Source organism: Cupressus sempervirens, chromosome 9 (assembly GCF_028749045.1).
Source record: "Cupressus sempervirens isolate cs-2001-9-10 chromosome 9, ASM2874904v1, whole genome shotgun sequence".
In the NCBI taxonomy this organism is placed as follows: domain Eukaryota; kingdom Viridiplantae; phylum Streptophyta; class Pinopsida; order Cupressales; family Cupressaceae; genus Cupressus; species Cupressus sempervirens.
Window position 1 is genome coordinate 141,006,056 of NC_143126.1, and position 133,255 is coordinate 141,139,310.

At 35.1% G+C, this 133,255-nt stretch overlaps 1 protein-coding gene across 3 annotated transcripts; it reads right to left on the bottom strand.

Moving 5' to 3' along the window:
- Positions 1-51,823: 51,823 nt before the first annotated feature.
- On the bottom strand, positions 51,824-118,939 carry LOC149537909 (ubiquitin fusion degradation protein 1 B-like). Of its 3 annotated transcripts, none has more exons than XM_089799327.1 (10): positions 118,606-118,937; positions 117,540-117,598; positions 117,290-117,367; positions 116,848-116,872; positions 116,677-116,709; positions 116,105-116,226; positions 115,876-116,006; positions 115,498-115,727; positions 52,398-52,612; positions 51,824-52,305 (listed from the first exon to the last, which is right to left on the bottom strand). In XM_089799327.1, the coding sequence occupies exons 2-10, from the start codon at positions 117,540-117,542 to the stop codon at positions 52,213-52,215; spliced, it is 930 nt and encodes a 309-aa protein (XP_089655453.1). In that variant the 5' UTR covers positions 117,543-117,598; positions 118,606-118,937; the 3' UTR covers positions 51,824-52,212. The 3 variants fall into 3 exon arrangements, with proteins under 3 accessions (XP_089655453.1, XP_089655452.1, XP_089655450.1); XM_089799326.1 differs by having other exon boundaries at positions 117,290-117,375; positions 117,539-117,598; positions 118,606-118,660; XM_089799324.1 differs by lacking the exons at positions 117,290-117,367; positions 117,540-117,598 and having other exon boundaries at positions 118,606-118,939.
- Positions 118,940-133,255: the final 14,316 nt, after the last annotated feature.

Here is a 133,255-nt window from a genome sequence, read left to right on the forward strand (position 1 = left end):
AAGCACAAACCTATGTCACCCTTTTGTAAAGGAAAAGGTTAACAAAAGTATAACTGTTCACCTTCAATGATATAAAACTAGTATTATTATTTAGAATTTGAAAATGAAGTAAACTAATGAAATGTGTAGAAATTGATCAAGTTTAGGATTATAGTTTTTAACAATTATTTTGAATAGGAATTAATATTTTTTATACATGATTTTTTAGATACTAAAAAATGTTGAAAATTAGGAGTCTAGTTCCTACCACAAAACTATATGGAAATAAATGTATTTCCCTTTGATCTTAGACTATGTTATACATAACATATATATCTAGAACATTGCAAAAATAAAATTTGGCTTTAGACCTATAGTTTCCCTTTTATAATGATTCAAATTTCAACACATCTAATATTCATAGTTTTCATCTCCCACCACATTTTTCAAAACAAACCTATTCTAACCTGAATAAAAACTATACATTCTAGAAGAGGATTGTCCCCTCTAGAACAACATATAATTTTTATAATTTTTTATATGATTAAATATTTTTTCCTGTCAAAATTGATATTTTTCGAGTGTTAAAATATGTGCTTGAAGAATTTTGTAATTACAATATACTATATCTAATTAAAACACTATAAAATCTATATGAGAATATTCTTGACTTTGAGCTCTATAAAATGGTGTTTATAAGTTATTAAAAAATATCATAAAAAAATAGTAAGAGTTATTGAAACGTCAATTTTCTAAAATAATTATATTTCTTTAGTAATTGGATACAAACTAGTATAGAACATGCATTTAATAGACATTACCAATTGAAAAAGTGTGAGACCATATATAACTTAGCTATAATGAATTTATCTAGATGTTATGTTTGAACAAAATTGATTTTTAGATAAAAAAATACTCAAATTCAGTTGTTCTGATAAGTCAACCTGAAAGGTGACACAACTTTGTAGTTTTACCCATGCATGATCATTCAATAACTTCAACTCTTCATACATGTAGCTGCACATGAAACAAACTTATTAACATAAAACCTGCTTTGTTTCCAGATATCTCTCTTTCCTTTGCACTTTTTAATGCATTTATATGAATGAACATATTGCACAAATACTTAGTATTGCGAAGATATTTGAAATGGTTTACATTGCTCAACCTATATAAATTGGCCCCCTCTTTATATTTTTCTATTCTATTCAAAGATGGAGATGAAGGCCCAAGTTTTCTTTAGAATTCATATCAATGACTGTCCATTTAGGCAATGAAGGCTTTTCCCCTTATCTCTCTAGTAATTTTTTGTTATGCAATGTGTTTATTCAGATAGTGTTTAAGGAGTTATCATGGCTTGTGTGGTATCTAAATGCATTAGATCAAGTACTGTCTAAAATATGAATATTGTGTACCTTATAAAATAGCTCCAAAACATATTTCAATAAAATTATATTGTTTTTTACTTATGTGCAAATTTGAATGAAAATGATAAAAAAAAAAAAATTATAATAGTTTGTACTTTAAAACTTATGTGTCCAAACCATTTTGTAATATATATGCACAAGAACTTAAAACACATAGCTCAAGCAAGTTCAAGATAGCAATTTAAGAGGTAGGCTAAATTGGTAAGAGTATCTTCACTTCATCTCAACCTCAAAAAAATCATGTCTTCTCTTCTTACCTGGTCTCTCTTTATATCTTTGATTACAATTGTCTAGATTACTTTTCACATTCTTATGTAAACTCTTTATGAAATCCACAAATCCCTCTACTTCAACATTGTTATTCACTTCAGTATTCAACTTTTTTCAACTCAATTGTACCTCTAGGATGCATATTATTCACTCTCAAAAAAAAATTCTTAGTACTTATGTTTACTAAAGTATTATATGAAAAATATACTCATGTCAAAATCAAGTCCTAATTAGTAGATTTATCTTCAGTCAAACATTTTAATAAGTTACCTTAACTTATGTTCACAACTTCATTTTGTCCATCAGTTTGAGGATGAAATGTAGAGCTAAACTTAACCTTAGTGTTCAAATTCTTCCAAAGTGTTCTCCAAAAGTAACTTGTAAACTTAGTATCTTTGTCTGAAAAAATAGTCTTTGGAAGTCCATGCGTAATCTCGTAATTTCTCTGAAAAATAGACCTATTATGTGTATTGCATCTTATATCTTCTTACAAGGTATGAAATGTGTCATTATTTAAAAATGATCAAATACCAATAAAATAGAATCTTACATCTCTTAGTTCTAGGTAATCCAAGAACAAAATCCATACTAATATCTCCCCAAGGTTTACTAGGAACATGTAAAGGTGTATACAAGCCCACATTCTGACTAGTTCCTTTATCTATTTGACTAATTATGCAACTATTTACCAACTTAAGAATATCCTTAAACATCTATGGCCAAAAGCATATTTCAAAACTCAACTTCATTGTTTTGTCTCCTTAATGTTGTTATCTCTCACTAATCTTCTTGGTATACACAATTAAATTCTTTTGAACAACATATCTTCCTAAATGAAATAATCAACTCATTTTTTCTTCTCATCTGGTGTGAGATTCTTACAATCCTTCCAAGGTTTTTCAAAATCAAGACTAGTTTCATACAAGTTCTTCAAATCATCAAATCCAATCACTTCAACCCTCATCTCTATCAACAACTTTCTTCTTCTACTCAAAGCATATACTAACTTATTTGATTTTCCACTCCTATGTTTCAATACAAAATAATTATGCATGTACTCTACCCACTCCATGTTTCTATAATTCAACTTATACTAACTACCCAAGTACTATAAGGCTTTATGATCAGTGTATAATAAAAATTCTTTTGGCATGAAGTAATGTCTCAACTTCTTCAAAGCTTGAACAATTGCATAACACTCTCAATAATAGACTAGATATTATTTCTTAGCATCATTCAAATTTTCACTAAAGAAAGTTATAGGCTTACTTTCTTGACTCAAAAAAACTCCAATTGCATTCCCACTAGCATCACAATCAACTTGAAAAATCTTAGTAAATTTTGGTAAAGAAAGCACATACCAGTTTGCTAGATTTGATTCAGTGTTTCAAATCTTTTTTTTCTCCATGTGTCCATTTAGATTCTTTTTATCTCTTGTTATTGTCTTTGTCATGGAATTACATACTGAACTAAAAATTCTAATAACCTTTCTATAGAAACTTGTCAATCCATGAAATTATATAACTTCTTCAACATCCTTAGGTGTAGGTCACTCAAGTATAGATTTCATCTTTCTAGGATTCATCTTAAGTCTATCGGCATAGATCATAAACCTAGGTACATAATCTCCTCCTTCATGAAGGAACATTTATTCATATTTATTGAAAAAAATTCTTCTTTCAACCTCTATAACACTTGTTTGATATGCATTTGGTGTTCTTCTTTTGGTCTCTAAATATTGGTATGTCATCAAGATATACAATCATAATTTTCCCAAGTATTTCTTCAATACTTCATTCATCAATCTCGTGAAAGTTTTAGGTTCATTAGTTTAACCAAAAGGCATAACCAACCACTCATACAAACCTTCATTAGCCTTCAAATTAGTCTTTCATTCATCCCCTTCTCTTATCATGATATGGTGATATCCATTTTTCAAATGAATTTTGGTAAAGTATTTTGCCCCACTCAAAAAATCCATAATTTCATCCATCTTAGGCAAAGGAAAACTATACTTTGTTGTTATTCTATTTATACCTATGGAACCAGTGAATATTCTCCACTCTCCATTTTTTAGGTGCCAATACTGTAGGTGTTGCTCACGGACTCAAGATTTCTTTGATCGAACCTTTCCCAATAAATTCTTGTACTTGTCTATTCAATTCTTCATTCTTTACATGTGTTAACCTATAATAATGTGGTGCTTTATTAGGAAAACTATCTCTAAGTATTAGGTCCATGTGATGACTAATGCTTCTCATAGGAGGCAAACCATTAGGTACATTATCTGAAATGATGTCTTGGAATTCTATCAACAAATATCTAACCTCAGGTGCATTTTCAAGTTCATCTTGTTTCTCTATCTTCCTAGGAATCAAATAAAAACAAGCATTATGTTTCTTCATGTTCTTGACAAACTATCTTCCTTCAACCAAGTAGACTTTAACTATGGTACAATGATTTTCTTTAAATTTATCTATCAAAAATAACAAGACTTGCTTCTTTCTATTAGCCCAAATAGTGTATTGATTCAATCTACCATCATGCAAAGATTGTCTCTCATACTATCAAGGTCTTCCTAAAAGAATATGAGAACAATCCATAGGGATAATATCACACAAAACTTCATCATTGTAATTTCCAATCTTTAATTTCACAAGGTATTGTTCACTCATGGGTAATTTTTGCTCATCATTGATCCAAAAAATAAGATAAGGATTTGAATGCTCAACCTGTACAACTACAACTTAGAAACTAATTCTTCTGATGCCAAATTATGTGAACTTCCACTATCAATGTTTACCTTGCCACATTTTCTTCCAATGTTTCATTTGGTCTTGAAAAGACTTTTCCTCATAGGTTCTTCATTCATTTCTTCATTCCATAAATTTCTTCTAATCATTAAGTGCCTTCCATTTTTAGCTTCATTAGGTGGATCAATACCTTCTTCTTGAATTAAGGCATTTGTGTTATTGCTTCTTATCTTTTTGCCAGAAAAGTGCATTCAAAATCTCTATATCCTTCTTCTCCACATTAAAAACAAGTTCCTTAAACCAAGATCTATATTCCCTTTTTTCATTACTATTATTCCTAGAGTAACCAGAAGGTTTATCTCTAGTGTAGTTTCCTTTTCCTTTGCTACCATTATCTTCTTATTTGCCTTTTTCATCAGAAATACTATCAAATTTGCTACTTTATCCAAAAGATCTACCTGTACTTCTCTTAAATCTTCCTCCTCTGGTCCTTTGTATGTGTTCTTCTTTCTTTGCCAATATTTATTCATCTCTCAAGGCACTAAAGTATGTTTCTTCCACACTTTCCATTTTCAAAAAAGTGATTTAATCTTGGTTCATTAAGATATCTAGCAACATTTTCAACCCGATTATCCACATGTCTAGATCTAATATCCAGCTTGTAGAATTATGCACTGTAATCCCTTTTAGTCATGTCTTTCTACCTAAAATTTTGAGTTCTCCTCAGTAAATTAACTTGATAATCAACAAGAAGAATTGTGTTTCATCTTACGAACCATTTTCACCCAAGTCTTGACTTTTACCTTTCCTCTTCTTTTCCTAGAAGCATGCCTTCTCAATTTAGTGGCTTCTATCCTCACCTTCCTACCGTCAAGGATACTTTCATAATCAAAATACTTTTCCATCTCAGAAATCCAATCCAACAAAGAATAGGTATCAATATTTCTGCAATAACTTGAAGGATCAAAAGAATGTTTGGAATTTTCTCTAGTCAAAGATTTCAAGAGTCTCTCTTCATCTTGTTCTATTTTAGGTTCAGGATTAGGCACAATTATTTATTCTTCATCACTAACATCATCAAGATGTACTCATCTTCGTTTGGGATGTCTTAATAGCTTCAAGCCTTGTAGCAATTTGCTTCAACATGTTCATAATTGCATTATCTACATTTCCTCTACCTCGAACCATTTTGACACTATTTCCTACGAGAATCATAACTCTCCACAACTTATAGGTCAGAAACTAAGGCTATCACCCTATAAAAAATCCAATCAAGGTTCTTTGCAATCCCAAGGCTCTACAAGGAAGTAAACCTCTTGTCTAATACCACTTGATGCAAGAAATGATGAGTAAATTTATCTAAAGGAATAAGGAAGCACTCACCAACCATCATGTTATAGCTACAGATGGAAGCACAACCAAAATGATTGAAGAACAACCAATATCTTTATTCTAATTCATAAATGTTGAGACAATTTCATTACAATGTGTCAAGCATAAGGTCTACCTAGTTATAATCACATACAAAAAAATCACAATCAACAAGATTAAAAGATTAGGCTTTAAGAGAAAAAAAAATCCATCTTTTTTCTTACTACCCTTTTCATGCTTACTCTAATCCTAGATCTCAAATACATAGCCTTCAAGAACACAAGTCAATCTAACAAATACAATTATAAAAAATTATAGGTCCTACCCTAAAGGAAAAATTATCAACCACACAACTAATAAAACTAACATTAGTAGGAACAAAGATAGGTCCACATGTGATCCAAAAAGATATCCCCAAGACCGTGAAAATCCTTGAAATCATAAAAATCTCACAGAAGCCAATTACCACATGTAACTCAAAATGTCAAAAAATGAACATGTCTCAAGAAAGGAGTAGAATAACTCTTTAGCAAGATGGAATTAAGTTCTACAAACATTGGACAAGGATCCATGATAGGTCTAATTTAAGTATAAAATTGCACAAAAATTAAGGGCATGAACAACAAGGGTTGTCTCACAAATAACAGACTGGTGCAGGAAAACTAGAAATATTTTTGGTTGATGCAAGATTGCTAAAGAACCCAAGGTGATCCTGCATCAAAAAGGGAGTATTATTAAGGTACTTAACCTTCATAATAACATCCCATATATTTTGGTTCATAGTCAGACATCATCCAGTTTTAGTTATTAGGGCTTTATTTAGGTCAAAGATCTTTCTAACTCCCAACCCACCCTCTGATGTAGGAGCATCCAGAGGTATAAGGGCAATCCTATGTCACCCAAAAAAATGTACTTAGACTTAGTTTCTGTTTCATGTGTTTTCATTTTTGAACACCCATTTGGGTTAAATAAAGGTTCCAACTCTCATAGTTCCACTATCAGTGTCCTAAAAAATCTTGAAAAAATAGGAGCATGTAATTGGGCCATCATTTTGGTAAACTAGAAGGTGTGAATTGGCCAAATGAATGTAATTTTAATTTAGAGCATTCCAAAAAAAGAATCAGGTCAAAAGGCCCCACGGTTTGAAAGTTATTGCAATTTTTTGGGTTTTGGAAACCTCCTAAGAATGCTTCAAAGTCAAGTTAGGGGCATTAAATGACCCCAAAAAGGGCCAAAAAATGGGGGATGAGTGAAGCTCATCCATATGGCTATAGAGTACTTTGAGAGCTTTCTAAAAATGTAAACGGTTCATCAATCGGAGCTACAGTTCAAAAGTTATGCCTCTCAGAAGTTCGGTTACCGTTTCTGGATTCTTCTAGATTTGCGCCAACTTCTAACGCAGCTTTTGGAGCCTTCTATTTGGTCAGTGGATGCCTACTAGCACCTTCTAGAATGTATTCCTAGTCCTTAACCCTCTGGGGTCTATTTAAGGAGATTCCTAGCATTGTAAAAGGCAGTTCGGAGTGGAGTTTGAGAGGAGGTACTGAGAGGAGAAATTATCTCCACATTTATGCTATTGTAAGCCCTTAGGGCATGTTTTGAAGTTTATTTTCTCTATACTGAATGTACTAACTTATTTTTTAGCTAATACAATTTCCCTTTCTGTTGTGTCCATTTTGTTCTTGGGTTGTGTCCCCATCAAGTGGTATCAAAGCTAGTTTTCCTAAGTGTGTAGACAGAGCGCCGACTGTGAGGCAATTTGCACCAGGACTGTGTGGTTGTAGGTTCAAGTTAGAAGATGCCTCCATGAAGAGAGTGTGGCAGAAGGGCTAGAGCTATTAATCTTGAGGAGGTTAGAGTCCTCCAAAGGTAGGTATAGGCATTGCAAGAGGAGCTTCATAGAGGAGCAAATGTTGCTGCAGGTGACGACAGTGAGGATGACAATGAAGAAGAAAAAATGGGACCAGAAGGAGAATTTAACGGGGAAGTTCTGAATCATGCAGAGGAAAGGCTTTTTAGGGCCATTACTAAGTTTGGGAAAAGACCTACAATTGAAGTGGGTGTATTTTCAGGAAATCTGAAACTAGATGAGTTGATCGATTGGATCAATGAACTGGAAGAATACTTTGAGTATGAGGATATCAGGGACCCAGATAGGGTTAAGTTTGCAAAGGCCAAACTAAAAGGCCATGCCAAAATCTGGTGGCAAGAGGTTCAATTGGAAAGAAATAGAAGAGGAAAGGAGAAGATCACAAGATGGGATCGCATGGTGGACAAATTGAAGAAGCAGTTCATTCTTGTGGACTACGAGCTTGATTTGTTTAAGAAGATGCATGGGTTAAAGCAAGCAGGAAGATTAGTCCAAGAATATACAGAGGAATTTTACTGACTCTTGATTAGAGTGGGGCATGCAGAAGCAAATAAAGAAAAGGTTGCTCGTTATATTAGTGGGTTGCGACCTAGCATCCAGGAGGAATTAAGTCTGGTAAGAATGACTAGCGTTGAAGAGGCATACCGATTTTCCCTACGAGTTGAAGAGAAGCTGAATAAAAGGTTTGAAGGAAGACAAAAAGGGCGCAGTCAAGGAGGAAGGGGAAGCGGTAGATTATCTGGAGGCCGCAATGAAACCCAAAAGAAAAATGAAGATGTGGGTACTAGCAAGATCCAGAGGAATGAGGGTTTCAACCGCTCCCATGATCAAGACTTTGGAAATCAGAGAGGAAGAGGTAGAGGACATGGACAAGGAAGACACAGCTTCTGTGGTACCTATTTCCATTGTAATGAAGAAGGTCATCATGCCTTTGAATTCCCTCAATGACAAGGAAGGACAAATAGGAGAGCTGAGGGCCAAGCTAGGGTTGCTCATGTGGATGAGGATGCACAATCATCACATTCAGAGGATGCAGAAAGAGGAGAGACCTTGGTAAATGAAAGAGTCCTACTAAGTGGTGAGATTGAACCAGGACAACAGAGAAGTTTGTTCCATACCAGATGCAAGTGTGAGGATAAATGTTGTGACATGATCATTGATGGTGGTAGCACTGATAACTTGGTATCAGAAGAGATGGTCTCTAAGCTGAAGCTCAAGACAGAGAAACATCCCCAACCCTATCGGATTGCTTGGGTAAAAGATGATCATAAGGTCCTAGTAAGTGAACAATATTTAGTGAAATTCAAAATTGGGAGTTATCATGATGAAGTTCTCTGTGATGTTATTTCAATGGATGTTTGCCATCTATTGTTGGGTAGATCATGGCAGTTTGATAGACATGCAGTACATGATGGGCATGCAAACACATACTCTCTAACAAAGGATGGAGTTTTCCACAAATTGAAGCCCATGAAAAAGGAAGGTGAAAAGGTATGTAGCAGTACTAGGATTTGTCTTGTTGATGGAGGGAAGTTTTTAGATGGCATGAAACATCAGCATATGTGCTATGCTTTGATTCCTAGGAAAGATAAAGAAGGTAGTAGTGAAATACCACTTGAAGTTTCAGATTTACTAGGGAATTTGGAGATATTACCTCTGATAATGTTCCAGATGGATTGCCACCAGTAAGGCAAATTAGTCATCAGATATATCCGATTCTAGGAGCTAGTTTTCCTAACAAGGCTGCTCATAGGATGACTCCTACTGAAACAGAGGAGCTAAATAGACAGGTTCAGGAGCTGTTGAGGAAGGGCTTGATTTGAGAGAGCTTGAGTCCATATGTAGTACTTGTAGTACTCATACCAAAGAATGATGGAGAGTGGAGGATGTGTACAAATTCTTAAGCTATAAATAGGATAACCATCAAGTACCGATTTCCTTTGCCAAGGATGGATGATCTTATGGACTGCTTGAGTGGAGCTCAGTACTTCACAAAGATAGATCTCAAGAGTGGCTATCATCAGATACAAATTCGAGAAGGAGATGAGTGAAAAACAGCCTTCAAGACCAAGGAGGGTCTTTATGAGTGGTTAGTCATGCCCTTTGGATTGATGAACGCCCCAAGCACCTTCATGCGGCTCATGAATGAGGTACTTAAGAAGTTCTTGGGAAAATTTGTTATTGTCTATTTGAATGATATTTTAATTTTCAGAAAGACTTTGGAAGAACATTTACTGCATATTCGTAGTGTCCTTGAAAGGCTAAGGGAAGAGAAATTGTTAATTAATCTGAAGAAGTGTATCTTTGCAAAAAGGGAGTTAGTCTATTTGGGGTTTGTTATATCACCTGAAGGTCTCAAAATGGATCCAGAGAAGGTAAAAGCCATCTTGGAATGGCCTACTCCAAGGTCTGCTACTGAGGTAAGATCATTTCATGGTCTTGTTAGTTTTTATAGGAAGTTTATTAAGAATTTTAGTGGCATATGTGCACCCCTAACTGATACAGTAAGAGGGGATAGAAAAGAGTTCAAATGGACTGCATCAGCTGCGAGAAGTTTTGAATTGCTAAAGAAGAAGGTAACAGAACAACTTGTGTTGGCACTTCCAGATTTTAGAAAGGTTTTCCAGGTGGATTGTGATGCCAGTGGCAGCGCTTTTGGGGCTGTATTAAGCTAAGAAGGTAAGCCTATTGCATATTTTAGTGAAATTTTGAATGATGCAAAGAAGAAGTATTTTGTTTATGATCAAGAGTTCTATGCAATAGTTCAGGCCTTAAAGAAATGGAGGCATTATTTATTGCCAAAAGAATTTTTTTTGTATACTGATCATCAGGCATTACAGTACCTAAATAGCCAAGGTAAATTGAATCAGAGGCATATGAAGTGGGTAGAATTCTTGCAGAGTTATACATTTGTGTTGAAGCATAGAAGTGGAAAATCTAACAGGGTTGCAGATGCACTAAGTAGGAGACAGTTGTTGCTTACAATAATGCAGGTTGAAGTAGTTGGGTTTGATGAACTCAAGAATTTGTACCCCGAGGATCCTGATTTTGCTGAAGCATGGAAAGCTTGTAAAGAACATATTGTTGTAGATAGAACCAAGTGGTTAGACTATTTGATTCAGGATGGCATGTTGTTCAAGGGTAGTCAATTGTGCATTCCAAGGAGTTCCATGAGGGAAAATATGATTAAGGAGAAACACAGTGGAGGGATGGAATGACATTTTGGTCGAGATAAGACCATTTCCATTCTTAGAGAACATTATTTTTGGCCTCAAATTTCATAGGATGTGAAGAAGTTTGTACAGAGTTGCCAAGTTTGTCAAGTTGCCAAGGGGTTTAGTCACAATACTGGCCTATATCAGCCATTACCTATTCCATCAAGGCCATGGGAGGACATAAGTATGGATTTTGTTCTTGGATTGCCAAGGACACAGAGGGGTAATGACTCAGTATTCGTGGTGGTTGATAGGTTCTCCAAAATGGCACATTTCATTCCATGCCACAAAACTCATGATGTTGTCCATATTGCAGACTTGTTTTTCAAAGAGGTGGTAAGACTACATGGACTTCCAAGGAGTATAGTTTCTGACAGAGATGCTAAATTTGTGGGGTATTTCTGGAGGACATTGTGGAAAAAGTTGAGAACAGACTTGAAATTCAGTTCCACGCATCACCCACAAACTGACGGCGAAACAGAAGTCTGGGCAATTTGCTGAGATGTTTAGTTGGGGATAAGCCCAAGGGATGGGATTTGATTCTACCACAAGCAGAGTTTTCTTACAATAACTCTATAAATAGGAGTACTAGAAAATCACCATTCCAAATTGTATATGGGAATAGCCCAAGGACTGCACCAGAATTGAGGAAGATGGAGCAAGGGGAGAGGACAAGTGCTGAAGTGAAAGAATTTGTTGAATATATCAAGTGTCTACATGAGGAGGTCAGGCACACATTACCAAGATGAATCAAGAGTATAAAGCTAGGGCTGATCAAAGGAGAAGACATAAGGAATTCCAAGTAGGGGATCTAGTCATGGTGCACTTACGAAAAGAAAAATTTCCAGTCGGTACTTACAACAAGCTGAAAATGAAGAAATTTGGACCCTACAAAATTTTGAAGAAACGTGACTCAGGAAATGCATATGAGGTGGAGCTACCAGATGGTATTCACATTTCTCCCATTTTCAACATTGCAGATTTAACAGAGTATCATGATGATGGTGCAGATGAGGAGCTAGTGTTAGAGCCATGTCAAATTCCTACTTCTAAGAAGGAGGAGATAGAAGACATTCTAGATCATCGTGTGAGTAGGAGTACCAGAACAGGCAGTATGAAGAGCATTTGGTCAAATGGAAAGGACAATCGATCGAGGACTCAACTTGGATTTCAGCAGCTGAGGTTTCCCATTTGGGATTTCCTCTACCATTCATAAAGTGACAAGGTCACTTTTCAATCTACCCTGGGTGTTTGATGCAGGAGCATCCAGAGGTATAAGGGAAATCCTATGTCACCAAAAAAAATTTACTTAGACTTAGTTTCTGTTTCATGTGTTTTCATTTTTGGACACCCATTTGGGTCAAATAAAGGTTCCAACTCTCACAGTTCCACTATCGGTGTGCTAGAAAATATAGAAAAAATAGGAGCATATAATTGGGCCATCATTTTGGTAAACTAGAAGGTTTGAATTGGCCAGATGAATGTAATTGTAATTTAGAGCATTCCAGAAAAAGAATCAGGTCAAAAGGCCCCACGGTTTGAAAGTTATTGCAATTTTTTGAGTTTTGGAAACCTCTTAAGAATGCTTCAAAGTCAAGTTAGGGGCATTAAATGACCCCAAAAAGGGCCAAAAAATGGAGGACAAGTAAATCTCATCCATAGGGCTATAGAGTGCTTCGAGAGCTTTCCAAAAATGTAAACGGTTCGTCAATCAGAGCTACAGTTCAAAAGTTATGCCTCCTGAAAGTTCAGTTACCGTTTTTGGATTCTTCTAGATTTGCGCCGACTTCTAACGCAGCTTCTGGAGCCTTCTATTTCGTCGGTGGATGCCTACTAGCACCTTCTAGAATGTATTCCTAGTCCTTAACCCTCCATGGTCTATTTAAGGAGATTCTTGGCATTGTAAAAGGAAATTCAGAGTGGAGTTTGAGAGGAGGTACTGAAAGGAGAAATTATCTCCACATTGATGCTATTGTAAGCCCTTAGGGCATGTTTTGTAGTTTTTTTTCTCTGTACTGAATGTACTAGCTTATTTTTCAGTTAATTCAATTTCCCTTTCTATTGTGTCCATTCTGTTCTTGGGTTGTGTCCCCATCAATAATAACATCCCATATATTTTGATTCATAGTCAAACATCATCCAATTTTAGTTATTAGGGTTTTATTTAGGTCAAAGATCTTTCTAACTCCCCTAGGCTTGCACATTATGTCCCAAAGTAGTAAGCTTATTTTGTTTCTCTCCTCATTCCCGATCGAGAGAAAAATTATTTTGAATTTTTTTAAGTTGTCAACTGTTGCATGAGAATTTTTACAAGGAGAGAGAAAGTACACAGGTACCCCTTAGAAGGAATTCATCAATAGTTGGATCTTATTTGTGCTACTTAAAAACTATCCCTTCCATCTTGTAAGTTTCCTCGGCATTCTTTCTTGTGTAGTATTCCAAAATTGATTTGAAAACTCCTTTATCATGAGTGGGAGACCAAGGTAAGTATCTAGAAAACCAATAGATTGGCATCCCATGATAGTAGTAATTTGCATATGTAGATCGATCTCTATATTAAAGAAATACATCTTACTTTTACTATAGTTTATCTACTTCCCAGAGGTGGAAGCATAGTCATCCAAAAACTTACACCAGATCCTTGTTTTAACCACTAAGGCAAACCCAAATAGGAAGGTTTCATCCAAAAATTGTTGGATAACCTCTAGGGGTAAGGAGGCAGGTGCTTTTACCCCTTTAATAATCTCTAAACTAGCTAAGCTAAAGAAGGATCTTCCCAAATCCTTTGCCACTATAATGAATAGATATGGTGATAAAGGATCACCTTGTCTCAACCCACATCCAACACCAAAGAAGCCCCACAAAGTGTCATTTACAAGGACAAAAAAAATAGTTTCAACCATTATGCTTATCATTCCAACTACTTTTCAATTGAAACCAATTCTATTGAAGACCTCATAGAGGAAGGATCAATCCACCTTTGTTGAGATTATGTGTGTTACACACATTGCATAATATTGTCATATTGTATTATTTTATTTTATTATGTAATGTTGCACATTTGGGTACCTAGATGGATGTTAAACATGGAAAGATTCCCATGGGATATACTTGATGAGTTGTGTTGTAACATTGTGGTAATATTTGATGTAATTATATAATATTGGAGAAAAAGAATTAAATGTCCAATATTCAATGCGGGGTCAACAGGCTATGTAGAAGATGGTTTATGTAATACCACTTGGTGGTTTTGTGGGACTTGCTACTATATAAGTAGCCACAAGGTTATTTGTAGAGGCAAGATAGAAAAGAAAAAAAAGGCAAGAGTCAAGCAAGACAAAGCTTGAAAGGTTAGCTAAGGGAGCATTGTGAAGGTTGAAAGCATGGTATAGGATGCGTGGATTCATGCTTGTTCACATAGATTGGTTGGTTGTGGCTATGGCTTTAAAGGCTTCCATGGTTGTATTGCAATGATGTTTTTTCTAAATAATACATGGTGATGGATGTTTTTGGAGGTTGGGTTTTTTCCTTAATGAGGGTTTCTCACAGTATATCTTGTGTCACATTTTTGTGGGTATGTTCTATATTCTCTTGCATGTGGATTTCAATTGCATATATATTTTAGATCTATTATGGATTATGTAGAAATAGTTATATTTTTGTTGCAAGTTTCCTTACAAGTGGTATCAGAGCAATGATTTTATTGTTGTAACCCTAGATTGAATCCATGGGAATGCATGAGAGGATAAAAGAAAGGACAAGATATGTGGATTTCATAAGTTTTTTATTGCAAATCTAAGGCTTTTGGATTTGTTGTTCAGATGGGATGTTGGAATATTTTGGGCATGTGAAATTTGGTCAAATGGATGTTTTGGATGTTTCATTTAAATGCGAGTTTTAGGTGGGAGATTGCAAAAATGGCCTAAGTAAAAACAGATCTCACCATTGGATCAAGGTGGATTTTTCTATAAATTTTGATATATAATATGCCCTAGTTTGGCCATTTTGAGAGGAAATGAAAGAGTTTTTAAGTTTCAGCTCATGACGACCGTCAAATTTAATCCTATCAATATTTTTGTCACAAAAAAAAGTAGTGAAAATGGTAAAAAGATTGTCTTAGTAAAATGACCATAAATTTCTCTCAAGCTATTACATTTCGAACTTCTTACAATCATTGGAAAGATAATTCAAATCACTAAAACTTAGTGTAGGTTTGATTTTATGATTTGGAAATTTTGTCATTTCTTAAGAGCCTGAAACTTAGATGTTATTTATTTTGAGTACAAATTAGGGCATAACTTGGGCATATAGAATCAAAATGATTTTATGATTTGGAAATATTGTCATGTCTTAAGAGCCCGAAACTCAAATGTTATTTATTTTGAGTACAGATTAGGGCATAACTTGGGCATATGAAATCAAAGTTCGGACTTCAAGTAGTCAATGAAAAGATCTTCAAGAGCTCTACACATTGGTTCAGATTTTGTGCAGGTTTGGCATGATTTATTTGGTGGTTTATTGATTTGAATGGTTTATGATATATATTGACTATGGTAACATTGTGAGTTTATGACATTGTATGTTTTCAAAATTTGAGATTTAATGTCATTGTATACTTAGCTTATATTTCAGATTGGTCTCATGATGATATAGTTATCAATGTTTGATTTGATTATGCATGATCACTTGTTGGGTCTACAATAAGCGATCTATACTTATAGGTTGCATTTATGGCTTGGTTATGGGTTGTCTTTGCCCAGTGATCTTTCATTATTGATGCATATTCAGATTGGTGGCTTGAATTTGGGTTGCATATGCCATAAGTCAAATGATTTGCTGATTTTTTTTCATGTAGAAGGGATGAGATGTTGTTACCAGGTACAATCATGGTGGAGGATTGTGGTTGACCATTTTATACTGACAGGATGGACACTTTAAGAGTTAGTTGCTTAGTTCATGGATATGATCATAGTGCAATGGATTTTGGCATTACATGATTGGATATGCATGTACATCTTTGATGCTCATTGATTTGGATTCCTGATTTGGTTATGGTGGTATATCTTCTTAGTTGAAGATCATGGTTATTTGATTTCTTTTGAGGAGCTCATGATGTGCATTTTTAGTTCTTTGATGGTTTGATAACTTGGTTGATTCTCATGGTTAAAGAATTATTTTGCATCATGATGTCATGGATAGCTTAGATACACAGTTTAGTGAGAGCTAATGACAGTGATGAGGTGACAATATGGGGAATAGTTCCTAGTTTGGTTTGTATCTTCTTAGTTTGGAGATCTTGGTTCCACTTGGTACTAACACTTTGGTTGTGTAAGTGTAGACCCATGAGATCTTTATGCAAGAATGAACTTTATGATGTCATGGGTGACTCGATACCACAGTTGAGTGGGATTTTTTGGCATTGATTATACTTGTTGAGTGTTTGCAAATGTTGGAGGTTTGTCTTAGATCCTGTTGTTGCAGAAATATCTTTGACATTTGCATGATGCACTTGTTATCTTCATGGTGGTTCTTCATGGTGTGTGGAGATGGTTACATCTTGAGGACTCATGGGGCTCTTGGTAAAGATTTGGTTTATACTTTCATTTGACATGTTATCCTTGGTGTTAGGATGGTTTCATTATTATGTCATGGTATACTCTTGATACATGTTTAGAGTTTTGACATGTTATAGTATGTTCATATGGAGTATGTTATCTCTTTGATTGAGATGGTTAGATCATGTTGTTATGTTTATGTTCCTGAAGCTATGGTTGGAATTTTGACATTGATCTTGATTTAGTTTCTTGGCATTGAGTAAATTGATCGTTTCTTGGATACTTCATGATATTGCTATGTTACATTTGGAGTTGGAATGGATTGATTGGTTATAGGTGCTCATGGATACTTAGAGACAATGGTGATGTTGATTTATATCGGATTAGAGAAGTATTTGTTGGGATAGTTGATGGTTTTGGCAAGAAGTCCAAGGGGCATTCACCAGATATGGACTTTAGAGGAGATTTTTCTCATACTAGTCTTGGTTGGAGACTTGGATATCTTGATGAGTATTCTCATTCTCCACTCTTGGTCAACCTGGCACTTTACTACTTGAGAGGTATAGCCTATTGTTTCTCTTAGGTGCATTATGTTTATATTTTTCTTTCATGGATATGGATTTTGAGCCATGGACATGAGTTAGTTTTGGAGGGTCCATTTGAAGGATGGTTTAGAATTGGTTATCTCCATGTACATATGATGTTGCTATGTTGGTTGAGTTTGGGAGATGGTTTCATATTGGGCATAATCCTTCGATTAGGAATGGTTATTCCTTGGTTTACGAATGGTTTATGAGTTTAATCTTCTTGTGAGAGGCTTGCATCTATTATTAGTTATATGGTATGGTTTGGGTGTTGTTGTGGCTTCTATTGAGATCGGATTGAAAATATCATTGCTAAGAGAGATTACTGAAAGAGGGAGATTGTTGAAGAAGACTATGTGTTTCAATCATTGTTTTGTCACTAATGTCAAACTTGCTATCTGTTGGTAAGATAATTTCTTATAAGATTCAAGTACTATCACTTGGTTGATTAATGAAGAGGATTTGATCAATAAGAGGTAACAATAGCACCTAGAAGAAAGGTTGAGTAATGATTATGTAATGAAGTACAAGGTTCAGTTAAGACAGTGATGACATGATGTATTGATAATCTAATTAAAGTTACAAAGGTTGGTTACACTTAGAAACTTTAGAAGAACAAGTTACAAAAATTTTGTTTTCCAAGCTTGACCAAATGGATAGTAGGTGTCGAGAAAAGTCAGTACAAGCCAAGCAAAAAGTCAATTGGAGTCAAGTAAAAGAAAATTCTAGTGTATGTTAAGCATAACAATGGATGTTGAGTAAAGTTTAATGGATGTTAAGTGCTAGTAAAACTTTAGTTGATGCCAATTGATTACATAGTTGATGCCAAGTAATGTAGTATGTGCCAAGCATCAGAAGATTGATAATGTTGAGCTGTTGCATTATTTAAAAGATAGAAGGTTCGTTGAATCTGAGCAAACAATTTTTTTTTCTCTAAACTTGTGAACTAGGAGGAAGATAAGAATGATGAGCTGGTGGGACAGAATTCAAGGTAAACCATTTTTAGGAAAATTCAAATGGATTCTAGGAGAAGTTAAATCTAGAAGAAAGATGGAAAATGGGGTAGATACATTGTATCCTCCCTAATCCATCCAAAGCCTAAAATGGAAAATGGAAAATAAAGCAACAAAGTATATTAATTTCCTATTTATAGGAATGTCTAGTCATGAAGCAAAAAGAGTGAAGAGTCATGTACAAGAACCTAAGGGAGACAAGGTTTTGTTTCATCAAGTGAACTAAAAAGTGACTGCACTAGTGTACTAAGCAAGAAGGCTTAACAAGATTAATGCTTGAATGGTGAACAAGTTATCAGAGCTACAAAGTATAAAGGACAAGAAGAATTAAGGATTGAACAAAGATCTGTAATCTGCAAGAAAAGTTCTAAGTTGTATCAGATCAAAGCTCTATTGTTACTCTCTAACAATTGTATCAATCTAGAGTAAATCCTTTGGATTAAGGTTGACCTAACAATCATTTGTAAATCCTTTAACTAGGTAGCATTCTAAGTAAATGGCCTAAATTCCTCTAACAAGGCTCACTCTTAATAGGGTGATTGAAATTCTTTAACAAGGTCACATTTAAGAGTGTGTATTGTAACCTTTAACAAGGTTGGCCTTTTACAGGGCATCACTTCAAAAAAGTGAAAAGGAGTAGCATGTTACTGGCAGTTTTTTTCCAAATTGGGTTTTCACATAAATCATTGTGCAAAGTGTGTTGATGAATCTATTATGTTTCATGCTTTACATATCTACAAGTTGATTTGACAATAACTTACAAGTTTTAGTAACTGCATTATCCTATGGATGCAATCATGAGTATGAATGTTTTATTGGTTCACTAAGCTGTGAAAAGTTTTATTTGTACATCAGGACCTTGAATAACTAATTCACCCCCTCTTTGTTATTCTAAAGAATTCCAACAATTGGTATCAGAGCCATCTACTTAAGACGACTAGTTTGAAGGTACTAGAAGCACAAAGATCAAGCTATCAAAAAGAGATATACCCAAGCTTAATAGAGATAATTTTTTTGCATGGAAAAGCTTGATGAAGTTACACCTTGGAGGACTTGGAGATCATGCATAATCTACCATCTCAGTGGAGCATGTCAATCCAACTAGAACCTTGACTGCTAAAGACATGAAGAAGAAGAAAGAACACAATCAGGTGATGTTGGAGATTGCCTCTACCCTAAGCTATGTCGAATTTGATGATATCAAAGGCTATGATATTGCAAAAAAAATGTGTGATGCTCTACACACTATCTATGGAGGAGACAAAAATGTTCAAAAAGCCAAATCTGAGAGTCTCAGAGGTAAGTTCAATGATATGAGAATGGAAGAAGGTCAGAATATTGCTCAATATGTTGCTAGGATAAAAGAAGTTGTTAGTGCAATAAAAGGAGCTACTAGTCAGATAGATGATGATATTGTGCTAAGCAAAGTCTTGAGAACATTATTGCCTATTTATGCTATTAGATTTTCTACAATTCAAGAATTGAGTTGTACTCCAAGAAATAAACTAACCCTTGAAGGTCTTGTAGGTAGACTCATTGCTTTTGAGTTATCTAACTTTGACAATTACAAACCTGAGAGTCTTGAATCTGCTTTCAAAGCTAAGTTGTTATTGAAGGATTCTAATGAGAAGAAGCAGAAGAAGAAAATAAAAATAAAATGTGTGTCTAGAGACAGTGATATAGGTGAGGAAGATGTTTAACAACTAGAAGCACTACTGGCAAGAAGATTCCACAAATGTAAAGGCAAGTTCAAAGTTAAGTTACCTATCATTTGTTTCAATTGCAATGAGATTGGTCATATTGCTTCTAGATGCCCAGATAAGAAGAACCACATAGGTAGTGATAAATACAAAGGTAGAAGAAATTAAGACGACCATGATTAAAAAGACAAAGGCAAGAAATGCTACATTGTTGAAGGGAATGATTCTAATGAACATGATGATGAAGTGGTGTATGTTGCAATGAAGGATGAATTTGATGAAGATGAGGCAACTGCACTTGTAACTTGTGTGAACAAAAATGATAGATGGATCATTGACAGTGGATGCTCACATCACATGACTAGAGACAAAAGTAAGATCATTACCTTAAATTGTTATGATGGAAATAGTGTAAGATTTGGTAATGATGCATCATGTTTGATAAAAGGAAAAGGCTCTATCAAACTCATAGATAAGATTTCATTTGATAATGCTTACTATGTTGAAGGACTAAATTACAATTTATTGAGTGTGTCACAACTGAACAATTTGGGATGCAAGGTTGAATTTGAAACAAGATTGCTAAGATATATGATACAAATGGGAAACTAATTGGAAAAGGTGATCAAACTAGAAATAATTTATTTTATCTTGATATAGAGGATGCTACTTGTCTTATTTTAAAATTTGATGATGTATGGCTATGGCACAAAAGGTTATGTCATATTAATTTTGATAATTGGGTTAGTATCAGTAACATGAAGAAACTTAGAGGTTTGGCTAAATTGAAGAAGCTTGATAATGTAGTGTACAAACAATGTCAAGGAGGCAAAATGACAAAGTCAAGTTTTAAGAGTAAAACTTATACCTCGAAATAAATACTAGAGATTATTCATACTGACTTATGTGGACCAATTGAAGTGAAAAGTTGCAAGGAAGATAAATACATAATGTTATTTGTTGATGATTATTCTAGAATGATGACAGTCATGTTTTTGAAATAAAATCTGATGCTTTTCAAATATTTAAGTAGTACTTGGAAAGAGTTGAGAAGGAAACTGATAAAGGTCTGAAATGTTTGAGATCTAATAGAGGAGGAGAATTTACATCGAAAGAATTTGAGATGTTCTGTAATGATAGAGGAATCAAAAGATAGACATTTGCTCCCAAAACCCCTCCACAAAATGAGATTACTAAAAGAAGAAACGGGTATATAATGGACTATGCTTGAATACTCATGATGGAGAAGAATGTTGCTTTGAAATATTGGAGAGAAGCTATAAGCACAGCTGTCTATACTATGAACTATGTGCAAGTCAAGAAAGGTACTCATTTAACACCTTTTGAACTATGGTATGGACACTCACCCAATGTTAAATAATTTAAGGTATTTAGAAGAAAATGTTACATTCTTAAAGATTTCAAGAATGGTAAACTTGATGCTAAAAATGAAGAAGGTATATTGCTTGGATACTCCACAAGAACTAAAACTTATAAGTGTTCAAATACTAACACTAACAAAATTGTGAACTTTGATGAATATATAGAAGTACATGAGGATGAACCTATGAAAAAAATAGAAGAATAATAATCATTTGTATACTTTTATGAAGGAATGCATGTTGAAGAAGACGTTGCAAATCAATAGCAAGTTATAGTGACTGTCAAGTCACATCCTATGAGTGTTGAGCTACATTCAGGAACTGAGTTGCATTCAGATGCTGAGTTACAAAATGAAGTAGATGCACAATTTGGTTCTAAAGTTAGTATACATGAAAGAGTTGTTGAAATATCTAACAGAGATGTACATAGTGATTCTGAATCTGAAAGACAAAATGAAGAAGCAAGACCTGAGCCAAGATTGTCCAAATATGTTAACAAACATCATCCTGCTGCTCAAATAATTGGAGATAAAGATGCAAGACCAATGACAAGAAATAGATTGAGAAGTGAATCATGTTTTCTAAGCATGAAGGAGCCCAAATCAGTAAATGATGCATTAGAAGATATTGATTGGTACAAAGCCATGGAAGAAGAGATTGAAAATTTTGAGAAAAGTAAAACATGGAGTCAACCAAAAGACAAAAATGTGATTGGCACCAAGTGGGTATTTAGAAACAAGCTAGATGAAAATGGTGAAGTCACAAGGAACCTGGCAAGATTTGTCTGCAAAGGATATGCACAAGAAGAAGGAATTGACTATGGACAGACATTCGCCCCTATTATCAGATTGGGAGGAGTAAGAACTCTACTTGCTTATGTTGCATACAAAGCATTCAAAGTCTATCAAATGGATGTTAAATCTACATTTCTGAATGGCATGTTAGAAGAAGAAGTTTACATAGAACAACCAGAAGGTTTTGTTGATGTTAACAATAAAGACATTGTATGTAGACTACACAAAGCTCTATATGGATTGAAACAAGCACCAAGAGCATGGTATGAGAGACGTCATAAGTATCTTATGAAGATTGGATTTGAAAGGATCGATGATAACAACAATCTATACATGAAGACAGAGAAAGGCAAAGGTATTTTTTTATCTGAAATTTTGGTTGATGATATAATATTTGGAGGTCAAGATTCTTTATGTAAGGATTTTGAAAATCATATGAAGCATGAATTTGAAATGTCAATGTTTGGAGAAATCAATTTTTTTGTGGGATTACAAGTATATCAAATGAAATATGGTATATACATTATTTAGTCAAAGTATATAAAGGAAATATTGAAAACTTTTGGATTAGAGGATTCCAATCTGGTAAGTACACCTATGGTGATAGGACACAAGTTGTCAAAGAATGTTGATATTGCTAATGTGAACCAAAAAATGTATAGGTCTATGATTGGAAAATTACAATATGTTGTACATAGCAGACTTGATATTGCATTATATGTAGGGATAGTTGCAAGATTCTTTGCAAATCCTAGGGAGAATCATTTAATGGTTGTAAAAAGAATAATGAGATATCTAAAAGGAATAGAAGAGTTTGGTACTATAAGAAGAATAAAAGGTTTGACTTAAAAGCCTACACTGATGCTGACTGGGCTAAAAAATATAGATGATAGAAAAAGCACCAATGAAGTAGCTCTTTTCTTAGGCAAAGGACTAGTTACATGGACTAGTAAGAAATAAAGTTGGACTTCACAATCTACTACTAAAGTTGAATATGTTGTTGTTGCTATAAATTGCACAAACATTATATGGATCAAGTAGCTACTCAGACGAATGAAGGAAGAAATCATAGAACCAATGATACTTTATTGTGATAATACAAGTGTTATCAATATATCAAAGAATCCAGTAATGCACACAAAGACAAGGCACATTGTAATCAAGTATTATTACTTGAGAGAGTTAGTTCAAGATAAAGAGGTGAAGATGGAATATGTTAAAGTTCAAGATAAAGAGGTGAAGATGGAATATGTTAAAGTTCAAGATAAAGAGGTGAAGATGGAATATGTTAACACAAAGGAGAAAATTGTTGATATCTTCACAAAACCATTACCTAAGGATGCTAATGAGTATCTAAGAGGTAAATTAGGGGTGATACCCCTGTCAAAGGCTATCTAAGTAACAAGAGGACTACCCTGCATCAAACAAGTTGATTGCCAAATGTTACAAATTGATACATAGGATCTTACTTTAGGAGCTGCCTAAAGTAATCAAAGTGTTGAAACTTCAAAACAATCACAAATAAGGTGACAGATGGAGAAATTGAAGAAACTGCAAAAGCCTACATCTACATGTTTAAAGATGAAAAGATGATAAGTCTTTGGCATTGTTGTCGAAGGGGAGATATTCTACTAATCAAAAGCTAGAACAGATAAGGAGATATTGAATTGACCAAGAGTCAAAAAAGATAGGGAGATTTAGAAAAGAGGGAGATATACTATTGATCAGAAAGCAAAAAAGAACATTAGACTGATCATCATCAAAGAAAGTATATCAGAGGGAGATATCAAGAAATTAATCTTAGAGGGAGTTAATTGTTGATGTTGTTGATCAGATTAGAACCAGGGAGAAATCCTAATCTACCTAATAAGAGGGAGTTATACAAGAAGAAACTCAGAGGGAGTTATAAGAAAGATTTTTTTTGTAACCTAATCAAAAGATGGAAGTTGTTGATAGAGGGAGAAATTTTGATACAAGTTTTCTTTTTGGTATTTTCTTACTGTTTAACCTAGTCAGTTTGGTTGAACAAAGTGTTTTACCATTTAGGAGACTTGGTTGATCAGTTTGGTTTTCCATCAATGCCAAAGAGGGAGACTATTGAGATCTAAATGAAAAGATCATTACTAAGAGAGATTACTGAAAGAGGGAGATTGTTGAAAAAGACTATGTGTTTCAATCATTTTTTTGTCACTGATGTCAAACCTATTATCTGTTGGTAAGATCATTTCTTATAAGATTCAAGTACTATCACTTAGTTGATTGATGAAGAGGATTTGATCAATAAGAGGTAATAATAGCACCTAGAGGAAAGGTTGAGTTATGATTATGTAATGGAAGTACAAGGTTCATTTAAGATAGTGATGAAATGATGTATTGATAATCTACTTAAGGTTAAAAAGGTCAGTTATACTTAAAAACTTTAGAAGAACAAGTTACAAAAAGTTTGTCTACCAAGCTTGACCAAATGGATAGTAGGTGTCGAGAAAAGTCAGTACAAGATGAGCAGAAAGTCAGTTGGAGCCGAATAAAATCAAATTCTAGTGTTAGCCTAGGGGAACAGTGGATGTTGAGTAAAGTTTAATGGATGTCGAGTGCTAGTAAAACTTTAGTTGATATCGAGTGATTACACAGTTGATGTTGAGCAGTGCAGTATGCACTGAGCAATAGAAGATTGATAATGTCAAGCTGTTGCATTATTTGAAAGATAGAAGATTCATTGAATCTGAGCTGACAAGTTTGTTTTCTTGAAACTTGTGAACCAGGAGGAAGATAAGGATGATGAGTTGGTGGCACAAAATTCAAGGTAAACTATTTTTTATGTGAATTCAAATGGATTCTAGGAGAAGTTTTTAGAAGAAAGATGGAAAATGGGGTAGATACATTGTATCCTGCCTAATCTATCCAAACCCTAAAATGGAGGATGGAAAATAAGGCGGCAAAGTATCTTAATTTCCTATTTATAGAAATCTCTAGTCATGAAGTAAATAGAGCGGAGAGTCATGTACAAGAACCTAAGGGAGACAAGGTTTTTCTTCATCAAGTGACCTAAAAAGTGATTGCATTAGCGTACTAAGTAGGAAGGCTTAAGGAGATTAATGCTTGAAGGGTGAACAAGCTATCAGAGCTACAAAGCAAAAAGGCCAAGTAGAATTGAGTACTAAACAAAGATCTATAATGTACAAGAAAAGTTGTAAGTTGTATCAGATCAAAGCTCTACTATTACTCTCTAACAGTTGTATCAGTATAGAGTAAATCCTTTGGATTAAGGTTGACCTAACAGTCATTTATAAATCCTTTAACTGAGTGGCATTCTAAGTGAATTTCCTAAAGTCCTCTAACAAGGCTCACTCCTAATAGGGTGATTGAAATCCTTTAACAAGGTCACATTTAAGAGTGTGTATTGTAACCTTTAATAGGGTTTTCCTTTTACAGGGCATCACTTCAAAAGAGTGAAAGGAGTAGCATGTTATTGGTGGTTTTTCCCAAATTGGGTTTCCACGTAAATCATTGTGTCAAGTGTGTTGATGAATCTGTTATGTTTCATGCCTTACATTTTTGCAAATTGATTTGATAATAACCTACAAGTTTTAGTAACTGCATTATCCTATGGATGAATGCATGAGTGTGAATGTTTTATGGGTTCACTAAGCTATGAAAAGTTTTATTTGTACATCTAGACCTTGAATAACTAATTCACCCCTCCTCTCAGTTATTCTAAAGAATTCCAATAGCTTCTTGGTTGGGGTTTTATGGAGGATCATACTTACATATTTTACATCTAGAGGTGTCTATAGAAGGACATGATGAAGGTTATTATTTGCATGGTTTCTCTCTGGTCTTGGTTATCTTCTTGGATGTTCAATTTTCACTTACATCAGATTTGAGATTTGTTGGAGATTATGATCACTAGTTTGTGTTCATGTATATCATGTGAGAGATGACATGGTTATTCCTTTATATCTTTCCCTTTTTGGTTGTGGAGAACTTGGGAGAGAATTGGAGACTTGTTATGGGAGTTGTTCTTGCAAGATATGTGTTTACATATTGTGGATGTCCTTGATACTACATGGATTCACTTCTTTGAGATGTTGTGAGTGGGTTGGTTACAAATTTGACATTAGCTTTTGCAGTGGGAGATTCTTGGTGTATATGTGGCAAGTATTTCTCTTGAGGCTTATGATTGCAAGTTATAGGTTAGATATGTTGATGATGTGAGATTTACTCAGTTTAACTTTGGAGGTATGGATAGTTGGATGGGTTGGCATTTTTTGTGGAAGTTATTTCTACTATGGATATTTGACAACTACATGTACATGTGATTACCTTTTGGATCAGGTTTTTTGTGATTGACATTTTAGTTGGTATAAGATTTATGATCTTCTAATGTGATAAGTTGGGTGGCTTTCTCTTTGGATGGCTTTTATGTATGTCTAGTGGCAGTGGTGTAATAAGAGGTGGCTTCATTCATGTTTGAGAAGATGGATACTTTGATTTTGTTGTGGGTACTGGGATGGAGCACTTGGTGTACTTTGATCCATGATGGTGGATGTGCTAGGAGGGATTGCTACCTTGTTCATTATTTGGCTATGGATTGACCTATGTAATGTATACAACAAGTGGAAGATTGTTGAGATTATGTGTGTTGCACACATTGCATAATATTTTTATATTGTATTATTTTATTTTATTATGTAATGTTGTGCCTATGAGCACCTAGATGGATGTGCAACATGGAAAGATTTCCACGGGATATACTTGATGAGTTATGTTGTAACATTGTGGTAATATTTGATGTAATTATTTAATATTGGGGAAAAAGAATTAAATTTTTGGGTCAATGGGTTAGGTACCACATGGCTTTAGCACATGGTTTATGTAATACAATTTGGTGGTTTTGTGGGACTTGTTACTATATAAGAAGCCACAAGGGTAGTTGTAGAGGCAAGACAGAAGGCTAAAAGGAAAGAGTCGAGTGGGACAAGGCTTGACAAGTTATGTAAGGGAGCATTTGTGAAGGTTCAAAGCATGGCGTGGGATGTGTGGATTCATGCTTGTTCACATAGATTACTTAGTTGTTGCTATGGCTTTAAAGGCTTCTGTGGTTGTATTGCAATGGTGTTTTTGCTCAATAATACATGGTGATGGATGATTTTGGAGGTTGGGTTTTTCCCTTAATGAGGGTTTCCCAAGGTATATCTTGTGTCACATTTTTGTGGATATGTTGTCTATTCTCTTGCATGTGGATTTCAATTGTGTATATATTTAAGATCTATTATGGGTTATGTGGAAATGCTTATATTTTTGTTGCAAGTTTCCTTACAACCTTATCCCATGTCTTGGGAATATCCAATTTCTAGTCCTGCCTAAATTTTTTTGTCTTATCCATTGAGTGTATGGCTTCATGAGTAGTTATCACAACATCTAGAATTTGTCAACTTGTGACAAATCCTTTTTGAGATGAGCCAATAAAATTACCAAGGAAAGGTTTTAACCTGTTAACTAGAACCTTGGAGAAAATTTTATAAATAGTGTTACAAAGGTTAATGGGTTTAAAATGAATTAAGACTTTAGGATAACACATTAGGGACAAGCACAATAAAAGTATTATTTAACTTTCTTATCATCTTACATGTCCTGAAGAAGTCTTTGGTAGGCCTTGTCAAGTCCACCTTTATGATCTCCCAAAATTTATGGAAGAGGTTTGGGGAAACCTATCTGAGCCCAGGGAATACTTCCTTCCTCACCTCCTCAGAGACTATACTTGTAATAATATCATTATCCTCAACATTCAGTTCTCTCGACAAGAAATTGATAAGAGTTTTCCAAACATTAGAATCAATTATACTTACATTAGGTTTGGCATAAGCTCCAGAGAAGAATTAAACAACCCACCTTCCAATATCATCTTGCTCCTTTAAAAGGATATTGTTATTATCTTCTAATATCAGGATGTTGTTTATTTTCTTATGCTTGGAATTTGATCTATGAAAGAAGGAAGTGTCTCTATCCCCTTCCATAAGCCATTGGATTATAGATCTTTTCTTCTAATACATTTCCTCTCTGGAAATTATTTCATTCCACTTACTTCTACAATCTTCCACCTCCATATGTGTATCAACAAAATCATCTCCATTGGCCATGGTTGGTTGGAGTTGAGAATTTCTTCCTTAATTTCTCCTTTCTTCTTAAATATATCACAAAATTAGTGTTTGCTCCAATCTATCACATTTATTTTCATATTTTCAAGATTTTTAGTCAATTTATACATAGTTGTGCCTTCTATAGAAATACCCCACCACTTCATGATGCATTTCCCAAAATCAAGATGGGATTGCCATATGATTTCATAGCAAAATGGTCTAGGACCTCAAAAGAGTCCATCCACCCAATTGGATAAGATAGGGTAGTGATATAAAATAGTGTGAAGCAAATCCAAGAAGACAGAGGTCATCAACTACTGCTAATCCATATAAATAAGTAATTTGTCAAGTATAACATGTATGAGGTTTTGTTATCCATGAAGTCATAAATTTCATCCCAAAAAATTAATCTTCTCACTCTTGTATTAGGGGAATGTATATTAAAATGGCACCAAGTCTAACCATTACAAGTATGGGAAGTAGCAATGTAATAAATGTTCCTAAGAATAGTAATCCTCAAGGCCACCGCTAGGTTCCAAAGAGTATTGACTTCCCCAAAAGTCTCTATTGTGATGTCGAACCTAATCAGACTCAAAGGTTTATTTAGCATGATTTCACTTGGGATTATTTCTACGGGGGTCCTGGGGCAGCGCCCCACGTGCACTCCCTATCATAGTTTAGGGTGGGATCGAGGGGCAACACCCCTATGGGGGTTTTCAGGGGTAGCACCCCCAAAGCCAAAAATGCCCTTATATTGTAAAAGGCGTCAACTACTATTTTTCTATTATTCTAGCCCTAATATTTTAAGTAGCAAAATCTTGTATAAAAAGGCTTAGGTTTAGGGATTTCATAATGAATGGTGATATTGTAGCTTATTGCAGCATTGAGCTATAAGGGATTACAGATTGTAATCAGGTTGTAATCATTGGTAATAATAATATTGGACTTGTTGGTGGACATAGCCCAGGGATTGGGTGGACCATGTTAAATCTTAGTGTCTTGTGTTCTTTTTTATGGGATCTACTATTTTCTTCTATTGGTTATATTTGCGTGACTTTTATTTTTGTTTGAGGTTAATCCTAATAGCCTCATCATATTTGATGTAAGAAAAAATAGCAGTAGGCCAAATCTTCTTCACCAACTTGGAAAAATAAGGGGAAGAAATATTGACTTCTTGGATCAAAAATGCATTTATCTTCTTTGAAAATATCATATGCCTACAAGCATACTATTTCTAGGGTCTTTTCAACACCCTTATGCTTCAAGAAAGGAACTTCATTTCTTTACTTTACTTTAGTAGAGTTTTCAAAATTCAATTCCCTACCACTGGAAATTTCCCTTGCTATATGTTTTTTTATTGTGCTCCTTCTCGAGGATCTCCATTGTTTAGCATCATTGCCAAGATCCACCTTCTTACTTCCTCTTGTTCTCTTTTTGGAACATGACAATCGCCAATATTTCTTCACAATGAGGAGGAGGGGGGCAAAAAACTTTGCATAGGTCCTCCCCTAGTCAAGTTAGTCCTCTCCCTGAGAAGGGAAACAAAATGAGCGATTTGAACCACCTACAAATTGGGAGTAGAAGGGAAAGAGTTGTCACCTCAACATAGTTATTTTGAAACACCCAAGTTCCCCTTATCACCCATAGTAGTGCTATTGCTTTCCAAACACTGCACCTCCACCATAGTAGAACCTCCAACACCCAAGATCGCTCCCTCTTCCAAAATATTACTCTCCTTATTCAAGGTTTTATCAAATCATTTAAGTCATGTAAGAAAAGGTAATCTCCTATATTATTGTCATAGTTGCTAGGGTCTTCATTTTTCTTAGGACTTTCTTTCCTACTCACTTGATTCTTGGGGTCTTCCTCCTTGCTCACATAATTTTTGTGAACATTGGGATCTTACACCACCAATTCCAAAGACTTTTGAGGGGAGGGTGAGGGGGGTGAATATGAGGACCCACCCTCAACAACATTCTCCTTATCCTTGGGGATCCCATTTTTACTTTTTCTTTTGGCTGAGGGACTATTCAATCTAAGATATGATTCCCAAACTTAGAGTATCTTTAGTAGTACAATCCAGCATAATCATACATAATTTCTTAGGATTTTTCCCCCATTTATTGTTGAGAGTAAAAAATTTGGGTAAGGGTTTTTGTTCACCACATTGACACAAAATATGGCATACACAAGCCTAGATTTATGTAGGATAATAGTGTCAACGGACATGTAATGGCCAAAGGAGTTACATGTCCACCTAAAACTTTCTCATCCTAAAATTGCAATGGGAGACCATGAAATCTCACCCAAATTTGATCTATACAACATAGTTCCATGGTGGGATCAAAGGTAGAATGTTATTTGGCCAGCCCTAAGATATGTTTCCCATAATACCAAAAAGAATCATAGCCAAATCTTCAAGAGTGGTGAATTTGAAAAGAAAGAGACCACTCAACATGTTTGAAGCATTTACACTTCCTTTTAGATTCCACTTCTAAGAACACCACTTTTATACCATGTCAATAGACAGCCTGAAGGCGATACATCCAACTAAACATAGCTGGAGAAATAATAATATGTTGTTAACTACTTCATTTGGGAGAAAATTTTTGGGTCCATCCAACCCATGGAAGATTTTTGGTTCTTCAAATGGGAGGGGGGTTGACTTGAATTTCCCACCAAAATCTCTTTCTAATCATCCCTGTGACTACAAAATCCACCTTAGTCAATTAATTTTGAGTCACGAAGACCTTGAAGGATGTACCCAAAATGGCTACGTTGTCTTTCAGGGAATATATAGTAGGCTCAAAGTGAGCCAAGTCAACCCCACTCATGGAACGACTAGGAACCATTAAATCATCATAATCTACCTCCCCCTATGCCACCTAATAAAAATTCAATGCCAGGAGAAGATCCAAAGAAAGAGGAGGGCCCAGATCAAAGAGTAACCTACCCTCTTGGGCACTAATAACGAAAGACACAATTCAAAATCAACATTGAATGGAAAGTTGTAAAGCTTTTAATATTAGAGTACCTATCCCATTTTTGGTTCATAAGTTGTTATTCAAATCAATGTTTATTTATGCTATCAAAATATTTTCTTATCACATTTATGATTAGCATGTTGGTTTCCTACATTTAATTTTTTCTTAGTGTTTTTTGTCTTTGAACATGAATTAGGCTAGGGAAAGAGTTTTTTTCCCTTTTGAGAACAAATTAGTAGGTTTAGAAATTTGGTTTGCATCTTCTTAGTTTCAGTGCAAAAAGGAACATGGCTTAGAAGGGAGCTCATATGGTATGGGGAAGAAGGGTCAGGGGGAACGTGACACATGGAGGAAATAGTTGATGAAATTATTGGAAGATTATAGGTCCTAGAGGAAAGGTTTCCTTGTGAGGATTTTGAAAAGTTACAAGAAGTTTTGAAAGGATGAATGCCAACCATACATCACATGGAAAGACTTATCAGGGCTATCATGAAATAGGGGACTAGAGTTAAGGTTTACAGTCTTGATTTTAAAGGTGAACTAAATCTTGAGACGTTCTTGGATTGGATTCAAGAATTAGAAAAATACTATGACATGGAACAAATTGACAAAACTAATCCATTAAGGGTCACGTACAACTCTATAGTGGGACAATGTTAAAACAATAGAAGAAACCAAGGAAAGGAGGGGAGTAAACTATGGCCAAATATTTTAAACATTTGAAGGTTAGATTCATGCCCTCAAATTATCGACAAAAGCTCCTTATTGAATTTTAAAATTTAAAATAAGAGGAGTCCTCTATAATTGTCAAAACTAACTTGCAAGAAGATGAAGATAATATGAATGCCTAATGCATTGATGAGCTTAGATTTCCATTCCATGATGAACTAGACCTGTTCAAAGTTAATATTGTGGATGAAGTATATAAACTAGCCTTAAGAGTGGAGGAAACTTTAATAGAGTCAACATAGTGGCCAAAAAAAGAAGTGAGAGTGATTCAAATAGAGGAAGAGGAGGTTTCCTCCAAAGAATGTATAATGGATAATGTGAAACCAAACTTCCAAAGGAGGGTGGTTTTAAAGGTAGAGGACAAGGGCAATAATTCTATGGTTGTTTGTAACCTTTGAAGTGCTATATTTGATGTGAGGTACATAGGCCTATAGATTTTTCTCAAACCCAAGAGAATAGTAGTAACTCAAGAAGAATAAATATAATGTCCCTTGATATAATAAGTGGAAGCAAAGGAAGATGAGAGTTCTATGATGAAAAAGACTATGATATTTGGAAACAAAGAAACCACCATAGTTGATTAAAGGATAGCTAGTGTGATTTAGCTACAATGTAAGTGTAAGAATAAAGTGTGTAATTTGATTGTAGATTTGAGATCATTTGATGACTTGGTAAGTACATAGATGGTACAAAAAAAAGATTTCTTGCAAAAACCAAATCCATATATAATTTTGTGGTTGGGGAAAGATCATAATGTGCTTTTCAACCAATCTTGCTTTCTTGAATTCAAAATCAGTCAATATAAAGAAAAAGTGTTAATAGATGTGTGTCACTTGGTATTAGATAGGCCTTTGATATATGATGGAGATATAATTCATCATTGAAGAGAGAGCATGTAATCAACTCCATATCTTGAAGTTTTTAAGGGAGAAGGATCAATGAAAATAGTAGTTGTGTCCCTATTTATAGTAGGGTGGAAAGAGTTCTTTGTAAAATCCAAGTGAGATTTTTTTTTTTTTTTTGTACTCACAAGGAAACTAGAAACCATATTAATAGACAAATTTTTTGCAAGCGAACAAATTACTACAACAATAACCTAACTTGACACCAAGTGACTTACCAACTAGTTTGTCTCCCTCTAGAGATATTATTTGCTAAAATGATCTAATTTCTAGTGTTAAACTTCCAAATCAAGCTACTAATAGAATGACTCCAATATAGAATGAGGAACGTGCAAACCCAAAATTATTTCCTCCAAAAAACATGCAGAGTCAAATATCCTTCAGATATAAAAGTTTACACCTTTCAAACAATCTATTGAATCAGCTTTGAAAGAGCTCCTTGGGCACAATATTATCATACTAGCCAAATCCATAGGAGTTAAGGTTGAACCCTCATGTTGGAATGATAATAGAAATTGTGAGTATCAAAGACACAAATAACATGTACATCTTCATAGTGCAAAGAGTTGAAACATAAAATTAAAGAACTCATTAACAACGGCAATCTTACTATTGAAGAATCTTTTTGGGATCCTTATTCATAATAAAATGTTTTGTATCTTTCCTCTATGTTAGTCTTTTTTCTTCTTCTTTTTTGTGGCATATTTTTTTAATCCATGGAGATTGTGTTTCTGCGAATGAAGAAGCCATAGTTTAAATGTGGTGTTTTGGTTTCTAATATTTCCTTTAAAAAATTCTCTTACACTTACAATAGGAGAAAGAAGTGAAATATTAAGTTCAAAAATCCATGAATACTCAAATTTATCTTGGTCTACTCATGATCTACCCCTTTTCCTATGTAGCCACTCTTAGGTTTGGTAATGTTGATCTTTCCTATTAGGCTTGTAAACATGCAAGTCAAGAGGGAGATGTGTTTCAATGGTATTTGAAACCCTTAATAGTGATAAGTTGATGTATTTGTAAAAGCTTTAAAAAAAATGTCAATATTTTAAAAGAAAGATCATTAATGAAAAAGGCCAACCAATATTTTCTTAAAATTAATTATAATTCAATTGATGAAGTGGTTAGGTAGGAAGATACCTTGAAATGATATGCCCTCCATGGTAAACTGAATAAGTTTTGGCCAATTGTCAAGAGATTGCATAAGGAATCAAAGTTCTATAAATCATTAATGAATATAAGATTTGGTTTCTTATTTTTTCCTCAATGTTTATTAATTATTCTATGTAAATTAGGGAATTATAGGAGGTAAATTGTTCGTTTGGGGCCATAGTTTTGGGATGATATTTAAATCATGTGGTACATTCATCTTTTGATCCATTACATTTTTTCATTTTTTTATTGTTTGGATACACTTTCCACATTTACCTATACATTTTGGGGTGATTTAGGTCTAAGAGATATAGCAGACTCCTTAATTTGTTCGAACAAGTCTCTAGAAAGTTATAACTTTTCTTAAAATACTTGTGCACAAGTTTGTGTTGAATTAGAATTGGATAAGAACCTAATAGATAATTGTTGAAATTTTCAAATGATGTTAAACTTTCTTATAATTGTCATGGTTTTTTTTTCTTATTATGGTAAATTTGGTTCTTAATGTCTAAAGAGGATCACTATCACTACTAAAGATTCTAGAATATTTTTCTTGAAAAGTGACTTGATGATAGGGGGATAAAGCACACCATAGTGAAATTTCTCTACTTGAAGTCAAGGTCACTTCTCGTCCTTTCACTCATTAAAGGGATTCAAATGATAATTTTATATCTAGGGCTATATAATAATTAAATAAATATATTTCCTATTGAATCAATCCTTTTCTTTGGAAGTAGAAATTATTTACTTAAATGATTAACCATTTCAATTGCTTAAAAATATTTTAGTTAATGATGCAACTCTAACAAGGACTAACAGGAGTTGAGTATCCTCCTTCCATTACTAAGGTTACAAAATATTTTTCTTTAGAGAGGCTTCTATGGTGACATAAGGATGAATATCTTGATATAAATTGAATATTTGAATGGTTAAGTCATCGGGATGATTTTTTGTTGTTTATTTTATCAGTAATTATTTTATATTTTATATTTTATTAGTTTTTACACTCAAAGATGTTTTTTAATTTTAAAATGGAGTATTGAGCTTTAAAGTTTGGTTACATAAAATGCCATTTTTGGGGAATGTAATTTCATTTGACTCCAAACTTATAGAAGAGCCTATGATGGATTCCTCATCATCAATTTTATGTATGTTCAATATCTTGTGTTGGTAGTCATTTTGTCTAATTCATTTTTATTTATATAAAAAATTACCACAAATATAGCCTTATACAATTTTATCTGTTTGCTTTTATTTAGATTCAATGCGCTCAAATTTTGGCTTGTTAATGGGCTTTCAATAATTGATCCTTCCTGTCAAAAAAGAGTAAAAGTAAAATGAGAAACATGAGAAGAAGGATGGATCAAATTCAACTTTGATAGACCCACAAAAGGAATTTTGTGACCCTCAAGGGTTGGATATATGGTGAGAGTCTATATGGGTAACATTGTATCCTTAGAGTCTAAAAAACTAGAGGAGGGTACAATTAATGAAGGAGGGTAAAAATATTAGTGGCTATAGAAATGGAAAAGAGGATTCAAGTGAAATGTTTACATTTGGAAGGTGACTTACATATTATTATCAATGGTATTACTACTAGAAAATTGCATGTATGAAAGATTGATAAAATTATTTCTTTTACTAAAAATAAACTATCATGTTTCTATAATTTAAAAATATCTCATATCTATATAGAGGATAACACCTTGGCGGACTCCATCTCCAAGGTGATAACTAACTTGACCCCTTAATAATTCTATGATTACATTGTTAGGGCTTTGAAAAAGAAAATTTTATCAAATAATTGTATAAAATAGAAAATTTACTCTTTTTAGGAATTGATAATGTAGAGGAAGTGACGGGATAATTTGACATAATATTTGTCACTTTGTATTGATTTAATTTTCATTGAATCCTTATATGTTACAAAATGATTTGGTTTTTTACATGTGTAGATATTTCAATTCCATTATTTGGGTCAAATTAATAAGGATCATTTTTCTTTATTTTGATGATGGACCTTGTCAACAATCTTGGTATTATTGCTTGATCTATTATTAAATGGTTTATGGAATCATTGGTTATATAGGTGCTAATATGAGTTTGAGTGATGATTTGGGGGAGCTCAATTTAACAACAAAATTTTAGATTATATTTTTTTAACTTTGTGTTGCATTGAACATAATGCTTGAGGTTGTATAGACTTTGAGTTTGTACTTGGGAGCATGTCTTCAAACTTTAACACTAAAGATTAATAAAATATAAATGAATGATTCCATAATAATGTGTCCCACGTGTGAGGCATCTTTATTTTTTTCTAAAATTGTGCTCTAGAAAATAAGCATATTTAAGTCCACAAAGTTTCCATTTAAAGAGAATTTGTGAAATTCTTAATGAAGTCTCATCCACTCTTGCTAAAATCCCTACAAACCCAAAAAAAAAAAAAATTGGACCATATTTTGATAAATCAAATGAAGTCATTAAGAAATATTGATTTGTAAGCATTTATCGCTCAACAATAGTTTTTTTTGAAATTTGTATTATTTTAAAGTACTTATGTATTTTAAATTTTATAATTATAAGTTTTGGCTATGAAGGTAAAGTATTTTGTATTTTAAATTTTATAATTATAAGTTTTGGCTATGAAGGTATCCATCTAAGATCCAAAAGCCAAATCAAAGGCATGATAACTTGAGAGAATGAATATGACAAGAATAAACTATATTCTCACCAAGAATGCAACACAGTGGATTGATTGACTCAATTGCAACCAACTTGAAATTTGGATGAAGTATTAGATTATTATTGTATAAGAGACCCTTTAGTTATATAGACAAGATGAGTACAATGGAATCAATGAGACAATGAACAATGTCATCATATTGTTACATGATTATCAAGAGATAACTTATCACCCATATAAGGTGGAATCAGATGTCCATCAGAAGTGGATTATACTCCAATGTGTAATAAGTATGTGCAACATGTACAACAAAAGTAGAGAGTGATGAAATGATATGTGCACTAAAGGTGGGGTCAACACAAAGTGGAATGTGATATCTTGACAATACCACAAATGGAAATGCTCTTATGTGGTCCCTAAGTAAGTATAATTAGTACCTAGGTGTGGTTTATCCAAGATAAAATGTCTTAATTACACCAAAACCTTCCTCAAATGCAACTTAGGACAATGTGTAAAAACTAACAATGCAAGATGGGTTCTAACAAGTAGGTCATGGTAGGTGTTGGGACTTCATTTTTTGCAAATTTTGTGAAGTACAATGACGAAATGAGTGATTATAACCTGCAAAAATACATCTATCAAGTGAACTATTTGAAAGGGCATATTTCAAAATCAAATGATCACCATGGCAAGTGCTTGATAGGAATATTTATATGTTACAAAAGAACATATACCCCTGAGTTACAATTCCCAATGACCAATATTTAATACAATTAATTTGTATGCTCTAAGGCTTGAACCATTTCTTTCCACTCTAGTTCATATATACAAGTGGTCATTTTTTAAGTTTAATATCTTAGTATCGAAATGCCCCTGTTAAGCCATTTTTTCCTCCAAATTCTCTTTATTATAATGAGTACCTCTACCACTCTATAATAGCATATAGCCTCATTTCGTATTTTTCCCAAACTCATTTCATTTGCAATTTATTCAATTATTTTTAAAATATATGAAAGTAGTATATTCTAGTATTGAATAATTCACATCTAGATCACATATGTACCAAGCCAACTTGTCCCTACAACTTTTTATGCTTTCAAAGAGCTCCTATCCAAGTTTTCAGAGCCTTACTAGTTGATTTGACATTTTTCAAGCTAGAAAGCAAACACAATTTATTAATATTTTTTGATTATATAGTGTCAACATGCAACCAAAGGCCTAAATTGAATTTAAATATCTTTTGATAAGATGTAATCAAGATGAAAAATTGATTCTATTAATTCTCTATAGAACTTACATATTTAGAACTTAAGCAATTTAAAAGGGGATGTTTACTACATTTTCATAAAATAGTTTGAAGCCAACTTTGACAGTGGATATCTTGTTCTTTGGGATGAATTTTCTATACGTCACTAGGTTCTCATGATTTCATGATGTGACTTGATTAATTTTCAAGCAAAATTTTTTAATGCATTTTATTTAGATTGTTCACTTTTACATGGGCTCAAGATACACAAATTGTGAATGCCAAATCTTATTTCAGACCACTCTCAATACCAATTTCAAAAGATTAATTGACCAAGGGTTTGAAAATGAATTTTTTTACTTGTCCACAAGAGACCTAGCTAATATCCTACATCCCAAATTGATTTTTAACTTGAGTAGAAGATTTAAACCATTTAAATGATAAAATGATTTACTAATGGATGTAGCAAAGGGGAATTTTTTTAAAATAATCATGTTAAAAGGTAAATCAATTTTTCAAAGACCAAAGTTTAAATTCAAGTGGGGTCATGTTATTTTGATAGCAAAGAAATAATTTATTTTTCGGGCTTAATCCAATATATCACCCATATGAATTATGATTGGCAAGGCAAGATTCACCTCCAAGACATTTAGTGATATGTTATGTGTTGAGGTGTGACAAAGTACGGTGAAGCCACTATATGGTGTGCTCACCAAATGCTGGTCCTATCATACAACATTCAAGTCACTACATGGGAGTACAAGGTTTGACAATAGTAAAGTGGGCTGATGGTGAAGAATTACAATGAAGCTATTACACTGACATCAATTGTATTCCAGTGGAATGGAGTAGTATTTACCCTGCATTGATGCTCACACACACAACTTTTTAGTGAACATTAGTTCGAAAAGCACATAAAAGGAGTGTTGGAGGTCGAATGGAGTGTCACAGGATGAAGGGAGTGTCTAGATGTCAAAGGGAGTGTATGAGTTTGAAGGGAGTGACTCGATGCCGAAGGGAGTGACTTTTGTATGGATAAGTGATTGTTATGACTGTCAAATGGAGGAGGGAGAAGGTTTCTAGTAACCATTTTGTTCTATGAAAATTAATGCACTAGATTACATAACTAATTGCAATATATATAGATTACTACATGTTCCATTAGGATATGAATATGTAGTTCATTATATGTAATATTGATCACTGTCATATGAAGAAGTTGCTTAGGTTCTTGGGTGGTGGATTTTTCTCGAAAGAGTTTCCCATGTTAAATCTGGTCTTTGTTGGTTCTATTTTGTGCATGATATTTTCTATGTTCTTATTTTCCTATGCATCTCAATGTCATAAAATTGATTCATTGTTTATTATCTCCCATGTAAATTGGTATTAGGAAGGTGTCTTTGCATGTAACATTATGTCTTGCCGATGGAACTAAAGCATTTAGTTTAAACAAATGTCATTGCAAATAGAAGGGCATTTGAGACCTTCAAACAAATGTCACTCTAAATAGTGAAATACAAAATGCATGTAACTTTTTTGACATAATGTCTCAATGAATATAGTCTTGAGGCATTACCAAGGATCATTAGATTGAATGGGTTTTAGAAATTATTCCAATCAAATGCATTCAATGGGATCGAGGATGATACCATAGTAGTTGTTAGTGTAGAGACCTAAATTCGTAATCAAATTTAGTCATCTTCTAAAGAATATCTTAATTAAATATTTAATATTTAATTATTTTAATGTTATCCTCTAATTAATTAATTAGAGCCAAATAAATAAATTAATAGGCAACGATTAGGCAAGAGCTTACAACACAACGGTAAAATTGTGAGCCTCTTACCTAGGAGGTCTTGGGTTCAAATCTACCCAAGATTAATATTATTAATTATTAATAACAATTAATCTTGGCTTTGGCCTCTTACCCATCGAAAAAATTAACAGACAACGAATAGTCTAATTTATTAATAAAGTCCCCTTTTGTCTATTAAATTAATTAAATGCAAAACCCATTTAATTTAATCTCCAAAAACCCCTCTGTATTTAATTTATTTAATTAATTAAATCTTCCACCCACAAACTAACCCTTCAACACTGCAGTTACCCAAACTCGACTCATGCACCAAATATTCATCTTTTAATTAAATAAATAATTTAGTTAATTAAAATGCACCAATAATTCATTTTTTAATTAAATAATTCATGATTTAATTAAGATCACCCACCAACTTTTTTTCTAACAAATCCATCCACCTCCCACCTCATCTAGAGCCACCTCATCCACCTTAACTAAAACACATCACCTCCTCTTGCATAAATTAAGGCATAATTTATTCCCTCTAACTCAAGCCCAAGTCTACTTTTGTGCCACATCTCCTCCACCTATCTCAGTTGACTGAAGCCTATCTCACACCTCACTCAGTAAACTATCCATCAAGATTTTATATCTCCTTCTCACCCAATGGCCTATAAATTGAACCCCTCTCCTCTCACAAATCATCCACCTTCATATGAAGACTTATACTACTATTTTGAGAGCCTAAGAACTATTAAAATACCATTATAATGGAAAAATTCACGAACTCCTCCATTGTTGAATCTTTCATCCATCTCTCACCCATTGAAGCTTGAGACCACACTTGAGCATACATCTCCATCCTTTGGACACATCTACTCAATATAAGCATGGAGTGCTCTCCTTTGGTTTTCATCCCTCTTATTTGTTTTTATTGTCTAATCTATATGTTGGTATGTGATTACATTGTGAATGTTTTCAATTTTCTTAAGTTCTTTGCACTCTAGTTTTCATAGCACACAGTTAGTACTCATCTTGCAGACACAAAAATAAAAGTATTAGTAAAAGTAAGAATGACATTCTTCAAAGCACATTGAAGACAATATTCATATGTCATGTGCAAGACATGGAAGCATAAACATAGGATGATTTCAATCTAAATTTTACAAAATGCACCAGAGATAACATCAAGTAGGATGAGTTGATTAAAGCTTTGCAAAAGTTGTGTTGTTGGGGATTTTTTACTAAATTAAGATTTTGTGTGAAATGTGGAATGCTCGGATAATGTAAATGAGCTATTTGACACATTACCATTGACCATATGTGCAAAATATGGATAAAGAATAAGGTAGAAAAATGTGAATAAAGAGTCATCTCATGAAATTCAATTAGTATGAATGTGAAGGTACAGAAGAAAGATGAGCCAAATACTTCTTTTAATGTCTCTCTTGTGTTTATCAAGGCTGCAAGTTTTTCATTAGACATTATATTTAGAAAGGCTTTGACAATTTGTGACACGGAGTTACAATATCGATTCAATCTGCAGAGAAACATTAGATATGGAGCTTACTTTATTCTTTCAATGATGGATAATGATATATAGTAGACTTTGTCTATGAAATGTACTAAGTTGTTCATTAATTTAATATCTATTGTCATTGTTTTTGCTTCTACTATTTATTCTTCTTATCATATGAATTGATATTATGAAGCATATGGTCAATTTTTCACCATGTTTTCAACTCTCATATGTTCTTTCAATTTGGTCTCTTCAAGTAAGGGTTAAAATTATTGTGGGGGATACAATGATTACGAGGGATAAATTCAGTGAATACAACTCAATTGTCTACAAACTTGTAGGTCTATACTATATGCATGGAATGTGGCCTACACTAACACACACACTTCAACACGGTCATTGTATGCGGATTCATCTTGGAATGAACATGAGATTGTTCACCCAAGAATAGTCCGGCAAGGTGACCTATTGCCTTCTATCTAAAGGGATTTTGGCTGTTAATATCCTTAGATTCAAGGTGCAGGCAACTAGACCCTCTAAGAACAAAGGATTTGATATGCAACTAATCTATGTGAGAATGCAATGTAGTCTATGATGAGATATGCATTTAATCTAAGAACAAGTGAAGGAAACTAGATTAATCATATGCATATTATACTAAATGAAATTAAACTAAGGATGCAAATATATGCAAAATATGAGCAAATGTGAGCAAATGTGAGAATGAATTTTAACAGCACTTCGATAGCAATTCAATTCATCCTCCCAAAATGAAGAAATGAGGGTCTCTTAAATAGATTTTCTTGAAATATTCCAATGGTTGAGATCGATTTCAATCAATGATTAGGATTGAAGATAAGGTTCAGTTAAGGTGGAAGATTCCCAAATTAAAGGGAGTTAACTAACTCAGATATGAGTGTAAGAGTCAGTCAACTCAGATAGACTTTAGTGTGAAAGAAAATGATCTGGATCACTTCTAATTTGATCAATAGTTATCTAGGAATTTCCACTTTTGAACTAAAGAGAAGAATTAGAAAGAATATTTATTTAATAAAATGAGATATGCTCTTACAAATACCTCTTCCATTTAATTAAATAATTTTATTTAATTAATTAGAGACACTTTTTTTTTTTAATTAAATAACTTCATTTAATTAATTAGGAATGGCTTCCTATTTAATTAAATGACTTTGCTTAATTAATTAGAAATAGCTTTTCTAATTAATTAAATAATTTTGTTTAATTAATTAAAATAGGTATATTTATTAAATTAAATAAATTTAATTCCATAGTACACTAGCCTTAGGTGACAATTTAATTTAATTAAAGTATAAATACTTAATAATTAAATTAAATCTTAATCAATGGGTATAATGTGACTAATATGAGTCAATATTATAAGAATTAAATAAAGAGTCTGATTAATGTAGATTAGAGTTTTAAGCATTTAACAATTAAGTCAAGTAGCGAGTAGCAGAATGAGAATTGCCTATTAGAATAGGTCTTAGGATTTATCAGAATAGACCAGAATTGATGATCATGGCAATGAGCCAATTTTGGGGTATTACATTTTGCCCATCTTTGAATGAATGTGCAAGCAGCATGTTCAATTCAAAGAAAATCAGAAAGCATGATGCGAGGATCAAGAAATGAGATTGGTTCCGAAATTGGATACGAAGACCAATTGATAAGCTTTTAAGGACTATCTCTAGAATAGAGCTTAATCCCAAGGATCCAAGTAGAATACCTAGATACCTAAAATTGATGAGCATTTAAAAGGTTTCTTCAGAATGAAGTTTGACCTTTAAGGATCCAGATATAACACCTAGATACCTGAGATTGAAAGCATTTAAAAGATTATCTCCATAATGGAGCTTAACCTTTAAGGATCTAGATAGAACACCTAGATACCTGAGATTGAAAGCATTTAAAAGATTATCTCCAGAATGGAGCTTAATCTTTAAGGATCCAGATAGAACACCTAGATACCTGAGATTGAAAGCATTTAAAAGATTATCTTTAGAACGAAGCTTAATCTTTAAGGATCCAGATAAAACACTTAGATACCTGAGATTGAAAGCATTTAAAAAATTATCTCCAGAACGGAGCTTAACCTTTAAGGATCTAGATAGAACACCTAGATACCTGAGATTAATAAAAGATAACAAGATTCAATCATGAGTGGTAGAATCATCCCCAAAACGAGGCTTGATCCTCAGGAGTCGAGGTTTAGACTGTCCCAATACCTGTCCATCAAACTCTGAGACGAGTTGTTATAAGATTGATCAATTGATGAAAAGATAAAATAGATAGCAAAGATGCCAGATAGGAGGGAGCAAGATGTCTCGAGTGATGAGATTCCCCAAGTGACGAGGACATAAGATAGGAACAAGATGCCCCAAGCGATGAAAATTTAGATTGATTTGAAATTCAAGTTCAATGATGTAATCGTCCTGCCCCCTTGGGAGTGAAATCGAAAGATGACACACCAGAAATATGATGTAGAGCAATATACAAAGAGATACAGAAGAAATCTGAGATGTAGTAGAGTGTAGAAAGGATCAGAATGATCAGAAGAAACTATGAAGAGATCAGAATGATCTGAAGAAATATGAAGAGATTAGAATGATCTGAAGAATATTGGAAGTCAATCCAAAGTGATTTTGAGGTCCAAAAGATCGAGTTTGACCAATAGTTGACTAGAGTTGACTTTTTTGGGAATTAATTTCAAAAATTTGAAAAATTTTGAGTTGAAAAGATTCCAAGAATTACAAAGTATCAGAAAAAATTTAGACTGCACAAGCATTCAATCACGCCAGTCCCAAAATTTTAAAACGCATTTTTGAGGCACTAAAGTGTGTCAAATTTCAAATTCGATCCCGAAAATGAATTTAGAACGGTCAAATTAGCTAGGGGGTGATTTTTGCTCAAATTGGAGCACTTTGAAAAATTAGGTCAATAGCTATATAAGGGCCCAAGGGGTCATTTTCAATTCATTTGTGCTTTTTGTCCTTTAGTGAATTGAGCTCTGAGAGAGACATGGCAGTGAACGTGAGATATCATCATTTTGAGTGCTCCAGACGACATAGTCAGCCAAAAGACTACGGGCCACCGGTGAGTCATCGATTTCCCACCTTCGTACTTTCACTTTTATGTAGTTCGAGGTCATTTATTGCATGTTTTAGCACATTTTAGAAGTTGGTCAATTGGTCTTCGCGTGAGACTATCCTTTCTCGTGCAAATGTTCTTTCCTCGCGTGAAGAAACAGGGTGCACTATTTCTTTGCACGCGTCGGTGAGGTTTCTCACACGGGAGATACCCACATCTTGCATGAAGAACGAGATTCTTCGCGTGCGAGAACTTCGTCTTTTGCGCAACGAAGAGATTCTTCGCACGGAAGAGAGAAACTTCACACGGAATCTACAGATCTTCACGCAAGATCTGAAGATCTTCGCACGAGAACCCGTGATAGCAGAGGTTAAAATGTTTAATTTTGTACGTAAAATTTGCATTTTTATTAGCTTTGTTCTGCCATTTCATTCTAGTACTGATCGTTTGCTTGTCGTTGTTGTTTATGTGTGTGCAGGAGGTCTTTGACGACGTCACATTCAAATCACACTATCCACCATATGGAGAGTTGTTGTGGAGTCTTGATGATGTAGATCAGGCACATATCGCTCGATTGGGCTTGTATGCGTGAATATGTGGCCTCTGTTTAACATACACACTTCAACACGGTCATTATTTGCGGATTCATCCTGGAATGAACATGAGATTGTTCACCCAAGATTTGCCCTGCAAGCCGACCTGTTGCCTTCTATCTAAAGGGATTTTGCTTGTTAATATCCTCAAATTTGAGGTGTAAGCAACCAGACCCTCTAAGAATGAAGGATTTGAGAATGCAATTAGTCTATATGAGTATGCAGATTAATCTAGAATGAAATATGCATTTTTAATCTAAAAATATGTAAAAGAAATTATACTAAATGTATGCATATTAAATCTAGATGACATTAAGCTAAGAATGAAAATATATGAGAATATCTTAAAGCTAGATGAGTGTAAAATGCAGCAGCAATTCGATGCTTCTTCAATTCAACCTCTCAAAATGAAGAAATGAGGGTCTCTTAAATAGATTATCTTGAAATGAATCAATGGTTGAGATCGATTTCAATCAATGGTCAGGATTGAAGATGAGGTTCAGTTAAGGTGGAGGATTTCCAAATCAAAGGGAGTTAACTAACTTAGATCTGAGTGTAAGAGTTAGTCAGCTCAGATAGACTTTAGTGTGAAAGCAAGTGATCTGGATCACTTCTAATTTGATCAATAGTTATCTAGGAATTTCCATTTTTGAACTAAAGAGAAGAATTAGAAAGAATATTTATTTAATAAAATGAGATATGCTCTCATAAATACCTTTTCCATTTAATTAAGTAATTTTATTTAATTAATTAGAGACACTTTTCTTATTTAATTAAATAACTTCATTTAATTAATTAGGAATGGCTTCCTATTTAATTAAATAACTTTGCTTAATTAATTAGAAATAGCTTTTCTATTTAATTAAATAATTTTGTTTAATTAATTAAAATAGGCATATTTATTAAATTAAATAAATTTAATTCCATAGTACATTAGCCTTAGGAGATAATTTAATTTAATAAAGTATGAATACTTTAGATTAAATTAAATTGAAATCAAATAGGTTTAACGTGGCTAATATGAGTGCATACTATAGGGATTAAATAATGAGCATGATGAATGCAGATTAGAGTTTTTTGCATCTGACAATTAAGTCAAGTAGCGAGAAGCAAAATGAGAATTTCCTATTAGAATAGGTCTTAGAATTGATCAGAATAGACCAGAATTGGTATAATGGCAATGAGCCAATTTTGGGGTATTACATATACAAGCTATAGAAATCTACTTACAAGACATAAATGGGGTCTTCTGATAGTTAGAATTAAATACATCAAGGGCCCGTTGGGCTGCAGGAACTGAATTGGAATAGGAATCAATAAATTTCTTTAAAAAGTAATTGTCAATTTGGTGTGCCAAATCAGAATTGGGAATAGAAATTTTTATTCTCATTTTGACCTAAAAATGAGAAATAGGTGGAATATCAAATTCTCATTCAATTTCCCATTTGACGTTTTCATATTTGATAAAAGTTTCAAACCCATTGTCTCAAATCCATGATTAACAAGAGTAATACGAATTTGGAGAAAATGATGGATTTTGTAGTCCACATGAGGCTTTTTACAATAAGCCTAATCTGGATGCAATTTTATTCGGCACAGAGATTATACAAAGTTGTGATGACATTTACTAGCCCTTACAGATTGAGCAAACAAAGTATTCCACTACTCGATTTGTCCAAGAAACATTATTTTTCAATGAGCCTTAATGAAGCAGTCAATAATTAAGGTTTTATGTGTTCACAGACACAATCAAGAGGCTATAAAATTTAAACAAATGGGATCCATTAATAATCGAGCAACTATGAGAGGAGATGAAAAAAGTTTTCACTGTCTCTACAACACTTTGACCAATATTTTAGAATTTCGTCTCTTTAGAAGGCAAGAAACTCCCCACCAAAGGTAGAAAGAGAGAAAATTTTAATCTCTCAAAAATGAAGAAAGAGAGAAAACCACAAGGTAGGAAACTCTCCACCAAAGGACAGATGGAAACACATAATGTTCTTAACGATAAGAAGAAAATCTCATACAAGGACAAATGCCCCCATACGAGAGAAGAGGAAATAAAATGATGCTCCCACATAATGTTGACTCTCTTGCAAATATGGTCCAAGATGACGACCAATACCCTTCCATGGGAAGAATTTAGAGGCAATGCTACAACAAGAATGACAAAATGTGACAAAAAAAATGCCAATGTCAATGAAGAATAAGTAATAAATTACTTACTGTAATATGATAAAAATTAAGCATGGGTACATCTACTTGATCATCAATTGGATACTCGCTCATAAAGAATTGGTACATTATAAGTCTCAACTTGAGCCATGAACCAAGCTTCATAAGATACTTCCTAATCTAGTGAGTGCAAGAAGTTCACATCAATTATGTCATCAATGACAAAGTACAAGAAGACAACCTACAACATAGTTCAAGCAAGAGAATACAACATTACACAACAATGATGCAAAGATGAAAATTGTTGATGATACCACCAAGAATACCTTGAAGAAGATCACAAAAGATGCCTCCAATTGAAATGATGCCAAGAAAACATAGAAGACATTTAGACCCCTTGACTACCGGTTGGGGAACACTGCAAGATAGGTATCTTGGTGGACAAGACAAAATTTTATTTTGAATTTGCATGTTTACATTGAAATTATTTTTTAAAACTAATAAAAAGGTTTTTTAAACATTTTATTAATAAAAGCATTTATTAAAAAATAAAGAAAAAAAAATCTTTAATAAACTTTCCATTTCAGTGACTAGGATTGCCAAAATGAGGTTGTAAGAGACTTAGATCCCTATGCAAAAGACCAAACAAAGGTCAATACATTACAATTGCAAAAATTAGCCAAATTCTACAAATACATTTTTTTTTTATCATAGTCACTATAAACATATAGTATTCATGCAAAATATGGGAAAAAATATGCACTTTTAAGAAAATGCACTTGTAAAAATATATATGAGTTAGAACAAGGCCTCTGAAGTTGCAAAAATGGGATAAAGATTTTTTTTGTGAAATTCAAATATTGAAATTTGAAACCGCCTATAACACAATGTAGAGTACAAAACTCTACCCCAAAAAAATAATAAAAATTGAAGAAATGGAGTTTAGATGATTAAGATATCCTTGCTTGAAAATCCTTTATATGATTATGATGCTTGAATTGTCGCCACTCTTTCAAATTTCAAATAGTTATAGATTTGGTGTCTAGTGTCCAATTCATATGAATTAAAAGTTGATCTTGTGATTTTTGGACCTCTTTGATGTGATGCCAACCTCTAATATGCATTAGCAAGCTCTAATATTGTCTTGCAATATAAAGCCACAAAGAGGAACCCACCAAAATATTCACTCAAATCTCTCAAAACACTATCCAATGGCACTCAACAAGCTCTTGTACCCTATGATATTTGGCTATGAAAGTAGTCGCTGAAGATTTGGAAGCTAAATAGAAAGCACAATAAAAAGAGAGAATGGATATGATAAGAATAAATTTGATTCTCCCCAAAAATGTAATACAATGGATTAACTAGGTTAATTTACTAAATTGGAACCAACTTGAAACTAAGCTGGAATACTAGATTATCATTACATAGGAAACACCTTAGTTATAAAGGTGAGCATGAGGATTGGATAAGATGATAATGATAAGTGTCATTCTCTCATTATATATAATCATGAGACAACTTATCACCAATCTAAGGCGAAATCACATGTCCACAAGAGGTGGATCAACCTCCAATGTATAATGGAATATCTGCATCAAAAGTGGGGAGTGATAAGTTATAAATGCACTAAAGGTGGAGTCAACACAAAGTGAGATGTGATAACATGATAATACCATCTAAAGTGGAAATGCTCCTAAAAGCTCCTATGTGATCCCTAAGTAAGCTTAAGCACAATTAGTACTTTGGTCACATCTAGAAGTGAATTAAGGTAAAATGCCTCAATTCTACCAAAAATAATAAATTGTAAACACATTAATGACCTCAAGTCATTACTATAGGAAAAATAACAAATGTTGTTAAAATATCTTATAAAAAATCACTATTTTTGTATATAAGCCAAGAAAAATGAGTAGAAAGAATATAGGTCTAAACTTTTTGTTAATACTTCTTCAAAAATTAATAATAAACAAATATTCAATAGAAAAATATGTGCATTGGAATAAATGATATAAATTCAAAAAATAGTGGCAATTTTTATTTGAGTGAAAGTGGAAGAAAATGGAAGTTATATAGAAAAATGCCAATACAAAATATTTGATAGAAAATTTGCTTAAAAAATAAAACATGATTTGAATCTACATAACCTCATCATTTAATACTCAAACCTTATTTAATAAAGTTTAAACAAATTAAAAATATTTAATAATATTTATCATAAGTGTTCCACTTGAACCAAAAAAAAGGATGTAACGCATATAAATAATCACTATGTATGGAACAATAGATTACACAAAACACATAAATTATTATAATACATATTATTTTTATACAATAATATTAAATTCATTCTATTGTATAATCATATCACTTAATATGTAACTTATTTATTGGAGGCTAGTGCAAAAGCTTTGAATATAATTTAAGTGTAATTTTATTGCTCTATCTCTTTAACAATAGTTATGTTGAATACATAATATGTGCATCATTTTCCTTCTATACCTAATGTTAATGTTGTTCTTCGTGGGCTCCTAGTACGTGAAATATATGTGAATTATATAGTAATAGTGTGTATATGAATAATTAGGAAGGAAGTGAATTCGTCCTTAAAGAATTGATTAGGAGTTTATATTCTTGAATCATAAAACTTGGCTTGTTTCTAGTAATGGGGCAATGAGCTAAGCAAGGTTGTTGTGTCTAAATGATGATGATCAGTACTACATATTAGTTCATTTTTACTAGTTTCAATCCCATACCTTCCCTCATTGTGGCATCCCTCGATTCAATAAGTGTCAATTGAACTATTCTAGCTTGTGAGATATATTGTTCTTTTTTATACTTAATAGGCTTACTTATATTAGGTTTTCTTTTTAGCTTGCATATTTGAAGGAGACACATTTAAGAGATTTGATTAAGAAGCATTACAGGTTCATCAAATGCATCATATCACTATCAATTTGACTAAACCATAGAGAAAGAGGTTTTTAACAATGAGAAGGAGAAAGAACAAGGTTTCTATATTAGGTTTTGTAATTTAATTTATCTTATTGAGGTAGCAAGCTAAGTGGGGTTGGCATGCTAAAAAAAGGTCTGATATTAAGCATGCCTGAGACATAGTAATGTCAGAAGGAGTGCTTGCATGATGTTCCAATTTTTGGGTGCAAATCTTTATCATAATGATCAATATTATGGAGTAATTCATTTGACTAATTTCAATCACATCATTTGAATTGGTAAGTATCAATTGAATTATTGTAGTTCATCACATTGTAGCTTGGAATTATGTATTATCTAACTCAGGAGCAATCAAAAGATATAATGACATGTTGAAATGGTGTTGTCTCTTTCAAAACCACAACCTCTCCTTCTCAAACACTACCCACCTCAATGGGTATCATGTGTCAACACCCCAAAATTTCAAAGATCTTTGTGTGGTGCCTCCCTTCTCAAATCTCATCGTTGTGACATGTGTCCAAGCCACAATCAAGTCAGTAAGTGGAGGGGCCCACATCCTCAAGGAAGGTGACCATCTTTCAGTCGACAATGAATTTGAAGGTAGGTTTGATCTAAAGTTTTAAAAATGACCCTTCATACGAGGAACTAATGTGGGTGGAGTTGGGATCTTATTCCCTTGTGATGATGAGAAATTTATAAGGGGACAAGTGGCATTCAAACAACATGCATGGAAAAAGAATAATGATGTGAAAATTGGCATGTCAAGACAATTGTACTAACCATAATGATGATTCTTGGACCTAGCGCAAATGCAAGACCCTTCTCAATTGTATTTCTAAGATTCAGTTTTAGGATCTCTTTCTATAAAAAGCCCACAAGAACATTGTAATAGAAGTTAGACCTCGAGCTTTCTTCAAAGGAATCGAACGTGCAAGTCTGCAACATTGTCTTCCTAGTTTAATTTTTAATTCCTATTTTTGAAAATGCAGAGACTTGTCGATTCCATGATTCTCTGGATGCTACAGACGGTAGTCAGAGTACCATTGACAACAATTTTTATGATGCATGTTCTGGATTATTGGATATACATATAAATAGCTATATTTTCATTTTTTAGGCCCTAGCCTTGTTTTCTTGCATAATCCTTGGAAGAGACCTAACGAACTATGCCCAATTTTCTTTTATTTTAAGTTTTCTTCTATTTTGTCAATGATTTAAGGTTTCGCATCAAATATGAATGAGTATAATTATCATCTATTACTTTCATGCTCTTATAATTTGATTACAAGTTATTAGATCATGTCTAGTTACTCTTTTAATACTTGTAAATAATGATAAAACCATGTCATTTTAGTGGGAAAAATTCTTGTAGAGTGGTTGTTTTAGTGGGATTATAGGGATGTTTCCTACAAGTATCAATGGGTCATTCTCACATAAAGATACAAGTGTTTTGACCTATGTCTAGAATATTATTATCATGTTCTCTTTTGATCAATGAAGAGTTTGTGGCATTTTGTGTTCATTTTGAGGTCTTATGTTCTTATTCTTTTTTTAAGGGAATTTCAAAGGGGTTTCAAAATCTCTAGCACATTGGCTTGATTTATATGTTTAGTCCTTCTTCCCCTTCCCTAAAGCACCACTGCAAAGATTCGGCTTCTAAAATCCTATAGATTTTATCATAGGGATGTAATTTGTCCCATTCCTATGAAATTGCCGAACTGCCCTTATTTAGGCGCGAGCCTATTTCTGGGATCAACTGTAAGTATCAATTGATTCATTGTACTTCATGAGATTGTAGCTTGGGATTATGTGTTATTCTTTTTAAAACTTCTTGGACTTCTTTTACAACTTGACTATTTAGACTAAAAAAAGCACCATTTCAGACATTTAATTATGAAGCATTATAAGTTCATCCACATATACACATTTACATTTATATATTTATTTTAGATAACTAATTGTGATATAATGGTGAAAGGGGGCACTCGCAAAGCATGGTATAGGTCCATGATCCCCTCACCAATAAGTAAGGTCAGCAACTTGACTAGCCACTTGCAAGTTGTAATGTAGCTTTTGTAGGTATATTTGAGTCTGACCCATGTTGACAAATCTTCAGGGTATTGTCAAACAGTTAAGACCCACTGTTAAAGGCAGCCATAATTCATCCAATATTTACCAAGCAAATGAAACTGTCAACATTTTTAGGACATTCAAGACATTTACAACATAAAATACCAACATCTTTAGGACATTCAACACACATTGCATAGATTGTCATCTAGAATGTCTATTAAATTGTTTTGTGCATCTTCTTCTCAACCCTTCAACACATATCTCTTGCCAGTGAAAGGCTGGAACTTTGATGGTTCCTTTGGTACCTCATCTCTGCCAAGGTCCTTGGAAGAAGCCTAACAGAAAGCAGAAAAACAATTCAGATAACCTAATTGCAAATTTAAATACCTCAAGGTTTTCAACTCCTCTATTTTAAGAAAGCAATTACCTTTTCTTGATCACCATTTGAGTCTGATATCTGCTTTGCAGTAGCAGAGGGTTTGGATCTTAAGCTTGATGAGTTTCCATTTGTAGTTCGGTATGTGGATTTTGTAGATCTAGAGGCAGATACAGGTCCTGTAGAATTCTGAACACTCTTTCCATCCACTCGCCGTCCAACTCCAGTGAAAGGAATGAATTTAGGTCCTGCTTCGTCTTTGGCTTCTGAATTCAGCACATAACATAATTCATGAGCTACACATTCTCTCATATTTCATCAATCTAACTTGCAGCTGATTGAAATTAGTTTATTTATGCCTATTTGACATATGCATATTGCATACCCCATTATAAACCTCTAACAATAATTGTACAAAAGCATTGCAATCACTACAATAAAAACTGGATGGAAAAATGGAAAAAAAATCAATTCCAGATAAGCCTTGGTCATGCAATTTGATTGCATATTTCATAACAGATTCAAGATTTCTAGCTATATCTTGCATATGTCCTCTAAAATGACATTTTTGCTTATTTCCACAATGCCATGTATGTTGACATGGGTTCTTTATAAGTTGTTTGACCTTGGATCATTGGCTTTTACTGGATTAAGGATTGAGGGGCTTCAAATGAATGGTACGGAGTACCATGCAATAAAACAAAATTGATAGTTTTCCGGGGTTTATTTCACCCCACTTCTGCTTACTTCGTGGGTTGCATGAGAGAGACACAAGGCACTCTGGTTTGAGAAAATGAGATCTATTAATTTGTTTTCTGACTTGCCATCTAACACTACAATAAATTTTGGCATGCTTGGAGATAAATTACAATTTCAAATTTCTGAGTTAAGCTCAAATGCTAAACTGTCCTGCATATAGCAAACTTATCTGTATTTATTGTATCTCTCAAGAATCATTCTAGCATGTGATATGTTGAGTAAAGTTAGGCCTCTGTATGAAGCTCCTGCATAATTTCTGTAAAAAGTATTGTACAAAATTCATGATACTGTACTCTACAGTTGCATATTCTCATAGTAGAGGCATGGAAATTCATCAAAAATAAACTAATTAAATAAAAGAAAATGCCAAACAAATTTTAGTAAAAAAACCCATGGTTCAGCACTTGTACGCAAGTGTAAAACCAACATTAAATTCAGCTTTATTATACAATAAAGATATCGTTGTCCAGCCACAATGGCAACATTTTTCATGTTCACCTGTAGACAACATTTCAATAGGTTAATTTTACCAATTCGGAAGTACATTGAAGAAGTTTCCTCAATATTTTCAGAGAAAAAATGATTTGAGAGGTTTGATGATCTGAGTCAGATGATGAATGCACTTCAATGGAGTTGTAGCAAAGTCCCTGAGTTCATTTACCATTTTGTATGACTAAGGTGCTTGATAGTTGTACTTGTTCCTAATTTGCACAACAGTGCAGGGGAAAAATGAAGAAGATGGAATTCAAGAGTGAACAGGACAGGACACCTTACAGCTATAGCCACATATGAATAGTCCATATTTGATAGGATTGGCTGCAACTGAACTTATCGAGCATGATCTGATACAGTCAAACCCAAGAGTAATCTCTTGTATGAGGTTTTCTTATCTTACACATTTTAGTTCTTTGTTTTTTTGCATTCAATTCATGTCATACAACCAATACAACAATTTCAGAACTTACTGCAACTCTAAAGCACAGAATTGTCTTCTTAAGCATTTAACTTGTATTACTTCAAACATATTTAGCTATTCATATTCATATAGGTAAGGACTTGTGTTCATGAGTCGATTATGGAAAATCCATGATAGTTATGAACCAAATTGCTATCAGAGCAGTTTTGTACCTTGGCTTATGTGGTTTTCTTGTGGTATGAATCCTGATCAATTGGATAGAGTGATGCTCTCATTCTTTAAGCCTTTCATTAGGAGACAATTTGATTGTACAGGGTTTGCTGGTATTGCACCTCTAAAGTTAAGTGTCAGTTTGATACTCTTGATATAATTATTATTATTATTTTACTTTTTTACTTTTATTTTTTATTTTAGTTATCGAGGGTATCCCTGTGACCCAGCCCGACACTCAATTTGAGGCAAGTTGAGGCATGACTAATCCCTTGAGGTACAGGTAAGGGCTGGTACATTACACATACCAGTTAAACACTGGGTTCAAGGAGTCGAATTTGAGACCAGCAGGGAGCAAACTCACTGCCCAAGCCAAATCACCTACCCATCGCAAGCTGATACTTTTGGTATCGTCTATATTGATCTCTTTGGTTTTGGGTAGATAGTGCTTGACGAAAAGACAATTTTAACAGGTGTGTTGGATTTCTATTTGCAAACCCTTAAGGGTGTTTTTAAAGTGTGATAATTGTTTACATAGTTATAGAATTTTGAACATTTCATTAAGAGGATTATGATTAATATGATCATATTTTCATTTATGTGGACTAATTAGTCAGTTATAATCACATGGGGATTATATTCATTAAGGGCCCATTTGGTTTGCGGATTTGGAATGGAATTAGAATTTCGAATTCTAAAAAAGTTTTAATTCGCTGTTTGGGTCGGCACAATCGGAATTAGAATTAGACAAAATGAGGATCCGGTATGCTCATTTAACCCCTAAACCTTGGATTCGGTCTTCCATCTAAAAAGGTGGAATTGGTGGTATTCTCATTTTAATTCCATTTTTATGCAAAACGAGCATTGCACAACAAATCAAAATAAATTTTTCTTGACGTCCGGATGTTGTTTCCCGCTCGGATCTTGGGTATTATAATCTTCGTAGCTCACTTTTTGCTTCCTCAGATTTTTTGTGCGCCTCTGGTTTTTCCCACCTCTGGTTATTCCTGCCCGTGGTTACTCTGTGCAGGTATTTGCTTTCTTGATGTTTGGGCTCTTTCTCTCTCATCTGGGTGACAAAAAACTATTTGTTGGTGGCAGTAGAAAAAGAGGGCATTAACGTCAATCGGCTCTACGTCGGTACCATTCTCTCTTCCAAACATTATTTTCATTTCCCTACTTACTTGTGGTCTTTCACACATTATGCTTTTTGATCTTTTGTCTTTTGTTTGAGCTTCAGAAGGATTATATTTTGTTGGTCCATCATTAGGGCATTTGGGTTTGTCATTTCAAGTTTGACAATGATTCAAGACCTTTGTCACATTTGCCTGTGAATGTAGGACAAATTAGTTCTGTTATACTCAATAAATTTGTTAAGAACTACGGCTTTAAAGAAATAGTTGCAAAGGCGTCTTGAGCGGCATGCTCTATATATGTTTGACAGGCGTTGAATCTTACTCACCAATCTGTGTTTGCTCTTTTCGATCATTTGATCATGGTTTCAAATTCTTCAATGTTCAGTAAGACATTTTCTCGTATCGTTGCATTTGATTGTAGATTAAATTTACTCTATGTGTGTATTTCAAGCTATAACTAAGCTGCATTCTAGGTTTTATGAAATGTATTTAGCTTTGCAAACCCAAGGTTCGCAGTGAAATCTTATATTTACTTTAGTATATTATTTTACTGTTCATTTCTTGAAATTGATAGGCATGTCCGCAGGGTAATAAGTGTCACTGTTGTAGATTAAATTTACTCTCTGTATTTCAAGCTGTAACTACGCTGCTCCCAATGAAATTTTCCATTTACTTTTGTATATTGTTTTACTATCCATTTCTTGAAGTTGATAGGCAAGTCCACAGGGTAATAAGTGTCAATGTTGGCCGTAACTGTTATCATGGTGGGCAGCGTTTTGAATTTCTAAAGCTATTTTTGGTTTAAAGTCCCTCAGCATCATGTGAAGAGGATTGTTTTGGGTTTAAGCAAGGATTTAAGCATGCAAGTAAAGCGGGTCTGTATTTGGGCTTACGATTTCGGAAATATGTTATGAGGATTTATTTGGGGGAGTTTGAGCATGCAGGTGCAATAGGAGTGGGGGTACATTTTTATTCCTAGAGATGATGGGGGTACAATTCCTCCCCGTTCCCCTCGAAGATTCTCTCTACTCATTCATCTCTAGTGTCTCTATTTAACTTGCTTTTTGTATTAGAAATCGAGGTTTTAGGGTTTTACATGTTAGCGATCTTTGTTTCAATGTTTTACCTAAAGCAGGCCTTAAAAAGTGCAAAGGATACCATCACAACAAATGGGAATGAAAATTGCATAGTCCTTCCACTTTTGTTGTAAGACTATAGTTTTCAACTTGAGCACTCACAAGAAATGTCATCAAATTTTGCACTCTTATTTTGGAGAACTTAATATTGGCACATTGCAAAGGTATTTACCCATTTGATATCATTTTTTTGGGGCTGTGAAGGAGATATAGGTACTTATTATGATATATATGCAAGGAATATGTTTTCATAAATAATTTGATTGGCCAAAAATGAAAGCATATAAAGTTGATAGTTGTGGATGCCTCACTTTCATCCCATTGCAGTCCATCCATTTTTATCATAAGATTGTTCGATTTACAGTTATGGATAACATTATGTATTAAGTAATCTCTTGTAATCGTTGTATGTTATCTCTTGTATAATCTGTATGGGTAATTTATGTGGTCTTCGTGTAAATTTAACCAATTGTAGGATTGTGTGGTCTTTGTAATATATTCTCTCTACAAAGCTTGCTAGTCTACCTCCGAGAGCTGTGAACTAGTTTTTGATGAGTTTAATGTCTTTGCTCATTATGGAGTTATTTGATTGTTTTCTGGAACAAATGTCAAAGTGCAATCAGTTACCTTACATAATCTAGCGTAAGCAGATAGGCATTCAGAGTTATTTATTTTACAGTTGGATTGGTACTTCGTGTATAGATACTTTCGCTTTGCTTGGTGACATTGTTGCACTTAAAAACTTGAGTTTGGACTGAAGGTGCCTTTCAAAAACACCATGATAGCTGTCTTATGTAACTGTTTCATCAAAACTGCCATTCAAATCTATTATGATTATTATTATTTTCTCATTATATTGTAAGAGTTATTAGAGTAATCGATCAAATGATTATAATTTAATTTAGAAGTTTTGCTTCATGGTTTATCAGTCTTTAGCTGTGGCAATAATTAAATGTCGATTATCTGATTTATGTTTCAGACAGCTTCAAACACTTTAAATTTTGAGAATAATTTGTGGTGCTCTAAAATCTCTTGAATTTCAACTACAATTTATGTTTCAACTGGTATTTTTATAGTTTGTTGTTGATTTAGGCTGGTGGTTTTAGTTACTTGGCTCATTTTATAACTAGAACTACTGGCTTTCTATATGGTCAATCAATGATGGAAACACTTCAATTTTTTCAATTTTTCTTCCTTTCATGTTGTTCCTTCTCAACTGCTGTTCTTTCTTTATAATCAGCTTTGTTCTATAAAAGTTAAATACACAATTTTATGGTACAGTCTTGGGTATTGGCAGAAAGTATGATAAGCTTTTGAATGTTGGTGTTATCTTCAAATAAGACCAATGCCTAGAGGTTCGCTTACAAACGTTAGTTGACTAGTGAGTGAGTGCATCAAATTACTACTCAAAAATCTAATTTGGAGTGTGACAGGGAATGATACACTGATTGTTAAATTGTGTTTACCTGTTTTTGTTGCATTGATTGTGGAGGTGGATTATGATTATTAGACTTGTGAAAATCTATCATGTTATATAAATCTATTATTTATGTATTATGGATATCAAGTTTGACAATGATTTTATTTTGCTGAAGATAGAACGTGGGGGAAACAGCGGAGGAAGCCAACATCCAGTCTTTCCATCTTCAATCCAGCAATCCAGTCATTCTTTCGAGGTAAACATCTGATTAGTTTTTCATAGCTTTGCAGTCCTCCTCCATTCAACATTCATGGTTTTTCATGGCTTTTACATTTAATTCTAGTTTCATGGAAAATTTGCAAATTTGATTTCATTTGCATTTACCAGCATATTTGTTTGTAGTTGTGGATTATGTGAAGAGACTAGTTGCTAAAATTTAATATCTTCTACATGATAGGGTTGTGATGTGTATACGGTATGATTAGTGGTGTTTCTTTAGTGACTAAACAGGTTATTAATTGTATTTTAGTAATTTCATAGATCTAATGAAATGTGTATCCACATTATGTTTAGGTTGTTGATGGATCTACTGAAAAATAAAATCATTCTAGGACACGTTGCCAAGAAGCGAAGAGTCATTTGTGCTCTTGTAGTTGGTCTAGCTGCCTTCGCTGCATCTATAGCAGCATTTGCACAAGAAGGTAGAAGAAAAATAAGTAAGCGAAAAAGAGGCGAGATTCCCTTTTATAAATGTATTATCTATTCGAATGACACTGATTGTCATGATCAAATTCGAATGAGCAAAGGAGCCTTCTTTCATCTAGCAACTATTCTTAGGGAAAAAGGAAGCATCACAAATACGATGCACTTAACATTGGAAGAACAACTTGTGATGTTCCTCCATACCCTTGGCCATAATTTGAGGAATCGTAAGATTGCCCATAACTTTGGTCACTCAGGAGAGACAATCAGTCGATGCTTCCACAAAGTTTTAGCTGCAATCTTGGCACTCCATAGTGATTATCTTTTGCCACCAATTATAACCACTCCCCCAGAAATTAGTGGGAAGGATTGTTTCGATCCATACTTCAAGGTAGATATCCTATCAATACATTTTTAATTTTCTTCACTATGGATGCTATAATTGCATGTTTGTTTGATTATAAATTTTCCTATTGTAGGATTGTGTGGGAGCAATTGATGGAACTCATATTCCAGTCACTGTTGATGTTGACACTCAAGCTCCATATCGTGATAGAAACGGTAACTTGTCACAAAATGTTTTAGGTGTGTCTTCATTTGACTATAAATTTCAATACGTCCTTGCTGGATGGGAAGGGTCTACTGCAGACAGTCGTGTTCTAGCATCGGCTCTTGCTAGATCTGATCCATTGGTGGTTCCCCCAAGTATGTCAAATGTGTTTATATAGTGATGCCTATAACAATTAGTATAAAGTTATATTAATAGACTTTTAATTGAATGCAGGTAAATATTATTTGGTTGATGCTGGATATCCCAATGTACCTGGATTCCTTGCACCTTATCGTTGCACCCGTTACGACCTAAAAGAGTTCTCAAGAGCAAACCCCATAAACACTCCTGAAGAGTTGTTTAACAACCGCCACTCCTCGCTCAGAAATGCAATAGAACGCACATTTGGCATTTTGAAGCAACGCTTTCCTATCTTGAGGCAAGCAACGTCATATCAAATCATGACCCAAACAAAGATTGTATTGGCATGCTGCATATTACACAACTTCATTACCATAGAAGATGGTATTCCTTCTGAAATAGACATTGATGAGGAAGATGATCACGAAGGGATACATGTACCAATACTTGAGATATATGGGATGACTCAACGTGATAGAGAGGATTGGGGGAAGTTTAGAGATGACATAGCAAAAAGGATGTGGGATGATTATAGATCTCGATGATGTTACACTTTTATTACTAGCTTGTGATTTTTGTTACATATATTTTCTGCTGCTCAAACTTTTACTTGATAAACAAATATTCAGACTTTGGCATGAAACGTGAATGTTGAGGAGTTCACATTGACATTTTGTTGATGTCATGGAATTTTTTTATATGAAATGTGTTTTCACTATAGCTGTACCATATGTCATTTCGTATACTTTGTCCAGAATAATACTACCTTTCTAGTTTGGTCAGATTTTCTAGTTTGGATGATTTGGTCAGATTTTCTTTATGGGAAAATGATACTTTAGACTAAGTTTTATATTAATTATCTGCTACTGTTCAGTTTTATCTACTTAAATTCCCCATTTTCCCTACTGTTGGCAGTCCATCATGGTTGGTTTGTCCTCAGTTGTCTGTTTTGTAGCATTAGTTATAATTTATATATTCAGTGTGGATTACACTGAGGAACTGTAACTTTTACTAACATTGACAGACTATTATCAGAAGCAGTGTTTTGACTGGTCGCTTTAAAAAGCCACTTTTACAAAAGTCTGGACAAATTATTAATCAGAACTTTGTCATTGTATCGAATAGAATAAGTTGACAGTCACTTTATAACTGAGAATAGCTCTTTTCATGAAAAGCATGAAGCATGAAAGATTGAAGTGTGTGCGTGTTGCAATCCAGTTCAGCCATATTTCTTTTGTCTTCACCTTTGTCTCTCATGTGCACTAGAACACATAGGGGGAATCTTTTTTCTTTCTGGTTTAGCTTAAAATCCAAGCTCTTTCGTGTTTGTAATTAGAGATTAAGTTTGAACTTAATTAGTTCTGAGCATGCATGCAAACAGTAACATTGTCCTTTTCCACCCGTGATTATATGTGATTAGATTTTCTATGTTGTGATTATATGTGCTTTAGATTTTCTATTTGATTAGATTTTGTAGTTTAAATTTGAAGCAAATTCATCAAAAGCCTCATCAGATATCATGATTTTTTGTGGGTAGCTACAGCAATTTGTGTTCATTTCAAAAGCAACAAAATTTTGGATAGCAGTGATTGTTTTTTTCAAAAGCAACAACAAATTGCTAAATTTATTTTTAGACATTTAAATTAGAAAGATGAGAAAAAATTATAGACGAATGATATATCTGAAAGTAAACTGGTAAGTTGATGAGGGAAGCTTCCATTTCCATTCCTAAGGTATTTCATAATAGCTTTTTATTTCATGCATAGGATTTCTAAAATGCATAAATTTGTTTTTCCACGAGTTCTCTTGTTTTTCAAAAGTATTTCATGTAACAGCTCCAAGAGACATGTTGCATCAATATGAGTTTCCTATCATAGGGCAGAGTTGATAAATTCTGCATCAGTCTTTTAGAATAGGCTAGAGTTGGAAAATCTGCATCGTTTGAGTCTTTCTATTAATAGAGTAGAGTTGAATAAATTCTGCATCATTTGAGTCTTCCTTAACAGCAGGGTAGAGCTGAATAAATTCTGCATCAAAGAGTCTTCCATGATAAGGTAGAGTTGTGTAAATTCTGCATCATTGGAGTCTTTCATGATATGGTAGAGTTGAGTAAATTCTGCATCAAAGAGTCCTAGGACCATGATACTAGTTGAGTAAATTCTGCATTCATGATTCTTTCATGATAGGAGATAGTATTGTATATTCTGCATCAACGAGTCTTTCATGATGGGACAGATTTGAGTAAATTCGGCATCAATGGGTGGTTCATGGTAGGGTAGATTTGAGTAAATTCTGCATCAATGAATCTTTCATGATAGAGTGAAGTTGAATAAATTCTGCTTCTACTGAGTCTTCCCTAATTAAATAGAGTTGTACATTCTCATCAAAGAATCTTCCATAATAAGGTAGAGATGAGTAAATTCTACATCAATAAGTCTTTAATGATATATGTAGAGTTGTAGATTCCACATCGATAAATCTTTCATACAGTACAGTTGGACAAAATTAGACATCAATGAATCTTTCACAATATAAAATAAAAATGAATAAATTCTGCATCAAAAAAGTCTTCCAAATGGATTGTAGTAGGCATTAAATGACGTATGAAACAGAGTTCACACAACAGAGAAACTTCTCAACTCGAAATTGCCTCCTACCATAATTCAAGTGACAATGACTTGTGGAAGAACTAAAAACTGGCTTGAGGCACTGGTGTTTAGGAACTAAAAAAGGCAAATGCCAAGTCATAGTTTGTGCATGTCATGTGGCTCACAGATATGTGCCTTAATTAGCGGTACAAAGAGGCTCTACATTTGATGGACCCAGCAACACAATGGGCCTTTCAATGGGCAGTCCTGTGAAAGTCTACAGTAACTTACATTTAAGAATGAAATGTGCTGGCAGGACCTTTTCCACACTCATTACAAAACAAAATTATACTTGGCCGAAAGGTGGACTGTGGGATGCATAATACAAATGGCAAAAGGTTTATTGGATAGTCAAAGGTTCCACAAGTGGTACATTTATAATTTAAAACTTATATTGATTTATAAATATAGGTATCCTCATACAAAATGACAGGTAATAAGAGTTGGATTTAGCATTAATTTTTAAATTTAATAAGATTGCAGAAATTGGGTAGCCCTAAGCTACATGCATGACATGACAGGCAATAAGCGTTGGATTTAATTTTTTTTTTTTTAAAGATCGTAGAGATTGGGTAGAACAGGGCATGAATTAAAAAAATGTCTCTGGTCCAAAATAAAATATTTAAAAATCTTTAACAAGGCATAAAACTTGACTGAACTATGACAATTTTTTTCGGGGGTTTTAACTATTACCACATTGGCCTCAAAACCCAGTCTCTCTTTTACAAATTTGTTTTGAGATGTGGGGCTGGCGACAATTCCTCCACGCCTAATTAACCACCTTAATTTTTTTTGGGTTTCTGTTTAAGCTTTAAATAATTGATTTGACTTTTGGATTGGCATGCAACATAAAGAAACTACCACACCAAGAAAGAGTTCTCTCGCTGTTTGGTCACCAATCAGATTTAGCATCTACCTGAACCTACTCAACTGGGTATGATAGAAAACATCTCCTTTCAATTTCTAGAAGATGATTATGTTTTTGCTATTTGCATGGTCAGAGTTGTCCGTCAAAAGTAGGTGAGCTCATATCCATATAATATAAGACAGGTAGACTTGGCTCCATTGCTTCTGGATGAAGAATTCATGTGCTAGTAAATTGTGGACAGCGCTTTGTTGCTTTGTGTGTTTGCTTTATATTATTTAATTTATAATTATTCTAAAGCATGGTTTCTCATTTACCTTATTTAATACATGGTTTCTCATTTAATAAGTTAATACTGTTCAATTGGCTTGTCATGTAGAATCTAGCCTTTTCCCTCTTTGTGTGATGTATTTCAAGCATGTGTTGTTTCAATTCTTCAAAAAAATTAAAATATCTTCATGGCCATAGATATTTGGTACTCCTGATGTGACCTAAAGAACATTTTCTTCCAACCAGAATTTGTTTGCTTTCCTATAATGGGGTCTACTGTGAGTACAACATTTGACTTATTTTATTGATTCAAACCACTCATTTGCCTGCCATGACCAACAAATCTACCTTTGAATTTTAACACCAACGTATGAAGTTACAAAAAATCTATTTGAACCAGTCACGGAGCCAATTGAATTGGGTGTTCTTAGAACTATTTGATTTAATATGACATCAGATGAACTGTTCTATTTGAACCAGTATGGAGCCAATTGAATTGGGTGTTCTTACAACTGTTTGATTTAGTACTTCGATGGCATTTCTTTCTTATTTGTTTTATCTAACTGTTGATTTGTCTATAACTACTCTGTCTATTTTCTTCAGCATTGTTCATTTCATACACAGCACTACTGACGAGCATGGAAAATAATGATGTTGAAGTTGCTCAAACACCTTTGAATTCTTCCAAGAAAGTGTTTTGGAAGCCACACATGGAACGAAGGTTTTTGGACTTGCTCCATGAACAAATTGCTCTCGGACGAAAAGGTGAGGGCGGATTTAAAAAAGAGGCATGGACTGCCATTGAACGAAAGTTCAATGCAGAGTTGAACATGAACTTGTCCAAGGACAATTTCAAGAACAAGTTGAAAACCTAGAAGCAAGGCTATAGAATAATGAAAGAGCTGAAAGGTACTAGTGGCTTCGCGTGGAACGAGTCAACACAGTCCATGGATGCGCAGGATAGTGTTTGGGAAGAACTCTTGAAGGTAACATGCTCATTCAAATATTTTTACCTTATTTAAAACCAAATTATTTTCAATGAAGGTCAAATAAGTAATTCAATCTTTATACCAACATGCAGAGTAGGGAGCTTAAAAATGCTAGTCTTCAAAAGGCAGTCTTTCCAATACTACAATGATTTATCCTTGATTGTGGGTAATGATATAGCTGAGGGTGCAACAGCTGCCACAACACAAGAAACTGAAGAAGGACACAATATGGATGAGACTATAGATCTTGACGATGATTATGGGGATATGCATACACCTGTTAGTACTAATGCTGGTTTGGATGATGTGGATATGAATATTCCTATGTCCAATCAGGGTAGTGCAGGGAATGGAAAACATGCTGCTCATTCAGCATCATCGTCAAAGAGGCCTAAGAGGAAGAAGGCCAGCATGGCTAGTTCTATGGATGGGATGTCTCATTCAATAGATAAGCTAAATGAGACCCTCCTTCAACCTCAACTTATCGAATTAGTTGAAGAGCATAAGCTAAAAGACTTGCAAGATGTTTATGCTGCACTCAAAGCCACTGGTGAACTTTGTATTACTGCTTTGATTGCAGCATTTGACACCTTTGTGGCTGATCCTGATAGAGCCAAAGGGTTTTTGATCATGAATGAAGAGGAGAGAGCGGAATATGTTCGCATAAAGTTTCTAGGGCTATAGTACCTTTTACTTCACATACTTTTATGACTAGTTTTATAATTGTTTAATGTTGCAACTTTGGTGATTAACATTCCGTCTAATGGTTATAGTACCTATGTTTTTGGCAACTATTTGTCAATAATTTTGGATCTGGATATATAATATATATTTGTGAAGCTTCTTTTAAATTGGATCTGGATTATACTCGCAACTGAAATGAGATGTTAGCCTCTATTGAAGAGCATGAATGTTAGCAGCCTTTGTATGCATATATTGGAATCAATTTGTTAGAAGCTAACCCTAGATTTATGTTGTGCTACTTTGCTGGTAACTTTTCAATTTATGAGTGATGGTGACCTTATGTGGATAAATTTTGCTTGGTGATTCTAAGTATTAGCTGTGATAGACCTATTAAATGTATTAAGATTTAGTGTTGTGCTGCTTTGTTGGTCATAGTTCTATAACTTCTCGATTTATATGAGTGATGCTAACACTATGTTGATCCTATTCACATTATGTTTGATGGTTATAGAAGCTTTAAGATTGTTTGAACCTGAAAGAAACTTGTGTTCGCCCTTTTGCTGAATACATGTCACCATGAGAGTGGATTTTCTTAGAGTTTTTTGGATTCAAACATTGTACTTCTCTTGCATTTTTGGCTTTTCTCCTCATCATTCATGAGCACTTTTGCTGTTTTTGTAGAAAAACAAATGAAAACCTTTTTTTTTAAATCAAATTTCTGAAGTGATCCTATGCATATAACTGTTCCTTTGTCTTTATAACTGCATGAAACTTTTTTGATCTTACCAATTTATTGATACAGGATACATGGTTGTGTGTGATGTGCCAATTTTTGAATGCCCATGTGGTGCTGGGCCGTGTCTAGTAAAAGTATCGCACACGAAAAAAAATCCAGGGCGTCAATTTTTGAATTGCCCTGACAAAAAGAAGGTTATTGACATGCTATATATTATATCTTTCAAATTAATGACATGCAATCTCTTTGATATGAACTAATGTTGATTTTGTATTGTAGGGAAATGATGGTTGTGGATATTTTGAATGGGTTGATATCCTCTGTGCTGCAATTTCACATGATGATGGAACTGCGGACAAAATGCGTAAGGCACGAGAGGTGGACAAAGATGGCATTGCTTCAGCCAAAGCTGAAAAAAAAGATCAAGGAAATGAGTGCAGAACGTGTAAGGCCCATGAGGCTGAAATAATCTTTTTACACAGCCTTGTATGTGTAATTATTGGCCTTGTATGTTGGAACAATATGTGACAATGACCTTGTATACAGACAATTGGCAAATGGTTTGTAATGTAACGATAATATATAAAATGTATTTTTTAGTGTATGGAGTTAGTATTTTTGTTGTCACATTTTCAATCAAGCGAAAATGATATATTGAAATACATTTCATTCATGTAAAAAAACTTAATACTGATAATTCAATTTTATATCTTCGGTTTGCTTGTGTGAAGGCAAAACTGTGTAAATTGTTCAAGTATTGAATTTTCCTTTTTCTTTCAACTTTTTAGTAGCTCTCTCTGTCTAGTTAGTTGGGGCAGTTCAATTTCAAAAAGGAATAAACGTAATACACAGCAGCCATGATTTCAAAAAGCAATATACAGCAGCCAATATACAGCAATATACAGCAGCCAATGTAATGATTTATGCAAATTTTTTTTCAGTATGGAGTTAGTATTTTTGTTGTGTAGCATGGTTATAATACGATAAATTTAATCGCATTTTGTGAAAAATGATATATTATAAATATATTTCATATGTTAAAAAACTAGATAAAAATAATAATGCTTATTTTGGCTAGTATCCCAATTCCACAACGTGCAACCAAACGGAGGAAATGAGTATTCTCATTAGGAATTCCTAGTCAACCAAACAGTCCCAAATTGAATTCCCAAATCATAATCTAGATTCCAAATTCCAGAATCCCAAAGTCAGCATTCTGAATGCCAATGCTTAATTTATTTCCAGCAACCAAACGGGCCCTAATGGATAATGCAATATGATGTTATTGATATTTTGATTTTTACAAGATTATGAAGATGAAGATGACTAATCCTTACTTGTTGGCAGATGCAAGAGTAGATCAATTCCACGAATGGGGGAAGAGTATCATCAGACTGAGAGGATACGAGCGTGAGATGCAGGTCGGGAATGCCATTCAAGAAAGAACCTATAGCTAAGTGATTGTTCATTAGATTCCTGGTTAGGGTTAGTCTTACTCTCCTTGATCGTATCTGGGTAGTAGATGTTTCATTCCTAGACTTATTATAGAATTAATAAGCCATTGTTAACATGAATATTAATATCTCACTCTATTGATTTAAATGGAACAACCTCCTAATTATCTCATTATTTACATGCATGTAGATTTGAGTCATGACTATACCATCTTTATAATTAAAGAAAATCATGATTTCAATTTTTTTCATGTTATTCAGCTATAAACCAAAAATATATATCAACCACGTAATATCTTGAATCTAAGCTTGATAAATCTTTTTTGTTTGTCAATCTTTATCATTTCTAATGCATATGTATAAAGATGATATAATATGTGTGTATGTGTGTGCATATGTGTTGATGATTCATAGAATGATAATATTCGAACTCTATTGGAATCAGAGTTATGATTGGTTTTAAATTTACATTGCCTCTTTCCATATCTTGGCATCCTCTCTCTTACGTAGACAACATGAAGTATTCAGCTTCTTTTCAAATTCTTGGGTGGCGACTTATAATGGTGTTTTTGTAAAATGAATGTTTTCTTCAATATCTCGAGGAAAAGAATCTACCATTTCTTTTGGACGAACTTCTTCTATTTCCATGGGCATATCTTTAGGGGGATCTTTGAAAACAAAAACCATTATGCTCTGTGGGGGGAGGTGGTGTGCTTCAATTCGGTAGGGGGGGAATCAAATCATGAAGGAAATTGGGACCAAGTTCAATAAATTTCATGACAACAAGTTGTTAGGGGACGGGGTGAAATAATTTGGGGCATCACCTTCAGTCTAGCCTCTCAGAGCTTCAACTTGGTAATGGAGTTCTCGGCTCGTCAAGAATTTGTCATACCTTCATGTGAAGTGTGTGCATCTACCCTCTTCCTAAATTATGCCCATGAGGAGATATTATATAATTTATGTAAGTTATCATTCAATCAAATAAATTGGTCTATGCTATCATTATCAACCATGTTGTTGAAACTAATTTCTTGCATCCCATTTCAGATTTCAGTCATGGTGACTGAGCTATACAAAATGCTTTTAGAATATCATTTGATTGCAAGACTAATACTACTCGCACATTTTGGGACTCATTATTATTGTTGTTGGACAATCTGGATAGTTGAGGGTGGGGGAGAGGGTCATAAAATATTTTTCTTAAATATTAATTGATCCACAGCAACCTTCCTTCAATTGGATAAATAAAACAGATATGAACATGAAAGCACATAAGAACACCATATGCTTATGTGGATAACCCAAGATGGGGAAACCACAGAGAATGCTAATTCTCAATTATGAAACACCAATTAAGGTGAATTTTACGAAGCGTGGCTCACTACATGAGGATCATTGTCCAGCTATTAGAGCCAACAAAGAAAGGCTCGCTAACAAAAGAAGAATAATGAAAGGAAATCCATTGCTAACTGTCACCAATTGCAACACCGGGAAGAACCCCACTGTCTACTGCCTTTGGTTGCACACTTTTGCATACTTAACAATATCTAGATTTTTCCTTTCAAATTCGCCATCCTTCCACACACGAACATCAAACATAATCATCTTTGACTTGTACTATTCCATGCCTTCACAATCTTCTAAATCGGCCAAACACGATTTGAATTAGGTCACCACAAAACATTTCCATAATGGAAAGGAATGAAACATGGACCACACAAAAACTTCTCGCTCAAAATAACACACTACCCCTTACCATAATATCCAGAGCCAAAGAATAGAATTTACACATTACAATGCATACTATTTTTCTGAAGCACATTAACCAATTTCCAAACTGGACCAAGCCCAAAAGAGTGTATCTCATTATGTTACAATATGAACAGGACCAAGATAAACATGGCCAAAGACAAATCATTAAAGCACAAATTCCAGAGCACGCCAATCCGGAACACCAAAGCATCAAAATAGGGCCTCATCCAATCAGCCAAAGTATGTAGAGATCAACGACAACCATTAATGACAACAGCAACAACATCACATTTGCAACAGTATAGTCCAAAGTTCCAAACAACTTTTTCATTATCAATAATATAGTATGGTCATACCTGCAATGCATACAAACTATCTTTATCACTATTTTGAAATCCAATCTCAAGGAAAAGCAGCAAACATCCTGTTATATTTGAAAGTTCTCACGGTCAATTTATCCCTATCGAACATCAAAAGGAAGTATCCTTTGTGTATTTTTATAATAAAAGAAATTATGATTGAGTCTCATAGAATATCATTGACAGGAACCAAATCCAATATCTTTACTATTCTTGCTTGAAAATTCTAGGAGATTTTGAGTTTTGGAATCCACAAGGCATCAATGTCCATTATCGACATGTATATGATTGATAAAGATTCCTGAGTTATTTGAATCCTTGAATATAATAAAACCAAGGGGTAATATCCTCTACCGATTTCCAAGATTAAACCTTACCTTGAGAACTGTTTAATATGAATCTTCAAATCATTAATATCATCCATAGTTGTATTCCAATGAGTTGCATTCAGCTATGAAACAGTCTGCTATCATTCACGTCTTAATCAAGCTCAGTGTTCAAAACATCTTGACCTTTCATGACCTACTACACCCTAAAAGTATGCCACAATATGTGAAGTGGCATGCAGTTCATATCTATCTGCCTATCTGATACGTATAGTTATAGTCTGAATACAGGTATGAGTGTGCATGTCTGTAAGAATCTAGACACAAGTATGAGTTTGCATATTAGTTATGAATATGTATTCCTATTGTAAGTCTGCACGTCAGTTAAGGATCTATAAATCTGATATTTCTTGCTTATCAGATTTGCATCTACATTGGTGTCTATGACTTTTCATTATTATTGCATGGTGATCGATGACACCTAGCCTTCTATATTGAACTTAATCTACACTTGTACTAGGAGTTGTCTCATAAGTTAATAGTGTTTATTTATTTACTTAATCTGATATGAAAAACTTTAGAGTTCAATAGAATGCTAAACAATCGCTGGATTAGGCTTATTTGGATTATCATTGAAATATAACCGAACGTCATTATCTGATACATTGATTCATATTTCTACTATTTAATCGTCCAAACCTGATCAGTTAGGTCATAAAGCAAGATTTAAAAATGTAAAAGATTTTGGGAAAGGATGCATATTTTATACTAGGAAGGGAAAACAGAAAAGCCTTATTTGCCAACCATACTTCAATGTTATAACAATAGTAATTGTTGGGAAGGGCCTCCCTATAAAATGGTCTCTAACCATGCAAACCATAAAGGTTCTACTTATGTCAATATGTACCTATCTTAGGTAAATGGACCGATAATGCTAGAAATGGATGGCAAGTCCTAGATGGGTCATAGAGACCTTAATAAATCTAAAAGGACTCAATATACAAGTTTGGTGCTGACAATGACACCACAAAGTACAGGGCTTGCATGTTTAAAACCTTGGCCAAGAAGGTACTATGCTATGGGTAGTAACCGTTAGTCACCAGAACCAGTACAACAATGTAGGTCACTCTAATAGGTGAAGAGGTCTATGGGTTGACTAGCTATGATAATTGTAGGTTTTGCACCAAGTCTCAAAAGGCATGAAAATTAAATCTCGTGTCTACATCCCCTTGAGAAGGGTCAAGCCACTTCCACTAGGAAGTTGTGCACGGGATCATTTAGGTCAAGACCATAGATGCACGATTGGGTGGTCAAAACCCCTGATAATATTATTTTCCTCTTGAAGAGACGAGGAGCTCAAAGTAAAAACAAGCAAGAGTGAACCATCAAGCCTATCAGATTATATGGTTTATGATTTCCTTTATTCTATAATTAAGAATTGGAAAATTGTTATTGTTAGTTTCCTTTTTAAAATTTTATGTGAAATCAATTACTAAATTCTTTCTTTTGGCATTAGAGAAATAGAAATTGTTAGTCAAATTGTCTCTCGTGTGAAGTTAGCTATTCTAGTGACATTATATCTTTCTTTTAGATGATAATGAACTTTAAAGTTATTCATGTTCATGTGAAAAGGGAAGCATTTATTCAACTATTAAGGTTTGAAAGTATTTTTTTATTTCTCTCAAATTGTTAGATATTTGATATTTATATTATTATCTGGTAGTTAGATTTGTCATGTTACATTGAAGGCATTCGGCTTGAAGGCCTACAGGAGTCTATAGGTTCAACACTAGTTATGGTGACAACGGTAGCAGTTTCTAGCAATGGAATTTATAATTGGACTTACAATCACTAGAAGACTACTCCTTTCAATTTTGGAATACACTATTGGGGGTTCTATCCAGAAGTCAAAATGTACTGTTAACTGTATTTTTTTTGTATTTATCAATTAAACTAAAAATCAGAATGAATCTAAATAGTCAACAGTGCATTTCGATCCCTAGATAGAAAATGATAGCAAAAGTTTCCTCAATTTTTTTATATCGGACAACGAGGAACTGTGGATTACTGGACAACAAGAGTTGTAATGTCCCCATCTTTTTAGCATTTCAGTGGAGTTCTTAGCCTTTACATTCTCCGAAGGCTAAGTGGAGAAATAAGGAGAAATTAATTAAATTAATTTCTTATAAAGTCATTAAATAAATTTAAATTAAAAGGTGACTTTATATTTAATTAATTTAATTTTCTAGAAGCACAATTAAATATTGTATTGCAAGGAGAAGCTTCTAGAGAGTGCATTTTCTAGAAATACAACTAATTATTTTATTGGAAAGGGGGAAGCTTCAAGAGAATGCACTTAAATAATATTTTATTTCCTTCTAGAAGGGTGAAGGGAAAGAATAAATAGAGATGAGGGCTTCATTGTTAATCATATGATTATTGTGAATTGCATTTGATAAGAACTTGGGAGAAGAAACTAAGGTTTCTAATTTCAGTCAGCCACTGGTGAACGTCAACTCTTTAGTGTTGCAACCATTTGAGGTGGTGAAATATCCACTAAATTTGGTATTCAGGAGAGCTTCAATTAAGGAGTTCTATTTGTGCTTAAATTGGAGAATACATTTATTGTTGGTTGCTACAGTACTCATGCTTGATTCATCTCCATTCTTGGGCATCACTATTATCAGATTCCTCTTGCAACTATTAGTAGTTAGCATTGTAATTTGTAGGCATATGATTTTATTGTGATGATTCAGAATCAGATTTTGGCATTACTGTAGTCATTATTGTAAGCTCATTTGTCTTGGCAAACTCATAGCAACATTGTACATGAGAATGAATTCAATAAAGGAGATACATGTTGCTTACCATTTGTTTGACGAAATGTCCATCTAATAGCATATATGATCAGCATAATAGTTGTATGTCAATTGTTTGTCAAAATGTCAATTGGTTGTAGGTATGCATTCCATATCTAGTTTCCATGTATATGCATTGAAAATACCAAAAGAATTGCACTTGCATATTAGTTCATTGTAAGAGCCATTGTAATATCATTTGCGAACATTCTAAATTTCTTAGCATTGAAAGGCAGCATACAAGTGTTTGACAATATTCCTTGAGGCTAAAATCAGTTAGTTTGTGAAAGGCATATTACATTGGTATCAGAGTTAAATCCTGCCATCTTGAGGGTTTAGCAATCACAAGCCACCTAGGGTTGGCTCTCACAGATTTTTCACTATTAGGCGAGCTTTGTTTGACAGGGAACAAGATTTTATCAGGCAGCCAGACACTATGGATGATAGGCAAAAGCATAGCCCACCAAGAGGCACTCACCACTATGGTTGAGCACATGAACCCACAGGACAGATGGAATTTGGAACAAGGGGATAACAGGACTGCAGTGGGATCACCTAGAACTCATAGAACTCTTTCCAAAACAGTAGACAAGCCCACACGTCCTACTTTTGTTAGAGAGGAACCAGTACAAGAACCAATAGAGGAAGTTGAAGATGAGACATTTGCAGATATCCTTACGGCTGCAAATGATGAATGGTAATTATTGGCACCGCAAGTTCAGGAGAGGATGACCTTTGAACGCTTTGTAAATCAGAGGAGAAAACATTACAGGTCACTCAGACAAGATAGGAAGCCTAGGGGTCAAAATAGTGAGCTAAAGAGGGCTACAGGTAAGCTTATTATGCCTACATTTGATGGGAGTGGTAAGATGACAGTTCAAGCTTGGATTCATAAGCTTGACACATTCTTGGCACTAAGGCCAATGACAGAGATTGAAGCTATCAAATACGCCACTTTGCATTTGGAGAGACTAGCACATGATTGGTGGTACCATGGTATGGTAACACTTCAACATAATCAGGTGAGAAAGTATCAGGACTTTGTGGATAGGTTGGTTGAAAGATTTGACAAGAAAGATCTAGAGGTTTACTTCCGGAAATTAACACAGCTGAAACAAACAGACAACTTGGAGTATTTCATTGGTGAATTTCAACAGTTGGCAGTCATGGTGCCAAACACTTCAAAGCGCAGATTGATAGTTTTTTCATTGAGGACCTATCCGAACCACTGAGAGGTTGGATAAAAGCATTTGATCTCATTTCTTTACAGGAAGCTATGAAAAAGGCAAGAAGTATGGAACATGCAGTCCCAACAAACAAATTTCAGTCCAAAGGAGCATCTTCTAGTAAGGATAACAAACCATTTTATAAAAAATCAAAAAGAACTGATTTTTAGAATGATTCTAAAGATAAAACTCCAGCACCTTTTGACAGGGAAACATTAAATGATTTGAGGAAGAAAAAATTATGTTTCTACTATAAGGGACCCTATGATGCAAACCATGAATGTCCGCTTAGACCAAAGGACAAAGCTAACAGAGTTATGTGGGCATACTATGAGGAATCAAAATCAGATAATTCAGACCAGCAGTCTGATATAGAGGAAACAGATGGTGAAAAAAAGGAAGACAAGGCTGAAAGCTTGTCTAAAATGGAGTCCAAGGATGGGGAAGGAGATGGGAAACTTAGGGAAGCTCGTCTCACTAGTATTAAGCAGGAAGGATCATTTCGAATGAGAGGAGTACTTGTTCAACAACTAGTTATAACTTTGGTTGATACCGGTGTCACTCATAATTTCCTTGATGCTATGTTGGTGGAGAAGTGTGGCATACAAACAAAGGAGTTTGGGGGGATTAGAGTGAGGGTAGCTGATGGCTATGTTCTCAATTGTGATCATAAGATCACTGGACTCCCATTGGAAGTTAATAATTATGCCTTTAAGGCAGATTTCTATGTTGTGCCTATGGGAGATACAGATATAGTCCTTGGGATGAGTTGGTTGCACGATATTGGTGAGTTCACTCTTAATCTCAAGGAGATGGAGATGAGATTTAAAATGAATGGGAAGACACAGATTCTTAAAGCAATCAGGGACAGTGATTTTAGAATGGTCTCTTTCCGAAGGATGGCTAGATTGATTCGACATGATCGGGTAGAGTGCACAACAAAGTGCATGTTAATGCTATCACAGGAGGGACAGCAAAAGACTGAATATCTTCCTGATATTCAGGAGCTTAGAGTTAAACACTCTAAGGTGTTCAGTGACATTCCACCAGGCAGACCACCAGTCAAGGGTATTGAGCACATCATTGAGTTAGAGGAGGGGGCTAAGCCCATCATGGTTACACCTTCTCGGCATCTGAAGTAAGTTGACAGATGAAACTGAAAAAACCATAAAGGAGTTACTTGCTATGGGCCACACTGGACCAAGTAAGTCTCCTTTCGCTTCTTCAGTGGTGTTGGTGAAAAAGAAGGATGGGGCATTGAGGATATGCATTGATTACAAGGTGTTTAATAGGAAGACAATTAAAAATAGGTACCCCATTCCCAGGATCAATGAGTTGATAGATGAGCTTCATGGAGGTTGCTTCTTCTCAAAAATAGATTTGAGATCAGGTTATCATCAGATCAGAGTTAGAGAGTAGGACATCGAGAAGACAGCCTTTAGATGTCATTGTGGTCATTTTGAGTTTGTCGTTATGCCATTTGGGCTAACTAACGCACCTACTACTTTTCAAGTAACAATGAATAGGGTTTTCCATCCTCAGTTGAGGAAATTTGTACTTGTCTTCTTCGATGATATCTTGGTGTATAGTAGATCTTGGGAGGAGCACTTGGTTCATCTTAACACGGTGTTGGATATATTGGGTAGAGAATCCTTGTATGCAAAGGAGTCGAAATGTGATGTGGGTATGACAGAGTTGTATTTGGGTCACATCATCAATGCAGAAGGCGTACGCATGGATCCTGAAAAGATTTGTGCCATTGTGGAGTGGCCTTCACCGATGAACCTTACACAGTTGAGGGGCTTTCTGGGATTATGTGGTTTCTACAAGAGGTTTGTGGATGGATATTCCAGGCATGCAGCACCATTGACAGGATTTGATGAGAAAGGGAGTTTTCTTATAGACTCCTGAGGCACAGGAGTGTTTTGAGAAATTTAAGGAGTTGATGACTTCTTGTCCAGTGTTAGAGTTACCAGATTTTAGCAAACCTTTTGAGCTACACTGTGATGCTTCCGGAGAGGGCATTGGAGCGGTGCTTATACAGGAGAAGCACCCTATTGCTTATGAGAGCAGGAAATTAAGAGGACCAAAGTAGAGCTTCAGCAGATATGATAAGGAGATGTTAGCCATTATGCATGCTTTGGCTAAATTCAGGCAATATTTGGTAGGTAGCAAATTTTGTATCAAAATCAACCATAACAGCTTAAAACACTTTTTGGGGCAGTGAGATCTCAATGATAGGCAGCAGAAGTGGGGGAGCAAGTTACAATCCTATGACTTTGATATTACATATTTTAAGGGGATACAGAGTGTAGTTGTTGATGCTTTATCACGTAGGCCCCATTTAAGCTTATTGATAGATATATTGAAGGATTGGAGACACTTGATCCTTGTAGAGTATGCAAAGGATGCATGGACAGCCTGATTCATAGATGGAACTATTCAAGACAATAGATACACCCTTGTGAATGAGCTCATCATTTACAAAGGGCAAATATTTTTGGTTCTAGGCTCAACAGTGAGGAGGATGGTTCTGAAATCTTTTTATGATTCACCTATGGCAGGACATCCTGGTTTCTACAACACATATTGGCATATTAGAGAGCGCTTCACATGGAAAGGGCTCAAAGCAGAGGTACTTCAGTATGTTAGGGAGTGTCCCACCTAGCAGCGGAACAAGCAAGAACACTACTATCCAGCCGGTTTACTTCAGCCACTTTCGATTCCTGATAGGAAGTGGGAGTGTTTATCTATGGACTTCATCATAGGATTGCCTAGAGCCTAAGGCAGGGACTGCATATATGTGGTTGTGGATCACCTTACGAAGTTTGCACGCTTCTTTCTAATCACTGCTACATGGGTGGCAGAGTTGTTCTTCAAGGAGATATTCAGATTACATGGCTTACCTGCGAGCATTGTGAGTGACAGAGATAGCAAGTTTATGAGTCATTTTTGGCAGGAGCTATTCAAGTTGTGTGCAACAAAGCTCACTCCAAGTACTAACTACCACCCTGACAGATGGTCAGATGGAGATAGTGAATAAATGGGTGGAAGGATATCTCAGAAATTATATAGCAGGGTAACAGAAAGCATGGGTAAAGTGGATTTATCTCTGCGAGTATTGCTACAATACCACTTATCACATGTCTATTCAAATGTCACCCTTTATGGCCCTGTATGGGTATGAGGCACCTAATTTTATGGATTTGCTTTTGAGTGACAGTAGAGTGCCCAATGCAGGTGATTTGTTACAGGAGAGTCAAGACATTGTTAAGATTCTCAAGGATAATATAACCAGGGCACAGAAGCAGTATGCAGACAAGAAGAGAACTGAGCGGACTTTTGAAGTTGGGGATATGGTGTATCTTACGTTGCAGCCTTACCGTCAATCCGCTCTCAAGAAGAGTGGTGCCAAGAAACTTAAGCCACGATACTATGGTCCATTCAGGATTATCAGGAAAGTGGGAGAGGTGGCTTATGAGTTAGATTTGTCAACGGAGAGCAAGGGGCACAACGTTTTTCATGTGTCACGCCTCGAGAAGGCGCTAGGACATCATATTGTTCCTTCTATAGTGCTTCCACCCTTGGATGATGAGGGAAATTTGGTATTGGTGCCAAAGGCTATCATTGATTTCAAGGAAAGGAACTTGAGGCAGTGTACTATAAAGGAGCATTTGGTGAAATGGAAGAACCTGCTAGTAGAGGATGCAACATGGGAGAATGAGGAGATTTTGCAGCATCCGGACTTGAAGTTGCTTGAGGACAAGCAATTTTAGGGAGGGCGGACTGTAATGTCCCCATCTTTTTAGCATTTCAGTCGAGTTCTTAGCCTTTACATTCTCTGAAGGCTAAGTGGAGAAATAAGGAGAAATTGATTAAAATAGTTTCTTATAAAGTCATTAAATAAATTTAAATTAAAAGGTGACTTTATATTTAATTAATTTAATTTTCTAGAAGCACAATTAATAATTGTATTGCAAGGGAGAAGCTTTTAGATAGTGCATTTTCTAGAAAAACAACTAATTCTTGTATTGGAAAGAGGGAAGCTTATAGAAAATGCAATTAAATAATATTTTATTTCCTTCTAGAAGGGTGAAGGAAAAGAATAAATAGAGTTGAGAACTTCATTGTTAATCATTGATTATTGTGAATGGCATTTGATAAGAACTTAAGAGAAGAAACTAAGGTTTCTAATTTTAGTCAGCCATTGGAGAACGTCAACTCTTCAGTGTTGCAACCATTTGAGGTGGTGAAATATCCACTAAATTTGGTATTCAGGAGAGCTTCAATTCAAGAGTTCTATTTGTGCTTAAACTGGAGAATACATTTATTCTTGGCTGCTACAGTACGCAAGAACGATGCCGCACTATAGTACTTATGCTTAATTCATCTCCATTCTTGGGCATCACTATTATCAGGTTCCTCTTGCAACTATTAGTAGTTAGCATTGTAATTTTTAAGCATATGATTTGACTGTGATAATTCAGAATCAGATTTTGGCATTATTGTAGTCATTATTGTAAGCCCATTTGTCTTGGCAAACTCATAGCAACATTGTACATGAGAATGAATTCAATAAAGGATATATATGTTACATACAATTTGTTTAATGAAATGTCCATCTAATAGCATATATGATCAACATAATAGTTGTATGTCAATTGTTTGTCAAAATGTCGGTTATAGGTATGCATTACATATCTAATTTCCATGAATGTGCATTGAAAATACCAAAAGAACTGCTCTTGCATATTTGTTCATTGTAAGAGGTATTGTAATATCATTTGAGAACATTCTGAATTTCTTAGCATTGAAAGGCAGCATACAAATGTTTGACAATATTCCTTGAGCTAAAATCAGTCAGTTTGGGCAAGGGATACTACAGAGAGTTTATAAATGTATTTTTAAAAATATAGGGGAAATTTCATATTTTTCTATGACAATATTGATAAAACATTTATTACATATATTATAGATCGTTAATACACATCATTAAAGTTGAACTGAGATGAATAAATCAACAAATATTATAATTTAATTGATTTCATAATTCATTGTCAATGTATATATGATAAAATGTTCTTCGGTGAATTGAAGAATGTTATTGCTGAAGTTGTCAATAATGCGGCACAAATTCAAGCACTTGGGATAGTTCATTCATTATATAGAATAATGAGATTCAAAAAGCCTATGTTGGATTATAAGTTCCCCTCGGAAGAGTAGGATGTGAAGTACTCTCCTAAAGTAGGGGTAGTACAAACTATACTCTGATGAGGAGAGCCCAATCCATCAGGGGCAAATTGCATAATAAGAGACCACAATGGTAGGATAGTTGGGGCAGTGACCAAAAAACTTCCAAAGGGCACCAAGAACAAAATCGAGGCAGAAGCAATTCTACTTGGTCTTCACCTTTGCAAAGTCTTAGTTTAAATAAATTCTAAATTCAGGGGGGTTCTCAAATTATAGTCAATTAAATGGAAAAATACACAGTAAATTGAAAACTTAATTTGGTCAAGACCATCTTGGAGTTTTGCATTGAACTTGTTTATCATGAGGCCAATAATGCAGTGGGTGTGCTAATGTCAGGATTAAAGAACGAGAGCATCAATCTATCAAATTGATCAGGATTAAAATGATTAAAATCTAGCAACATTTGGTTCCTGATATTTCATCCTTGACAAATCAATTGAATCCGACAAATTCATAATGAAGAATATCAGTTTTACTTTAGAATGCTTTTCGTCAATCGTAGCAGACAGTATTAATGAGCAAAGGGAGTTCAGGTTATTGGCAATTGAGGAGGATGATTATAATGATGGATTCCACAATGTGTCATAAGGCAAAGAAAGGAAACTTTTGTTCGTGAGAGAGGTTTCAGATGATAGGTTAAAGAGGTCGGAAATGTTACATCATAGGATGCATAAAATAATGATTTAGTAGGGTTATATTTGTTATTAGGTTATCACATTAGTGGTACACATATGTTTTGTTAAAAATACTCAATATATCTGGGAAGTCATTTATGGAGTTTCCTACCAAAAACTATATAAGAATCCTATGTACATATAATATCAATATGTATTGAATGAAATGAAAGAAGTAGGGCATCGTTTGTATTTAACTATTGCAGCTTCTGTTTATCTCTGTCCTTATTACTAATATGGTATCAGAGATATCATAATGGCCAGGAAGGGAAGATTTTGCAATTCCTTGACAGTCGTGCTATGAATCCTATGAGAGTTCTCTTTTAGAATAGTCAGCATTGTGTTGAGTTTTTTTTTTGTTTTTTTTAAGAAAAATATTGAATGAGTGTGACCAGGTTTACAAAAGTCTGGAATTTTTTCAAAATTCACAAGCAGACCAATATTAGAAGGCGTGAGATTGGCAGGTCAGTATCTTTGCAAAACACAGGTAATTGCTATGCAAGGATCCTGAAAGAGAAAGGTTGAAGAAAAACGTGGAAGATGGAATCAACTAATGTTAAGTTTTTGTCTCATGGAGAAGAAGACAAGGGGACATGTCCATTCTTCATCCGTTGCCTCTTTTTATGCCACATTAGTGTCAAGTTGTCAATATATGCAATATTATTGATGCCAAGAAGAACACCTCTCTCAGTCCTTCTGCCACTGGCTACACAGGCCGAGATCTCCAATCATTTTGTCTTCAATTGTGTACAAGTATTAGAATTTAATATCATAGAGTGAGCCTCTTATTTTCAGTTGCTGCTGGGTGAAATAACAATTGAAGGTTACCTATCTATTTGTCTGCCTGATTTTTTTACAGACAGCCAAGAAATGCTTGATAGATGCCTAGCCGAGGAACGAACAACTCATCAACGAAGTTGTTGCTGCTAATTGAGGCTGCAACATAGGGAAACGATTAAGTCCTTGTCATCACACATTTGAGCCTGAAGAGATAGATTGGAGGACGAAATATAAGCTGATATTTACAGAGCCATTTTAATTTATGTTCGCAGAGTCATTATTGCATACATTTTGGTGGAAGATACCAAGCATATAAAACTAAGATCAGAGTTAAGTTTGCCATAGTGTTTCTAAGATCTAGATTATTGAGTTGGAAAGTTAATTTCAATGTGAATTCGTAAAAATTTTGATCATTTCAAGGTGTATTATTGGTGGAAAACGGAACTTTAGATATTGTTTATATTGGGGGAGGTGGGGGTGGTCAAATAGTATTTCTTTAATAGGAGAAAAACAATATATTGACAGAAAGATTCGAGGGTACAGAATTCCATATATCCTTATTGAAAAGGATCTATGGGATATAGTACGTGAAGCAACAAGGCCAACTAATGTCGATGAAAGCACAAAATGAATTGCAAAAGATCAAAGAGCAATAGCTTTGATTGGTCTTGCATTGTCAGGCATACCTCTGCCACATCAACTTAACAAAGACCTCGAAGCAAGCATGGGATGGTTTGAATGCTTTCTTTGGATCCAAAGCGATGAGTATTAATAAAGTTCGCTCCCATTTGAATCACTAGAGAGGATAAATGCTAAAGTAGATGATGATGATTCCAAGACTATTTTGTTAAATTGTGTGCCTCCTAGTTTTTTTCTTTTAGTCGGTAATATTTTCTTTTGACTGGAAATATGAACCAGTGAGGCCACAAATATGGGGAACCTCATCCCTTGAAACCAACACCTTAGACCCATGAGCATGGAAAATCAATAGTGATACCAAGCCCAAGAGGTGCAAGAGACACACATCCAACGTGGGTCTAGCACAAGGTTCACAAGCATTCCTAGCCCAACGAGGGTCTGACAGATCAATATACACAGTTATTTTCATCTCCATCGGCAACTATTTGGCACAGTGCACTTCTTGGTTAGTGATTCCTTTCGACTCCCATGATCATTATGTTGAACAATGACTGCTTATGACTCCCGTCCCCAGCTTACTCTATTTACCTTGGGGTGCTATTTTTGTGAGATTTGAACTATGAACTTATGTTGAACGACAATTCCTTCCGACTTTTGTGCCCAACATACACCATCTAGATTGAGTGCAATTTTTGTGATTCAAACTTTAAGCCTCTCTATTACAAGCGCTTGTAGCAACCATTGCATTATGAGCTCATGCTCAGGTGCCTCCTAGTTATGGCCACATTGATTCATTTTATACAAAGCAAATGCTACCCTACAAGAAAAAAAAAAAAACTTTGATTGATGGAGCTAAGAAAATTGACTCAACTATAGAGAAAACTACTATGTATAGAAACAAAATAGGCCTAACCATTTCTCCAAATTTAGTTTGGCATCAAAGGGAAATATTATTATGAATTGCACTCAGCATGCTACAAATCTCCTTAATAGCAAGCTAAATAGAAGAATGCCACTTTAGGTGGCTATTGAAGACACTCTGCACGAAAAATAGTGAGGGATATACTTTCTAACTTTAATAAAAAGTTTGTATTTGAGATTGGATATGTTTATTTGTTTGTCCCCATTAACACGATGACGTAATTGATTGTTTATGAGTGGATGTGGTTATCCCCATTCACAAGATGATGGAAGTGATTGGTTGTGTTTGTGTCTCCAACCACTACTGTCAATTGTTTGTGAATGGATGTGCTTTTCCCCATTCACAAGATGATGTAAATGATTGGATGTGTTTGTCCCCAATCATGAGAGTTGGTGATTATGATTGGATGTGTGTGTCCCCAATCATAATTGTTGTGAACATATGTATTTATCCCTGTTCATAACCTTGGTCTTGGATGGATGTATTTGTCCATAACCAAACATGATGTAATACCTTGGATAGATGTATTAGTCCATATCCTTGGTTCCATGGGTATAAGTATTTGTCCTTGTCTTTAAATTAAGGTGTAGTGGGTGAAATGAGACTAGTTCCAGCATCATTTGTTAGGAATAGTTGTGTATATCCTTTCTCAACCTTATAAGGAACTACTAAAATGTGGACATCAAGTATTATTAGTCAACTATTCCCATTTGGAGAATGATGCAATACAGAGAGGTGTTGGAAATATTACAACATAGGATGCACAAAATAATAATTTAGTAGGGTTGTTATAGTTTGTTATATAGGATATTTATTAGTGGTAGGAATATTTTAAATTGTTAAAAAAACTCATTATACTTGAGAAAGATGTTTATAGAGTTTCCAAATGGGATATGAGAATCCTATATCTATGTAATATGTATTAAAGGAATGAAAAGAACTAGGGCACTACTTGTGTTTAAGTATTGCAGCTTTTGTTTATCTCTGCCCATATTACAAATAAAAGAAGTTTATTTAAAACAATTTCAATAGTCATGCCATGTGGTAAGAATGGTCTTGGGTGACATTTTATGATCTTTGACTTGTTAGCATTGAGTTAATACAGAATTATCCTCTATGTTCTTGGTGGTTCTCTATGTTGGGAAAGCTAAGGATGTGATAAGGAGGGTTTTTGAATTGTTAATCAAGTCAAGGTGGTGTTGTGGACTGAAATAAACTGTAGAGGCTATGATTTTGGGGCTAGGTTTCATCTAGGTTTAGTGCTTGGCAAATAATAAACCTATCATATACAATTCCATGGGTGACCTTTGTTAACCAAGTTGCTAGGGAAGATAAGAATGGCTGAACTCTGTGCTAGATTCGGAATTGAGTTCCTAAAGGAAATATTTGTTAGTGATCCTACAATGAATGTGGACTAGTCTATTGCACTGGACATGAGGATGGATAAAAGAGACAAATAAAGGCATCACTAATAACCAAGCATGGTTAGACATTCTAGGAATTAGAATAATGTTTAATAGCACACTATTTAGTGATAATTGTTTGAAAAATATTGAATATGTTTAAATATTGGCCCTCCCTTGGAGCAACCTTTAAACTATTATATACGGGTATAGCTCCATTAAGACATTTTTAGTATGATAAAAAGTGCATATGTTATAATAGTATGTTATATAAAATTGAAAAATGCAATAAAATGCCCGAAGGCTACACGTTTCAATCACGAAATCATGAAAAATAGAAAGTATTTGTTGCTCCTAGTTGATATTTATCAACACTACGTCAAAATCGTGATTTCCTCTTAGTCACTATAGTGGTTTGCCTCATCCAATCAAACCCCAACTAATTCGTCTTGTGCCTCCTCATTAATATAGGTGGTGTCTTTAGGGTCAATATCCCACCATAAAGATGTGACTATACCAATACTCTAAAGTTTGTAGATCCTAAAATTGCAAGGCACTATGCTAGTATGCACAAATAACGACTTCTTGACTCTAGAGGTAATATTATTTCTCTTGATAAAGTGGGATGAAGATATGCATAGACCATTTTTTCTCTACAAAAAAGAAACTAGCAACTTGTGGAAGTAAGTGAATGGCAAGCATTTTTCAACCTTGGTGTGTATTTGTGCCATGTTCACCATCTAATTATATTAGTTTGAGATCATGTAGCTCTCTTATGATTTGTTGAATGTTGGACCATGAAGATTGATAAAAAAAAAGCCATTGTGAGTAAAGTATAATCATGTCCCCACTTGAAAAGATCTTTTGAAATGCCTTCATTAACCTCTATTTCAAATCTCCATTATCATAAGGTGAACCCTCTTGTACGTCTATGCATGTTATTTATAATTTAGAGTAAAGACAACCATATGAAGCATGTTGTTTATAGTGTTTCATTGACACATCATGATGGATTTAATGTGTTGTTCATATAATCCCAAATTAAGATCCCTATTACAAATTGTTTATTTCATCCCCCTAAGCATGTTGTCAAAGGTCTCATTAATCGCCCCATGACTGAAGATGTTACATCCCAATTTTTGGCCTAATTTGAAATAAAGCCGTTGAGGTACACATGAAGTCAGTTGGAAGTTTAATTCGTCATAATCTGACGAAATGGTAAGATAGTCATTAGGATTTCAAGTGAAGATAACATGCTAGTTGATCGTTAATCACGAATTCATGGAATTGAGATGAAGGTTAACCGTCATGATTATTTATAATTAAATAATTTATAATTTAATTACGGAGAAATTCCTTATAGGAAGCATGTCGAAGGGGTGGAAGCATTGTCAGAAAAGAGCTAGGCAGGAGCGTCACCATCACTAGGCAGATGGGTAGAGGACCTGGCGACTTGGAATAGGATACATCTGTGGAACCGCATGAGTTATTTAAATAAATTAATAAAATAATTGGGTTAATATATAAAACTGTCTCAAAGGATTTTAGTTTATCTTTCATTATATTATTATAGTAAATATTTAAATTCGTGCATTTAAATATAAAAGTGACTTGGCATCATTATAATTTAATAATTTAAATAAGTGATGTTTTCAAGTACATATAAGATTATAATAATGTTCATAATATAATAACGTTTGAATTATAATATTCAAGCTATAATTTCTTACTTTTAACCAATTAACACTTGGCATGGAAATCGATTTAATCTTTGACAATTTGAATTGTATAATTTTTCAACTTTATTTTCTTTTTAAAAATTCGATTTGTTTGGCATTTGAATGGCTTCTTGTAACTGATGGTAGCTGAGGAGACTCAACCAACCATTAAAGTTTGCCATGATTCGATTTTGGAGATCATTCCTCTTTCCATTCTTCGAATCATTCCTGGCCGAGCTTGGATGTTGTAGCGTGTATATTTCCTGTTATGAATGCATCTTGAGTTGTTTTCGTGCCACTGCAATCAGGAGTCTAAAGGACACTGGCAGCACTGGTGATGATAATTTCTGTGGTAAATTCGTGGATTTCTGGAGAAGATATGAATTAGATCTTTTGAATAAGCATGCCTTATGTCTTGAAGGGAATAATTGAAGCTTGGAAGCTCTTGGATTCTAGTATAATTATCTAAAAGAAACCATAGGCGTAAGAGCTTGTGGAAGCCATAGTCGGTTGCTAAGAAGAGAACTTGGGCCCCTGTTGATGCTCTGAAGCTCCATCTACGAATATCTCCAGGTCACTTTTCTTTGCAATTTGCTAATCTATTCTTCCCTCATATCTATATGATTTGGCTTTATACACCACGTATTTCTCTCTGAATTGTGCATGCAATAGCTATAAAGCTAATTGTTTTTCTATTTCGATATGCATCAATGTGAGGAATATGTGAGTGCGAGTGCTTTTGTGAATGCATGCCTGTTGCATGTCTGAAGCTATATATGGTTATTATTATTTAGCTTTGTATTAAATCAGGAATATGTTGGTTCAATATTTTTATTGTATTTTATTGTGTGTAAGTCAATTCCAAGAGTTAGGTCCCTTTATGTTCTATTCATGATGACTTGGAATCATACGCATGCCGGCATAATGCTTCCTTGACATCTTGGTTTACCGTCGTAATCGGCTTCTCATTTAATAAGGTTATTGTTGGACGTTATGCGCTTGTCCAATGATATGTTAGTTTTTTTTTTGTGAACTTTAGTTTTGGTGAGTCCGTTCACCCTTGTAGTGGACGTCTTCGATGTGTTTGTGGTTTTATATTTTAATTCTTTGGGTGATGAGTTACAAGAAGCATTCTCTATTGCCTATGATATTCTTCATTGAAGTTGCAGTTTTATTCTCTGTGATTTTATCTGGAGATTATCAAGCCTACTACATTCTCTTAATTTTAGCAATTCAATCATTTATATATTAGTGAATCATGTATTTGTGAAGCTTTTATTCTTTATTTATTGTTATTTTTTATCGTTGTATGATCAGTATGTATTGAGGACTTCGTTTATATTATTTCTGTGAATAGTATTTGTTGAAGACTTCTGAGAGAGCAAAGTTGTTTTTGGAATTTTGTTTTGTTCCTTATTTCTAGTTCAAGGGAATGTGTGAATCTTAAACCACAGTAATTGAAAAGATAGAAAATATGGTCAGAATCATATCTCACAACCACAATCGGTTTCATTAACAGTCCAATATCTTGTTCTTGTTTTAACATTTTCTTAACCACGAGAATACTCAAATTTGGATTAGAGGACAGAGTTTTCAATTGAGTAGTATTAAGCAATATTTATGCATATGTAATTTCCATCCAATATTATTTTCTACCTTCTCAATCTAAATCGACATGTTCTCCTCAGTTGGTTAAGATTGAATTAATAGAGACAATCCATTAAGCTAGCTGCTGAAAACTGAAGTGTTTATGATTTTCAATTAATAAAAAGATCCTAAGTTCACACCAATTAAACAGCCCATTGAAACTGAGATAATCATGATTATTGGAATGAATCCATAAGTATGCAATGCTTAAAAGTATTATCAGGCAAGAATTTAGAATATTTCGACACCGAGGAATTCACCTGGTTATGAAGCCATAGTAATGGTGAAGAGGTGTAAATTTTAACCTGAAAAAAAATCAAGAAACCAGATTGGAATAGATAATTAAATAGCTCATGCATAATCATGTTGTTATAATCTCCTCCTGCCAAGTCATATGGTGTGATAAATACCAAGATGCCCAATGGATGGCAAGATTACCCTTGTCTTTTCTGGGTAGGGAGGGCCTTTCTTGTTAGAGATCGTGTGGGGATAAGATTTGGTCTGAGGTTGGGTGGTTAAGCCCCTGACAATGTTTCACCTCTCCATAAGTTACCGGATGTGCATCGAACAAAGATAAGTCATACATTCAATTGGTTGTCGAAAACAGGTATTATCACTTTTATGATTAATATGCAAGAAGGTAAGATTAATTGAGTTTATTTCATCATTACACCTAGATGCAATAGATAGATTTATGGATTGTTTTTCATTTATATGAATATCGAATATAAGCATATTTTCTAATCTTGAATTCCTGCAATAGTTAAGTAATTAGATGGAAAGGAATCGGAAGCCCTGATTGTCTGAGTGATAACTAGAACCCTAAATGATATAGTGGTATCGAAAACCCTACTTGAACCCATGGTATCGGAAGCCCTATTTGAATCAGTGGTATTGGAAACCCTAAGTGATACAATGGTATCAGAAGCCCTAAAAGATCCAATGGTAATCAATGCCCTAATAATTACAATGGTAAGTGATGCCCTAATTTATATAGTGGTATTTAATGATAATCGTTATTTGATTTTGAATTAGCAATATTGGATGGAAGTCGTTTTGTGATAATGTTATAGTGGTGTTTGTGGACTAACCTGGGTGGTTGCAGAAGCATCCCTAGTTTTGATTTTGATATCAGTTCCAAGGTATGTGGTTTTCAATTTCTGTAGTAATTTCATTTGATGATGTTTCAAGTTTTTAGTTAAGAAATTTTGTCTAACTGATTTTAACGATAAATCTTATTCACATGAACATGAATGATATACTGTCTTCCTATGAAACAAAGTAATAACCAATTTTCTATGAGTATGTTAGTTGTTAATTTAGACCCAGGAAATCGGGATGTTACAGAAGAGTCCACATCAACATATCTAATGACAACTAAAAGTGACATTAAGGAGAAAACATATCTAGAAACAAAATATTCAGCAAGGAATATACTCAAAATTAAATGATGAGTTGGAAAATTAGAAACAATAAAATTAAAAAATTAAAAATAAATTTGACAAGATCTCATCTCATAAGGGACCACTAATCATCATCAAGGACCTTTTGTTTGATAGCTTTTCCTACAAAAGCATTTGTAGGAGGACATCTCTCTAAATTGAATTGACCACAATTAGCTATATAGATTACCATCCTTCAAACTTCCTTTATAGAATCCTGATACCCATGATGTGATTACTGCAGAAAGTGTCAAGTTTGAGGAAACTCCTATTATTGGCATTTCCCATTCATGCTCCACAAAAGGCTTTCATCTAGATGTTGATTCTAAATCAAAGATAGAGAAAACCCATCCTCAATTCCACTTTCTAGACCTAATTTTCTAGTACGCTTGCCTACTTTAGCTTGAGGTACTCTCCACTTTGGGCTTGTTAGATCATATAAAAAAATTCTACATCAATTAAGGATTAGTTAGATATTAGGTCTAGGTCATAACTTGAGACTTTCCTTGTCCATAGCTAAAAATTTCAATCCAAGAACAATAAGAAAGAAAAAACTCTTGATTAATGATAGTCAACAATGAAAGAAAAATACACTTAATCAACAACCAGACTTGGGATTATATGATTCAACGTAAGTGGATTTTTTATAATCAATACACGGAAACATTGGAAAATATAAACCACAACTTGTCATTAAAAGATTCTCATAAGTTCCTAGCATAGACTATGCTTAGACCTTTATACATCTATAAAAAGTATCCCATTTGGCTCACTCTAGCCATTGCCACCACCACTCGTTCGTAATTTGTTTAATAGATGGATGTAAAGAGCGCATCTCTTCATTGCAATTCACAAGAGGAGATACATGTGATGTAAGCACACAAATTTGAATTTATGATTGTTTCTTGGTATGTAGACTTCAAGATTCTCTCAATGGCCTTAAACGAGCCCCAAGGGTTAAGTATGTTGTAAAGTCCCTTTTTCAGATTTACCTTAATTTAGTTTTGAAACAGCAATTCCAACTTGAGATGAGAACTACAATATATTTATAGATATAGTTTTATAAAATCTAAATATATTTCATTAAAACATTCAACTTAAAAGTTTAAAACTCTAAGAAAAATTCAGAAGATAGAGCTTATATTAATTTACTATAGTAACTCTCCTTTGGATTGTCATGACAAAGATCAATAAACTCAGATTGTGTAAAGTCTCCAAGCTAGGATTTCACCAATTGATTTATATACTACAACAGTTATAGATGTTTATACTATTCTTTATTGCAAGCTTATTCCAATTTTGTTGCTATCCTTCTTGATTGTCCATAGTAACTGATAATATTATTGTGAACTTGTTCTGTTATAAATGATATTTGATCTGATGGCTGTCCACTGATGTCTTCTAAATTATCGCAGCTTAACCCCTATCTTCTTGGAGTCGATCTCGACTTAGTTATGCCTCCCTTCTTTCAATAATGATAATTTACCTTTGCATCCTTGTGTCTCTTGAAGAGAGAAAACACTTGGTAGTTGCTATACTAATAGAAGGGTCTCTTCCACGTGCAAATCAGGTCCACACACAGAAACCTTCCTTCACAAAACTGGTTGAAATGATGCATGTTACTTTTTGAAAAAAAGTTAAAAACTGATCCATGGCAATGATTTCCTTCAAATTTGATCATAGATAATATCAATATCTTCATTCTATATTTGCATATATCTCTAATCTTCTCTCTACACAATCTATGGCATGTTCTTCTTTGTAATTTGCATGTATCTTTTCTTCCAATTCTGCCACTTAATCCCACATATGCAGATCTGAGTTGTAGATTCTGTTATTTGTACTTTCATTATTTGACTTCCTATACTATTCTTCCCAAATCTTTATTGTGCATAAGATATTCTTTTTTGCCCTGCACTTCCTTACTTTTTTCGATGAATTCTATATATCTTTATATCTTACTATAGCCTCTTCACAAAGGGAAGCATCCCTTAGAAAAGTGGTCTCCTTTTGGAAACAATTGCTGCCTTTCATAAATATAATCGCTGCACCATTTAATATTAATCCTCAAATGCACCTTATAATCAATGAATTATTGCTTTTATCCTCTTTAATCACTCTTATGTCAATCAATTCTCCTCATGGCATCGTCACTTTTGCAATATCATAGCTTCTCTTATTAATAAATTATTAGTTATATACCTTGGGCGATTTCACTTATAAATATATGTGGTTGTTGTTGTCTCAATTACTGTACTATTAGCTATTTGCAGTTGCAAGTATATTTGAATTATATTGATGTCTCTACTCTTTAGTAATTCATTGGATGATCCATTTTCTTGTTTCCTTCTCTATGTTTATGCTATTTAATTATTGTAATCGGTGCACAATGCCTATTGTTGTGTTTGGTAACATTGGTTATTTGTAAATGTACTAATTGTCCTCAAGGTATTAATTGCCCGTTGGTTGTCACTCTCGCATAGTTTGGTTGGTGGTCGTGTCTCTCTAGGCAGAGTCCGTTGATTTGTAATATTTTGACAACCATCTCTATATTCTCTATAATGAATTCATTAGCTAATAAAGATATATTTTACTCCTCTATCTGGTATGCACTACCATTTGCATTATTATTTCATGTATGTAATCGACCAGGTATTGCAGTAAATATTTGGCATTGTTTCCTCAAAAGAAATCAGGTCAACGTTGCATGATTCATGCCCTTGGATCCCAATAAAGGCAACAAGAGGCCACAGGAAGGTCAAGACCAAGTGACTAGGCAATCTTTAAGAATTACAAAACAAAGAGAACAAAGAAGAAGATTACAAGAAGTTGCTAGAGACTTACCATTCATTGACGAAATGTATGTCGTTGACCAAGGAAGACAGTCATTCGTACAAACATAAAAGGAGTATGAAGAAATAAATCTTGAACTGACGAACATAATCTATCACATTGAGAATCTTTCTATCTCAAGGGAATCTAGAATTGAAAGCACCACACATAATAGTCGAGACAATCCACCCAAGTTTGACATACAAGGGAGCAAGCAAGCAAGAAAGATGGTGATTCCTCTATCAAGTGTGGATCAACAAAACCTATTGAAGTTCATGAGGAACAGGTCAGAAGATCCTACGAGGCATTGGAAGATATGCAAGACTATTTGGGTACCAAATGGTCACATTGACAAGGACTATTGGCTAAGAACATTTCCAGAAACACTACAAGGTACAGCCATCGACTAGTTTACAAAACTACATGCTATATTTGTAGCCTCTTAGGATACGCCCAAGAGAGGGTGTTCGAGGTTGAGTTTAAATTGCTATGAGACAACAATGAGATTGTCGCCAAAATTTATAAGACCAGACAAAGGAGGAATAAAAGAGTTCAAAAATACAATCGTAGGCTCAAGGAATCATTGGGTAAATTGGAGAATTAACTAGTCGACGGGTTGAAGATAAGATAAGATAAAACTATTAATGTCCAACAAGAGACCAACAAAAGGGTCCAAGGGACTAAAAGCATGCAAATAGGGGAACACATCTCAACAAGAGCACCAAACGGTGTTCGAGAAAGAGAAAAAAAGAAAGCAAAGAAGGGAAATACAAAAGGACAAGCTATCCTTCCTCAGCGAAAAGAAATCCAACACCCAATGGTACGGTTCAGGACGACCAATAGCCCTAGCCCATCTCTGAGTATCACTGGAGGTGGAGTGTCATTGTTTGGTTAGCCCACAATGGGGTTTGACGGATCTGGTGCCATTGAAAACGAGTGCAACAAGCGGCCGCTTCAAGCCCCGAGTAGGGGACATGGACGGGAAAAAGGCGGTGATGAGCTGATCTGAGCCTCGACTCTAAGGAAACAAGAGTTGTAAAGTGTGATTACAAAGCTGAGTGGATTCTCGGAGGTAGAGTTCCAAACACTGTTGGTCTGTGTATTTGAAAAAGGCTAACAAGGACCTGAAATCTCTGAAAAAGAAGTCAAACCTGCCTCCAATCTCATAGTAAACAAACTAGGGATTGGAATGTTAAGGCCCTAGAGGGCTTGAACTTCAAGCCTATGATATTTTATTACATATGGGGTTCCTGGGAGCACTCACATGTGGCACCCTAGGTGGTTGGGATTGGTCTAGGTGAGAGATGTGGGTCTCAATCTCAGTCTCAAACAAGGTGCAAAGGCAACATATCTGGTCCTCCTCGATCAAGTGGTGGTCTGTGTGGCATCGGAGCCGGTGAGAGCCAACTTTGAAGTGTTACGATTAAAGAGACAGAAATAACAATTACATGCAAATATAACCAATATCAAAAAATAATAAACCACATAGAAGAGAACACAAGACACAAAGATTTAACGTGGTTCACCCAATCCCTAGGCTACGTCCACCAACAACAAGTCCAATATTCTTATTATCCAATGATTACAATATGTGATCCCTCATAGCTCAATAGCACCACAAAAAGCTACAATCTCATTATACATTATGAAATCCCTAACCCTGACCCATTTTATACAAGCTTTTTGTCGCTTACACAATTAGGGCTAGAATAAGTCATCCAATAGAAAATAGCAGTCGACGCCTTTTACAATAATAAAGTCAGTTGAGCTTTCAGGGGCGCAGCCCTCAAAAACCCCTGTGGGGGCGTTGCCCCTCGACCCCACCCTGTATCACGACAGGGAGCACGCTTGTGGCTCCGCCCTAAGACCCTACAAGGGGTGTTGCCCCTTAACCCCGTCTTGGGGGCGATGCCCCCAAACCCTCGTAGTAAAATATGGGGGAAACGGCACCAAATAAAGTGGGGAAAAATTAGACTTTGAGTCTAATTAGGCTCCACATCACAACATAAAGGACCCTAGAGACATACGGATGGTGTGACTCTAGCATTGGCTCAAGTAGAAGGGACACAAAATAATCCCATCCTGGATATCAAGAAAGTGCTCAGCATGGAAGGTCATTCACGAGCGCAAACCCCTACGAGAGTTACTCTAGGTCATGATAATGTATTGTCTGTAAATGTCTAGTCTATCAAGCCCATTCAACTCTTGTCATGATGGGAGGAAGTAAGTAGGAGCATCTAGAGAGAATTGGTAAGGAAGGAATCGATCATCTCAATCTTGATTGAACCCAATAAGGTAGTGTCCTGAGCGTACCAACATCAACCCCTAGTGGCCATATTAGAGCTAGCAAAATCAACAGAGGAGCAATTGGCTAGGTAGGAGTATCTATGATTCCCTCCTTGTGCAAGAAGATGAAAGTGATGCCTCCACCCTCGCATATTGATGCCTACAATCAAGCAGTTGGCATCAAGAGTGAAAACAATGTATCTTCCTAAGGGAAGAGGAAGACAGATGATGACAAGAGCATTAAGGGTCTCTGAGTAGTAGTAATGATGAATCGACAACAATCTAGGCCCTACGACAGGGTATGATGAGAATGGTGAAAGTGTTGAACACTAAGAAAGGAACCAACAAAGAAAGTAATGAACTCTAGTGTACCAAGTGCAAAATTGAAGGGTGCAGGAAAGGTAATTGACCTAAAATGATGTTTTGTGAGATTTGCCAACTGATGGGTCATTCAATAAAGGAGTGTCAATATAATTTAAAGACCAAATGTATGCAACTACTCTTCACACTTGAAGGGTCCACTCCGTTGAAACCACAAAATGTATCCCCAAGAAATCATAGAAATCAATGTTGCAATTGAGGACATTATGACTTGAGAGGATGTCCTATCATACAGTACTAATAATGTAAGAAGTAGGGTTACTTTGCGCAAGATTGTTAGAGCAGGAAAAACAACAAGAGATTTTTCTACAAGTGGTGTGGTCAGAGGAACCATAAGGACATTGACTATCCAAAGCAAAAGGGACTAAATTTGTTGGACGTAAAACACTCAGAGGAGGAAGTATTGGCAATCATCAAACTCAAAAATCCAAGGAGGAGATCTATCTCGACTCCTGTACAAAGAAGGAAAGACTTTGGGAAGTGAGAGGTGACATTGAACAGGTAATAGCGAAGGAGAAAACGGTTGCAAATGATGTCGCTAATACTCCATTGCGGTTGGAGCCTGCAAAAGCCATCATGAGAAAAATGTTGCAAGCCATCATACCATACGAGTATCTAACCTTCTACAATCCATGCCACAACTAAAGATTGTCACTGTCAGCGTAATGGGTAACAAAGAAGTCAATCTAGAGCATGGAAAGCTCATGGAGAAGTCAACAAACAACCTAGCCATTGATCCAATGTTGATGATAGTGGACATTGGAAGGAAGTCAAATGTCGTCAAGATGGAGATAAAGGGACATAAATTGACAAACACCATCATTGATGAAGGCTCAGGCGTGAATGTGGTACTAGAGGAGACATGGAAGGTGTTGGGCAAGCCAACACTTTGGCCCCCAACCTTTCATTTGGTAGATGTTGACTAGCACAACATAAAACCACTTGGAACACTCATAGCATAGAAGGTCACCATTGGCACTCAATATTCCTTTCTAGACCTTGTAATCATCCCATTGGAAAAGGACATACGATGCCCTCCTCAAAAGGAGTTGGCCGATCCTGACGAAAGAAAACCACAAATGGAAGCAGCACACACTCAATCAAGAGTAAAGGAAGAATGTCATCAGCCTGAGGAACCAAGCGGTGAGTGAGGAGTTGGCATCCTCTAAATCGAAGTTGAAAGATGTAGAGCTACATATGGATGAAAGAAAGAAAGATAGGAAACCAAAAGACGAAGGGGTACTCAAGCTAGAAGACTATTCTGAAGATGAGACAAGTTCCCTAAATGGACTATTTCACTGGCCAATAGAGGACTATGAATCATTTCCCCCAATGTATAATTTTCTTGAAGTTGTAACTCATGTGGAAGAGAAATGGATGAAAGCATGTAAAGTTATGGACAATACACCTTATAGTATAGTGATGGAAGATGTAAAGTGAAAAATATTGAAGACTATACAGAGGCCATTATTTAATTCACATTCTTAGTGAAGCTATATTTTTGTTTGGAAAAATTAGTATGCAAGACTTTACCTTTTCAAAAATTTGGCAGTACAACGAGAATTAGTCTTGTTCTAGTCAATGCAAAGAAAAGGCAAAATTGGTATTGTAGAAGCCAATCTGTAAAGATTTCATCTCTCATAAGATATCACCCATCCCTGTATGGCATATAATCTAGTTATTTCCTACACAAGATGGAATTGTTTGTACAACATTCAAGGGTTTCACGATAGTTGATGTTTCCATTAAACCCTCGTACGAAGTTTCTATCCCTTACAACAATTTCTATCTTTCTTATGGAAACTGTACCATATCACAAGTCTATCTTACATACAAAATATATGCAACAACTTTGTACAAAGCAATATGTGGTCTCTTGTATGACATGTTGGTTGTGTTCTCTATTTCGTCCAACAACTTCTTATGAGTCCTCGTGTACAATCTTTATGTTCCATATGACACCCTTAGCTTCATTTTCCAATTCAACAAGAAACTAACACCATACAACATGATTATACAGTATGAGTGGGCAAACAAACTCTTATCATACGATGGAAACTACACCCAACACAATGGTTCTTGATCTCCTCAACCATATAGAAGCTTCATGGACGATTCCTTCAAGCCATACGAGTGCTACAAAGATTTTCCCTTAATGTACAACTACAACTTACAGTGAAAATTACTCAACACTGTACACACCATATAGGTACGACTCAAAATGAAGTTAATCAACACTGTACACACCATACAGGTACGACTCACATTGTACAAGTAGTTGTACCTATTTTATAACATATTGTACGACGTACAGTACATGGTTTTGGCTCATGGTTTGGCAATGTGGTGCACGGTTTTGGCATGTGGTTTTGTGATGTACAACAAGTGGTAGGATCAATACCACAATATTATGCAATTTCCTTATGACAACAAGTGGTACCACATGCAAGTTCCTTACAACAACTAGTATGACTATCAGTTCAGAAATGGACATTACAACTTGATTAGAATTTGGACATCATAGGTTTGTTTAACACTGTAAAATATCTACTTTTGGGCTTTACCAATATTACTTGTCATATTGAAAAAATCAAGAAAATGATGCATGCTATGGAGTTTTGTGTGGTTCTAAAGGTGTCAATTTGATCTTGGTGTTGAAGGTATTGCCCCTTGAACCCATCTTATACTGCGAAAAGGAGCATGTCTAGCGCAGTGTCCTGAGACCCTATTGGGAGCATTGCCCCTAGAGCCATGTAATGGGAACTACCCCCAAACCCTATTTTATTTTTGAAGCACGCTACAATGCTGAATTAGTTTGCATAATACAAGTCATTGTCTACACTCTTGCCATTAGTCTTCCTAAATATTACTTGATGTATATTTGTTGTTTAGAGCAACTTTTTCTTTTGGGGGAACAATGTGATTAATATATGATGTCTATTGTTGTGTTTGGTAAAATTGGTTATCCATCAATTCATTAGTTGTTGTCAAGGCATTTGTAACAACCACTTTTCTCAGGTCTTAACTAACAACTAACATGTCAAAGAAATACAGTTATTACTTCATATTAAAGGAAGACAATTATATCAGTTATGTTCATGTGAATGAGATTAACGGTTACAATCACTTAAACAGAAATCTCATAACTTACAATTGAAGATACCATCAATGAATTTACCAAGGAATTTAAAATCTACATACCATAGAATTTAAAACTGAAAACTATCTAGGGATGCTTCTGCAAAACCCAAATTAGTTCATAAAATACCTCTTAAGGAACAAATAGCTATACTACTTTATCGTAATGACATATACCAATGTATCATCTAGGGCATCAAATACCACTATATCAATTAGGGCATCAATTACTATTGGATCATTTAGGGCATCACATACCACTATCTATTAAGGCATCAATTACCATTGGATCATTTCGGGCATTATATACCACTATATCAAATAGGGAAATAACATTCAGTTAGGAAAATACGCTCATATTCATTATTCAAATAAATAGAAAATTGAAATATCAATTCATTAGATAAACCTATCTCTTGCATATAGATATATTCCATGTCTAGTTGGAAGATCAACTGATCTAACTAGTTGCCAATTACATTGATGATAAGAGTTGCTTTCATTTAAAGGAATAACTGAAAACGATGATATAACTCAATCCATCTTATCTTCTACTTGAATAAACATCATAAAAGTAAAATACCTGCTACCAATAAATGTTTGAATGCTTATCTTTGTCTGATACACATCTTGACATCTTATGGAGAGGGGAAACGTTGTCATGGGCTTAACCACACAACAACGAACCTTAAACTTATCCCCACACTTTCTCTAACTAGAAAGGCCCTCTAATGCAAAGATAAATTCAACAAAAGCAATATAAAAAAGGAACCAACACTAGCAAGAAATATATATTAAAATTTCTTCTTAATTAATTCTTCAAATGAACAGTGAGTACATTTGCTCTCCTAGAGATTTCTTCTCCGGTAATTTCATATTCCAAAGACTTGCCCTAAACTTAAACAATCTATAGAATACTCTAGATTGATATAGAATGGGGAAGAATGACCCTACGATGATCTATACAAATCCCAAGAAAATCTTATCGTCATGACAAAATCGAGATAAATTCTTCATTTAGAAATCACCTCCAAAATATTTTATGTGGGTGCTCCTACACCATACTCCCCAGGAAATTTTATCTCAAGCCCACTTCAAATGAGCACTTGTAGAGTGGTACCTTGCTTCTTGATATCTTGTTCAATCATCCACACAACATCTGCATCCAAATAACCTTTGAGTTTTACCAAATACTGCTTGGACTCCTTTCCTCTTCTTTGCTTTATGACTTTGGTGTCAAGTATCCTTTCTAGCTGTGGTGTTTTCTTAAATGGTAGATGTTGAATGTCTTCTGTATCAGCAATCTGTCCTGTATCAATTTCTTCAGTGGGTGCTTTGAATGGTGTGAGGTCTAATACGTTGAAGATGGGAGAAATGCCAATCTTAGGTGGTAATCGAATCTCATAAGCATTGGTTCCAAACTTCTTCAATATTTGACAAGGACCTAGTTTTCTCAACATAAGCTTGGTAGATTTGCCTTCTGGTAGCCTCTCTTTCTTGAGATTTGCCCATACTAAATCTCTCACTTCAAATTCTAAGAGTCTCTATTTCTAATCTGCATGCTTCTTATACTTGTCAGAGGTTTTTTGGAGTTGTGCTTTGACTTCATCATGGATTTCTTTTATGGTTGTAGCAAATTCTTCTCCTTGGGCACTAACTTGTTGCTGTGAACTCATATCTCTTAACTCAAAAATCCTTCTAGGATGAATTCCATATACCACTTGAAATGGTGACTTTCCTGTACTTCTATTGATGGAGTCATTATATGCAAATTCAGCTTGGGGAAGGATTACATCCCATTTTGCTGCATGTTGTCTTGTGATTGTTCTTAACAAATTGCCCAAAGTTCTATTAACTACCTCTGTTTGGCCATCAGTTTGAGGGTGGTAGGCTAATGAGAATGATAAATTGGTTCCAAGTTTCCTCCATAAAGTTCTCCAAAAGTGTCCTACAAACTTCACATCCCTATCTGAAACTATGTTGAGAGGTAGCCCGTGAATCCTTATGACTTCCTTGAAAAAGAGATCTGCTATATGAGAAGCATCATTGGTCGACTTACATGGTAAGAAGTGAGCCATTTTGTTGAACCTATCTACTACAACAAATACACTATCATGCCCCTTTTGTGTTCGTGGTAGCCCCATTACAAAATCCATTGTTATGCTTTCCCAAGGTCTAGATGGTATTGGCAAAGGTTGATAAAGCCCTACATTTGTAGTCCTTCCTTTGGCCCTTTGACAAATCATACATATTTCCACAAAGTTTCTAACATCAGTCTGAAGTTTAGGCCAATAGTAGTACCTTCTAACCAATTCTAAAGTTCTATCCAAACCAAAATGTTCACCCATTGTTCCACTATGCTTCTCTTTGATAATGTTTGTTCTCATAGAGCACTTGGGTACACATTGTTGTGCTCCTTTGAAAAGAAGTCTGTCTTGTATCAAAAAATCAGGAAAATCAGCATGGTATCTTTCATCAAACTCCATACATACCTTGTAGATGTCGCCAAAATCTGGATCTGCTACATACATGTCCTTGAGTGCTTCAATTCCCACACTTTCTAGCTGTATCTGGGAGACAGTCAGATTCCTTCTACTAAGAGCATCAGCAACCTTGTTTGATATGCCTTTCTTATGCTTGATGGTAAAGGCATAGGCCTGTAAATACTCCACCCATTTCATGTGCCTATGACTTAATTTGTCTTGGTTATTCAGAAAAATGAGTGCTTGGTTATCGGTATATACAACAAACTCCTTTGGCAACAAGTAGTGTCTCCACCTTTTGATAGCTTGAACCAATGCATACATTTCTAGGTCATATGAAGAGTATTTCTGCTTAGCTTTATTGAGTTTTTCACTTGAAAAAGCCACTAGTTTTCCTTCTTGACTAAGAACTGCCCCTATAGCAACCTTGCTAGCATTACATTCTACTTGAAAAACTTTGTTTCTTAAGCAATTCAAAAGCTTCATTTGTTGATTAACTCCATGCAAACTTACACTTCCTTCCTCCTTTAATAGTTTCTAACATAGGAGCACATATATGACTGAAATTTCTTATGAATTTCCTATAAAATGTAGCAAGACCATGAAAGCTTCTAACATCTCCAACTGTTCTTGGGGGTGGCTAGGATAGTATATCACTTACCTTTTCTTTATCCATCTTCAAGCTACCTTGGGAGAGTACAAAACCTAGATATGTCAGCTCCTCTTGCATAAACAAACACTTTTCCAAATTTATTACTAATTTCTCCTCATGAAGTCTTCTCAAAACCATGTCAATGTGCTCTAGGTGTTCTTCCTTTGTCTTGCTGAAAATTAATATGTCATCTAAATATACTATGATGAACTTGTCATTGAAGTCTTTGAGTATTTCATTCATAAGTCTCATGAAGGTACTAGGAGCATTAGAGAGTCCAAATGGCATTGCCTTCCATTCATATAATCCATCATTGGTTTTGAATGCTGTCTTCCACTCATCTCCAGCTCTTATCCTTATTTGATGGTACCCACTTTTTAAGTCAATCTTGGAGAAATACTTTGCACCTCCCAAAAAATCAAGCAAATCTTCAATTCTTGGCATTGGAAACCTATATCTGATTGTAATCTTATTAATGGATCTAGAATCAATGCACAACCTCCAGGTTCCTTCCTTCTTGGGTGCTGAAACAACAAGTACAGCACATGGGCTTAAGCTTTTCATAATCAAGCTAGAATCGAGTAACTCCTTTACTTGTCTAGCAATCTCTTCATTTTGTTGTGGTGTCATCTTGTATGCAACCTTATTGGGTAAAGTAGCTCCAGGAATGAAATCAATACAATGACTCATGTCTCGTATAGGTGGTAAAGACTTTGGCATACCTTCTGAAATCAAACCTTCATATTTATCCAAAAGTTCTTTCACTTCAATAGGAATTGCCTTGTTTGTTTCAGCCTCCTTTCTGTCATTTCCAACAGGTTCTTGTGGTTGTGGGTTAGGCATCAAAAGAAAACAAGGCTTAGGTTCATCCTTTATGTCCCGTAAGAATTTTTTTTTATCAACCATCATAATTTTGGCTTCCCTCTCTTTATTTTCTTCCACTTCCTCATGATCAGCAAATGGAATCAATCTAATCACTTTTCCATCCTTTTTTATGGTGTATATATTGAGTTTTCCAACATGTTGTCCCTGCAAATCATACTGCCAAGGCCTACCAAATAATAGGTGGCATGCATCCATGTCAACTATATCACACAAAATTCTGTCCTTATACTTTCCAATCTGAAAATCAACCCATGCTTGCTCATTTACAAGAGTTTGTTGACCCTTTGTTAGCCATGAAACCTTATAAGGAAAAGGATGAGGTATCCTCCTAAGTTTTAACTTCTAAACCATCTCAAGAGAAACTAAATTTTCAATAGATCATGAGTCAATAATGACTTTACATACCTTACCTCCGAATTTGCAAGTAGTCCTAAAGATAGTTTTCCTTTGTGGTGGTTTCATGGTAGTAGGCACTTTCAAAAGTGTTCTCTTCATCATTAAATTTTCTCCTCTTTCAGGTACACTATCTGAGTCAACCGTCTCCTTCTCTAGGTATTCATCATCTTGTACCAAATGTGTTCTTCTTTCACCTTGTGAACTTGAACTTGCTCTATCCAGACACCTAGATGCATAATGTCCCTTCTTATTGCAATTGAAACAAATAATCAGACTTGCCCTTCTACCACCAAATCCATCTCTTGAACTACCTCTTCTACCTCTGAAGTTACCTTTGAAATTTCCTTCACTTTGACTTGTTTCTTGCTTTATCTCCTTATGATCTTCATGGTTTTGTCCTCTTCCTTGGAAATTTACTCTTCCCCTTTGATTTCTTCCTCTTCCTCTGCTATTTTGTTCTTGCCTTCTTTTCAATTTGGCTTCCACCTTCAATGTCAGTTGATAACATTTCTGTACTGTATCAGGACACAATAAATTAAGTTCTTCTTGAATGTTCAACCTCAATCCATTGAGATATCTAGCAACTTTTACACTTTCACATTCACTTTGCTTTGCCCTCAGGCTTAGTTTTTGGAATTCTTTAGTATAGGCAATGACATCTAGCTCCTTTTGTCTTAAACTTTGTCTCCTTCGATGAAGTTGGATTTCATAATCCTCAGGTAAGTATGTTTCTCTCACCTTGGCACACATCCTTTCCCATGAAGTTATCATGTTCTTACCTTCTTTGACCCTTTCTCCTTGAATGAAATTCCACCAAGTGAGGGTTGGTCCCTTCAACTTTGACTTGGCAATTTTTACCTTATCCTTCTCTGCTATATTTTCACATTCAAAATGGTTGTTCAAGGCTTCTATCCAATCCACAACAGCATCAGCATCCATCTTTCCCGAGAAGATAGTTAGGTCACCTTTGGCATCCTTCTTACCAACTCTTTCAAAGGCCTCTATGAAGTATCTCTGGTCTGTAGGTAAGTTAACCACCTCCTGCTCAGGGTTATCCTCTTCTTCCCCTTCTTCCTCTTGCTCTAAGGAAATCTTTGATGTCTTTTCCATCCGGCCCTTCATCTTCTCAAATTCATCTAATAACCACTTATTGATTTTCTCATGTTCTTGCATCTTCTTTGCCAATTCAGCATTGGTGACCATGTTTGATGTTTCAGCTTCTGACTCCGATCCAGACATAAAATCTAATTGTCTCAAGAGCTTTTCCCAAGCTCTGATACCGAAAATGATGCAGAGATAAATTCAACGGAAGCAATATCAAAAAGGAACCAACACCAGCAAGAAATATATATTAAAATTTCTTCTTAATTAATTCTTCAAATGAACAGTAAATACATTTGCTCTCCTAGAGATTTCTTCTCCCGTAATTTCATATTCCAAAGACTTGCCCTAAACCTAAACCTAAACCTAAAACTCTATTTATACTTGCTAAGACGGTCTACGGAAAATTCTAGATTATTACAAAATAGGAAAAATAGTCTATAGAATACTCTAGATTGATATAGAATGGGGAAGAATGACCCCATGATGATCTGTACGAATCCCAAGAAAATCTTATTGTAATGACAAAATCAGAATAAATTCTTCATTTAGAAATCACCTCCAAAATATTTTATGTGGGTGCTCCTGCACCACCCTCCCTACCCGAAATAGACATGGAACACCTTGTTAGCCACTGAGCATCTTGGAACTTAATCCCACCACTCGACTTTGACAACAAGATAAATTAAGTGGACATGCATGAGCTATTTAATGATTCTTTTAAAAGTAATAAATTCAATGAATCGCTTCTAATTTTGGTTTCATGTTCTTACAGATTTTCTCTCACCTCTTCACCCTCTTTCTTGGCCATACTTTTGGGTGAGTCTTAGGTGTTCAAATCCTAGAGTAATCCAACTCTTTTGCTGAACCTCAATTGGTGTAAAGAATATTATATAATTTCAGTATGTCATAACACAGTCTTTATGATCCGAGAACTGATCTTAATGGACTGGCAAGGAATATAGTTTGAATCTGAAATACATCAGTAAACAGAGGCGTCTGAAACATATCATGTACTTTTGATCTTGACTCAATATGGGAAGAATGGATTCATTGAATATCTAAACGATATTGCGATGCTATATTAATATGTGGAATTCATGGACACATTTCTTACTGCTGTAAAATTTGAATGTAATTACATATAACAATTTATGATTGGAAAGGCTGACCACATAACCTGGTCTGGAAAATGTGAGCTTGGCTAGACTCTATGTAGCCGACTACTCTTTATGTGAGCAATCCAAAATGCAGAGCTCAAGGTACCATGAATACGACCTGTCCTTAATCGTTTGCAGCAGAACAGAAATAGGAAAAACGTAGGAGAGCAGAGGTAAAACGTGTAGCGAATGTCTTTGGCTCTCTCGATTTTTGCATAAACAAAGGAGGCATTCGAAATCATAAAGGCTTCCAAGAAGCTGTGACTCTGTGATCGATTATAAGAGAAGAAGAATCATCGATAAAATTGCCAAGTGTACATTTTTGCCTCTTATAAAGATAAATAATTATGAGGAAGAATTCAAAGGTTACTAACTCAAAAAGGATAATTATTAAATTATACCTATATATATATTTGCACATATATATATATATATATATATATATTCGAATGGTAACATTATATTATTATCATTTGTCCAAGGTCATACCTACTAGGGTATGCATATCCAAATATGTGTATTACTTGGAAGATTATTCATGTCTTCTCAAGGTAAACACATATTTAGGTATACGTATTTTAATAGATATGAGCTTCTATAAATTAATACTATGATGGCATCGTACTTTTTTACCCATGTGCACATACATATATATGTATTAATTGAAGTGGTGAGAATTTCAATATAAATCATTAAAGGTACGTATTTTGATTAAGTTAAAATGTGTAAATATTTTAAAGATTATCCAATAACTCATGTGTGTCCAATGTGAGTATCATGTTATGTAGTCGCTAGGTCCTTAACCATGGCGATTCAAAATTCGTACCCATTTGCCCAGTGATGGTGATGCCCCTATGCCCAATTCTTTTCTGACAATGCTTCCACCCCTTTGACGTGCTCCCTGCAAGGAATTTCTCCACAATTAAATCATATTACCATAACAAGTTATTAATCATAAATGATCATAACGGCTAACCACCTTTTCAATTCTATAGATTCATGATAAATAATCAACTATTTGAAATAGCTTTAAAATATCATCACAACAGTTAACTAGCATGTTATCTTCATATGAAATTATAACAACTAACCATCTTACCATTTCGCAGGATTTTAACAAATTTTAACTATCAATTGACTTCATGCGAACCTCAATGGCTATATGAACATTTTAAATTGGGTCAAAATTTGGGATATAACAGCTTTGATTGTCTATTGGTTGTTGCTCTCAGTTACTTGTAACTGACGGTGGGTTGATGATTGTGTTTCTCTTGGCAACCATCAGGCTCTTTAAATGTGTTGTGTACAATGTAGAGTTGGATGAATTGTGATCCTCGAGCGACCATCTTTGGTCTTCTTCTTTGTAATAAAGATATGTTTTTACTCCTCTATCTGGTACGCACTACAAATTGTATTATTATTTCATGTATGTAATCTATCAGGTATAGAGTAAATAATTATTTACCTTAATTAGAAACACCTTTGCTATTTTTGTTTTTGGATGCGTGGATATCTTATTTTTCACTTATGTTTTCTTTTAAGGATGCCTTGAAATAACTCTTCCTTGCTTCCTCTCAATTTCCCATAGTAATCAATTTTCTTGTTCACTTGTTTGCCCTCGTCTTGGAGTTGTTCTAATGTATTCATATCTTATCCTTTAGGACAAAGGAGATATGCCTCGTCCCTTATATCCCTTTCTCCTTGCATCTTTTGGAAGTTGGCTAGGTTGCACCCTTTGGATTGGTTTTTTTGTTATTAATTTAATTATTTTGTCCCTTTGTAGGTCACCACCCCTGTCCATGTGACACCTCTTCGTTAATTAATCATTATTTATAATGGTTTCACTGTGTAATTGATGTTTAAGGAGATAACCATAAAACTAATCTCCGTTGTTAGTATTTTTGGGTTACTAGGTTTAATGGCTGATGTAATTTGTTGGAAATATTCAAGATATGACAAGTTACTGAGAGGGGAGGGGTGAATCAGTAACTTCTAAAATTTCAACAATAAAACTGCATACTGATATATTTACCATTCATCCAAGTAACCTACTGTAAGCATGAAACAAAATTATTTGCAACACTTGAACACACAGATTTGGTGACCCAGAAACCTTCCAAATAGAAAGTAAAACTGGGGTGGGGATGAAACCCACAAAGCTTTGTTACTGCAGTATGAAGTTGGCCGGTTAAGGCTTACAATGACCACTTCTGGTGATCTGCCCTGTTAGGAGCACAAAGGATTGCTAGATCCACCTTGTTAGAGGATTTACAAACATACAATAAAGTATGCACTCTGTTAGGAGATTTACAAAAGACTGTTAAGTCTACCTTGTTAAAGGATTTACAAAAACTGATTCACCTGTTAGAATGAAACAGTGGATCTGATTACAACTGATTGCTGATAAGATCCGCTATGCTCTGATTCACCTTGATGTGATAGATAAAACTTTTCTGCTCCAAAATTCGACCTTGCTGAATTCCTTCACAACTCAGTACATATACTTTCGCACGCATGTATTTCTTTCACACTTTCGCAGTTTCATTCATTATCATTACTATTTCTCATTTTTCATTTGAATGATACAATACATTGCATATGTATGCCATCCAAATAAACAATACATGCAAGGTCGGCCAAAACAACAAGTGCAAATCTCTATACAAAGTCGGCCCAAGGTAAAAACTCGGGTTCACTGAACTGACTCGGTGTCCTTCTGATACTCGGCGTCCACTGCGTTACTCGGCATCGTCATGCACTCGGTAGAAGTGAAGGCACGGTCCATACTAAACACTTCGAGTAGTTCTGAACTCGGTAACCACTGGAGACTCGGTAGAAGAGATGTCACTCGGTGAACACTTCTATCTGAACTGTAGCTCGGTGATCGAAGGAAACACTCGATAGAACCTTGTGACTCGGTGATAGTTAGTTTCCTTGATAGCCGTCTGAGCTCGGTAAAAATTAATTTCCTTGATAACCTCAGGAGCTCGGTTATCACGAAGTTCTTCGGTCAATACTAAGTACATCTTCACTCGGTCAAAACTGATTCCTTTCTTTACCTCGAACACTCAGTAAACACTGGCTACTTTGTTCACCTCGATTACTCGGTAAACACTGACTTCTTTGTTCACCTTGATCACTCGGTAAACACTGACTTCTTTGTTCACCTTGATCACTCGGTAAACACTGACTTCTTTGTTCACCTTGATCACTCGGTAAACTCTGATAACTAGGTAAAGCTTGGCTTACAAAGGAATGTCCGGTGAGAGCTCGGTAAGCATTCAGAATCCAATAAGTGTTGTAACTAATGACAAAAATGTATCATAATGCCAACAGTAATTAAGGTTTTTGATGGGGAACATGACATATGCAAAGATGGACTCCTTCTGAATTTCTCTTCATTTCTACCCTAATGTCTACATTGATATCTGTTATATGATGATCTTCACACTATTGGATTGTATTTTGATGACTTGATCATCTCTTAGATTTCTTCATTCAAGACTATATCCAAATTGTCCACTCTTCATGATAGATTTTTTATTACTGAATTGGGACTTGTTACATTACATTTTAGAGATCCAAATCACATACATTTATTTTGACATCAATATTGCCAAAATCAATTACGCTCTTAATAGGGCGTCCTTGTTCAAGATGGTTGCATGTAAGACAAACATGGCTCCATTTCTTTTATAAGTCAAATTGGAGGCTTGACTCCTCTTGTTGGTGCTACCTTGTATTGACAAATACATAGATTCTAACTGTTGGTGATTCCAATGGTCACAAATTCACCTCTGACTACAAGTTTCACCTTTAGATTTGATCCTAGATGTTGGTTGACCAAAATATGTTATTTCTTTCTCATTTATAGAGGTATTTTATTATGACAACCAAGGTGCTATTATAATTGTAGAAATCCATTTCACCACCAACATGTAGGAGTATATCATCAATCTAACGTAGATTTTAAAGTGAAAGCTTAAAATAGTCTCCTATATTTATTATTAAATACCCAACTCAAAAATTATTTTTCAATGTTGACTACCTGAAAGAGGCATTTACATTTTAAATTTTATAATGATACAAAATTTAATGAAATATATAATTGTTAATGTAGCTTATAAAAAACTGGATATATTTTTTATAAATGTAAGATAATCATTTTGATTGCTAAAAACTTGGAAAAAGAGATCAACAAGATGTTGCAAAAATTACAGGACATTGCAATTTTTGTTTCATTTTTCACTTAGACAACTTGAAAATCTAATGCATAGAGAGAAAATATGTAATGTCTCCTTTTTGGATTGCCCAAGTTTGTTGATTTTCTCTCTTTGAATGTTGGTCACTTCTATCTTGGATGAGAGTTATTGCCCAATGGTTTGATCTTCCTTGATTCAGGCCTTGAGGTGTGGGTGAGCAATGATCAAAAAAATACAATGGCAGTTAACCCACTCAAGACCACTTTGCTTTGCAGCCATCTACAATGAAATCAGCCTCCTATGTAGTCTCACCTACCTCCTTCCACTTGAAAATGTTGTCCTTAATCCATTGCTAGCTCTTGTCATCTTTTTAGAGATTCTTATCGTTTGTTGCATCAAACGCAAGTTGAGGTTCACGGAAGACACCTTTTGGAATAGATAATAAAAACAACTAAAAATACACATACACCAAAAAACTCGCAAATCAAACAAAACAACAACCAAATATTTATATATATAAAACTTCTCACACCTAACGCCTCTTACATGCCTCTTTACAAGATATGTTGTCTCTTGTATAGGATAACTCAACGATGTTAGGAACCTGTGTGTTCCTTCTGTTTATTTTGTTAGAGTAGTGTTGTTGGACGCATATGCTTTGTAAGTCGTCCCGTGAGTATATTTTATTATCCCACATGCATAGGTAGTATTACTTTTCTAGATCGTACCTAGTATATAAGAATAGGTTGAGGCCCTTGATGGGTACGGACGAATTTATTGTATTGAGCTTGCTCAAAGGAGGTTACCCCCTCGAAGTGGCCTGCGATCAGTAGATTCATTCTGAGTTCTGCTATCACTTGGTATTCTGTTATTTCGAGCATTCTCACGATATTGCTATAAGGAGGTTCTTCCCATCTGGTATCAGAGCACTCTCTTGGGCTCGCTGGGTGGAAATTACATCAAATTTTTTTTTCTGTCGTGGCCTTCAGGTTCCTCTCACTTCTAATATCTCTTGTTATTGCCATAACTCTTTTCAGTTGTTCTGTCTGTGAGTGAATTTTTCTAAGTCGACTGTTCAAAAAAAAAAAAAAAAAAAAAAAGAGTAAAAATTTTTCTGTTCGCCTCATTTCGCCTCCCTACCCTTGAAACCCTCATTTTTCTTTTTCCCTTGTCCCCAGGTAGTCTCCCACCACCCGTCGAACACCCATTTCCTATATGAGTTTTACCCAAATCCAAGTTTGCCGTAACTAAAAAAGTTTTTGTTTCTCATCTTCTACCCATTCCAAAAAAAAAAAAAAAAAAAAAAAAAAAAAAAAAAAAAAAAAAAACCTTGTTTTATGGTTGTTACGCGTACAGGAGCAAAAATCATGGAAGAGGAAATTGCATCCCTCAAAACCAAACTTCAAGATCTGGATGACAAAATTCTGGGTCTTAACTTTCAGCAGTCAGCCATGAGCCGAAACCATTCAGGAGATACTGGGTCCTCTTCTGGCAATTTCCGTGGACCAAAGCTTGATTTTCCACGCTTCGATGGTTCTGATCCGACTGGATGGATCTATAGGGCAGAGCAGTATTTCAGCTTGCATAATACTTTGGATAACCACAAAGTCCCCCTTGCATCTTTTCATTTGGAACATGAAGCTCTTCAATGGTTCCGTTGGTACATCAAGGCTAATGTAGGCCCAACGTGGAGCGAATTGTGCACCCTCATTTTGGAGCGCTTTGGCCCTAGTTCCTTTGACGATTTCACAGGAGCACTCACTAAACTGCGTCAAACAGGCACTGTAAGAGAATACCAGACAGAGTTTGAAAAATTAGCTAATCACACAGAGGGCTTGTCTGATGAATTCTTCCGTAGTTGTTTTGTCAGTGGTCTGAAGGATGCACTTCGCTCAGAAGTCAAAATGTTTCGACCTACTACAATGATGGAAGCCCTTGGGTTGGCTAAGTTAGCGGAAGACAAGATTAGTGCTCTACAACGCTCCAGATCTAATTTTGTTCCATTCAGAAATACAAGTTCTCACAACCCTCCAGTCATACCAGCTCCCAGAACTACTCCGATCAAGCACTTGTCTGAAACAGAGATGCGAGTCAGGCGAGACAAAGGGCTTTGTTATAATTGTGATGAGAAATGGTCTCGGGGCCATAGATGTGTTCAGCAAAAGCTCTATCTCTTGGATGTGGATTCTCCACCGGAACTGGAAGAATATGTAGATGCTCAGGAAACAGTGGATGATGAGGTTGAGCCTCACCAGCCTGAACCTCCTTCACCAGAAGCTCCACCAGAGATATCTGTCCATGCTTTGGCAGGAGTCACTACTCCACAAACCATGCGGGTCCAGGGTTTCTTCAAGAAGATCCCTCTTACTATACTCATTGATTCTGGTAGCACTCATAACTTCATTGATCCACGAATAGCCAAACAAGCTGATTGCTTTATCCATCCCTGCTCTAGCTTTGAAGTCATGATTGCCAATGGGGGCACTTTACCTTGTAAAGGGAAATGTCGCAATGTGCGTCTCTCTATTGGAGATTATAACATGCGCTCTGACATGTTTGCCTTACCCTTAGGTGGTTGTGATGTGGTTTTGGGTGCCCAATGGTTACGCACTCTTGGCCCCATTCTCTGGGATTTTGCTAAACTTTGGATGCAGTTTTCAGCCGAGGGGCACCAACACACTTTGAAAGGCTTACAACCAGGGTCTATCAGCATCATCAGTTCACACCGTATGGAAAAACTTCTTAAGAAGAATTCACATGGTGTCATCGCTCAGCTCCATTCCATTCAGATGCAGCCATCAGCAGTCTCTAGCACTCCTGCCGATCTCCAACACATTTTGGACAAGTATTCTGGTATATTTGCTGAACCTGTGGGATTACCTCCTTCTCGTCCAGAGGACCACCGTATTCAGCTCCTTCCTGGCAGTGTTCCGCCCAACATCAGGCCCTACCGCTACCCATTTCATCAGAAGACCGAAATCGAGATACTTGTCCGTGACTTACTGAAGCAAGGTATTATTCGCCCTAGTACCAGTTCCTTTTCTTCTCCAGTTCTGCTTGTTCACAAAAAAGATGGGTCATGGCGACTCTGCATTGATTTTCGAGCACTTAATCATCTCACTATAAAGGACAAGTTTCCCATTCCAGTTGTTGATGAACTTCTTGATGAACTTCATGGGGCTCATTTTTTCTCCAAGTTAGATCTTCGTTCTGGGTATCATCAAATTCGGGTTCATGAGGAGGATATACCTAAAACTGCCTTCCGCACACATGATGGTCACTATGAATTTTTAGTCATGCCCTTCGGCCTCACGAATGCTCCTTCAACATTTCAGGCAGTGATGAATAACATATTTCGACCATACCTCCGGAAATTCATTCTAGTCTTCTTTGATGATATCCTCATATATAGCAAAACTTGGGCTGAGCATCTCCATCATCTGGAGCTTGTCTTGCAACTTCTCTCTGCTCATCAACTCTGTGCAAAACTATCTAAATGTGTGTTTGGCCAGGAGGAAGTGGAGTATCTCGGGCATATTGTTGCACACCATGGAGTGCGGGTGGATCCTACAAAAATAGATGCCATGAAAACTTGGCCGCATCCTAAAACTCTCAAGAGCCTTCGGGGTTTTTTGGGGTTGACTGGCTACTACCGCAAGTTTGTCAAAGATTACGGGAAAATTGCAGCACCATTGACAGCTCTGTTAAAAAAGGATGCCTTCTCCTGGACTCCTGTTGCTGAGACTGCATTTGAACAACTGAAACAGGCTATGTGCAGTACACCTGTTCTCGCGATGCCAGATTTTTCCAAACCCTTCACTATTGAGAGTGATGCTTGCGGCAATGGATTGGGTGCTGTTCTCCTGCAAGATGACCATCCTATTGCGTTCACTAGCAAAGCCCTCTCTGGTAAGAATCTAGCCCTCTCTACTTATGAAAAAGAAATGATGGCTATTTTGCATGCTGTACAGAAGTGGCGGCCATACCTCTTAGGGAGACATTTTTGCATCAGAACCGATCACCAAAGTCTGAAATACTTCCTGGAACAACGGGTATCCTCTCCTACACAACAGAAATGGGTCAGCAAACTCATGGGGTATGATTATGAGATCACCTACAAGAAGGGTAAGGAGAATATTGTGGCAGATGCTCTTTCTCGCACATTTGATAATCAAGCTTCCCTTTCCGCTATTTCTATGCCCATTCCCAATTGGTTAGCGTCTGTTCAGCAGGGCTATGACAGTGACTCTTCTTTATCTCACATCATTCACCAGCTAGCCAATAATCCTTCTGCTATACCACATTACTCTTGGGATGGTGCTTCTCTTCGATACAAGGGTCGGCTAGTGCTTCCTCAGAACCCAGCTCTACATCAGGCTATTTTTTATGAACTCCATGCTTCTCCTTCCGCAGGGCACTCAGGCTTCCTCAAAACTTATGAGCGAGCAAGGAGAAACTTCTTTTGGAAAGGGATGAAACAGACGATTCAACAGATGGTGGCTGAATGTGATACTTGCCAACGCCACAAGGGTGAAACGACCCTCCTTCCTGGCTTGCTCGAACCATTGCCCATCCCTACACGGATTTGGACTGATATTTCTATGGATTTCATTGAAGGGCTTCCTAAATCCGGTGGCAAGACAGTGATCTTGGTTGTGGTTGATCGTCTCTCGAAATATAGTCATTTTTGTGCCCTCAGCCACCCCTATACTGCCTCCTCTGTTGCACAAATCTTCATGGACCAGATATTTCGTCTTCATGGACTCCCTTCTTCCATTGTCTCTGATCGTGATGCAACTTTTACCAGTCATTTTTGGACTGAACTGTTTCAGAAAACTGGCACCAAACTGAAGATGAGTTCGGGCTATCACCCACAAACTGATGGTCAAACTGAAATTGTCAATAAATGCTTGGAAACTTATCTTCGTTGCTTCACTTCCGAGCAGCAACATCAGTGGGCCAAGTGGCTCCCTTTAGCTGAATGGTGGTACAATACCTCTTACCACACTGCCTCTAAAATGACTCCATATGAAGCAGTCTATGGTCAGGCACCTCCAGTGCTCCTTCCCTACACTCCCAACAGCTCACCACTCCAGGCAGTTGACATAGTTCTCCGCAGCAGGGATCAGATTCTTCGTACCTTACAGGATAATCTTCACATGGCCCGTAATCGGATGAAACAGCAAGCAGATCAACACCGTTCTGAGCGATCATTTCAAGTTGGGGATATGGTTTTTCTTCGTCTACAGCCATACAAACAATCCTCCCTAAAGCTGAAAGGACGTCATAAGCTGGCCCCAAAATTTTATGGGCCTTATAAGGTTCTGCAGAAGATTGGTTCAGTTGCTTATAAACTGGAACTTCCTCCTTCTTCCCGCATTCATCCAGTCTTTCATGTTTCTTGTCTAGATAAAGTTCTGGGTACCACTGTCAGAGCACAAACTACTCTCCCTGAAATGGATACGGAAGGATCCATTATCCTGGAGCCGGTGGCAATCATTGACCAGCGCACTCGCCAGCTTCGCTCTCACTCCATCTCTGAGGTCTTGATTCAGTGGCATGGCATGCAACCAGAGGATGCTACCTGGGAACCCCTTCTTCAGATTCAACAACAATTTCCACACCTTAAGCTTTGAGGACAAAGCTTTTTTCTAAGGGAGAGGGGATGTTAGGAACCTGTGTGTTCCTTCTGTTTATTTTGTTAGAGTAGTGTTGTTGGACGCATATGCTTTGTAAGTCGTCCCGTGAGTATATTTTATTATCCCACATGCATAGGTAATATTACTTTTCTAGATCGTACCCAGTATATAAGAATAGGTTGAGGCCCTTGATGGGTACGGACGAATTTATTGTATTGAGCTTGCTCAAAGGAGGTTACCCCCTCGAAGTGGCCTGCGATCAGTAGATTCATTCTGAGTTCTGCTATCACTTGGTATTCTGTTATTTCGAGCATTCTCACGATATTGCTATAAGGAGGTTCTTCCCAAACGAGCAACTCAAATACTCAAAGAATGACTCTATGAGGAATTCTAGGCTAGGCAAGGTGCATATTTCTGCAATCATGGCTCTGATACCATGAAAGTATAGCCAAGATATGAAACCAAACTATATGCACACAACAGCCAAATTGAATTGCCAAGAGACTGAATTGTTATGTTCAATATAGCCTTTCTTATAAAGGCAAGAAGAGACAGACTTGAGTCGATAGTCAACTCAAGTGGTGGTAAAATAGTTCCACCAAGTGTTAAGAGAAAGTCGACATGTATGATGGAGAGTTGTGTCAAACTCTCCAAGTCAACTATTCAACCTACATAAGTAGGCTACAATGACACGTGTTTGACCCATTTGCAAATAAGTACTATGGTAAAACACATACTCTTAACAGTTTAAATTAGAACTGATTCAGCTGAAAAGATTTTATTACAACTAAACCTAACTAGTTTGCACATAACTCTTTATGCTACATAGATGCCCATAACTATTTAGAACAAAAGCACTTTTTAATAAATCGATTTAAAAAATGAACACTTCATCAAATCCTTGAAATTGTCATAAGATGATTTGTCATATAAAGAATCAGAATATTCAAATCTTGATAATTATACAAAATGAACTGATACTTGTGGGATATTGTTAAATAGTTGGTCCTAGTACAAGAAGAAATTCCTTGGGCACTAGTTTAAAAATCCATTCTTAACATGCAGTAGAGATTATAAAGAAATACTAAATGTTCACAGCTTCTTTAATTCAAACCTCCTTGAGCTCCTCTACAAAGACTTTAGAGTTTAGTGTATCCCTGCCAGAAGCATGAAAGTTGTCGCCAAGTGTTTGAAGTGTATAAATTGGCTCTGATGCAAAGAATACATTTACAAAGTTGTAGTGAAGTGTTTGAAGTATAGAAATTGGTTTCAAATTCCATGGTCTCAAAAATTCTTACATCTCAAGGCTTGAAGTGATGATCGACTATGGTTTGAAACTCTTCTTGAGTTAACCTCGCTTTATGTTCACTGTTTTGTCTATTTAAGCACATATTGTCTTTGATAACTACTGTGGAATTCATACCATCACAATAAATAGTTTTGCTCTGTTTGCAGTTCGTCATCTCTTATTAACAAATTATAATATCTTACAAGAATTTTTCAGTCATGTAACAGCTGGACTTGTCCATTCTCCGTAGATTGAATATATCTGAATTTCAAAGCTTTTTCAGTTTAGAAGGCAATAGTTTTTCCTATAAACTCCATTTTAAAAGAAATGTTGAAGTTAACAGCCCCTTGGACTCATCCCCTGCTTATCCAGGTGTGGGTCATACTGAAGCAATTGTTTGAAGTCAGGTCATGGTTGTGGCTCATTTTAGAACAATTAGGATTCCTAATGGAGCTTAAACCCAGATTATCATTATGAAAATCACTTCACCTGCCAATATACTATGGCCAGATACACCGAAAAATTTCATTTAAGTTTTGTGTGATATTCATTTCCTGTATTTCCAATTCTTAGCTACATACTATCACATATAGCCAGCAAAAAAATTTAAAAGACTTATAATGCCCCAGAATCTACGTTGTGGTTTTAAGCTAAGTAATAGGATAGGCCGAATTTCATCCATGAAAGGTGAATTTTGGCTAATTTTTACCTTTTCTGCATATCCGTCAAATTTTATGATCTTTAATATAATATTGTTATTAAATATAACACTATTTTATTTTTAAATGATATTGAGTTATTTAGTTTAATTATTTAGCAATGTCAAGCTATTTTGACAATTTTGTGGATATATTATTTATATATTAAAATATATGAATATATATAAGGCAAATGTCAATTTTTTTTCAAACTTTTACCCTTTAGGAATTTCATCCAAATTTTATGATCAACAAACTCAAATTTGAATTCAAACCTTGTGACATAGGTCTTAAGTAAAGGACAAGACTAGTTATATTGCATTCTACTGTTCTATTCAGAATGGCCATGAACTCTAATTTTTTTTTCGGGAAAAGCAAAATATCATGTAATGACATACCTTGAGAATTACTTATTGTGCTCAGGTCAGGAGAAATAGTTGATCCTCTGTTTGCTTGTTTCCAATCAAGAGGAGGTTCAAAGTCAACTTCACAATCTGTTTCTATGATTGATATGGCAGAAGAAGGCTTGGCCTCAAGAACATCTATGTAATAATTTTTTTCATTGTAAGACACCATAAAGCTGTCACCGACAGTCAAGCAGGAGAAATTCCTTAATATTTTTTCCAACCTGCCAGAGTAAGACATGTAAGCCTTGCGAATGTATGCAGAAAATTGTCAAGATGTGCATTCTAAGCTTGACAAGGTCAATTCCAGAGTGTAAACAATTAAACAGCAGCAGCAAAAGAAATCATAATAATTATATGCAGTATATGTACACGGCTTTAGGATCAGAGATGTCAAGGAAATCCTTTGTATGAGGTTGCAGTTTAACATAAGTTCCTTTGGGAAGTGTGGCCATCTTCACACTAACAATATCTCCCTCTTGTAACAGCATATTTTGCATCATCTGAATTCACAATGACAGGGTCACAGTTACACATAAATGTTTTAAATTATTCATTCGAAAGATATCCTCATACCTGGAAAATAAGAATTCTTACATACCCAATATGGCATGTAAAGCATGCCCTCTTCTGCTGTAAATTCGAGCACTCCACAGTGTGACCTACGTTCAGTTGCAGCATTGTAGATCTCAAAGAACATAGGATAGTCTACTTGTAATAATGCTGCAGAGGACAGTCAAGCAAAGTGGAAATGTCTCGTCATTAAATCTAGAAGAAACAAAAACATATGCACTCATAAAAGTATACTCATTGTTCAAAACATTTAAAGCTCCTTGTTAATATTGCAAAATGAAAATAGTGCAGCCCTCGTGTACAATTTGGAAAGATAGTAGGAACCTTTTAGGAAATTAATATATGAATGTGTATGTTTATATGATTCTCAGTTAACCCTTTCAATTTTGAAATAGATCTGATTTTTTTTTTAAAATTAGCTAATATTTTATAACACAATTAAATATAAAAATTAGCTACTATTTTATAACACGGTTAAATATAATCAAAACTAATATTAAGAAATTCAAAATTGTTGTCTGACATATTTTCCTAGGAAACCATGATCTCATTAAAATAAATTCCACTAAAGGACTTAACTGAGATGATAAATTTACTTACATAGGCACTTAAGAGCCGAAGCAGGCAGTATGACTGTGTCAATTCCACAACAGAAGTGTTACCCAGACATGTGAATAAAACATGTGAGAACTTTGAGGATCAAACCTTCCTTAAAATCCTGAAATAGGTTTAAACAGATGTCACATGGTCATAAGAAAATAAATCCCTAACCTTTGTCTCCATTTTCCAAATGTGCCTGCAACAAGGACACAAAAGCATCATGTATGGCAAGCTTGTACAAAAATGTATTTTACGAAAAAATATATTGAGTTCAATCATGCTCGATTGACTTGGCTCAATATCAATATGCATACAAAACTCAGCCGAACACTGAGACAAGGGAATGAAGCCATGCATAACAAGAAAATGAGGTGGCTTAGCCATTTGGGAGGTTAAGATCCTAGTTTCTGGGTCACAATTTAGGTTTTTTTAATTCAATATTTGTGTCACTGACAGGGCAAATGGCAGGTATCAAAGTATGAGTATATGTGCCTACAGGACAGAAAGTTGATACAAAGATCAATAGGTGATATTTACGAATCTCAAAGAAAATTTAAGTTTTTAACCATATGAGAAATCCAAATCCAAAATTAGCAAGGGTTGCACAAATAACCTTATCAATAAAGGAAACCGGATAACACTGATAGCTCTGTTCAAAGAATGATGCAGGAAATCCATAGCCTCCAAAGAACTGCAACCCCGAATCAACAGCAAACCCCCTCATTAATTGCCAATGTCACTCTCTAGATTAAGAATGAAAAATTATAGCATGTTATTCGGCGTCAACCCTGGTGAAGATCACTAAGGGCCCACACACTATTCTCTAGTCTATTTGTTTTTGAAATGGGAGGAAAAGTACGAACCATGGTGAATAGTTGTAGAAAATGCAGTACACTCTGTTTAAAAGCTTGAATGACTCGCCCTGTTCAACAAGAAAAGTCAACAAACTGCAATCTTATTTGACAGAGCTGCATATCAGAATTCAATTAAACCATATCACTTGACACTATCTCATTTAAAGTGCCCAGCACATAATGATGCAATATCAGATTGAGAACCCTATTCAGGCAAGATAATATTATCAAACTACAATGCTTTATGACGGACTATGTATCAGAATTCAATCAAGCCTGGTAATGCACCTATACAAAGCATTCAATGTGTTATGCAACCTAAATGATTACCATATTTAACAAGAAATCAACAAACTGCAATATCTTTTGACAGGCTCATTGGCTAGAAGTAGAACTCAATCAAACCTAACTACTCTGCTATTGCAATTTTATAACAATAGCCAATCGTTCACCCTATTAAAGAAGAGAAACCAACAGACTGCAAGCTCATTAGACATGTCTATTTATCAGAATTTATTCCAAGCCTGATCAATCTCCTATTCAAAGCATCCAATACTTTGTATAACGACCCCAATAGATCGCCCTACTTAAAAATAGAAACCAACAAGGTGAAATCTCGTAAAACAGTCCCTTTTAACAAGAATATATCAAGGAAAATTGTCCTCGTGAAGAACCAAATCGCCACGATCTGTTACAATCTTGATCACTCTACAGTATAACACAAACTGTAATATATTTTGACAAAGTTATCCGAATTCAAACAATCATTAATTAATCCTCATTCAAAAAAATTTCTAATAATATGCAAGTGATCGCACTATTCGAGAAAAGAATCCAATTAATTGCACTCTCTTCTGACAGACAAATGTAACAGAATTCAATCAAACCTGATAATTCTGCTAATCAAGGCATTCACAGCGTCCTACAACAATGCCCTAAATTTCAACCTATTTACTTTAACAGGAAAACCCAACAAACTACAAACTCACTTGACAGATTTAGTGATTAAAAAGCAATGAAACCAAATCTTTCTCTTGTCCAACGCAGTCATGATGTTATGTTAAAGACTACATACCTCTTGTTTGCCTTCCTCAATTGACACTGGAACTAAATTCCTGGAAGTTTGACACTGAACCCTGATCGATGTCTCTTCTACTATCCAGTTCCACTCACTCCCTTCTCCTGATACCTTATACATTTTTTCAAATATTCTGATACTCACCCAGTGGAGAATATGTGCTTGAAGAAGGTTCAAGATAGTATCAGGACATAATATGTCAACACCCACCAAAAAGAAAAAGTGAAACTATTGTAGGTGTTCGTGGATTTATGTAGTAGTAGAATCTGCTTTCTCTGGAAAAATTTCTTTGGATAACATTCACAATACGAGTAATGCGGTCACCGTGAGAACTAAAGACCCCTCGTAGCCGTGTAAACTATTGTGCTTTCCGTCTTGTACGTCCCCACATATTCAAATTCAAAATTTACTGATTTGGCAAGCCATATATCACCAACCGACCAATAACAACCATGCACCACAAATTCAAATATAAATGAACAAATAAAAAGAGACTTTTTTTCAGCTTAACATGAAATTAACGACAGCAAAATTATGTAGAAGAAGTTTGTGTTTGGAATAAGTGTTACGTAGTGGGAAGAATAATTACTTTAATTATAATATTAACTAGCAATTGCACCAACAATAAGGTGCAATGGTTACGTTTATAAATAGACATATTTAGGTAAAATATTAAAGAGCGGAGATAATATTTTGAGTAACATAATAGTTATCTTATTCTATATGGTCTTTGGACATTTTGTTAATCCAATTCACAAGGACATACAATTTATCCAATCTAAGAGAACATTTAATTTAACTCTTGAGATGCATATAAATCATTAATCGGATACATTGACAATGCATAATATATTTTTGGTGGTTATTGCCAATATTTTTGTGATGCGTGGTAGTTGTCTTAAAGACTTGAAGAACATTTGCATTCACAAAGAAAAAGGGCATACCAACATTCACAAAGAACCCACCCAAAAAACTTCAATGACAAGCCTAAAAATGATGGCATTGTGGAGAGATTGCAAGATCATCATGGAATCCAATCTTAATGTTCATTTTCACAACCACAAATTTGATACTTTTGAAATTTGAAATTTGAAATTTATTACAAACTTAGAATATCACACCAGGAAGGGAAATATACTATATTACACAATATAAAAGAGAACAACAAAAAATAAGAGTCAAGTTGTATTTTGATGAATGTTAATAATAGAATGGTTATGATAATAAGAAATGTGTATATTTGCTTAATATTTGGTGATCTCTCTTCTACCTAATAAGAGCTAAAGAAGACGAAGTTAAAAGAGATTCCTTTTGTGATGACAAAAAAATTTATACAAGACATCTATTTACATAATGATTTATTCTCTATAGAAATTCAAACTTTCAACATGGATAATTTTAATATGATTGTACCTTTCTTGATGATCAAAATGCAAAGAAAATATTATGACATTTAAATATAACACTTTTCCACAATCCATGGTACCTCTATAGTTGTTACTAAAATTATTGTGTTTTTTCTTCTTTAGCTCTTATCCATGAAATGGATCAAAAAGATATGATTTGAAATGTTGATGCAAATAAGAACACCTATCACTCAAGAAATAATTACGAAAGAAACTATGTACTACGTATTGGTAGTCAAGAGAAAATAACATAAATTTATCCTCACAACTTTTAACCATTTCTACAAGGTTCCTTACTTGCACTCCACTCTGTGAAAATTAACACTATTGTAGCCACTGATTATTAATCTCCTATTGTAAATGATTATTAAATTGAAAAATCACTGCTAGTATCGAAAGATAATACAATTGCAACTTCACCAATAAAATACGGAAAGAAATTCACAACACAAATAACACAATATTTTTAGATAAATCGTCCCTAGAAAAACCCCTAAGGCAAAACTAGTTCTACTGATGGAAAATATATTAACTTCAACAAATCAAGAGATACAAAATTTCTTGCCTCTCACTGGCAGAATTTAGACAACCTCCTAATTTCTCCTGTTGATATTCCCCACTGCTATCCCCAACGCTATCATTGCGCCCTTGCTAACACTACAAGACCATTTGCTATCACTGCAAATGCTTCTACAACTTGTGTTCCTCTATTTTGTTCTATTCTCCAAATGCCTCCCCCCCTTTTATACTACCTAACCAAGAGGTTCCTAGTTGCTTCTTGATCAAGACAACCTAACCAAGAAGTTTCTAGTTGCTTCTTGATAACAACCTAACCAAGAAGTTTCTAATTGTTTCTTGATAACAGCATAACCAATAGGTTACTAGTTGCTTCTAGAAGGAGTCAATTAATTAACAAATATTTGTTAATTAATCATGTAAGGATGAACAACTGTCCAAGCTACCTAAAACTAACACTCCCTCTTAGTGAGGAAGTTGTTCTACATGACACCCAACTTATCTCTAAAGAAGGTGAATTTAGCCTTCCCTAATGCCTTAGTCAGAATGTCTGCTACCTACCCCTCTGTAGATATGTATTGTAGCTGAACAACCCCCTGTTGTACACAATCTCTAATGAAGTGATATCTAATGTCTATATGTTTAGATCTGTCATGAAACACTGGATTCTCAGACAACTTGATGCAACTTTGATTGTAGCGGTGTATCACAATAGTCTAAACCTTCTAACCAAACAAGGCTACTAACAACTTTCGAAGCCATGTAGCTTCACATGTCGCCATGCTAGCTGCTATGTATTTTGCTTTTGTTGAACTTAGAGCCACGAATTTCTACTTCTTTTTGAACCAAGATACAACTCCTGATCCCAAATTGAAACAACACCCTAAAGTGCTCCTTTTGTCTATTGTACTTCCTACCTAATCTGCATTAGTATAGCCCATCAACCTGATACCTTCACCTTGAACATATATGATCCCATACTCAACTATACTATGCAAGTAATGCAATACATACTTGGTCGTTGTCCAATTCATTGTCTTTGTTTCAACCATGAACTGACTAAGTGAGTTCACTACAAATGCAATATCTAGCCTATTGTTGACCAAGTACATAAGCAAACCAATCAACTATCTATATAAGGTGGGCTCTACATCCTTCTCCTTGGATGTATCTACCTTCCTCCAATTCATGATCATCGGTGTAGACATGGCTTTGCAATCCTCCATCCCGAATCTCTTCAAGATTTCAATGCAATATTTCCCTTGAACAAGGAAAATCTCTCCATCTGTCTGCCACACCTCCATGCCTAGAGAGTAGTGCATAAGTCCTAAGTCCTTCATCTCAAACTCTTCTGCAAGGTCCCTCTTGCAGTCCTCTATGAACCCTAGTGAACGTGTAAGAAACAAATCATCCACATAAAGAACAAGAATGAGAACCTCACCCCCAACCACTAAGTATTAGAGGTTAGTACCCACTTCACTCTTTACAAAACCCATTTCTTGCAAGTATGTGTCAATGTGGTCATACCACACTCTAGAGCCTGCTTGAGTTCGTACAATGCTTTCTTCAATTTGCACACGTGGGTCTATTTGTTGTGTTCTACAAAGTCTTATGGTTGCTCTATGTATACCTCTTCCTCTAACTCACCATTGAGGAATGTTGTATTGACATCCATTTGATGGATCTGTCATCCCATTTGTGCTACAAATGAGATCACAGCTCGTATAGAAGTATACCTAGCCACTGGAGAAAATGTCTCCTCGTAGTCTATTCCCTCTTTCTGAGAGAACCCCTTGGCCACAAACCTTGCCTTGTATTTCTTGATGCTACCATTTGCACCATGCTTTATCTTATAGATCTAGCATGATTCAACTACTGCTCTATCTATTGGTCTAGGCACTACCTCCCACACATCATTATGCATTATTGAGGAATACTCCTCAACCATAACATCTCACCATACCTGATGCTCTACAGCCTCCTGATAGCTGGAAGGTTCACTATCTACCAACTGACTAACTAACACCACATAGTCATTGAACTTGGTTGGTTATCTCCGTTGTCTAGTACTCTTCCTAGGAGCTCCCACAAACTCCTGAGTATCCCTTTGTGTCTCTTGAACCTCACGATTCCTACTGCCAACTATAGAGGATGAAATATCAACCTCTAAGTCTTCTAGATGCATTTCCTATTGCACATGTTGCTCCGTGCTCTGTGAAACTTCACCACCTGAGCCTACACTTGTATTAGTAACTGTACTTATGCTTTGTTGCCCTTGACTAGGCCTTGGAGCTTCTATTGGTTGCTCACTCTGATCATCTACTAGCAAATCTTTGGACCTTCTAAATGCCTTTTCCTCCATGAACTTAACATCATGTTTGACAATAATTCTTCTAGTCCCAGAGATAAAAATCCTATATGCCTTTGAGGTTTCATTGTACCCAACAAAGTTACCCCTCTCTATAGTCTGATCTAACTTGGTATGTGTATCACCTAGAATATGACAATATGCCAAACTCCCAAATATTCTGAAATGACTAACATTAGGCTTCTTACCTATGAAAGCTTCCTCTGGTGTCATCTTCCCTAGTACCTTGTGAGGAACCCCATTCTAAATGTAGACTATTGTAAAACACACTTCTACCCATAGGTAGCAAGGCATATCTTAGTCATGTAGCATAGCTCTTGCCACCTCCAATATAGAATGGTTCTTCCTCTCAACAACTCCATTATGTTGTGGATTGTAAGGAACAATCCACTCTCCCTTGATTCCTTCTCTAGTACAAAACTCCTAGCAATTATTTTCTTTGTACTTGCCTCCATTGTCTGACCGAAGAACCTTTATCTTCTTTCCTTTTGAGTTCTCCAATAGAGCCTTGAACTATTGGAACCAACTGAAAACCTCATCCTTGGTCTTCAAGAAGTATATCCAGGTCTTCCTAAAGAAATCATTGATAAAAGTAACATAGTACTCATATCCTCTGACAGACTTTGTCAACATTTGTCCACAAACATTTGAATGTACTAGATCAAGAACACCTTCACATTTGGTGTCACTCCTTGGAAAAGATGTTTTCGCAAACTTCTCCAACACACATCCTTTACATACATCATCATGCTCCATGCTCACCTTTGGAACACCTATCACCATCTCACAAAGCAATTTGAGTGCTCCATGATGAATATGTCCCATCCTCCTATGTCACAGCTCTCTAAGATCTCTAGGATTACAGTTGCTCATGAGTGCCTTAGGAGTATCAACCTGCAACCTATAAAGATGACCACTCCTAACTCCAATAGTTATGGGTGATTTCCAATCCTTGTGCTCAATCAACACATGTGTCCCTCTAAAGAGTACATTACACCCCCTATCTTGAAGAACAAATACAAAAATCAAATTCATAACTAATCCTGGCACATGCAATACATATGAACTTGAATTATCTTTCCATTCTCCCTCTGAAACTGAACAACCCCTTTCCCATCTGGGTTGAGTTTGGACAAGTTTCCCATAGAAATTTGGATATTGGTGTTCTCCTCCTTATAACTGGAGAAGTACTCTCTAACTACTATCATATGAAATGATGCCCATGTATCTATATACCAGATAGTTTGTGAGGTTGAGCTCACCATACAAGCTATAAGTGCAAACTCATCTTCCAGTCTATTGGAGAGCTTTTCTACATTTGTTAAAGTTGCCACCTACTTCTTTACCTTCTTCCTTTCTAGGAAATCACTAGTTAAAATAGTGACCATACCCATGACATCCAAAGCACTTGACCTTAGAAAGGTCCTTCTTCTTCTCGCTTTGTGAATTCGATCCTTTGCTAGACCCCTTCCTTACTTTCCCTTTTCCTTTCCCTGCTAGGGCAACGTTTTCCTGTTCCACCTCACTTTTCTAACTCTTGTTGGCCCCATTGACAAGACTTAGTCTAAACTCCTCCTAAGTAAAATTAGTCCATAGTCGATCCCAACTTAGTAAGGTATCTCATCCACTGACAACTTGAACAAAGACACTCTACTGTTTAGAAAACCCATTTAGGGTTATTCTCACTAGCTCATCATCACTGGGACTATCTCCAACAATTGCTAACTTGTCCTTGACAAGTCTAAGCCTAGTGAGGTAACTTGTAACATCTTCTCCTTGGTTCATCTAAGTAGTCTTCAGCTTCTCTTTGGGAATCATCTTTTTGTTGGTGGTAGCATTCTACTACAGATTCAAAATAGCATCCCACATCTTCTTCGTTGTATCTAGCTCTGAGATATGTGGAACAATATGATCCTTGACACCATCAAGGATAATCCTTCTCACCTTGGCATCGTCCTTCTTATATGTTGCAAGCTGTGTCGCATCCATTGGTACAACTACAACACTGGTAACATAATCCTTAATACCATTCTCTTCCAACAATAAAGAAATTATGGTCTTCCAAACACCAAAATTTGAGGCACCATCCAATATGTCTTGATCTCTCAAACTAGCTAAAGCCATCTCAAGGGATTAAAGAAATAATAAATCTAAAGAGATCACACTAGGTTATATAAACCCTTAATTCTTTCCTAGGGAAAAACACTTCTACCCTCAACAATGCTCTGATACCATGTGAAAATTAACACTATTGCAACCATTGATTATTAATCTCCTATTGTAAACGATTATTAAACTGCCGAAAAAAAATCAAATACAACTGCAACTTCACCAACAAAATACGAAAGAAATTCACAACACAAACAACACAATATTTTTGGACAAATTATCCCTGGAAAAACCCCAAAGGGAAAACTAGTTCTAAATATGGAAAATATACTAACTTCAACAAATCAAGGGATACAAAATTGCTTGCCTCTCACTGGCAGAATTTAGATAACCTCCTAATTTCTCCTATTGATATTCCCCACTACTATCCCCAATGCTATCACTATGCCCTTGCTAACACTACAAGACCATTTTTTTATCATTACAGATGCTTCTACAACTTGTGTTCCTCTATTATGTTCTATTCTCCAAATGTCTCTCTTGACCCCCTTTTATACTACCTAAGCAAGAGGTTTCTAGTTGGTTCTTGATCAAGACAACCTAACCAAGAAGTTTCTAGTTGCTTCTTGATAACAACCTAACCAAGAAGTTTCTAGTTGCTTCTTGATAACAACATAACCAATAGGTTACTAGTTACTTCTAGGAGTCAATTAATTAACAAATATTTGCTAATTAATCACATAAGGATGAACAATTGCCAAAGCTACCTAAAATTAACACACTCTATCGAAAGCTAACACCTAATAATGTTTATCATGGATATCTAAAGAATATGAATGACCAACGAAACCATATTAGATAGGTAATTTAGACAACCAACTAAAAATATGTTACCAAATATAGATTTTCATTTGTCACTTTTACTATTTAATACTTTGAAGGAAAACATAAAATTTCATTGTTTGACACTTTTAGCCTAAAATAAAAGCCTTAGTATGTGACATTTACATCATCAAACATCAAAATCTTAACAATCTAATATTTATCTTTTAAAAATGGTAAAGTGAAAAAGCACCGCCAATTGTTCATGTTCTACTTAGGGCCACTGGATCTAAAAGCTTGTCCAACAATTTTACTAGTGTGTCATAGTGACAAGCACTATCCTCAGCTTAGTAATATGCATTTATGATGGAATATTGCTAGGATGCCTTAAAATTAGGCGGCTTCCTTCTTGGGCTAGGACCTCTAGGAAGGCTTGCAAAGACTACCACAAGGGTTTTCTCCTCATCCTCCAATCATGCTCATAGAGTCACCATTTTTCAAATATTGCATTATGTGTAGAGAATCTTAAGATAATCTAAAAAAAAAAAATTGGATAATCTATACGCAAGGAATTTTTTTAATTTCATTTTACATTAAAAGAATAAATTATTAATAACTATTTTCTTTGTTTGGGGTACTATTGACTGAAACACATTATAAAGTTCTAGATTTTAGAACTCTTTTTGCTTGCAAAATATAGTTGTTTGGGTTCAAATTTAACTTCCCTAAAAAAATAGGTACATTTTTTTTTGAAGTGTCTATTTCTTAGATCAAGTGAATTTGGAAGAAAAGAAAATATCGCCTCAACCAAAGGTGAAACACATAGACACAACAAGGAAGCTTGGTCCAAACATGAAACAGTGGAAATTTAAATATTTACTTTGATATAGTTATTTTCTTCACACTCTTGTCTCTAGATTTAGAGGCCATTCTCGTTCAATAATGCTAGAGAAAATTGAATAAAATTTGAAGAAAATATTTACCAAAATTGAACTAGATAAATATTCATGTGGAAACTACTTCTATCTGTTCACATAAGACAAATTAAATACCAATGTTCCAAAGTTGCTAGATCCGTGAGGCTCATAGATTGAATGAAATCCATTATTAATCAATTCTATATAATAATAGATTGATACACATTCATTGTAGAGATATCGTAAATTTTACTTTTCAAATCATTATAGTTTCTAGTTGATTTTTTGGCGTAGACGAATACAATAGGTCAATAGGATCAATTGGCCTTAAACCGATATCATTTAACAAATTTTGAATGATAATTTAAAAACAAGTGTTCAGATTTTTCAAGAAGATCAAAGAAACATGACAGAAGAGGGGGGAATGTGCTAAAATTCAATATTTAGTTTGTTGATTAGATGTTGTCACTTGATAGTAGTCTTAAGGTCACTTTTAGGGAAAATATGTTGAGGAATATGTAAAGCCATCCATAATCAATCATTTCTTTCCCATCCCAACATCCATAAATCCATCACCAATGGAAGCATTGGTACTCAGTGCAAACCCATTTGTGATTGAAGTATTTGTGCTTGACCCATCTAATTCCATTAAGGTTTATTTTCCTTGTGCTCAAAATAGGGTTTTGTCTTCTTGCCATCACCACTTTATCACAAGCTTACCCTACTGCCACAGCTCCAGACCAGGATCACAGTAAATGAAAACAATGGCAAGCGTCTTGACACAATCATCTAAAGAGATTTGTACCCTGCTTGCAACTATGTCAGTAAAAATATAATAGGTAAAGTATGTTGAGAAAAATGAGCAAAACCCTACCAAAACCTAATGTTTTGTATTTGAGAAAATATAACCTTAATGTATCCCCCTACAACAATTGCTTGGAAGATTAATCTAAATGCTCATTCAATCCATTGGATAATAACATAATCTATTGGACATTGATGGATAACTTTTCACTAGATGCATCATCCACCTTTAGTTGTAATAGATGAACATCTTGTCATCTGCACAACCACACATGTAATCATTTCCAAACATGCAAACCACCTCTCATAGTACATTCAATTAATATGAAAGAATAATGCAAATTGCACTCTACACGCAATCAAAATAATTATTTTACATGCACGAAAATAAGAAAATTATGCATAAGTAACACATAATAAGATAATTTATGATAATGGTTTGAAATTTATGATGACCGATAATATTTATCAAACATATGAAAATGACAAAATTCAGGCGGTTTCCAACCCACAATAACCTATCGGATAAATATGATTTAATTGAGAATAGTAGGACAGGTAACAAGAGATTTTCTATTGAGGAGCTCTTCGAATGGATGGAGTGCAAGAAGGAAACAACCTGACCATATACCCATGGGAAATGGTGGAGGTAAGGTTTCTATTGCCAGTGTCTTCATTGTTAAATTGAACTAATAGATGGTCATGGTTATAGAGGCGGAAAAGAGTAGATTGCATAATTATGTAGTATTATTGGTTGCTCAAGAACTCACCAAGTTACCTTCTATAAACTATTTGAATGATTGGTTACACAATAAATGTAGTAAAAGCATAGGGTTTCATTTTTACTACTTTAAAATGTTGCAAAAAGGTACATTCCTAATATTCTTGGCAAACCCTAATAGTAAAAAAAGAAATCATCAAAAGGAAATTGTAATTTTGAGGCAATCTCTTGGTCGCCATAGGCCATTTAAGAGGAGATTATTGCCTTGTTGTGCCTGCATTGGCTTGTAATTGGAAAATTGTCATCGTGTTTATCGAACTTGGTTCCTCAAGCCCTGGAACCTATAGCTAATGTGATTAGGGTTGACAAAAGAGACAACCTTCTCCCCCATACTAGTATTAGGGTTTTAGTATCTTTGATTCCTAGACTTCACAGCATTTTTTTCTTGTCATGTTACCTTTCTAGGCAAGATTTTAATGCAAGAAAGAGGGACATATGAAGAACTCTTTCCCATTGCTCAAAAAGAAACTCACTAACCCTAAAGCTATCAAATATATTAATATAAGTAACCCTAAAAGCTCTCACGCTGAGATGACCCCTATCTCTACATTGTCCATTACCCATCTTTGCCTTAGTGTAAACATGGTCTTCTCAAGGACCATGATGTCATTTGTGCTAGATTAGACTAATTAAATATGACCTCCTCTAATAGAGATAAACGTAATACTATTATTGGTTTTGAACCCCTTCCCTATTTGCAAAAAATTTCCTAACATCAATACCTTGGAATTTGACTTGAACCAAACCCCCTCCCCCGTAGTCTAAATGCAAAACACAAAATGCACAAAAAATAACTCTAGAGAGGATTAAAAGGATATCAAATCCTATGTTTAGAAGCATCTACCCTTATAAATATGGCAGTTCTTCCATCTCACCTTGCCCCTCTCAATGTCAAAAACCAATTGAGAACCTGAGGTCACTCCACTATGGATATGAATGATAGCACAGATGGCAGTGCCCTGAAGGAAGATGACCCTTTTGAGTAGATAGTGGGTTGGATTGAGAATATTGATAGTAGTTATCATGTTAAGGCATTTACTAATAATTTTGAATCCCTTTAAGAGGCTTATGAAATGCAAGATAAGATATCTAACTTTACCCTTATGGTCATCCCAACCCCCTCCCCCCCTCCCCCCAATCCTCACCATCCTTTGCACTCCCCCCCCCCCCCCCCCCCTCTCTCTCTCTCTCTCTAACACACACACACACACACACACACACACACACACACACACACATCATTTCATTAAATTTATCCCCCCCTCTCTTTCTCATCCTCCCTTTATTTCCTCATCTCTCCTACCCTCTCTATGTGTTGCAAAAAATAGACCAATTTTTTTTAAATAGTTGACCTTGACCCTCCACACCTCTTCAATGTACTCACTATACAACAAGGTATATTTTTCGACATAACACAAGATTGTTTGGTGGGGGAGGGGGGTAAGTGAATCAATCTTGAGAAAACATTGAACTTTTTGTCATTAACACTTAACAATTGTATTTATTCAACTAATCATCAATGAAAGATAACACAAAAAGCACACAAACACATTGATACAATATTTTTACATGGGAAACCCAATCTGGGATAAACCATAGTGATAATCAAGTAATTTTTTAGGTCAAACGTTGAGATATCTCACTACTCCAAAAAATTGGACATGTATGCTAAAGTTCACAACCTTAGGGGGAGGTACAAAGGACTTGCAAAGACTAGGATGCATGATCCAGGACAAGATACAACTAACTTATGGACTAAAACACATAAATCTAGGGCAAGAAAATAACTGCACAAGCTACCAAAATGACTCATTGTCTTATAGCAGACATAGGGAATTGACAAATTGAAATAAAGTAGAATTTCCTGAACATAATTGCACATTCACTGCCTCAAACTTTGTTAGCTCTAAGAGATATGATCAATAAGGTACATCTGAACTAATACTTACACATCTACTCTTCCACATTTGCATCACATATTTCAAATTCAATCCACATATTTGTTCCTATATATGTGAACTTGATAATTCAAAACCTCAACTTGGTTGGTCATGATAGAGATAATATTTACATAATGTCAACTACCACAAATGCATGTACTCATTATGGTCCACTCAAGGAGATAAAGTGGACCAAGATACTTTACAAAATGCCTTCCATAATTGATTTAAATAAAGTGTACAAGAATGACATCCTTCATTATCAACATGAAATGCAATGTGCTCCTAGACATTAAAACACATTAACCAATCAACCAAGAAACATCCTCTAGTTTGCATAACTTATTGTGGATCTCAACATAGCACAAGAAGACCCAAAATAACTTCTTAACTCAACCTCTAATTTATATTTAGACTGAGTGGGATAGAGATCAACACAAACAACAATGTTGACCAATAAAATAATGTAGATCTTCACTTGTAGAGAAAACCAACACATAAATTATGAACTCGAACACTAAGTGAACCTTTTAAACATGTCCACCAAACTCTATACTTAGAAACACTAATGAAAAGTATTCTTTGGAGTAGTCCTAATCAATCATAACAACCAACCTCCCTATCAACAAACAAAAAATCAGAAATACAATCTCTGATATGTCAAGGGACTTGAAAACATTAAAGTGCAACATTAAAATATCATAAACATCAAAACCATAATTACAAACCATCAACTTCATATGCAAAAAATGCAATGTTGTATTCGCATAAAAAACACTATCTCAATGTTGGCCACTAGTCAGGTCAAGGCTGTTGAGATAATGGGTGTTGCACACATTGCATAATATTGTTATATTGTTTTATTTTATTTTATTATGTAATGTTGCATCTAGATGGACGTGCAACATGTAAAGATTCCCATGGGATATACTTGATGATTTGTATTATAATATTGTGATAATATTTTATGTAATTATTTAATATTGGGGAAAATAATTAAATATCCAATATTAAATGTGGGGTCAATGGGTTAGGTACCACATGGTTTATGTAATACTACTTGGTGGTTTTGTGAGTCTTGATACTATATAATTAGCCACAAGGGTAGTTGTTGTGAGAGAGTGACAAGGAGAAGATAGAAGGCAAGAGTCAAGCGAGACAAGGCTTGATAGGTTAGCCAAGGGAACATTTGTGAAGGTTGAAAGCATGGCATGGGATGTGTGGATTCATGCTTGTTCACATAGTTTGCTCGATTGTGGCTATAGCTTTAAAGGCTTCCATAGTTGTATTGCAATGGTATTTTGCTGAATAATACATGTTGATGGATGCTTTTAAACATTGGGTTTTTCCCTCAATGAGGGTTTCCCAAGGTATATGTCATGTCGCATTTTTGTGCCCAAGTATGTTGTCTATTCTCTTGCATGTGGAATTTAATTTCATGTTTATTTTAGATCTATTGTGGGTTATGTGGAAACGGTTATATTCTTTATTGCAAGTTTCCTTGCAAGTGGTATTAGAGCTATGGTTTTCTTATTGTAACCCTAGATTGAATCCATGGGAATGCATGAGAGGATAAAAGAAAGGGCAAGATATATGACTGATTTACTACAGATTTGAGGGTTTTGGGTTTGCTTTTATGATGGGAGGTTGGTAGATTTTGGGCATGTGAAATTTTTGGTCAAAATGATTTTTTGGATGTTTCATTTAAATGAGGGTTTTTGGGGGTAACTTGCAGAAATGACCTCTTGGGTAAAAATAGACCTCACCATTGGATCCGGGTCGACATTTCCATAATTTTTGATATATAATATGCCCTAGTTTGGCCATATTTAGAGAAAACAAAATAGGTTTTTAGTTTCAGCTCATGATGGCCATCAAAATTAATCCCGTTGGAATTTTCGTCACAAAAAAAAAATCACTGTGAAAATGGTAAAAAGACTGTCTTAGTAAAATGGCCATAACTTTCTCTTAGGATATCAAATTTCAGAGTTTTTATAGGTGTTGAAAAGTTAATTCAGAGCACTACAACATGGTGTAAGTTTGGTTAAGTGATTTTGACATTTTGTTAGGTTTTAAGAGCCCTAAAGTTAGATGTTGTTTATCTAGAGCACAGATTAGGGCATAACTTGGGCATATGAAGTCAGATTTTTGACTTCGAGTAGTCAACGAAAAGCTCTTGGAAAGATCTACACATTGATTTAGATTTGGTGTAAGTTTGGCATGATTTATTTGGTGATATATTGACCTGAACGGTTTATGATATATATTGAATATGGTAGCATTTTGAGTTTATGACATTGTTATTTTGGAGATTTAAGATTTGATGTCATTGTATACTCAGTTCATATTTCAGATTGGTGTCATGATGATATGGTTATCAGTGTTTGATTTGGATATGTATGATGACTTGTTGGGTGTACAAGTTGTGTAGTGTTGTAAGCGGTCTATACTTACAAGTTGCATTTATAGCTTGGTTATGGTTGTCTTTACCCATTGATCTTTCATTATTGATGCATATTTAGATTGGTGGCTTGGATTTGGGTTGTTTATGCCCTAAGTCACATGATTTGCTAATTTTTCTTCATGTAGAAGGGATGAGATGTTGTTACTAAGTATAGTCATGGTGGAGGATTTTGGTTGACTATTTTATGTTGACAGGTTGGACACATTGAGAGTTAGATGCTTAGTTCATGGATGTGATCGTGGTGCCATGGATTTTGGCATGACATGATTGGATATACAAGTGCGCCCTTGATGTTCATTAGCTTGAATTCTTGATTTCATTATGGTGGTATATCTTCTTGGTTGAGGATCATGGTTATTTGGTTTCTTTTGAGGAGATCATGATGTGCACTTTGAGTTCTTTGATGATTTGATGCCTTGGTTGATTCTCATGGTTAGAGGATGGTTTTTCATCATGATGTCATGGATAGCTTGGATACATAGTTTAGTGGGAGCTTGTGACAGTGATGGGGTGACAATGC

What these genes read in the sequence shown, in the direction of transcription:
- LOC149537909 (XM_089799324.1), bottom strand. Translation starts at nt 118,728, where the DNA reads ATGTATAAGGTATCAGGAGAAGGGAGTGAGTGGAACTGGATAGTAGAA. An exon ending in TTGAGGAAGGCAAACAAGAG is followed by an intron (nt 116,873 to 118,605) that starts GTATGTAGTCTT and finishes TCCTTGTTGCAG; the next exon opens with GCACATTTGGAAAATGGAGA. An exon ending in CACAATAAGTAATTCTCAAG is followed by an intron (nt 52,613 to 115,497) that starts GTATGTCATTAC and finishes TGCTGAATTCAG; the next exon opens with AAGCCAAAGACGAAGCAGGA.